At 46.5% G+C, this 144,179-nt stretch overlaps 3 protein-coding genes, 1 long non-coding RNA gene and 1 pseudogene across 6 annotated transcripts; 3 read left to right on the top strand and 2 right to left on the bottom strand.

The window, feature by feature from the left end:
• Positions 1–35,249: 35,249 nt before the first annotated feature.
• Positions 35,250–38,092, top strand: LOC109763427 (uncharacterized). The gene is made up of 2 exons (XM_020322271.4): positions 35,250–36,497; positions 37,630–38,092. The coding sequence occupies exons 1-2, from the start codon at positions 35,378–35,380 to the stop codon at positions 37,785–37,787; spliced, it is 1,278 nt and encodes a 425-aa protein (XP_020177860.1). The 5' UTR covers positions 35,250–35,377; the 3' UTR covers positions 37,788–38,092.
• A 1,792-nt stretch (positions 38,093–39,884) lies between these two features.
• Positions 39,885–42,817, bottom strand: LOC109763426 (uncharacterized). 2 transcript variants are annotated; one of them, XM_020322269.2, is made up of 4 exons: positions 42,599–42,817; positions 42,421–42,473; positions 41,034–42,275; positions 39,885–40,232 (listed from the first exon to the last, which is right to left on the bottom strand). In XM_020322269.2, exons 1-4 carry the CDS (start codon positions 42,800–42,802, stop codon positions 40,220–40,222), a joined length of 1,512 nt encoding a protein of 503 aa, XP_020177858.2. In that variant the 5' UTR covers positions 42,803–42,817; the 3' UTR covers positions 39,885–40,219. The 2 variants fall into 2 exon arrangements, with proteins under 2 accessions (XP_020177858.2, XP_045085590.1); XM_045229655.2 differs by having other exon boundaries at positions 42,421–42,468; positions 42,599–42,711.
• A 1,474-nt stretch (positions 42,818–44,291) lies between these two features.
• LOC109763425 (uncharacterized) lies at positions 44,292–47,073 on the bottom strand (annotated as a pseudogene).
• A 17,540-nt stretch (positions 47,074–64,613) lies between these two features.
• On the top strand, positions 64,614–98,855 carry LOC141025785 (uncharacterized). Its single transcript, XM_073501710.1, has 8 exons — positions 64,614–65,312; positions 65,416–65,683; positions 65,837–65,937; positions 66,379–66,846; positions 97,471–97,719; positions 98,229–98,474; positions 98,589–98,652; positions 98,755–98,855. Exons 1-8 carry the CDS (start codon positions 64,614–64,616, stop codon positions 98,853–98,855), a joined length of 2,196 nt encoding a protein of 731 aa, XP_073357811.1.
• Positions 98,856–124,488: 25,633 nt separating this feature from the next.
• LOC109763432 (uncharacterized) lies at positions 124,489–129,871 on the top strand. 2 transcript variants are annotated; one of them, XR_006664996.2, is made up of 5 exons: positions 124,489–124,774; positions 124,929–126,723; positions 127,106–127,198; positions 128,468–128,536; positions 128,806–129,871. It is a non-coding gene; the product is annotated as an uncharacterized lncRNA (long non-coding RNA). The 2 variants fall into 2 exon arrangements; XR_006664995.2 differs by lacking the exons at positions 128,468–128,536; positions 128,806–129,871 and having other exon boundaries at positions 127,106–127,401.
• Positions 129,872–144,179: the final 14,308 nt, after the last annotated feature.

The raw sequence follows: 144,179 nt of genomic DNA on the forward strand, positions 1-144,179 counted from the left end.
AAACGCTTGGAGAAAATGAAAGGTTTTGCTTCACACGGAAAACTAGCGGCGGAGGAAAGGCGGCGACCAAACTTTCTAGAAAGCACTGAGGTGTATTTCTTTTTGTGCACCAGCTATATAAAGATGCACACGGCCGTAACCTTAACGCTAAGTGGGAAAGGAAAAAGTGAAAATGCACATACTAGAACATAAACTGAAGGAGAACTGCGCGTGGGTATTTTACTGTCAAAAGAAGAGAAATTAATTCGGGCTTATCACTGGAAGAATCTTGTGCTGTTCAAGGCAAAATCATATGTTAACACTTGCTGATTCTTACGTGTTTACTGTTGCAAGAACTGCACACCACTTTTCTCACACGCCATTGCTGGATGCTCACGCGTCAAAAAAGATAGGCTTCCCTTGATCCGTTCAGAAAAACTTGAGATCCGTTGAACCAAGCCACCAGTGGTTTGGTTTCAGAGAAGGAATAAACTGTTGCAATACGCTCACTTGCAGTTAAGCATGTGCATAAAGGCGTCAACCATCTTATCAGCATATCCATAGATGGCAGGGGTGAATACTTGCATGTTCACCGTCATCAAAAATAAAATAAAAATACTTATGTCACATGTGCTGTGTCGATATGATTCATTTCTTTTTTTTTCTGTTTTCCTTTGATTTTTTGCGACTTCGGTCCCTCCGCCGAGATCTCATGTTCACAAAGTTAATCTGACGCAAGAGATTATGCCCGTAGGATGTGCAAGCAAGGGACAGGATTATCAAATGGGCCTTGCGTGGCAACCATTGGTGCATTTGCATAAAGCCCCTGTGGAGTTTCCAAATTGTTGCAGGAAGTGCCTCCTTCTTCCCCCAAATCCCGTTCTTAATCACTCGACACCGTCAAACCTGTTAGAATTAATGGGCTAGGCCCATAGCAATTTCTGAAATCTCAAAGCCCATCTGTAAAATGGCAAGTGGTGGTGCTATGTTTAGTCTCACCTTGGAAGTTGAAGAAGAGTTGGACCTCTTTATATAGTGGGTTCTCTCCACCACTCTAAGTGGTGTGTGAGAAGAGAAAGGGAAAACCACACGCGCACGCTCGCTCGCCTGGCTGGGCCAGGCCGTGGCGAGGTGTACATGCGCGTGAATGGTCCGCCGAAATCCGGTCCGTCTCCTTGCAGCAGCGCAGCTTCCTTTTGCCGTTTTATTAGAAACCGAGTCGGTTTGGGATTGTGGTCGCGACACAATACCGCCTCTGGTCCTAATATATATACAGCTACCGGCTGCGGCCAGAGACACACCGAAAAACACCTAGGGTTTTGCCTCATCTCACAACTTGCGCCGCCATCGTAGTCTACTCCATCCCAAACGCCGGCGTGCATCGGCGCGTGGGAGAGCAGGTCTCTGGAACCGTTCGTCTTTGCGATCCTGCACCGGGAGAGGACGAATTAGGTTTTTGGGAAGCGCTGTGCGCGACTGCTCAACTTCGTCATCACGGGTCGTCTTCCGTCCAAGTCGGGCGGTGCTACTCATCGTCGTATTCATCGCCGTCAGCAGCAGATCGTCGCCAACATCGTCATCAACACTGTCGCACCCATAATAGCTAACGATCAGTACGTCCAACATCCTCTGTTCATGTCTGTTTCTACAACTATTGTTACGTGTTTGCTGCTGTTATGCATGTCTTGTTGTTCTTCTAGTTTGCTAGATTATTGCATGCTAGTATCTCTTCTAGTCATGAATTATTTACTGGAATTAATCATGAACTTGCCTAATATTCCAACAAAACCAGGATTTCAAATCTCATCCTACGGTCTGGTGGTGGGATGGTTGGCGGCACGGAGAACGAGCTCGAGGCCGGCGTGAACCTTCACTTGCAACCGACCATCCTCGAGCGTCGGCGCTAGTCCCCGCCGTGTCTGTTAGTGGCATGGCCCCGGGAGCTCGCTAACGATCCCCGACGAGCTCCTGCTGGAAATTTTCCTCCACATTCCCAACCCAGCCGACCTGTGCGCACCTCCGCCGCCTGTGTCTCCTTCTGTCGCCTCGTCACCGGCCACTCCTTCCTTCGGATGTATCGAAAAGTGCCACATGAGAAAAGGTTTCTGCTTCGTCGAGCCGCCTTATCCTTCCGCGTCGATCGACGACCAACGTTGTCGCCCTTGCCACCAACTTCTCCTTCTCTTTTGTCCCAGCCCTGCCACCCCCTCACTGTTGCGCCATCGGGCACAACTACGACGGGTGCGTCCACCTCGGTGGAACCTGCAGGGAAAAGGTTGATGGAGTGGTCTTCACGGAGATTGTGGTGTGTGACCCATTGCATAGGTGGCACCTCCTCCTTCCCCCAATCCTTGATGACCTAACAGCTAACCTGCTTAGAGCATGGTTAATAATATAGCCGACTGATGGCTTTAACATGTTGCCATATCATCTATAGCCAATGTAATAGCTAACATGTATGGCAGTGGGCTATAGAAAATTATTACTTTTTTACCACATGGCCTATCATATACTCTCACATAGCTTTTTGGGGCCCAAGCTACAGCCGACTGTAAATCTACATCTCGCTTCTCTTATCTCTCATCCAACGCAATAAAGATAATATTTAAAATCTTACAGCTTGGCTAAGTCACCTTATTATAATTGCTCTTATAAGACTACGATCGCAATTCCGTGAAAATTTCCTCATTACCCAAGGCAACGGCGATGAAGGTGAGGCAACAACTACAGAAAAGACGTCATTTAGAGTGATTTGGATGGTACAATTTGAGGCTCAACTCATTGCCTTTGTGTTTTCTTCCAGCACTAGACAATGGCGAGCCATTGCATCTCAGAGTTGGTAAAATTTGTTAGTCGGCTTGCTATCGGTGACAGATGTGACTTTCTTCTACTGGCGTCAATATGCTATGGCTGCTTTGCTAGCTGCCAAATGTTGGGGAACATAGTAATTCAAAAAAAATTCTACGATCATGCAAGATCTATTTAGGAGATGCATAGCAACGAGACGGGAGAGTGTGTCCACGTATCCTTGTAGACCGAAAGCGGAAGCGTTTAGTAACGCTGTTGATGTAGTCGAACGTCTTCACAATCCAACCGACCCAAGTACCGAACGTACAACACCTCCGTGTTCAGCACACGTTCAGCATGATGACATCCCTCGAGCTCTTGATCCAGTAGAGGGCCGAGGGAGAGTTCCGTCAGCACGACAGCGTGGCGACGGTGATGATGAAGTTACCGGCGCAGGGCTTCGCCTAAGCACTACGACGATATGACCGAGGTGTTAAACTATGAAGGGAGGCACCGCACACGGCTAAGAGATTGTTTGTTCTGCTTTGCGGTGCCCCCTTGCCCCCGTATATAAAGGAGGGGAGGAGGAGGCCGCCGGCCTAGGGGCACGCCATGGTGGTGAGTCCTACTAGGACTCCCAAGTCCTAGTAGGATTCCCCTTTCCTTTCCAGAGTAGTAAAAAGGGAAAGGGAGAGGGAGTAGGAAAAGGCAAGGGGGGCGCCGCCCCCTCCCCTAGTCCAATTCGGACTCCATGGGGGGGGGCACCACCTCCCCCTGGCCTGCCTTCTCCACTATGGCCCAATAAGGCCCATTATTTCCCCGGGGGGTTCCGGTAACCTCCTCATACTCCGAAAAATACCCGAATCACTCCGGAACATTCCGATGTCCGAATATAACCTTCCAATATATCAATCTTTACCTCTCGACCATTTCGAGACTCCTCGTCATGTCCGTGATCTCATCCGGGACTCTGAACAAACTTTGGTCATCAAATCACATAACTCATAATACAAATCGTCATCGAACGTTAAGCGTGCGGACCCTACGGGTTCGAGAACTATGTAGACATGACCGAGACACATCTCCGGTCAATAACCAATAGCGGAACCTGGATGTACATATTGGCTGCTACATATTCTACGAAGATCTTTATCGGTCAAACCGAATAACAACATACGTGATTCCCTTTGTCATCGGTATGTTACTTGCCCGAGAATCGATCGTCGGTATCCTCATACCTATTTCAATCTCGTTACCGGCAAGTCTCTTTACTCATTCTGTAATGCATCATCTCGTAACTAACTCATTAGTCACATTGCTTGCAAGGCTTATAGTGATGTGCATTACCGAGAGGGCCCAGAGATACCTCTCCGATACTCGGAGTGACAAATCCTAATCTCGATCTATGCCAACTCAACAAACACCACACCTGTAGAGCATCTTTATAATCACCCAGTTACGTTGTGACGTTTGATAGCACACAAAGTGTTCCTCCGGTATTCGGGAGTTGCATAATCTCATAGTCAGAGGAATATGTATAAGTCATGAAGAAAGCAATATATAGCAATAAAACTAAAACGATCATTATGCTAAACTAACGGATGGGTCTTGTCCATCGCATCATTCTCTAATGATGTGATCCCATTCATCAAATGACAACACATGTCTATGGTTAGGAAAGTTAACCATCGTCTTTGATTAACGAGCTAGTCAAGTAGAGGCATACTAGGGACACTTTGTTTGTCTATGTATTCACACATGTACTAAGTTTCCGGTTAATACAATTCTAGCATCAATAATAAACATTTATCATGATATAAGGAAATATAAATAACAACTTTATTATTGCCTCTAGGGCATATTTCCTTTAGTCTCCCACTTGCACTAGAGTCAATAATCTAGATTACATAGTAATGATTCTAACACCCATGGAGCCTTGGTGCTGATCATGTTTCGCTCATGGAAGAGGCTTAGTCAACGTGTCTGCAACATTCAGATCCGTATGTATTTTGCAAATCTCTATGTCTCTCTCCTTGACTTGATCACAGATGGAATTGAAGCGTGTCTTGATGTGTTTGGTTCTCTTGTGAAATATGGATTCCTTCGCCAAGGCAATTGCTCCAGTATTGTCACAAAAGATTTTCATTGGACCCGATGCACTAGATATTATACCTAGATCGGATATGAACTCCTTCGTCCAGACTCCTTCATTTGCTGCTTCAGAAGCAGCTATGTACTCCGCTTCACACGTAGATCCCGCGCCACGACGCTCTGTTTGGAACTGCACCAACCGACAGCTCCATCATTCAATATAAATATGTATCCGGTTTGTGACTTAGAGTCATCCGGATCAGTGTCAAAGCTTGCATCGACGTAACCATTTATGACGAGCTCTTTGTCACCTCCATGAACGAGAAACATATCCTTAGTCCTTTTCAGGTATTTTAGGATGTTCTTGACCGCTGTCCAGTGATTCACTTCTGCATTACTTTGGTACCTCCCTACTAAACTTATAGCAAGGCACACATCAGGTCTGGTATACCTATGGCTGAGGCATAGGGAATGACTTTCATTTTCTCTCTATCTTCTGCAGTGGTCGGGCATTGAGTCTGACTCAACTTCACACCTTGTAACACGGGAAAGAACCCTTTCTTTGGCTGATCCATTTTGAACTTCTTCAAAACTTTATCAAGGTATGTGCTTTGTGAAAGTCCAATTAAGCATCTCGATCTATCTCTATAGATTTTGATGCCCAATATATGAGCAGCTTCACCGAGGTCTTTCATTGAAAAATTCTTATTCAAGTATCCTTTTATGCAATCCAGAAATTCTGTATTATTTCCAATCAACAATATGTCATCCACATATAATATTAGAAATTGTACAGAGCTCCCACTCACTTTCTTGTAAATACAGGCTTCTCCAAAAGTCTGTATAAAACCATATGCTTTGATCACACTATCAAAGCGTATATTCCAACTCCGAGAGGCTTGCACCAATCCATAAATGGATCGCTGGAGCTTGCACACTTTGTTAGCACCTTTAGGATCGACAAAACCTTCTGGTTGCATCATATACAACTCTTCTTTAAGATATCCACTAAGGAATGCAGTTTTGACATCCATTTGGCAAATTTCATAATCATAAAATGCGGCAATTGCTAACATGATTCGGACATACTTAAGCATCGCTATGGGTGAGAAGGTCTAATCGTAGTCAACTCCTTGAACTTGTCGAAAACCTTTCGCAACAAGTCAAGCTTTGCAGACAGTAACATTACCGTCAGCGTCAGTCTTCTTCTTGAAGATCCATTTATTCTCTATGGCTTGCCGATCATCGGGCAAGTCAACCAAAGTCCACACTTTGTTGTCATACATGGATCCCATCTCAGATTTCATGGCCTCAAGCCATTTCGCGGAATCTGGGCTCATCATCGCTTCCTCATAGTTCGTAGGTTCATCATGGTCAAGTAACATGACCTCCAGAACTGGATTACGGTACCACTCTGGTGCGGATCGTACTTTAGTTGACCTACGAGGTTCGGTAGTAACTTGATCTGAAGTTTCATGATCATCATCATTAGCTTCCTCACTGATTGGTGTAGGAATCACTGGAACTGATTTCTGTGATGAACTACTTTCCAATTCGGGAGAAGGTACAATTACCTCATCAAGTTCTACTTTCCTCCCACTCACTTCTTTCGAGAGAAACTCCTTCTCTAGAAAGGATCCATTCTTAGAAACAAATATATTGCCTTCGGATCTGTGATAGAAGGTGTACCCAACAGTCTCTTTTGGGTATCCTATGAAGACACATTTCTCCGATTTGGGTCCGAGCTTATCAGGTTGAAGCTTTTTCACCTAAGCATCGCAGCCCCAAACTTTAAGAAACGACAACTTAGGTTTCTTGCCGAACCACAGTTCATATAGTGTCGTCTCAACGGATTTAGATGGTGCCCTATTTACTGTGAATGCAGCCGTCTCTAGAGCATAACCCCAAAACGATAGCGGTAAATCAGTAAGAGACATCATAGATCGCACTATATCTAATAAAGTATGGTTACGACATTCGGACACACCATGTGGTGTTCCAGGTGGCGTGAGTTGCGAAACTATTCCACATTGTTTCAAATGAAGACCAAACTCATAACTCAAATATTCACCTCCACGATTAGATCGTAGAAACTTTATTTTCTTGTTACGATGATTTTCCACTTCACTCTGAAATTCTTTGAACTTTTCAAATGTTTCAGACTTATGTTTCATCAAGTAGATATACCCATATCTGCTCAAATCATCTGTGAAGGTCAGAAAATAACGATACCCGTCGCGAGCCTCAACACTCATCGGACCGCATACATCAGTATCTATTATTTCCAATAAGTCAGTTGCTCGCTCCATTGTTCCGGAGAATGGAGTTTTAGTCATCTTGCTCATGAGGCATGGTTCGCAAGCATCAAGTGATTCATAATCAAGTGATTCCAAAAGCCCATCAGCATGGAGTTTCTTCATGTGCTTTACACCAATATGACCTAAACTGCAGTGCCACAAATAAGTTGCACTATCATTATTAACCTTGCATCTTTTGGCTTCAATATTAAGAATATGTGTATCACTACAATCGAGATTCCACAAAAATAGACCATTCATCAAGGGTGCATGAGCATAAAAGATATTACTCATATAAATAGAACAACAATTATTCTCTGATTTAAATGAACAACCGTCTCGTGTCAAACAAGATCCAGATATAATGTTCATGCTTAACGCTGGCACCAAATAACAATTATTCAGGTCTAAAACTAATCTCGAAGGTAGATGTAGAGCTAGCGTGCCGACGGCGATCACATCGACTTTGGAACCATTTCCCACGCGTATCGTCACCTCGTCCTTAGCCAATCTTCGTTTAATCCGTAGCCCTTGTTTCGAGTTGCAAATATGAGCAACAAATCAGTATCAAATACCCAGGCGCTACTACGAGCATTAGTAAGGTACACATCAATAACATGTATATCAAATATACCTTTCACTTTGCCATCCTTCTTATCCGCCAAATACTTGGGGCAGTTCCGCTTCCAGTGACCAGTTCCTTTGTAGTAGAAGCACCCAGTCTCAGGCTTAGGTCCAGACTTGGGCTTCTTCACTTGAGCAGCAACTTGCTTGTTGTTGTTCTTGAAGTTCCCCTTCTTCCCTTTGCCCTTTTCTTGAAACTAGTGGTCTTGTTAACCATCAAGACTTGATGCTCCTTCTTGATTTCTACCTCCACAGCCTTTAGCATCGCGAAGAGCTCGGGAATTGTCTTATCTATCCCTTGCATATTATAGTTCATCACGAAACTTTTATAGCTTGATGGCAGTGATTGAAGAACTCTGTCAATGACACTATCATCCAGAAGATTAACTCCCGGTTGAGTCAAGTGGTTTTGGTACCCAGACATTCTGAGTATATGTTCACTGACAGAACTATTCTCCTCCATCTTGCAGCTATAGAACTTATTGGAGACTTCATATCTCTCAATCCGGGAATTTGCTTGAAATATTAACTTCAACTCCTGGAACATCTCATATGCTCCATGACGTTCAAAACGTCTTTGAAGTCCCGGTTCTTAGCCGTAAAGCATGGCACACTGAATTATCGAGTAGTCATCAGCTTTGCTCTGCCAGACGTTCATAACGTCTGGAGTTGCTCCTACACTAGGTCTTGCACCTAGCGGTGCTTCCAGGACGTAATTCTTCTGTGCAGCAATGAGGATAATCCTCAAGTCACGGACCCAGTCCGTGTAGTTGCTACCATCATCTTTCAACTTAGCTTTCTCTAGGAACACATTAAAATTCAAGGGAACGGTAGCACGGGCCGTTGATCTACAACAACATAGACATGCAAAAACTATCAGGTACTAAGTTCATGATAAATTAAAGTTCAATTAATCATATTAATTAAGAACTCCCACTTAGATAGACATCCCTCTAGTCATCTAAATGATCACGTGATCCATATCAACTAAACCATGTCCGATCATCACGTGAGATGGAGTAGTTTTCAATGGTGAACATCACTATGTTGATCATATCTACTATATGATTCATGTTCGACCTTTCGGTCTCAGTGTTCCGAGGCCATATCTGCATATGCTAGGCTCGTCAAGTTTAACCCGAGTATTCTGCACGTGCAAAACTGGCTTGCACCCGTTGTATGTGAACGTAGAGCTTATCACACCCGATCATCACGTGGTGTCTCGGCACGACGAACTGTAGCAACGGTGCATACTCAGGGAGATCACTTGTACCTTGAAATTTAGTGAGGGATCATCTTATAATGCTACCGCTGTACTAAGCAAAATAAGATGCATAAAAGATAAACATCACATGCAATCGAAATATGTGACATGATATGGCCATCATCATCTTGTGCCTTTGATCTCCATCTCCAAAGCACCGTCATGATCTCCATCGTCACCGGCTTGACACCTTGATCTCCATCATAGCATCGTTGCCGTCTCGCCAACTATTGCTTCTACGACTATCACTACCACTTAGTGATAAAGTAAAGCAATTACATGGCGATTGCATTTCATACAATAAAGCGACAACCATAAGGCTCCTGCCAGTTGCCGATAACTTTTACAAAATATGATCATCTCATACACAAATTTATATCTCATCATGTCTTGACCATATCACATCACAACATGCCCTGCAAAAACAAGTTAGACGTCCTCTACTTTGTTGTTGCAAGTTTTACGTGGCTGCTACGGGCTTCTAGCAAGAACCGTTCTTACCTATGCATCAAAAACCACAACGATTTTTCGTCAAGTGTGCTGTTTTAACCTTCTCAACAAGGACCGGCCGTAGTCAAACTCGATTCAACTAAAGTTGGAGAAACAGACACCCGCTAGCCACATGTGTGCGAAGCACGTTGGTAGAACCAGTCTCATGAACGCGGTCATGTAATGTCGGTCTGGGCCGCTTCATCCAACAATACCGCCGAATCAAAGTAAGACGTTGGTGGTCAGCAGTATGACTATTATCGCCCACAACTCTTTGTGTTCTACTCGTGCATATATCCTCTACGCATAGATCTGGCTCGGATGCCACTGTTGGGGAATGTAGTAATTCAAAAAAGTTCATACGATCACGCAAGATCTATCTAGGAGATGCATAGCAACGAGACAGGAGAGTGTGTCCACGTACTCTCGTAGACCGAAAGCAGAAGCGTTTAGTAACGCCGTTGATGTAGTCGAACGTCTTCACGATCCAACCTATCCAAGTACCGAACGTACGACACCTCCGTGTTCAGCACACGTTCAGCATGATGACGTCCCTCGAGCTCTTGATTTAGTAGAGGGTCGAGGGAGAGTTCCGTCAGCACGACGGCGTGGTGACGGTGATGATGAAGGTACCGGCGCAGGGCTTCGCCTAAGCACTACAACGATATAACTGAGGTGTTAAACTGTGGAGGGGGGTACCGCACATGGCTAAGAGATTGTCTGTTCTGCTTTGGGGTGCCCCCTACCCCGTATATAAAGGAGGGGAGGAGGAGGCCGCCGGCCTAGGGGGCGCGCCATGGTGGGGAGTCCTAGTAGGATTCCCCTTTCCTTTCCAGAGTAGGAAAGAGGGAAAGGGAGAGGGAGTAGGAAAAGGCAAGGGGGGCACCGCCCCCTCCCATAGTCCAATTCAGACTCCATGGGGGGGTGGCGCACCACCTCCCCTTGGCCTGCCTCCTCTTCTCCCCTATGGCCCAATAAGGCCCATTATTTCTTCGGGGGATTCCGGTAACCTCCTGGTACTCCGAAAAATACCCGAATCACTCCGGAACCATTCCGGTGTCCGAATATAACCTTCCAATATATCAATCTTTACCTCTCAACCATTTCGAGACTCCTCGTCATGTCCGTGATCTCATCCGGGTCTCCGAACAAAGTTCAATCATAAAATCACATAACACATAATACAAATCGTCATCGAACGTTAAGCGTGCGGACCCTACTGGTTCGAGAACTATGTAGACATGAATGAGACACATCTCTAGTCAATAACCAATAGCCGAACCTGGATGCTCATATTGGCTCCTACATATTCTACGAAGATCTTTATCGGTCAAACTGAATAACAACATACGTCATTCCCTTTGTCATCGGTATGTTACTTGCCCGAGATTCGATCATCGGTATCCTCGTACCTAGTTCAATCTCGTTACCGGCAAGTCTCTTTACTCGTTCCGTAATGCATCATCCTGTAACTAACTCATTAGTCACATTGCTTGCAAGGCTTATAGTGATGTGCATTACCGAGAGGGCCCAGAGATACCTCTCTGATACTCGGAGTGACAAATCCTAATCTCGATCTATGCCAACTCAACAAACACCATCAGAGACACCTGTAAAGCATCTTTATAATCACCCAGTTACGTTGTGACGTTTGATAGCACACAAAGTGTTCCTCCGGTATTCGGGAGTTGCATAATCTCATAGTCAGATAAATATGTATAAGTCGTGAAGAAAGCAATAGAAATAAAACTAAACGATCATTTTGCTAAGCTAACAGATGGGTCTTGTCCGTCACATCATTCTCTAATGATGTGACACTACTACCTGATGGTCCAAACGCGACACAACGATCAGAGACCCTTCGACGAAACTGTGTGCGATGCCATAATCGCAAACGGTGGTGTAAAAACCCGTCAAAAAAGGTGCAAAACGTTTGCGATGACGGATGCATCAAACACGGTTCATATTTTAGTTGCGTGTGCGATGTAGGGCATACAGTTGAGTTCAATTAACTGTTTGGGATGAGGAGGAACAAAAGAAACGGGCAGCCAGATGAAGGCCTGTGCGATAAACAGCATACGGTTCACTAGGATGAACTGTGTGTGATTAGGCAACACAATGAAAACGGTTCAACTGAACAAGATGTGTGTGATACGCGGCAAACAGGTCCATAATCAGAAATGTGTGCGAAGACCAATATTAACAGAGACGATTGCTGCTAAGAAGCCGTGTGATTTGCTCTGTCTACAATAGAATAACATGTGACCCTGCGTGAGGAATAGTTATTCTTCACCCCCTCTATTTTACCACCAGTGCACTGTAATTTTAGTTCCGTCAGTTTTGTCTTATTTCTGACGTAGAAAGAGACCGTAAGAAAATATATCATCACCGTAAAAAATATTTTATGTTATGTAAAATTACAAACGTAAAAACACAGTGTAAAATATACATAAACTCCAAATTTTCTTCTCTTATGACCTATATTTTTATTTTCTTATACCAAATTTTACGTAGTGAATCAATAGAATGTAACTATTTGAATTCTAAATGTAATTTAATTATGAAGTGATTTTAAGATTACCTCGGGTGAAGAATAATTTATTCTGCACCCTGGGTGATGTTACTCCCACTTTTGTTTCGTACATTCTAGGTAGTATATTTATCATATCGAAGAGTATGTACGCGTAGTATGTAGTATATAAGAATGTTTAGGTAGTATATATATACTACTTTTTTGGTAGTATGTACCATATTTTATTCATACTCCATTTTTTCGTACAAATATGTACGTATTACACAAATACAAAAAAAACTATGGGCTCACGTGCAATTTTTTTCATATAACTCACTTTGAAGTATCTTATATATAATATATAAATATACTAAAAATAATAAAGTAGAGTATATAGTACCACATGATATTATATGAGAGATGAGTGTAGCTACACCCGGTAGTAGGATGCATTTTCCCTATATATATACAGCCGATCTATTCTGCCAATATTAGCAGAATAGTTATTCTGATAACACTTCCGCACTGCACGCTCAATGCGAGAACACTGCACTTTCTCTAGCAAGGGCACTTCAATACAGAGTAGTGAACTTCGTGTCGGAAAAAACTGCACGCAGTGTTTTTCCGGTACTGTTTTCGCTCTAGTTTTTAACCATTTATCGGAACAAGGCGTATAATATATCGTTGGAAAGCTATGGATTAGGCGCAATTTCGCCATGTAGAATACTTTTCGAGATTCCTCACGGTTTAAGAGCAGCTTCAAAAACGGTGCAACGGACGACGAGTGGCAACGAGCGTATTTTCTCAATTTTTCCTAAACCCTTGTCGGAATGAAGCAAATCATACACCGTTGGAAAGATATCATCGAGGTGCATCTTTTTCATATCTATTATTTTCTCTAATTTGTTACGGTTTAAGAGCAGTTTTCAATTTAGTAAATCGTAGAATTCTGTTTTTTCGATTTTTTTTTACAATTTTCGTACTACTTTCGCTCCAGTTTTTGAATTGTAACGAGGCATGTGATACGCCGTTGGAAAGCTACGGACGAGGGGCAACTTTTATATGTTGAAATGGTTTTGAGATTCCTTACAGTTTTCAGTTAATTTTGAAAATCATGCGGCTAACGACGAGAGGTAGCAGCCTTTTTTGCAAAAAATTTACAAACCGCTTGTCGAAATAATTCAAATTATAGCCGTTGGAAAGATATCGATGAGACGCAACTTTTTCATATAGAACACTCTCTCCGATTCCTTGCGGTTTAAGAGCAATTTTGATTTTAACGAAATGGGGAGACTGTTTTTTCGCGACACCAAATCGTTGTATGTACCGAATCAGACAGAAACCGCACTGCTTTTAGACTGAAAACCGCACTGCATTAGACGGTCAAGTGAACTTCATGGTTTCTTTTCTCAGACGACGTTTTTTCCCAAACAAGCACTAAAATCGACGTGTGCTCTTCATCAGACAGAAGAACACACTGCTTCAGACTAAAAACCGCACTGCATCATGTTTTCTTTTCTCGGACGAATTTTTTCCCAAACAAGCACTAAAATCGATGTGTGCACTTCATCAGACAGAAGAACGCACCGCTTCATACTAAAAACCGCACTGCATCAGTCAGTCAAGTGAACTTCATGATTTCTTTCGTCATTTTTATAACTATAAAAGTGCATGATTTCTGTTGTCCTTTTTCTAACTTCTTTATGAACAAGAGTGAATCGCAGAGACAAGAACAAATGGACCGCAACACTATCAAAAGTGAACGGCATTACAACTTTTTGTCGTTTTCATAATATTTTTCCACTTCGCATTGGACGTAAATGAACCAGAACACTGTGGAAAGTGCACTGCATTATTTTATTTTTGTCCTTTTTCATCTAACTCATCTTGGCTTTGGCATTTTTCATCTAACTCATCTTGGACTTCTTGAGAACGTGAAGTGAGCTGCATTTGTTTTCTGCACTGCAAGAGTTAAATACAAAACTGCATGTTTTTCTTTTTTTATCTCACAAAGTGAGCCACACATTTTGCTGATGTTAGGGAAAACTGACGGGGGTCTTCGATCCAACGCATAGCACAATGAACCACATCCAAAAAGAAAGTGTACTCCTCGTCTTTTTATTAAACAGAAGTGAACCATCAAATTCTTATCAGAAACCGAGAGAAAGCTATGAACTTCATGATACACATAATTATTTTGTCGTTTTTACTTTTTTTGTAAATTCATCTGTACATGGTCAATGTTGCTGACCTGCATCACCCATCCATTTTTCTTTTTCTCTTTTCTTCAAAGTGAACCTCCAAAGGATTTCTAAGTGAGTTGCATCATGGATCCTAGCAAAAAATACGCCTCAAAATGAACTGCATGATTTGCAATCGGGCCCCTGACAGAGCTGCATCACATGAGAGTTCACCACAGGGAGGGGGTCAGGGGCTCGTCCGAGGGCGCAAGAGAGCACCACCATCGACGAAGCCGCTGACCTCCGTGGCGCCGCTCGCTGGCCAAATCGGTGGTGCAAGAGCGAGAGAGTCGCCTGCGAGGGAGGGAAGTCGTGGTCGCAGATGTAGTACCACAGATGGTGGTCGTTGGTGGTGGGGATGGGATCTGATTGCGCGGGGGCACGAGGCTGCATCCGCCGGCGGCAGCAATCACTCGAGGCGCCGCCCCGTCGGCTGTGTCCTGCGAGCGCTAGAGAAAGGTGGAGGAGGGTGCGGGACAAGGAGCCGTCGGAGCCCCGTGCAGGAGAAGAGGCGAGCTCCAGGCCCTGGCCGCACTGGCCTCGGCGTCCCTGCTTATGGACACGGCCACAGTGGTGGCGCTGCTCCACTGCGGCGGCGGAGGTAGCGCGATTAGCGGTGGGGAGGCGCGGTGAACTACACGACAGAAGCCAGCGAACCTCCCTTGCTGCTTAACCGCACGGCTAAGTCAGGAGGCCGATCCCGGTGGACGCTGGTGGAGAGTCGGAGCGCGACGAAAGTGGCTGCGGGACCGCGAGAAGCAGGACGGCAACAGCGGTTCGACGCCATGGACGTTGCCGACGCGGCCATTGTGGCAGTAGCGCGAGCGGCCTGGGCTGGATGAAGGTAGCAGCTGGCAACCAGAGAGAGCCACAGATCCGGGCCTTGGTCGTTGGAGGCGGCCATCTCCGTCCGCGTCGGCAGGATCCGGTGCTAATCGGCCCGCCGGATGAGAAGGCGAGGGAGGCTAGGAGGGAGGTGGGGGCTCGTGTGGAGGAGGCGAGGTCGGGTCCAGGTGGAGGTGGGGGGTGGTGTGTCGCGGTGGCCGCCGGCTGTAGGAGTGGTGGTGGGCAAGGGTAGGTGGGACATCGATGTGGAAGGGAGGGAGGTTGTGGACCTCGGGGGGAGTGGGGGGTGGTGGGGGTAGGCGGGTGGTCGTCGGAGTAGGTGTGTTAGCATAATAAGGCTCCGATGTTAGCAGAATAAGAGTCTTAAGGGTGTTATCAAAATAGACCCACCCTATATATATATATATATAGAGAGAGAGAGAGAGAGAGAGAGCAATACAGAGACTAGTGAACTTCGTGTCGAAAAAAACTGCACGCGGGGTCTATTCTGCTAATATTAGCAGAATAACTATTCTGATAACACTTCGGCATTGCACGCTCAACGTGAGGGCACTCCACTTTTAGTACCAAAGGTATAACAATACAGAGACTAGTGAACTTCGTGATGAAAAAAACTGCACGCGGTGTTTTCAGTACCTTTTTTGCTCTAGTTATTTAACCGTTTATTGAAACGACGCGTGTAATATCCCGTTGAGAAGCTATGGATTAGGTGCAACTTCGCCATGTTGAACACTTTTCGAGATTCATCATAGTTTAAGAGCAGTTTCAAAAACGATGCGGCTAACGACGAATGGCGGCGAGCGTTTTTTTCTAAACCACTCGTAGGAATGAAGCAAATGATACACCGTTGGAAAATTTTGTTCAGACGCATCTTTTTCATATCTATTATTTTTTCTAATTCTTTACGGTTTAAGAGCAGTTTTAAATTTACTAAATCGCGAAATTCAGTTTTTTTGAATTTTTTGCGATTTTCGGTACTTTTTTCGCTCTAGTTTTTGAACGTTTGTCAAAACAAGGCGTATGATACGCCGTTGGAAAGCTAGGGACGAGGCGCAACTTTCATATGTTGAAATTTTTTGAGATTCCTTAAGGTTTTTATTTAATTTTGAAAATCGTGCGGCTGACGACGAGGGGCAGCGGCCGTTTTTCGCGAAATTTTTACAAACCGCTGGTCTAAATGATTCAAATTATACGCCGTTCGAAAGATATCGATGAGGCGCAACTTTTTCATGTAGAACACTCTCTCCGATTCCTTACGATTTAAGAGCAATTTTGATTTTAACCAAATGCGGACACTCTGTTTTTTCGCGACATCAAAATCGTCGTATATACTGCATCAGGCAGAAACTGCACTGCTTTAGACTAAAAACCGCACTGCATCAGACGGTCAAGTGAACTTCATGATTTCTTTTGTCGAACGTAAATTTTTCTCAGACAAGTTTTTTTGTCTTTTTTGCAATTTTTTATGAACAAGAGTGGACCGCAGAGACGGTGGCAAGTTAACCGCGACATGTATCGAAGAGAACCACATAATTATTATTGTCCTCTCGAACTGAACCACATAATTATTTTGTCGTTTTTAACCTATTTTCTTTGTAAATTCATCTGGACTACATGGTCAATGTTAGTGAGCTGCAAGAACAGGGCGAGTGGACTACATTTAAAATTACATTTTTGCATTAAAAGAATGTACTGCACGACCAAGCTAACCAAACTTCACGCCCACATGCACTTTTTGAAACTTTAGCAGAATAATTTTTTACAAACATGTCCAAAACTAAAATAGCCAAGGCTGTGAACCTCATAATGTTTTTCTAGAAACGATTCCCAACTGCATAGTCGATGCTAATGTACTGCATTAATTTCTAGAAAAAATAGGTTCACTAAAAGAACATCCCCAGGAAGCAAGAAGAGTGCCGAACTGGCGCAGACAGGCACACCATCGTACTGAAATTGATCAGCCATGAGCTCAATTGCACTGAACAGTAGATAAAAGCTATTGCCAAAACTGCAAGAATTTGCAACATGTTCTACAAGTAGTCCCTCTTTATTTTACAAAACACAATGTACTGCACGCGCGAGAAAGATGAACCGCCCTGTGGTGAGTGAGCTGCATTTTGTTCGCTATTACAATTGCATACAACTATACATCCCACATCACAGAAAACATGCTTTTGGACTACACAAACATGAACGGCGAACTGCAAAACCAAACCAACATCCGGGAACAAAGAGCTCATGCTAGGGACTGCAAGCGTCGTCGCGCCACATGACACGCACACCTAACTGCATTGTCTTCTGCGATTTCCCAGCATCACACTGTAGCACCGACAGAAGAGAACTGCACCACACAGGAAGAACAAAGTAAGAACAGCAAAAAAATAACTACATGGGTGATTTGGGAATACACTGAACACCCAAAAACTCTGAAACTTCACTGATGCTTATAGAACGCACAAAAATATCTGAGCTGCAACGGGCACCCAAGCTAACCGGCCTGCACAAAGAAAGGAAAAATCTGAAGAACACGAAAAAAAATTCCAATATGCACGTTCTAAGGCATCCACAAGCGAACCGCATGGAGGCGTTTCTGACCTGCCCGCCGTCTTCTCTGATCCACATGCACGAAGGTATCAAACTGGAAGGGCGCTCACCTGGTGCTGCACCCACAACAGAGGAGGAGGGGAGGTGGAGAAGAGGGCCAATGGGCGACTCACTGATGAGATCTTGTCGGCGGATGCCCGACGAAGCACATTCCCCGACCTTTGTCCATCACGAAAATGTGGAGCGGCTCACTAGTGCTACCGCGGCGGCTTTGTGGGTGGTGGTTGCAGTTAATCGGTTTGTGGGTGAGGCGGCGCGGTCTACCTGGGAGGTCTTGACGGCGTGACATGGCGGCAGGGTGTGGGGTGGATCCGGGTGGTTGGTGCAGGGATCGGACGCCCGCCGGTGCTACGGATATCATGGGGCTCGCGGTGAGGAAGGGGTGGGGGCTCCTCGACGGTGGGTAGGCCGCACCAGATCCGATGACCCAGCGGTGGAGGAAGGCCGTGGGCTCGCGCTGGGGTAGGTAGGATGGCTGGCGGCACGACGCTTCTGGCCCATGTGAACCGCTCACGCAACCCATCCGAGCTGCACGCCAGGGCCTTTTGAACCTCGCATGTACGCGACATCACCAGTCCAGAGTTGCCAGTGAACCGCACGGCCGCGACGCGCGTACTGCACGGCGGTGCTGCCTGGCACAGCAGCCCACCGGGAGCCGTACTGTACTCCTAAGAAGATGGGAGATCGAGCAGGGGAAGTGAGGGGCGGCGGGGTGGCGCGAGCATTTCACTCTCGGGGGTGCGGCCAACTGCGGCGTCGGCGGGGGAAGAAGCCGGATACGGGTCGAGCGGCGTCAGCGGTGGAAGTAGGTGGATTGTGGGAGGACGGCGCTGGTGGGATAGAAGGTGGATCGGGGGAGGGCGGCACCGGCGGGGGAAGAATGTGGATCGGGGGGGCGGCACCGGTGGGGGAAGAATGTGGATTGGGGGGGCGGCGCCGGCGGGGGAAGAAGGTGGATCGGGGAAGGGCGGCGCCGACGGGGCAGAAGGTGGATCAGGGGAGGGGAATCATGGCAAATGGAGGTGGGGTGCGTCGAAGGAGGAGGGAGGTGGGGGTTCGTGGGAAGGAATCGTGGGTGTGCGGGCGAGCGGTGGTGTTAACAGAATAAAAAATTGATGTACAGAATAAGACTCTTAAGGGGTGTTATCATAATATACTCACCCTATATATATATAACTGAAATAAACATCCAATTACATAAGTGACTATACAGATCATTCGCACACACCTCAATAAACAATTGCATGCATTCTAAAATAGGAGAAACGATCATCTAGTCATCTATTTCTTGTGACGCTCCCGCCACTGCTTTGTGGCTCGATCCCTCGTCTGGGGCAGGAAGAAGACACTTCCTCATGTCAACATCCGCCTGTACATCTTGTAACTTGTGTACGCGTCCATGGCTACGTACTTGACATGTTGTTCATCCAGTTTGTATAAATTAAGAACGACTGCTGAATCTATGAATGAAGTCTATGCTTAATTACTGAATTTTAGTTACAAAAATTAGATAGTGCTAGTGATTTTTAGCTGCGTATTTTGACAGTGTTACAAGGATTGACAAATGGCAATGTTACTAGATCAACAAATGTCAATCTTTCCAGTTTGACAAATGGCAACATACCCAATATGACAGATGCAAATCTTACCAAATTGTTTGTATGTGGTTGCACACGGGTCATCCAAAACAACCGTTTGCGTTGAATGGATGCACAAATCCTGGGCTGCGAATTTTCCCTCGACTTAAGGGGGAAGACCATAGCTCTCACTTTGCATACGGGTGTTCTATCTAAAACATTTGCGATCAAGAGCTGCTGAAATCCTGCTCGTCACATTTTCTCTTGGCTTCCTGGGGAAGCTGTTGGTTTGCATACGGGTGTTCTAACTAAAACGTTTGCGATGAGTGTTTTATATTTAAAAACAGAATTAAACTGCGGCTTGGGCACCATTAATGGAGAGAATGCGAGTAAGGCGGGCGTCCATGGAAGTCAAAGGGCTCGCTTCCCAGTAAACCTGCGCAGCGTATAGCTCGCACGCTTCCCGGTGAGCTTGCACATTGAAGGACAGCTTACACGCCTCTCGGTCAGCCTGCGCACCGGACTGCGCTCGCACACATCCCGTTCAGTCAAGGTCAAGCAGTTGTCCGCACGGCACCTCCTATAGCCATTAAAACCAAGAAACGTGTCGTCATGTGAATGGTTAACATAACGCACATGGTTTGAATTGTACAAACGTTTGAGATATTAAAGTGGCAGCTATTTTTTGAAAATGCCTTTGTTGGTTGTCATTATTCGAGTGCGCCTTCTCTCAAAATGGACACGAAAAATACCACATCATGTTGGGTGCCATTCCATGATAGCATGCCAAGTTTCATGAATTTCAGACGAGTTTTGGATTTATTAGAATTTAAAAACCAGGTATCTCAACATTTTGCCGACAATCAACGGTGCTCTGGTGTTTGAAATTCATTCCATTTCTTGCATGGGACCTAAGCATGCACCCAAGGACAAAGATTTGATTTTTTAACCAATTTATATGCACTAGAGCATGTGCATGTAGTTCCAATTTGAATTATGCACATAAATGCATTGAAAACTCAGTTAATGCATAAAAATGTCCAAACGAACCCCAAAAAATCACGAAAATTGACACAACACTCCTGTTGTTCTATGTTGACACGAGAAAAAATTTAAAAGCAATTAGAGGCAGTGGATATCGTTTCGACCCAAAGGTGGGACGTTCCCTACCGAAACCATCATGCTTGTTGTGAGAAGCTCTGGTTTGTGAGAAGCATATACCCAAACCTGCCACAAATGGGAGAAAAATTTTACCACGGCATGTTGATGCAGCTCCATGATAGCATGCCAAGCTTCATGAATTTCAGACGAGTTTTGGATTTACTAGAATTTAAAAACCAGGCATCTCAATGTTTTGCCGGCAATCAACAGTGCCCTGGTGTTTGAAATCCATTTGCATTTCTTGCATGGGACCTAAGCTTGCACCCAAGGACACAGATTTGATTTTTCAACCAATTTATATGCACTGGAGCATGTGCATGTAGTTCAATTTTGAATTATGCACATAAATGCATTGAAAACTCAGTTAATGCATAAAAATGTCCAAACGAACCCCGAAAAATCACAAAAATTGACACAGCACTCCTGTTGTTCTATGTTGACACGAGAAAACTTTTGGAAGCAATAAGAGGCAATGGATATTGTTTCGTCCCCAAAGGTGGGACATTCCCATCATGATTGTTGTGAGAAGCTCTGGTTTGTGAGAGGCATATACCCAAACCTGCCCCAAATGGGACAAAAATTTTACCACGGCATGTTGATGCCGCTCCATGATAGAATGCCAAGTTTCATGAATTTCAGACGAGTTTTGGATTTACTAGAATTTTAAAATAAAGTATCTCAACGTTTTGCCGGCAATCAACGGTGCCCTGGTGTTTGAAATTCATTCCCATTTCTTGCATGAGACCTAAGCATGCACCCAAGGACACATAATTGATTTTTCAACCAATTTATATGCACTGGAGCATGTGCATGTAGTTTAAATTTGAATTATGCACATAAATGCATTGAAAACTCGGTTAATGCATAAAAATGTCCAAACGAAGCCCGAAAAATCACAAAAATTGCACAACCCTCCTGTTGTTCTATGTTGACACGAGAAAAAATTTGGAAGCAATAAGAAGCAATGGATATCATTTTGTCCCCAAAGGTGGGACGTTCCCTACCGAAACCATCATGCTTGTTCTGAGAAGCTCTAGTTTGTGAGAAGCATATACCCAAATCTGCCCCAAATGGGACGAATTTTTTACCATGGCATGTTGATGCTGCTCCATGATAGCATGCCAAGTTTCATGAATTTCAGATGAGTTTTGGATTTACTAGAATTTAAAAACCAGGCATCTCAATGTTTTGCCGGCAATCAACAGTGCCCTGGTGTTTGAAATTCATTCACATTTCCTGCATGGGACCTAAGCATGCACCCAAGGACATAGATTTGATTTTTCAACCAATTTATATGCATTGGAGCATCTGCATGTAGTTCAAATTTGAATTATGCACATAAATGCATTGAAAACTCAGTTAATGCATAAAAATGTCCAAACGAACCCCGAAAAATCACAAAAATTGACACAATACTCATGTTGTTCTATGTTGACACGAGAAAAAATTTGAAAGCAAAGGCAATGGATATCATTTCGTCCCCGAAGGTGGGACGTTCCCTACCGAAACCATCATGCTTGTTGTGAGAAGCTCTGGTTTGTGAGAGGCATATAACCAAACATGCCCCAAATGGGACAAAAAATTTACCACGGCATGTTGATGCCGCTCCATGATAGCATGCCAAGGTTAATGAATTTCAGACGAGTTTTGGATTTACTAGAATTTAAAAATCAGGTATCTCATGTTTGCGGCCGAGTGACGGTGGCAGGGTGTTTGAAGTTCATTTCCATTTCTTGCATGGGACCTAAGCAGACAACCAAGGACACATATTTGAATTTTCAACTAATTTATATGCATTAGAGCATGTGCTTGTAGTTCAAATTTGAATTATGCACATGAATGCATAGAAAACTCAATTAATGTATATAAATGTCCAAGCGAACCCCGAAAAATCCCAAAAATTGACACAACACTCCTGTAGTTCTATGTTGACACTAGGAAAAAATTTGAAATCGAGAAGAGGCAACGGATATCGTTTCGTCCAGAAAGGTGAAACGTTCCCTACCGAAACCATCACACTTGTTGTGAGAAGCTCTGGTTTATGAGAAGCTTATACCCAGACCTGCCCCAAATGGGACATAATTTTTACCACGGCATGTTGATGCCGCTCCATGATAGCATGCCAAGTTTCATGAATTTCGGATGAATTTTGGATTTACTAGAATTACAAAAGCAAGTACGTCGACGTTTGCCGGAGAGCCACGGTGCGATGGTGTTCGAATTTCATCCCCCATTTCTTGCATGGGACATAAGCATAAACCCATGGACACATATGATTTTACAACCCATGTTGGTGCACCGGAGCATGTGCATGTAGTTTAATTTTGAACTGTGCAACTGAAATGGATAGAAAACCAATTTAATGTATAAAATGTTCAAACGAACCCTTCTTTTACGACACACATATAGTTGCATGTTCACTGCAGATAAAAGGTCTAGCTATTTGATGACCCACAAGTATAGGAGATCTATCGTAGTCCTTTCGATAAGTAAGAGTGTCGAACCCAACGAGGAGCAGAAGGAAATGATAAGCGGTTTTCAGCAAGGTATTCTCTGCAAGTACTGAAATAAGTGGTAACAGATAGTTTTGTGATAGGATAATTTGTAACGAGCAACAAGTAACAAAAGTAAATAAAGTGCAGCAAGGTGGCCCAATCCCTTTTGTAGCAAAGGAAAATCCTGGACAAACTCTTATATAAAGAAAAATGCTCCCGAGGACACATGGGAATTATCGTCAAGCTAGTTTTCTTCACGTTCATATGATTCGCGTTCGGTACTTTGATAATTTGATATGTGGGTGGACCGGTGCTTGGGTGCTGTTCTTACTTGAACAAGCATCCCACTTATGATTAACCTCTATTGCAAGTATCTGCAACTACAACAAAAGTATTAAGGTAAACCTAACCATAGCATGAAACATATGGATCCAAATCAGCCCCTTACGAAGCAACGCATAAACTAGGGTTTAAGCTTCTATCACTCTAGCAACCCATCATCTACTTATTACTTCCCAATGCCTTCCTCTAGGCCCAAATAATGGTGAAGTGTCATGTAGTCGACGTTCACATAACACCACTAGAGGATAGACAACATACATCTCATCAAAATATCGAACGAATACCAAATTCACATGACTACTAATAGCAAGACTTCTCCCATGTCCTCAGGAACAAACGTAACTACTCACAAAGCATATTCATGTTCATAATCAGAGGGGTATTAATATGCATATAGGATCTGAACATATGATCTTCCACCAAATAAACCAACTAGCATCAACTACAAGGAGTAATCAACACTACTAGCAACCTACTAGTACCAATCCCGGACTTGAAGACAAGAATTGGATACAAGAGATGAACTATGGTTTTGAGAGGAGATGGTGCTGGTGAAGATGTTGATGGAGATTGCCCTCTCCCGATGAGAGGAGCGTTGGTGATGACGATGGCGATGATTTCCTCCTCCCGGAGGGAAGTGTCCCCGGCAGAACAGCTCTGCCGGAGCCCTAGATTGGTTCCGCCAAGGTTTCGCCTCATGGCGGCAGAGTCTCGTCCTGAAAGGTTGCTTATTATTTTTTCCTCGACAAAAGACTTCATATAGCAGAAGATGGCCACCGGAGAGCCAACAGGGGGCCCACGAGGCAGGGCGGCGTGCCCTGGGGGGTAGGGCGCGCCCCCACCCTCGTGGACAGGTGGTGGCCCCCCTGACATATTTCTTTCGCTCAGTATTTTTTATTATTTCCAAAAATGACTTTCGTGGAGTTTCAGGACTTTTGGAGTTGTGCAGAATAGGTCTCTAATATTTGCTCCTTTTCCAGCCCAGAATCCCAGCTGCCGGCATTCTCCCTCCTTATGTAAACCTTGCAAAATAAGAGAGAAGGCATAAGTATTGTGACATAACGTGTAATAACAGCCCATAATGCGATAAATATCGATATAAAAGCATGATGCAAAATGGACGTATCAACTCCCCCAAGCTTAGACCTCGCTTGTCCTCAAGCGGAAGCCGATAACGATAAATATGTCCACATGTTTAGAGGTAGAGGTGTCGATAAAATAAAATACAGACATGAGGGCATCATGATTATTCTCATAACAGCAACATATATGGATATTGTCATATGATTTCTTATGCTCAAGTAATAATCTATTCACAATGCAAAAGTACGAATCAGAAACTTTATTGAGAACTAACAAACTATAATCTCAGTCATTGAAGCAATTGCAATTTATCATAACATCAGAAAGAGTCTATGTAAGAGCTTTCTAGCAAGTCCACATACTCAACTATCATTTAGTCTTTCATAATTGCTAACACTCACGCAATACTTGTGGTTATGGAGTTTTAATCGGACACAGAGAAAGATAGGGGCTTATAGTTTCGCCTCCCAACCTTTTACCTCAAGGGTAATGTCAACAATAATAACTCATGCTGACTTACATCCAATTAGATATATCTATCAGGATCTTTCCAACACCCTGTACTTGCCAAAGGATAAAATGTAAAAAGGAGAGGTGAAGAACACCATGACTCTTGCATAAGGAAGAAGATAATAATAAAAGATAGGCCCTTCGCAGAGGGAAGCAGAGGTTGCCATGCGCTTTCAGGGTTGGATGCACAAAATCTTAATGCGAAAGAACGTCACTTTATATTGCCACTTGTGATATGAACCTTTATTATGCAGTCCGTCGCTTTTATTTCTTCCACATCACAAGATCGTATAAAGCTTATTTCCTCCGCACCAATCAATCATACATATTTGGAGAGCAATTTTTATTGCTTGCACCGATGACAACTTACTTGAAGGATCTTACTCAATCCATAGGTAGGTATGGTGGACTCTCATGGCAAAACTGGTTTAAGGGTTTTCGGAAGCACAAGTAGTATCTCTACTTGGTGCAAAGAATTTGGCAAGCATGAGGGGGAAAGGCAAGCTCAACATGTTGGATGATCCATGACAATATACTTTATCTCAGATATAAGAAAACATAACCCATTACGTTGTCTTCCTTGTCCAACGTCAACTCTTTAGCATGTCATATTTTAATGAGGCTCCCAATCATACAAGATGTCCAATATAGTATATTTATATGTGAAACCTCTCTTTCTTTATTACTTCCTATTAATTGCAACGATGACCAAAGTTATGTTTGCCAATTCTCAACAATTTTTAATCATCATACTCTTTCTATGTGTAGTCATTACTCTCAATAAGATCAATATGATCTCTTTATTTCTTTTTATTCTTCTTTTCTTTATTCACTCAAGATCATGGCAAAATAATCAAGCCCTTGACTCAACACTAATCTTTATTATATAGCTCATGGACTCGATTACATAGAGAGATCATAAAGCAAAACTCAAAACTAAATCATGCCATAAACTTTATTCTACTAGATCAAGATACTACTAATAGGATCGAACTAAGAAAACGGTAAAGATAGGAGTGTGATGGTGATACGATACCGGGGCATCTCCCCCAAGCTTGGCAGTCGCCAAGGGGAGTGCCCATACCCATGTGATTATGTCTCCTTTGTTGGTGACGAAGATGATGATTTAGTTGATTGTGTAGGCTTCTTCCTTAATTTGCGCTTGAGGACAGCATTTTGATCCCTTAGATCATCAATCTCCTGCTCCAAGCTTAATATATTTTTGCATAATTCCTGCTTGTTTTCCTGCAAGAGACGGAAAGGGATAAACTCGATCTTAAGTTTCTTTGCTCTATCAGGGAGGCTTGACTTTTTGAACTCCACATGCATGTCCCTAGGTTGAGGTAATGGGACTTCATCTTCGTCTGAGCTCGTCTCCTCCCTCCTCTTAGGTTCATAGTCCTCTTCTTCTTCCGTAGTCCAACCACAATGCTCCACATCTCCATAGACCTTAGGATTTTCAAGGTAATCAGCCACATAGCTTTCTCCTTCAGAATCCTGGGACGACATGTTGCTCTAATCTGCAGCAGGACAGCTCGAAACGAAAACAGAGGATATTTGTGTGATACAGGAGTCAAAACCTTCGGGAGATTATATAATGAATTTTTACCGACCAAAATACGTATCGTGCAAGAAAACGGAGTCCGGAGAGCACACGAGGTGCCCACGAGGTAGGGGGGCGCGCCCAGTAGGGTAGGGCGCGCCCTCCACCCTCGTGGAGCCCTCGTGTCCTTCCCGGACTGCTTCTTATTTTTCTATTTTTCTAAATATTACAAAACGGAGAAATATTGCCATAAAAATTGTTTTGGAGTCGGTTTACTTACCGTAACACATACCTATTCCTTTTCGGAGTCTGAAACGTTCCTGAAAATGTCCCTTATGTATTCCTCCGGGGTTACTGAAAGATCGTGGATGTCGCCTAGAGGGGGGGTGAATAGGCGCTTTAAAATAATTACGGTTTAGGCTTGAACAAATGCGGAATAAACCTAGCGGTTAATTTGACAAGCACAAAACCTACAACAACTAGGCTCACCTATGTGTACCAACAACTTATGCTAAGCAAGATAAACAACTAAGTGATAGCAAGATATATGACAAGAAACAATATGGCTATCACAAAGTAAAGTGCATAAGTAAAGGGCTCGGGTAAGAGATAACCGAGGCACGCGGAGACGACGATGTATCCCGAAGTTCACACCCTTGCGGATGCTAATCTCCGTTTGGAGCGGTGTGGAGGCACAATGCTCCCCAAGAAGCCACTAGGGCCACCGTAATCTCCTCACGCCCTTGCACAATGCAAGATGCCGTGATTCCACTAAGGGACCCTTGAGGGCGGTCACCGAACCCGTACAAATGGCAACCCTTGGGGGCGGTCACCGAACCCGTACACTTTGGCAACCCTTGGGGGCGGTCACCAGAACCCGTCAAAATGCTCAGGGCGATCTCCACAACCTAATTGGAGACCCCGACGCTTGCCCGGAGCTTTACACCACAATGATTGAGCTCCGAACACCACCAACCGTCTAGGGCGCCCAAGCACCCAAGAGGAACAAGCTCAAGGGTACCAAGCAACCAAGAGTAATAAGCTTCTCAACTTGTAACTTCCACGTATCACCGTGGAGAACTCAAACCGATGCACCAAATGCAATGGCAAGGGCACACGGAGTGCCCAAGTCCTTCTCTCTCAAATCCCACCGAAGCAACTAATGCTAGGGAGGAAAATGAGAGGAAGAGCAAGAAGGAGAACACCAAGAACTCCAAGATCTAGATCCAAGGGGTTCCCCTCACATAGAGGAGAAAGTGATTGGTGGAAATGTGGATCTAGATCTCCTCTCTCTTTCCCCTCAAAAACTAGCAAGAATCCATGGAGGGATTGAGAGTTAGCAAGCTCGAAGAAGGTCAACAATGGGGGAAGAACACGAGCTCAAAAGATAAGGTTCATTGGGGAAGAAGACCCCCTTTTATAGGAGGGGGAAAATCCAACCGTTATGTGCTCAGCCCGCACACGAGCGGTACTACCGCTCCACGAGCGGTACTACCGCTCGGGCGGAAGGAGCGGTGAAAATGAGCAACAACACAAGAACCTTGGGGCGGTACTACCGCTCACCCCAGCGGTACTATCGCTGGAGGAGCAGAACACGGGACAAAAGGAGGCAGGACAGAGCAGAGTACGGTGGCAGTAGTGCAGTAGCGGTACTACCGCTCGACCGGAGCGGTACTACCGCTTATAGGTGGTACTACCGTGCCTTACTGCCGCGCGACTACCGCTGAACCCGACACGAAAAGAGCAGACCCAAAAATGAGGCGGTAGTAGAGCGGTACTGGAGCGGTACTACCGCTTGACGCTACAAGCGGTACTACCGGTTGACGCTACAAGCGGTACTACCGCTGCCACCGCGGTACTACCGCAGGGAGAAAAACATAACTGCCAAAACTTCTTCATATGAGCTCCGAATTGAGCAAACTCAAGCTTGTTGGATACAAGAGTCTTGATGACCCACAAGTATAGGGGATCTATCGTAGTCCTTTCGATAAGTAAGAGTGTCGAACCCAACGAGGATCAGAAGGAAATGATAAGCAGTTTTCAGCAAGGTATTCTCTGCAAGTACTGAAATAAGTGGTAACAGATAGTTTTGTGATAGGATAATTTGTAACGAGCAACAAGTAACAAAAGTAAATAAAGTGCAGCAAGGTGTCCCAATACCTTTTGTAGCAAAGGACAAGCCTGGAAAAACTCTTATATAAAGAAAAATGCTCCCGAGGACACATGGGAATTATCGTCAAGCTAGTTTTCATCATGTTCATATGATTCGCGTTCGATACTTTGATAATTTGATATGTGGGTGGACCGGTGCTTGGGTGTTGTTCTTACTTGAACAAGCATCCCACATTAACCTCTATTGCAAGCATCCGCAACTACAACAAAAGTATTAAGGTAAACCTAACCATAGCATGAAACATATGGATCCAAATCAGCCCCTTACGAAGCAACGCATAAACTAGGGTTTAAGCTTCTATCACTCTAGCAACCCATCATCTACTTATTACTTCCCAATGCCTTCCTCTAGGCCCAAATAATGGTGAAGTGTCATGTAGTCGACGTTCACATAACACCACTAGAGGATAGACAACATACATCTCATCAAAATATCGAACGAATACCAAATTCACATGACTACTAATAGCAAGACTTCTCCCATGTCCTCAGGAACAAACGTAACTACTCACAAAGCATATTCATGTTCATAATCAGAGGGGTATTAATATGCATATATTATCTGAACATATGATCTTCCACCAAATAAACCAACTAGCATCAACTACAAGGAGTAATCAACACTACTAGCAACCTACTAGTACCAATCCCGGACTTCGAGACAAGAATTGGATACAAGAGATGAACTAGGGTTTTGAGAGGAGATGGTGCTGGTGAAGATGTTGATGGAGATTGCCCTCTCCCGATGAGAGGAGCGTTGGTGATGACGATGGCGATGATTTCCCCCTCCCGGAGGGAAGTGTCCCGGCAGAACAGCTCTGCTGGAGCCCTAGATTGGTTCCGCCTCGTGGCGGCGGAGTCTCGTCCCGAAAGGTTGCTTATTATTTTTTCCTCGACGAAAGACTTCATATAGCAGAAGATGGCCACCGGAGAGCCAACATGGAGCCCACGAGGCAGGGGGCGCGCCCTGGGGGGTAGGGCGCGCCCCCCACCCTCGTGGACAGGTGGTGGCCCCCCTGACGTATTTCTTCCGCTCGGTATTTTTTATTATTTCCAAAAATGACTTTCGTGGAGTTTCAGGACTTTTGGAGTTGTGCAGAATAGGTCTCTAATATTTGCTCGTTTTCCAGCCCAGAATCCCAGCTGCCGGCATTCTCCCTCCTTATGTAAACCTTGCAAAATAAGAGAGAATAGGCATAAGTATTGTGACATAACGTGTAATAACAGCCCATAATACGATAAATATCGATACAAAAGCATGATGCAAAATGGACGTATCACTATTCAAACACCGTCCATTGCCGCTGTGACCCCATTATGTAATTCAAATCAAGATAAAAAATCAAGTAGATCCCACACAGTTTATTTTCACCAACCGTGTGAGATGCAACACAAAATATCCTGGAACACCGTCGGTGTTTAGTACGCCTATGGCTTATGCAAGAAGGTGCGTCGGCTACAGTCCACAGCCGGTGTCTCAAGCACACTAGCTCGCTCCCCAAATGTCATTTCACGGTTCGATCGTCGTGGTGAAACATGGGCACGTGGACCCACGTCGTGCGGGCATCTTCGGTGGCCCACTCTGGCGAGAGCGCGGCCGCAGCCGCCATGCGCGTGCTAACAAGGTGCATGAGCGCGGCCTCAATCTGCGACCAGGCGGCAAAGCCAGCCCAAACGGTCGCTGTTGCTTCTCAGGTGGCGGCAGCAACATCTGCCTCGGGGATAGCAACTAGCGAGAGCAGCACAGCAGCTGTCCGTTCCGCAGCGGCGGCCTTAGCCCTAATGGACATCGCCAACGACCATGTCGAGGCCGCCCATGCCCAGCTCCTGGCGGTCACCGCACAAATCGAACGAAGCTTCTCCGACAACTGTCGGCAACCCACGGCCGAAGAACTGGCAACCGCCGAGAGCGTTTGAGCAGCCGTCCGTTCCTCCGCCGCATACCTTGCGACGACGGAGCCCGTACAAGCCCAGATCGCGTCCGCCCACGCCCAGCTCGTGGCGGCCTTTTCCAAAGAGATGACGGACGCGGATGGCGAGATGCTTGCCGAGTATGGTGTGATGGATGCCATGGAGCTCCTTCCCGACGAGACCGTCGGGCGCGAGCTGGACATGGAGGCGGCGGCGGAGATCGATGAGCACCAGCTGTAGTAGTACTCTTTGTTTTGTTTAATTAAGAGCACCGATCTTTAATTTGTTAGAGTAATGTTTAGGTTAGCTAGCTCTGTTTAATTGCTGAACTTGCTCGATTAAGAAGTGTGGGTGTGCTGTAGTCTCCTTTGTGTACCCAAATTGTGCAATGACGTGGATGACCACTCTAACCATGGAAATTCGAACCAAAATTTTTGACGTTCAAACTCATCACACACGGGTTAAGCTATCTGAATCGTTTCTGATGTCCACATATCATACACAGTTCTGAATAAGGGTCCGTGTCTGATGACACTTCGCGCGTCAGTTTTTTGGCTGAAGCGATTCCAAATTTTCAGCTTCCGCGGAAATATCTACCTCCCCCCCCTTACCAAAAGCCACATTTCCCCTGTTTCAGCCTTCCTTTCCAAGTTGAAACCTTCACTTCTTGCTTGCAGCGCCGCCCCCTCATCGGCGACCCTCCTTCACGCTGCTCGGCCTCGTCTTTCTAGGCAGGTAATCCACACCCGACCCCCATCCTCCTCCTCCTTCCACATCCCACAGGCCCCGACCGCGGGCGCGAGCGCAACACCTTCCACCCAAATCACCGACCCCTCCACCAAATAAGCGCCGACCTAAGCCATGGTGCACGCAGTATAGCCAAGATCTCAAGGAGCATTTGGCAGCGCAGAAGCACATCGCGCCCGCACGCGCGGATGAGGTCGCGATGGCTGCCATTCGTGCCGACCCCCAGATCTTGGAGGAGCACCTTGCCATTTGCTAGCTACGCCGGTTAAGTATGCTCGGTTTACCCGTTGCGTGTGCTGCTCCTGCCTTTCCTTCACAAATTCTAGTGAATTGTGCTATCTAATTTTACCATGCAATATGTTGCTCTAGTGTATATGTTCTATATGTCGTGCAGTGTGGTGCTCACTTATTAACTGTTTTGTTAATTAGTTGTCGTCTTTAGTTAACTGCTTGGTTAAATTCTGCAAATGTGATGTTCAATTATTCAGGCTGCAATTTTGTATTGTCTTCCATGTGAGAAATAAATCGAATTTATCTTGAGAAAATACATGAGAAACGAATACAATTGCTATATTTCCAAGTTGTCAAGCATGCTTGGTTTGGTTATACATTGTGCAATGTAGTGCTCAATTAACGTTTGGTTCATTTGTGTTGTGGTGTTTAGTTAACTGTTTGGTTCAGTTCTGCACTGCGATGTTCAATAGTTGTGGGTGCATTCTGTTATTGTATACCATGTGAGGAATAAATTGAATTTGGCTGTAGTAAATACATGAGAAACAAATACAATTGCTACAATTGGCTGTAGTTAACTATTTGGTTAACTGTCTGATCTTCTATTAGGAGTATGTTATATTGTGCAATGTGGTGCTCAGTTAATGTTTAGTTCATTTGTTGTGGTGTTTAATTAACTGCTTGGTTAAATTCTACAATACGATGTCCAATTATCGTGGGTAGAATTTTGTATTGTTGTGCATGTGAGGAATAAATCGAATTTGGTTGCACTTAATAGTGAGAAACATATACAAGTGCTATATTTCCTAGTTCTTAATCATGCTTGGTTTGGATAAATGGGTTTTCCATGTGGCTTGAATTAATCTGATGAATCTACAATGTGCTTATTTTTTATCAACATATTTTATTGATAGCATGCGAACCCTTACTTAACCTGATGACTAACTACCTTATATGTGTTGCAGGAAAACAATGGGATGCACTGAGGTTTACAATCGAGGTTAGCACGTGCAAGGTCTGTTGTCTAATAGCACATTATTGTGCAATTGTAGGAACCATTCTAATATTTTGGTTTTTAACAATTTGGTCTTGCACATGTAGGTCCCGCTGTCAGAGGTTTTGACCTACTATTCGATCCTTTTTGCGTATGAAGAAATGAGTTGTCCATGAATATCAATCAAATCAAGAAACTCGGAAAGATTGTTAGGATAAAGAAATTAGCGACAAAAAATAACAAGATCTTTGTTTGCACAATGAAGAAGACATCATTTCACTACAAGATGGTATTAACTATTATACCTTGCCTTTTTTTATTCCTTTGCCCCATTTCCAATATAGAGAAGATATTTATGCACATCCTTGTTTTCAGCCCTTTCCAAAGCAGTTCACTGATGATTACCTCTCAAACCACCTCTATGGTCAGGAGGCGAGGAATGTTTTCATACAACACCCACGGTTCAATATTGAAGTGTTCCTGAAGAGGACGAAGGACGGACGGTCAATCATCCACAGGCACTGGCCTAAAGTTGCAAAGACCTTGAACATGAATGAAGGCTGAATATTCGCCTTCCGCTTCAGCAGTTTTCCAGATGAGATGCATCTATCTATATACCGTCTATGATGCTAATTTCGAAAGGTTCTACATGTTGCATGTGAAACTTGGTACTGGTGCAGTTGTGTAATGGGGTAACTGAGTGCTGAAACTATATCATGTTGTACTCTGATGTATTTCAATTATGAAATTCTACTTCCTTAATATGGAAATGAAATATATTATGGGCTTAATATGAATGTCAATTAGATTAATAAATGGATGACTAATAATAGGGCAATTAGCCTGCTAATGGCGAATTAGCCTGCTAATTGGGTTTTGCTATTGCAAACGGTTATTGAAAAAATACCATGGGCGATGACCTCAGGCAGCACACAGTTTCTAGAAATAAACCGTGTTGGATCAGTGAACAATCACACACGACTTTCTCTTGAAAACTGTTTGCGTTATGCCACCTTGCACAAACGTTTACCACATAAAAACTGTGTGTGATGGACAGTCTTTGCCACACAGTTTCTTCTACCGATCGTGTGTGATACATTCAATAACGCAAACAATTAACGGAAAAAATTGTGTGTGATGTACCTATGAACGGAAACGTTTTCCTTGGAGCGACTGTGTGGGATGTACATACGAACGGAAACGTTTAGCGGGGACTGACTGTGTGGGATGTACTTGCGACCGAAAACAATTTCGCGTGTATAGTTGTATTTTTTAGCTCCACTATACATATTTCCGGATTTGAGCGCTCGCCGGTCGCACACGACCCCATTTTGCCAAGCGTGTGTGCCAGGAGGGCATATCCCCGACGGTTTCTGGGTCGTGTGGGAAGGACCCCCCTATCGCCCACACTCATTTGGCGACGGGTCCAAATGTCGTCGCGGAAAGGTGTTAAAAACCATTTGTATAGCACCGACGCGCACCAGTGTGATCCCGTTCATCAAATGACAACATATGTCTATGGTTAGGAAACTTAACCATCTTCGATCAACGAGCTAGTCAAGTAGAGGCATACTAGGGACACTCTGTTTGTCTATGTATTCACACATGTACTAAGTTTCCGGTTAATACAATTTTAGTATGAATAATAAACATTTATCATGATATAAGAAAATATAAATAACAACTTTATTATTACCTCTAGGGCATATTTCCTTCACCAAAATGGGAGTGCGGGATGGAAATGTTGGTGATTGACGCCAGAGGATGGAGTTCTCCATTGTTGAATCCCTAACTGAAACAAAAGGTTCGTTGGGCCTTCTATGGTGAAGTAGGAGAAGGCAGGCGTGGGATGTTTGTCCTTGGAGATGACATATCTGGCTGCAACTATACCATTTGGCAAAACAATTGTGCTAGTTCATTTGGTGTGTTGGTCTTCAAGCGAAAGCCTTGGTTCGATCCAGTTAGGTGATGGCGGGGTCATTGGCGTCGTTCCTCTGATGGAAGCATCGTTTGCTGGACACACGGCTTAGAGGTTCTTTGTTGTGTTCCATAGGTGCTCGCCATGGCTCTGGATGGTTCTTCAAGGGTGCTATGTACGCCATCGTGGATGAGTCCAAGATGATGGCTTTTTTAGGCTTGTCCCAGTCCCGCCACCCACCTGCCAACTCTTTTAAGCACTCAAGGATGATTGTTGTGATGGTAAGGAGAGTTCCTTTGAAGTTTTTGCTCTTGGAAAGTAAACGATGTTGGTCGAGACGCGGCCTTGTTGAACAATTTTTGACAGGCTCTTTTGCGTTGCGGTTGTACTGTGTTTGGTCAAATTGGAGTGGTTCTTCCTTCTCATCGGATTATGGCGGGAGCTTGTCTATCTTTCTTGTACTTTACCCTCTCTCTTCTATAATGCTAAGACACGCATTTTGCATGATCTCGATTTTTTTTGACAATTTTATAGTAATTGTTTTATGGAGTCATGATAATAGACTCTTCATGTTCCATGACATGATGAACTTACAATTCCAATCTAATAAAATATGAAGTTAACATCCTGATTATTATGATGATTAATATATAAGAACCTCCATGATGATGTTTTGTGGAGCTGATTTTTTTTTTAGCCAAAGAAAAGGCGCTCAACAATTTCGCTTGAAATTTAAAGAAAAAAATTCCCTTGAAGAAATTTGTCGAGCGGCTGGTGCTGGATATCAATCTGATTCTTTGACAGGCTAGGCTTGGACATTCAAGCCCGTTATAGACTCGGCCCAGTTAGACAACTTCACCCTACAGAGAGAGACGGACGCAGTGCTCTCCTGCTCACAACCGCCGCCGCCGCCGCCGCCGCAAACACCCAGCTCTCCACGCCGGAGAGCGGCCAGCCCCGATGGACTCGCCGCAGATCCCCGACGATCTTTTCCCGGAGATCTTCCTCCGCGTCCCCGACCCAGCCGACCTCGTCCGAATCTCGGCCGCCTGCGTCTCCTTCCGCTGCCTCGTCGCCAGCCGCTCCTTCCTCCGCCGCTACCGCAAGCGCCACGCCCCGCCCCTCGTCGGCTTCTTCGATTTTCAGCGAGTCTTCCACCCCGCCGAACCTCCTTACCCCTCCGCTTCGGCCGCCAAAGCCGTCGCCCTCGCCGCCGACTTCTCTTTCCCCTTCCTCCCCGCCCCAGCCAGCGACTGGCACATTTTTGAGATCCGTGACGGTCGTGTCCTCCTCGGCCGGGACCCCGATGACTTCGAGGAGCTGGTGGTGTGCGATCCCTTGCACCGGCGCCACCTCCTGCTTCCCCGAATCCCTGGACTCGACGAGTGGCTTCCTTCGGCCACGACCGGCGGGATAGGATGGCAGATCTTCCTCCTGGGCGGCGGCGACGACGACGACGAGGCTGCGGAAGAGACGTCTTTCAGAGTGATATGGAGGGCAGAGCGCGAAGATGATGATAATCAGGTCGCCTTCGTCTTCTCTTCCAGCACCGGACAATGGCGAGCTGCTCCGCCGGGGTCAGGGTTGGCTTCCTTCTCCTGGCGCCAATATGTGCATGGCTGCTTGTACGGGATGACAGATTGCAGGGAGAAGCTGCGTGTGCTCGACACCCGGACGATGGAGGTCTCACTCCTCGACCTCCCGCTGGAAGCCAAAGGTTATGCTTATGTGTATGTAGACGTTGTGGAGGCAGGGGAGGGCATCACTGGGTTGTTTGTGCGGCCAAGGGGGACACCTGACATCAGATACTTCACTAGGCGAAACAATGGTGGGAGTTCCAGCCAGTGGCAGTTGGAGAAGATAATCTCACTGGATCCTTCTCAGTGGCAGTCGGCGGGTTCACCAAGGCCAAACTGGTTCCTGCGTCACTCCGGAAGCCCATCGCTTGATGCTGGCCTTTTCTCACTGGATGTCAAGACATTCCAGCTTGAGAGGGTGCTTGGATCAGAGCTTAGCATGCTTTGCCTGTGGCCATATACCAACTTTCCACCATTTCTGTCGACACCAGCAGTATCAAGTGGTAACCTTTCTGTGGCATCCTAGTTATTTCCTTCACTTAGTTATCACACATCTTGTCTGCTGCTTGATACAGTAGTTGATTACTGTGATCGGTGAATCTTGTCTACACGGTTTATTAGTTGTCACATTCTCTGTGTTGTGGCTAAGCTGAGGAACATAATTGCGGTTTATTTAAGATTGTTTTAGTTGACACTTTAAGTTGATTAGAGAAGTAAAAGAAAGGTCTGTGCACAGCATGAGTAGCATTTTGGATGCACCTTGAAATCGTAAGAAACACGAGGTCAGGACAATGATTCTTGTTTATATGGCCAAACTAATGCAGAAGGCATACAAGCTCAAAGGACACTGCTACCAACAGTTCACCTTTGGTTTGTAACTTTGTATCACCTTCCTCCAGTCAAGCTGGAGTTATCTTGTTCACATTTATAGATATAAGCAGGGAGGCAAGTCTGAGGTGGTAAAATTTTACTACCATTTCTGTTGTGGCTAAGCTGAGGAACGTAATTGTGGTTTATTTAAGTTTGTTTTAGTTGACACTTAAGTTGATTAGAGAAGTAAGAGAAAGGTCTGTGCATAGCATGAGTAGCATTTTGGAAGCACCTTGAAATCATAAGAAACATGACGTCATGACAATGATTGTTGTTTTTATGGCCAAACTAACGCAGAAGGCATACAAGCTCAAAGGACACTGCTACCAACAGTTCACCTTTGGTTTGTTTCACCTTCTTCCAGTCAAGCTGGAGTTATCTTATTCACATTTCTCTTGCTAGATATGAGCAGGGAGGCAAGTCTGCTGTGGTAAATTTTTTGTTTCTGCTACCATTCCGTTTATGGCGCTTAATTTATTTTATGCTACATCTCTTAATTTATGTTTACATGTCTTGTCTGGCTGTGTAATCCGACTTGTATTGCAAATGACATTGGAAAGCACCATAAAACAAGTGTTTTTCTGTTCTATATTTCAAATCCATTGAATTCAATATTATTCCTATGGAACTAAGTAGCCTTGAAGGATTATTCATGCGCTTTTGTTGTAAGCATTTTACCAAGTATTTCCCAATGGCAAGACCTATGGATTGTTTTTATTCGCAACTCCTGAATATCTAAAGTCTGAGTACGCATATATTGGGCAGGTACTCAGGAAGGTGATGAGAAGGAGATGCTGGAACAAGGTGCGGAGATGCTGCAAGCTGAAGAGCCCATGGGTAGCCCTCACGACGAGAGCACTGCTGATGACGTGGATGCTCAAGGTCAGGCCGGTGTATCAAGGACTGGAGATGTGGCTGATTGAGGTCAGGCCGGTGTATCAGTGTAACTTGTGGCTCTGTACGTCTGTAAAATGGTTATCTTAACATGGAGTTTATCTTGTGTGGCTTAATCTGGCAATGATTGGTTCGTCTGTCAGATGAGGCAGCAAGAGCAGTACCTTCATTTGGCTTTTAGTTTAATTATGACTGATAAGTTGGAGTGATTGTGATATTGATGTATGCCTGCGCCATGAGTGGAACTAGTCGGGTACTAGGGAAACCAAGTGAAGTGGGCATGTTTGTGCTACTACTCGTTTATGGTTTAGTCAAGAGGATATGATTGACCTTTTCTTTTCTTGCACAACGGAGTTACCTTTGGTTCTGATTGTGATGTGTCAATCTGGTTTTTCAGTGTATTTATTTCAGCCAAGCTCACAAACATACCTGTGGTTTATTCAAATCTGTTTTAATGGCCACTTTTAAGTTGATTAGAGAAGTAAAAGAAAGGTCTGTGCACAGCATGAGTAGTATTTTGGAATCACCTTGAAATCGTAAGAAACACGACGTCATGACAATGATTGCAGAAGGCATACAAGCTCAAAGGGCACTGCTACCACACTTCACCTTTGGTTTGTTTCACATTCTTCCGGTCAAGCAGGAGTTATCTTGTTACATTTCTTTTGATAGATATAAGCAGGGAGGCAAGTCTGATGTGGTAAAGTTTTAATTTCTGTAAACCATTTCGTTTATTGCTCTTAAGTTCTCTTATGATTCATCTCTTTAGTTCCATATTGTCCTAGTACTTTATGCTTCCTCCTGTGCTTTTTGTTTCATAAGCAATTTAACAAGTACTCCCTACGTTCCTAAATATAAGTCTTTTTAGAGATTTCAATATGGACTACATATGGAGCAAAATGAATTAATCTATACTCTAAACTATATCTATAGGCATTCGTAGGTAGTCCATATTGAAATCTTTAAAAAGACTTATAGTATTTAGGAACGGAGGGAGTATTTTATTGCTTAATGGTAAGACCTGTGTATTGTTTTACTTTCAACTCCTAAATATCTAAAATCTAAGTACACATATCTTGGGCAGATACTCAGGAAGGTGATGAGAAGGAGATGCCGGAACAAGGTGCTGAGATGCTGCAAGATGACAAGCCCACAGGTAACCCTCACGACGAGAGCACTGGCTGATGACTCGAATGCTGGAGGTCAGGCCGGTGTATCGAGGACTCAAGATTGCGCTGATTGAGGTTGTTGCTGCGACTGGACAGTTGACCACAGGTTGATCATCAATACGGTACTGGTAACTTGTGGCTCTGTCTGTCTGTAATATGGTTATCTAACATCAACATGGAGTTTATCTTGTGTGCCTTGATCTGGTAATGATCAGTCCGTCCGTCAGATGAGGTAGCAAGAGTATTAGCTTCATTTGTTTTTTACTAGTTTAATTATGACTATGTGGTAAGTCAGAGTGATTGTGATCTTGCTGTATGCCTGCCCCATGTGGCATGAGTGGAACCAGTCAGGTACTATGACTATGAAATTAAGGAGGGTAATGATCTACTCCATGAGCAGTGGCAAAAGTGAAGTGAATGTGCTAGTACTTTTTATGGTGTAGTCAAGAGGATCTGATTGTCCTTTGCTTTGCCTATTACTCCCTCCGTAAACTAATATAAGAGCGTTTAGATCTATTTTAGTGATCTAAACGCTTTTATATTAGTTTACAGAGGGAGTACAAAACAGAGTTACTTTTGGTTCTGTGTCAATCTGTTTTTCCAGTGTATTTATTTAAGCCAAGTTCGTTGAGAGCATTTAGTAAACATGCCTCCTCTGTAAATGGAGAATTCATCATCGTGCTCATTCTTGGTCTACTAAACCGGCCATTCATCGTCACTCTCACTTCACTGATCGAGAAGACAACCTTATGGGTTCAAAAACTACCACTTCTATTACACTACCCGTGTCAAAAATGGCCCTAAAGCTACACAACCGACACAGGCAGCGGCGACCGAGGCCTTGCAAAATAGAAGAAGCATAACCTTGTGCCTAGAAGAGAAATGAAAAACGCATTGCAAAATGGAAGAAGCATAACCTTGTGCCTAGAAGAAAATAAAAAACGAAAAGTTCAGAAGTTAAGACAATGGTGGTTTGATTTCAGAGACTGAATAAATTCTTGCAATACTCTCACAGTTAAGCATTATCCATAAAGGCATCAACCATCTTATAAACATGTCTGGTTCCACAAAGACTGGATTTCTCACTCAAGTGCGAAAAGGCAGAACATTCAGTGAAATTGTGGTCTTGTGATGTTCCTCTGGCATCTTCTTCAGCTAACAGCGGAGAAGGAGCAAACTTCTGGAACAATGTAGCACTAAAAGGTATCACTGAGTGCAATGGAGAACAAATACTAAGATGACGCCTTGCCGCTGATCATCCAGACACTTCCTGATATCCTCCTACTCCTCCTTCACATGGCAATCCTGGTCCAAGGAAACACGTGAAGGATCAGAAAGAAGGTAATTCAGCATAAGATTATTTCATTTTTTTTTTGCCACAAGTAACTACTGCTCCCTCCGTCCCATAATAGAAGACCGTCTTGCAAGCTAGCTTGCAAAATGATACTCCCTCCATCCCAAAATAAGTGTCTCAACTCTAGTACAACTTTGTACTAAAGTTAGTACAAAGTTAAGACACTTATTTTAGGACAGAGGGAGTATTATATTATAGAACGGAGGGAGTAGTACAATAGTCACTAACATGTTATGTGCACTCGGAAACAAAAATAATGAATTTACATCAATACAGGTTTTTTTTCTTTCAAAAAGACAGGCAGCACCAGTTAAAGGCCTTCATATCACACTGACATGTTCCCATTTTATAGTTTGTGTTACAGTGAATCTCAAAATTGATCATATAAGGAGAAATGCCTGACATACAAACACAAATTACCCAAAGTTAGCTTGGATTAGCCACTTATCGTAGAAAGGGAAAACTTTCATGGTGACATCTCTGACACACATAATGCATAAGCTCAAAGCATACCCAGCCGTGCAAACTTACCAATCCACTTGTCTTCAGCAACAAAATATATGATCCAATAGGCAACATTAAAAAAAAACAGGTATTAACAACTTCAGATACAAGTCGTACTAGTTATACCAAACAGATAACTAAGAACATTACATGGATATACCAAACAGTGCAATGAAAGGTGCACGCTGCAAAACTATGTGGCTTCAACCACAGCAATGTACAGATCATATAAAAGGCAAAAGGCAAACCTTGCAGGACCATCCTTGAGCTTAGGGAATGTGGGAGGCCAAACCATCATAAACGGATAGACATCAGTGAAGTATTGATCCTTAGCAACCAATTTACGGAGTGTCCTGTTCTTGACATCCAGATAGAATATACATCCACACATTTGCAAAACCACAAACTCAGCATTATCCCCAGCATGACATACATAGCAATAACCAGAATGCGCATCCTCAAGCGTGTTATCTAGCATCCTCAGATTAGCACACATCTCATGCAGACAAATGGTATCAACCAGCAACCAGTTGTCCCCCTTGTGGAGCCAGATGCAAAGTTTAAAGCCATTGACATGGATGACATATACACCGGAAGGATCATCTGCCCGTGACAAGAAGGTGTGAAAAATGTCATACTTCACTCCAGGTGGGTGCTGGATTCTAGACAAACTTGAGGTTGTCAAATCCAAGACAATAATGTCGTCTGCGGGGGAGACCACCATATAGATTTTATTGTCGACAAGCACAACTTTTGCTTTGGGTAGCGGAAGATGGAGCTGGGCCGTGGCCGAGGTATGCAAGCACCAAACACTGCCTTGTAACATATACACGCGTAAAGTGAAATTTTCTGTCTGATTAGTCAACTCCGTCAACACATAAAAGTAGGACAAGCCATTGCCTTCTTCTTTGGAGAGAATAGCATCAAAATATTGGCGATTGTAATCCTGGGCTCTTGGGAGTGCTGGGACGACGTTAATGCCTCTCTCAGGGCAAAGCGGGCGGTGCAATCCATATGCTAGTTCTCTGCGGTGCACTCCATATGCTAGTTCTCTTCCTTCACGACGTTGGGTGAAGATGCTGCCGTTTCGGGAGTCCATGATCCATAGATTCTTGGGGTCATCGAAGTTGTGGTTCGCCATGCGGCGGACAACAGTGTTGAGCTCCGGGGGCTGGGGCAGCATCGGGACAAAGCACAGGAAGGCTACCAATTCCGGCCGGATCAAGATGCTGCCAATGTAGAAGCCAAGTAGGAGGGGCGGGTGGAGCTCACGGAACCGGCGGAGGAAGCCCCGGTTCGAGGCGAGATGGTACCAACACCTGCACACGAGGGCAGCGCGAACGAGGGTAGTGGGGAAGCCGGCGCGGAGGAGGATCTCCGCAAGGAGGTTGTTGTCCCCAAGCACCTTGGAGACAGGGTCCACGGCCGCCAGGGAATGCTGGCCTGCCTCGCCATCGACATCCGCGTGTGGTCTCTTCTCAGGACAGATCCTGGAAAATCGGCAGCGCCGAGCAAATGCAAAAATGGCAATTGATTTCTTCAACCAATGTCGTTCAAGGAAATACCATAATCAAACTACTCCAAACTAAATGCGGGGGGCGAGAATCGAAGGTGGAGGAATTGGACGGATCTTACGTCTGGGGAACCTCGGCGGCGGCATCCATCATTAAATCTCCCCCACGACTGAGCTGCCACGGCAAGTAAATATAGGTAGGAGGAGTTAGTTTGGGAGGAAAACCTAGATAGCTAGGGTTTGATCCCGTGAGATGAGGAGAAACGAAACTGGGAGAGGACAGGAAAGAGAAAGACTCACCTGAATTGAATCGGCGGGAGGGAATAAGAAGTCGGTGGCCGTAGCCGGGGCTGGGCTCCGGTCGCCGGTCGCCGGCGCCGCTTCTTTCTCTCCGCTGGGAGCGTTGCAGTGGAGGTGTACCTTTTTTTCTTTTGCCCAAACTAGCACATATGCTCGTGCGTTGTGACGGGGGAAGCAAATCCCCGCATGCTCCAAGCGACCCATCCCTGTTACCAATCTCTTTGCCACCCTGGTCATATTGTCCACCTATTCACGACAAACGTGATAAATCTCAACGCGACGAGCTTGGTATCACACCGTCGCACGCTGCTTTCGCAAGCCCTTTCTCCTTTAAAAAAACATTTAAACTGATAATTATCTACCTATTAAAATGTTATAATGAACAAGCCAAATTAGGTGGCCTATGCTAGCTAAATTTTGGTTATATTAAGAAATATCTTTAAGCTAGCAAAACTTTGATTAGTTGTTAACAGTGAGATAGAAAGGCTGGGATCGAAACACATATTATTCAGTACATCAATATATTCAGAGTGGTGATGGAAAGAAGAAGAAAATATATAGAAGTATTCTTTAGATAGAACTGCAGTACATGGTTAATTAACACAAAAACTCCATTTCTAGCCATGAAATTAAAAATACGAATATGGGTCAGGGGCATCATACTGAATACAGTATGATATTATCACATATACATTCATAGCAGAGTCCACCTCTGAATATTTAACTTTCTGTTAGCTATTTGATCTTAATGTAACACCTGGCCGCAACTTGAATAATCATGCAAACACCAAACCAGGCGTTGCAAGCTGACAAGCGAAAGCAGAAAAAGTGAAACAAAACTGAAACACCAATCCAGCTATTGTCAGGGTTGTCTGTAAACGTACTGAAACAAAACTGATATTCAGCCGCGGTCACAGAAAAAATGGAGTGAGTTGGAGCTCATAAGCAATTCCTACATCCATCCCACGCATTATGCACAACCCATCATCCCATTTTAGAGCTGCTACTTCCTTAATTTGGACCGCTTTCCTTTCTTACTTTCCTGTCACAAGAACTCAATTCCTTTCTTTCCTTATTTCTCTCACTCGGCATCTTATTTCCTTCATTTCTTTCTATGCATGTCATCCTCTTATTTCCTTCCTTACTAACTTATTTCCTTCCTTCCTTCGTTTATTTATTCCCGAGATAGCTCCTTGATAAATCGAAAACTCAAATAACATGAAGAAATAGAAGAAAGATGGCACTTGTTCCTAGAAGAAAATGAAAGCAAGAGTTTCCTTTGATCAGTTCAGAGGTTGAGATCTGCGGAACCAGGCCAGCGGGGACTGGGAAACCGTGCGATGCTTGCTATCAGTTAAGTCAACCATCCAACTGCAATTCGGCTGTCCTGTCCACCATGTGAAATTAGTGGATTTCTTGCGCAAACGCGGCGATCATCGCTCTGGTTTCACTGAGAATTGTGTTCTTACGAAGAAATAATTAATCCTCAGCTACCAGCAGAGAAGCAGAAAACTGTTGAACAGCCTGACAGCAACATATAGTACTGACTGCAGTTGAGAAAGCATTTCAAATTCAGCCAAGAGCATCAGTGTGCAGTTCCTGTAGAGTTGAGAAACAGAAAATGAAAAGAAAAAAGTTTCCCTTTATCAGTTCAGAGGAACTTCAGATCTGCCGGACCAAGCCATCAGTGGTTTGGGGTTTCAGAATCTGAATAAATTGTCACAATACTCTCACTTGCAGTTAAGCATATCCATCTTATAAACATATCTGGTTCGCCAAACAGTGGATTACTCGCGCAAATGGGATAAGGAACACCCTATTCTATGAAAAGGCAGAACATTCAGTGAATCGTATTTTTATGATGTTCCTCTGGCATCTTCTTCAGCTAACAGAGGAGAAGGGGAAATATATTACTGATTACAATGGAGAAAGCATTCCAAAATCAGCCATGTCTGGACAGTGGACCCTAGAACTTACAACAGCTACTAAGGAAATGCAGCTCCCTGCTCTTCCCGGATGATGCCCTTGTCGCTGATCATCCAAAAGCAACCTCATATCCTCCTCCTTCACATGGCATTCCTGGTCCAGGGAAGCACATGACGGATCAGGATGAAGGTAATTCAGCATCAGAATATATTATTATGTTTCAAATGGACTAGCAAGACAAGTAACTAGTACAATGATAGTCACTAACATGTTATATGCACCAACACAAATAATGAATTAACATCAATAGGTTTTTTTCTCTTTCAAAAAGACAGCCAACACCAGTTAAATGCCTTTCATATTACACCAACATGTTTCCATTTTATAGTTTCTCTTAAAGTGAATCTAGAATCTGATCATATAAGGAGAAATGCCTGAACTACAAACACAAATTACACAAAGTTAGCCTAGACTAGCCACTTGTTGTAGAAAGGGAAAATTTTCATGGTGAGACATGTCTGACTCACACAAAATGCATAAGCTTAAAGCATACCCAGCCGTGTAAACTTACCAATCCACTTGTCTTTAAGAAAAGAATATGCGATCCAATAAGCAACATTTTAAAAAACCAGGTATTAACAATTTGAGATATAAGTCGTACTAGTTATACCAAACAGATGGCTAAGAACATTTCACAGATATACCAACAATGCAATAAATGATGCACACTGACCATGTTACTTCAACTAGAGCAGTGTACAGATCAACTAAAAGGCAAAAGGCAAACCTGGCAGGACCATCCTTGAGCACAGGGAATGTGGGAGGCCAAACCATCATAAAAGGGCAGACAACAGTGAAATGTTGATACTTTTGTGCCATCGCAAGAACTTTACGTAGTGTCCTGTTCTTGACGTCCAGATAGAGCAGACATCCACACATTTTTATGAGCAGAAACTCAGCATTATCCCCTGCCTGACATATATAGCAACGGCCAGTATGCTCATCCTCAAGCGTGTTATCTAGCATCCTCAGATTAGCACACATCTCATGCAAACAAATGGTATCGACCAGCAACCAGTTGTCCCCCTTATGGAGCCAGATGTGAAGTTTAAAGCCATTGACATGGATGAGACATATACCGGAAGGATCGTCTGCCCGTGACAAGACGGTGTTGAAACTGTGATACTTCACTCCAGGTGGGAGCTGGATTCTAGACAAACTTGAGGCCGTCAAATCCAAGACAATAATGTCGTCGGCGGGGGAGGCCACCACATAGATTTTATTGTCGACGAGCACAACTATTGCTCTGGGTAGTGGAAGATGGAGCTGGTATGTGGCCAAGGTATGCAAGCACCGAACACTGCCTTGCAACATATACACACGCATAGTGAATTTTTCTGTCTCATCGCAAAACTCCGTCAACGCATAAAAGTAGGACAAGCCATTGCCTTCTTCTTTGGAGAGAATAGCACCAAAATTTAGGCGATTGCGATCCTGGGCGCTTGGGAGTGGTAGGACGCCGTCAATGCCTCTCTCAGGGCAAAGCAGGCGGTACACTCCATATGCTAGTACTCTTCTTTCACGATGTCTGGTGAGATGCTGCCGTTCCGGGAATCCATGATCCATGGCACCTCGCAGGTACCGAAGTTGTGGCTCGCCATGCGGCGGACAACAGCGGCGAGCTCCGGGGGCTGGGGCAGCATCGGGACGAAGCGCGGGATGGCCATCGACTCCGGCCAGACCAACCCGGTGTCGATGTAAAAGCCAAGTAGGCGGGGCGGGTGGAGCTCACGGAACCGGCGGAGGAAACCCCGGTCCAAGGCGAGCTGGTACCAGCACCTGCACACGAGAGCGGCGCGGACAAGAGTGGTGGGGAAGCCGGTGCGGAGGAGGATCTCCCCGAGGAGGTTGTCGTCCCCAAGCACCTTGGAGACAGGGTCGACGGTCGGGGAACGCCGGGGTGTCTCGCCATCGGCATCCGCCCGTGGTTTCTTCTTGGGACGGACCCTGGAAAACCGGCAGCGCTGAGCAAATGCCAAACCGGCGTCAATGCAATAAACCTGATTTCTTCAGCCAATGCCGTTGCAGGACATATATTACAAATCAAACTGCGTGAAATGAAATGCAGGGGCGGGAATCGAAGGAGGCAGAGGATCTGGACGGGTCTTACCGTCGGGAAACCACCACAGCCGTATCCATCATCCAATCTCCCCTCTCAGCTGAGCTGCCGCGACAAGTAAATGTAGACCGGAGTTAGTTTGGGAGGAAAACCTAAACCTAGATAGCTAGGGTTTGATCCCGCGAGAAGAGGAGAACGAGAAACGGAACCGGGAGAGGGCAGGAAGCAGAAAGACTCGCCTGGATCGAATCGGGAGGAAGGAATAAGAAGCGTCGGTGGCCGCCGCCGGGGACGGGCTCGGGTCGCCGGCGCCGCTTCTTTCTCCCCCACCCGCTGGGGCGTTGCGGTCGAGGAGAGCTGGGCGATTGAGGTCAAAGTGAAACGATGATGCAGCCTCTTCACTATTGCAGCCCATAAAGCCCAGTACACATGTCTTTTTTTATATGCCAGCCCTGTGTCGCAAAAAAAAAAATCCAATAAATCCGGAAAGTTCGGATTTTAAGCATTTCATCACGAACAATTTTTCATGGCAACTTTAGTTGACACGAGGTGGCAACTTTAGTTGTGAAGACATGAAAACTTTGTCCCAGTTTGTTTTTATTAAAAAATTGCCATGTTTGCCAATCTCACGTGAACAAAAGTTGTCATGAAAAACGTTCGGGTAGCCATGCTTAAAATTCAAACGTTCAAGATTTATCATTTCTGAAAGAAAAAAAGACTGTCTAATTAACAATTGACTGATTTCGATTTTGGCATCAGTCAAATTGGACCAATAGCGTCTTCCTTCGTACCCCTTCAGCCTTTTCTGATACCTATTGGGTTTTAGGTTTTTCTTTCTCCATACCAAATACGTCCACTGTTTTTCTTGGGCGCTGTGTTTTTTGGACGAGTCTGCAAGGCAGCTCAGGTATTTTTTTTTAATAAAAAAACTCTCCATCTTTTTTTTGGTCTGTTTCAACCTTACTCTGCTTGGCAGCCTCTCTGACGGAATGCATACTAAATGTTTCAGAAATCACAAACTGAATGGAAAATCATAGACATAGACTGCAATATTCCAACAGTTTGCGAAAAAGAACACATGTTCATGAGCATCCTTGAACTACATAGACATACATGCCCAAAACCCGTGCCCATGTGACTTTCGAAAGCGGGACACATGCTCCCGATACGCGAAGATTGAGACTGAATCAGATGGCTAAAAATTTGACTAAAAGCCAAATCAAAACCAGTTGACTGAAAAATAGCAAAAACGAAAAAAGAAAACATGTACACCAGCATTGCTTTCTAAAACAAGAAACAAAAAAAATCTACCATGGCTCAAGCAATTAGAAAACAAAATCTTAGGCTCAGTCTGGATGCATTTAATTTAAGGGTTAAGTATATTTTTCGTCCCTCAAACTCTCTAGAAAATATAGAAATGATCCCACAACTTCGAAACAAGCAAAACTTAGTCCTTCAACGTTACAAACCGAATAATTTTAGTCCCTCGGTACCGCTTGGAGTGGTTTCGTTGGTGACATGACATGGTTTTGACTAATTTGAATGGTTTCGTTGATTTAGTGGAGGCTGCCTGTCACGTGGCGCTGAAGGCCATGCTCACTAGCGCCGGTTTGCTGCTACCCTGGCCGATCTCTCTTTGAGCACGTCGAGCAGCCACGCCCAGCTGGCCGTCCGCGTTTGCCGATCGAGATGCACTCTGCTGTCCAATGGGCGCTGCACCTATCGAGCTACCTCTTGTCGTGTCCGCTGCGCACTGGAACATTTCATTTGTGTAGCGCGCGAGCTTTCTATCACTACCTCTAAGAACCTATTGGTTTCTGGTGATGAAAAACCGGGTTGTCTTCACCTTGCTAAAAAAGGCAAGCAAGGAAAGATCATGCCCTCTAAGAGCAACTCTAGCAGACCCCGTATAATCCCGACCCGCATAACGCGTTTACAGTTCGAGGAAGATCTATTTTGTGGGACGAAATCGTGCGCTGCAGAATTAACCCCGCATATGAAACTGTATAATTTTAAAAAAGCTTTTGCGGGAGAAATTGCAACCACACAGATCATTCATAGTTCATCACAACATACTACATACATCATACATACTACATATATACTACATTGATCATTCTACTACATATATACTACATTCCGGAGGTGAGCCACGCGGCAGAGGAAGAGCCCGCGACCAAGGAAGAGTCCGCGGCAAAGGAAGAGCCCACAGCCGAGGAGTGCGTCCACCCGTGCCAGCGGTCGTACTCCTCCGTCTCGCGACGGAGGAGCGACGCCGGTAGCTGGAGACCTTGGTTGGTGTACTTCTTGGCCACGCGCTTCCTCGCGCCATCGGCGCGGACACACCGCTGGCGCTCGGGGTCGTCGCCCCCGCCAAAGCTGCCGCCGGAGCTCCACATACGGCCCCACATGGCGGCTGGAGGCGGAACTGGGCTCACCGAGGGCGAAAAATGCGACGAAGGGAGTGGGGAATCGTAGGGAAACGCGACGGCGGGTTTCTACCCGTATCTGCCCCGCAAACCCGTAGTTATACGGCTTCGGGGTTAAGGTTTGCGGGCTGCGGTAAAAAAATTTACGGGCCGGACGAGTATACGGCTCTGTCCTGGCCAGAAAATTGGGCCGAACCCGTATACTCGCCGGAATTATGCGGATTCACGCGTTATACGGGGTCTGCTAGAGATGCTCTAAGGGCCCGCCAATTTCCGGATAACGAAGAAACTATAAGAAAGCAAGCAAAGAAAAGATAATGGCCCCTAATCGTACCGCCGACGGTCCATTTGGTGCCCGAAAATGCAACCAAATTCTGCTCCGAGAAATCCATCCGTCCATCGCTCATGTCTTTTCTTTTCCGCCTTTCCGTTGTGTCTGTCCTATGCGGTGATGAATGATCATGATCAAGATGAACTGAGTGCACGGTACAGTAACACATTTCGTCAGCAGATATCTTACACCAGCGAAGCAGCCGGCCTTTGCCGATGCAAACAACCTCCGATGTCACCCCGTCCTGCTCTTATCCCTGGGCGAAATGACATGCATGCCCCCCTGAAATCACATTCCTCTAACCTGCCTCTTGGTTGAATTTGAATGCCCATGCCATTAGCGTCATTTCCTGGCTGGATCAGGAGGAAGTGGCAGCGTGCACACTGCATCCCCATGATTCCATGACACCATACCTTTCAGTGCAAAGCTGGCCTTAGCTCATGAAACGCATGCAACCTTCTTGATCGAACAGCACCATTTGCATTATTGTGTAAGTTTGAGTCAAGTACTCGAGTATGTGGCCAGCATTACTAGTGAAGTTAAATAAAAAAATTAACCGGGGGTGTGGATTTTGAAATCCCTCACACCTTTGTTGCATCCCACTCCCACCTACTCCTAACAGCCTCCGGCGATGATACCGGTGCGGCGATCGGACAAAAGAGAGAGCACAGTCATGCTAATCGCCAGATTTTCACCAGTAATTGGGCACTTGCATTTCTGAAGTGCATCCCCAAAATGGCATAGAGGTGTATGGCCCTATGTTTTGCTGATGATGCAATGCAACACCCTTGCAGCAACCAGCAGCCTTCAGTTGAGATGGTTCTTCAGTTAGCGGTTGCTTTCAGCTGATACACACCGTTTTTCCGGATCGGTCCATCTGCCGGCCGAGCGCCGAGCAGCCTCTACTGAAAGGTAGCTTTCTTCTGAGCCCATTCAAGAACAACCATGACAATGACACCACGCACTCTAGGTTTATGCAATTCTATTAGCTCACACTTGATTTTGATCCTCTGCTTGCTGATGGTCATGATGGTACTAGTACTATATAATGTACAGTACTACCTTTGGTGCTAGCAATCGTGTATAGTACTATAGTCTGAAGTTTCTTGCAGCCCTGTGACACGGGTGACATCAACAAATCCTATCCTGATTCCTGACAGCAGCTGGCTAGCAGCAGAGAAAGCCTTGCGTATGCATGGATTGAATTGATTGCGACCTGCTTCGACCGATGTGTCAGTGTCACTCACTTGCTCAATCCTAGGACACACAAGCTGACCCGCACTGGTGGTGAGCTGAGCTGAGCAATGGGAGGGGGAGATTATCACCAGCAGAGCATCATCGGCGGTGCGGCTGTTCATGGCCATGGAGGGGGAGGCGGCGCCACCCTGCAGGCTGCGCTCAGGCCGCTCGACGGCGGCGCCCACGGCTGGGACTACTGCATCTACTGGCGCCTCTAGGAAAAGGGGCTTTTACCCCGGTTGGTAAAGGCCTTTTGTTCGGTTTTTGAACCGGGACTAAAGGGTCGTTACTAATGCCCTAACCCTTTAGTCCCGGTTCTTACACGAACCGGGACAGAAGGTCCTCCACGTGGCCGCTGCTGCCAGCCCAGGCAGGGGGCCTTTGGTCCCGGTTGGTGCCACCAACCGGGACCAATAGGCAGGGCCTTTTGTCCCGGTTGGTGTCACCAACCGGGACCAATAGGCATCCACGCGTCAGCAGCTGGCAGGAGCTGAGATTTTTTTTTGAAAGGGGGTGGTTTAGGGGTTTTGGGGGGTTAATTTAGGTGTTTCATATATTGTGTTAGCTAGCTAATTAATAGAGGGAAGTGTCCTCTCTTATCTCCGTGCTTGGTCGACGCTACGTACTATATACGTATGAAGAGGAGTAGACACGCTAGCTAGTAATCAAATGAAGGAAACAGAAGATCGTCATGAACATATGCATACAGAGAGAAGTGATATCGACCACCTCTCCTTCTCCGAGATATTGGTCGAACAACAAGTTCTCGTATATCTATCCAACACTACCGGCTACATATATACAATAATTATCTCTTATAATACAATCTCCTAATTAAATTGTAGGAACACAGGGTCCACATAGTATTCTCCGTTTTCAGCGATCACGTGGTCAAGGAAGAATGCCGTCAATTCCTCTTGAATTCCTCGCATACGATCTGGTGCTAGGAGTTCATCCCGCTTCCGAAACATCTAATTTGAAGAAGGGGGTCAATACATATATATATGAATAAATGAAACTCAACACAAATGATGGTAATAAAATAAAATTGTGAATATTATTGCTTACGCACTTCATATTGTTCTTCAGTGTAGCCCCGCTCACAGGTCGTGTAGCGGATGGACTCGCAAACGTAGTATCCACAGTAATTATTCCCGGGTTCCTGCCACAACCACTTTACAAGAAATAGAGGTCAATCAAACTGATAAGCAAGCATGCTAAATGGTATTGATGAAACTAGCGCTTGAATCACTAGGAGATGCGCGGAACATGCTACTATAGTACTTACTTTCGGGTGATTAAATTGCAGCTTCTTCGGCAGTCCCGGAGCTTTTGAGGTGAATTTTCTCCAAACCCTACCAGACAAAGAAAACAATTACTTGATATCAGGAAATGAACAAAGTTGCTGATATGGTGGATAATGATCGATTTAACTTACTTCTCGAGCATTTGAGTCATGTTCGCATAGTCCTGGGGATCTTTTCGTCTCGAGTCTAAGACGGTTACTACTCCCTGCTCAAGCTTAATCTCTAGGAGAATATAGTGGAAGCTGCGCATGCATGCATAAGTCATCAATTACATTACCATAACCTGGACTAATAAGGGAAACCGAATATGCACAAGACAGTAACACTCACTTGAAGTTGTAAGGAAAGAGTATTATATCTTTGTTTTGATTTAATACCAACGATTGTAGCAAGTTGGCCTCGGCTTCTTTGGGATGTTTTTCAACCGTATATGCATCTATGAGATTTGTGTTAATGAACCCAATATCACCGATTTGTCTTTTCTTTAATTCGGCGATCTTCAATCTGCATAATATAGTGAGGATAATTATAAATACATGTAATGAAAGAGCTGACCTATATAGAGAGACTTAATGACAGAAGTAGTACTACTTACACACAGTAGCAAGTGATCGTTGTTTTATCGAGGGCCTTTTGATTGTAAAACTGGAAGAAATCCTCAAATGGAACATTCAGCAGATCAATTCCAACGAGGTCATGCTCCGGTTTAACTCTCAGCGTCAAAGTATCCATCCCATCAGACTCTCTGCAGGTTTTCATGTACCAATCATGTAGTCTTCGCATCATCGTTGTTAGAGATCTTTCATCTTTGACGAGAGGCTTCCCGTAATGGTATTTGTGTTCGTCCACCTCCATGATTTCATAATGTACATCGTCGGGCAGGTAATCTCCAAGATTGCTATAACCGGGCACCATACTCGGATCATTAGCGACGATGTCTTTTGACACCTTGAGCGGGGGGCACGATTGGTTCGCTTGTTCGCCGAGCTGGGCAATTTTTTTCCCAGCTCGTCGTTCTTTTAACCTTCGATCACTTACAGTACTTCCCGACCGCTCCGCTTCGGCATATGTCTTTGCAAGAATGCTCTCATAGTTGCCTCTCGGCGGAGACTTTGGTGGTTTTGTCAGGGCAGCCAGAGTGCGCTTTGCTTTCACCGGATCTACCTTCTCCTCCGGAGGTGGATGTTTCTTTGCTTTCACCCCTTCAAAGAAGTTTGTCACTTCGGCTCGCACGATCTTCCTGGTTTCCTCCTCGGTCCTCTCGTATGGTAACTTCTCTGGAGTCTTCAGAGAAGGACCGAATCTGTATTGCCTCCCGCCTCTGGCAGCTGTACTGCTAGACGCCGGTAGAGCAGACGGAGTGGCTGCGGCTGTCTTCTTTCCTTGCTTACGAGGCGGAGGAGAGGGACTACGACGTGCCGGAGCAGCCGCAACGGCGGCGGGTCTCTTCCGCCCTTGCTGACGAGGAGGAGAAGGAGGAGGCTGGCTGCTCTGGCACGCCGGCGCTGGCGGAGAAGGAGGCGTGCAGCTTGAACCCTTTCGTGCAGCTTCTGAATTTGGATCTGCTCCACTTTTTTCCTCCTCTCCAGGCTTTTGTAACCGCCCGCGTCCGGAAAACCAGCCTTCCACGGAACGGAGCCTGGCGTGCCTCGTGTCCGTCCAGGGTGCTCAGGATTCTCGAGGGCCATTGTGAGCTCGTCGTTCTCTCTGTCTGGAACGAACGTCCCTTGCTGCGCTGCATCGATATATTGCTGAATCTTCTTGACTGGTATTCTCAAAAGCTCGTTCGTCCAAACGCACCTCCCTGATACAGGGTCCAAGGTTCCGCCAGCCCCGAAGAACCAAGTCCGGCAACGGTCTGTCCAGTTCATTGTCTGTGGTTCGATCCCTTTTTCAAGCAGATCATTCTCAGCCTTGGCCCACTTAGGTCGGGCTTTGAGGTAGCCACCTGACCCCGTGTGATGGTGAAGCTTCTTCTTTGCAGCATTCTTCTTGTTTGTCGCTGACATCTTCTTACTCTTTTCCGATGTCTTGTGGGCCACAAATGCGGGCCAGTGATCTCTGATCTTCTCATACCGGCCGATGAATTCTGGTGTCTCTTCTTTGTCGACAAACGTTTTCAGCTCATTCTTCCACCTCCTGAATAGGTCTGCCATCTTCTTAAGAGCATGAGACTTGATTAATTGCTCTATAACTAGCTTCTCCGGATCCTCCTCTGGCTGTAGGGTGAAATTTGCCTTCAGCTCAGTCCAAAGATCATCTTTCTGCATATCATTGACATAAGACACCTCAGGGTCTTCCTTCTTAGGCTTATACCATTGCTGGATGCTGATCGGGATCTTGTCCCTAACTAGAACCCCGCACTGAGCAGAAAATGCATCCTTTGTCCGGATGGGTTCAATCGGTTGGCCGTCGCGCGCGATTGCTGTGATCTCAAACCTTTCATCCGAGCGCAACTTTCTCTTCGGTCCTCGTCTCTTTACCGAAGTTGTGCTTGATCCGGAGGGCTAGAAAAAAGAAGAAAGACGAGTGTTAATTAATATGTGTACATACCAAAACAATGAATGCATCAATTAGCTAGTCAGCACAGGCTTAACTAATATATTTACCTGGCCGGACTCTGTTCGGTCACCGGAGCCGTCACCACGGGCTCCTTCTTGCACCAGCATTGGGTCACCGGAGCCATCATAATCATGTCTTTCCTCCTCCACTCTTCGATCACCGTAGCCTGCTTCTTCACCCTGTTCTTCCAGACCATCATTGTCGTTAAGATATGACAAGATATCACCTCCGGCTAAGATTATGTCCCCCAACACCTCTTCTGCTTGCTCGTCTCGTCCGTGCTCCATTGTTTCTGCAAATATTACAACATGGCAATTATTACACAAACATGACAGCAGGTGGATATATTAGTGCAAACGTAGACCTAGCTTATTCCGGGTTTGGGGTGGCCTAGGCAACGCTTCAAGGGTAGGGGCGCGGCGGGAGGGGGTAGGAGACCGACATCGTTTTTTTAGGGTTTGGGTGTCCTCGAGAGTTTTGGTCGAGCGAGAGGGCCGGGGGGGGGGGGTGCTCCCGTGGTATAAGTTATCACGGTCGAGAGGGGGTATAAATATCGACCGTCCATCATGTCAAAGTTATCTGGGAGGGAGTTATATATATCGACAACGACGACATACATACATGGGAAAATAATGTTATCGGGGAGGGGGTATATCGACCCCCCCCCCACGTGTTGAAGTTATCGGGAGGGGGTTATATCGACAACGACGACATATGTACATGGGAAAATAATATTATCGGCGGGGAGGGGGTATATCGACCCCCCTCGTGTTGAAGTTACCGGGAGAGGGGTATATCGACGACGACAGACCCGATAAAACATAAGAAAACGAAGAAGAAATAAAAAGAGGAGAAGAAGAAAAGGAATAGAGGAGAAGATCGAAGAAAAAAAAGAAGAAAAAAAAAGAGGAGAAGAAGAAAGGAATAGAGGAGAGAAGAAGAAAAAATAGAATTTTTTCTATTTTTTCTTCTTCTCTTCTATTCCTTTCTTCTTCTCCTCTTCTTTTTCTTCTTTTTTCCTCTTCTTATTTATTTCTCCTCTTCTTCCTCTCCTCTTCTTCTCCTTTCTTCCTCTTCTTATTTTCTTTTTTCCTATCCTTCTTTTTCTTCTTCTTCCTTTTCTTCCTAGCTAGATATATAAAACTTTTCTAAAAATGTAATTTTTGCATATATATAAAACTTTTTCTTCTTCTTCCTTCTTTTCGTAAATATATAAAACTTTTCTAAAAATGAAACTAACCTAAAATGGACTAAATCAGAGAACATATATAGATAAAACTTTTCTAAAAATCTATGTTTTGCATACATGAACATATATATACACAGAGAACATACATACATATATACATTTTTATAAAAATGCAAAAAACAAAAAATCTGAAAAGAGGACATATAATCAGATATACACACATACATATACTCACACATATACATATAATCTGGAAAAAAACATCATATATATGTGAAAAAAATAGGGAGGCAGGGGGCGGCGCCGGCCTAACCAAAGGAGAGGTGCGGCGTGGTCGGGGCAGGGGCAGAAGGCAAGGCGCGCGTCGGGGTAGAGGGCGGCGACGGCGGCGTGGTCGGGGCAGGGGCGACGGCGGCGTGGTCGATCAGGGCAGGGCGAGGCAGAGGCACGGCGAGGGCCTGCGGCGTGGTCGGGCAGCTGGGGCGACGACGGCGTGGTCGGGGCAGGGGCGCGCGGCGTGGTCGGGGCGGGCCGACGGCGGCGTGGTCGGGGCAGGGGCGGCTGCGTCGACGAGGCAGAGGGCGGCGACGGCGTCGACGGGGCGAGCTCGGGCAGCCTGGCGGCGTCGTCGGGGGGCAACTGCAGAGATGAATCTAAAAAACGCCAAGTGTTTTCTTATATACTCAGAGCATTGGTCCCGGTTCGTGGCACCAACCGGGACCAATGCCCCCCTTTAGTCCCGGTTGGTGCCACCAACCGGGACCAAAGGCCTCTTTTCAGCAGCGCAAAGGGCGGGAAGCAGCGGCCTTTGGTCCCGGTTGGTGGCACCAACCGGGACCAAAGGCCCCCTTTAGTCCCGGTTGGTGCCACCAACTGGGACCAAAGGCCTCTTACTGCCCGCGTCGTGGCCAAAAGTTTAGTCCCACCTCGCTAGTTGAGAGGGGCTCGGAGTGGTTTATAAGCCCCGCTGCGGCTGCTGTCTCGAACTCCTCTGTATAGCAGGCTTCTGGGCCTAACTTTGGCGCGCTGCCCGTTGAGCCCTCTAGCCCTTCTGGGCCTGTATTTGCAAACCCGAGGGTTGGAGGGCCCAGCGGGCAGCGCCCCAACAATTTTTTTTGCTGTCCGCATCGCGGCCAAAAGTTTAGTCCCACCTCGCTAGCCGAGGGGCGCCCGCACCAGTTTAAATGCCGCGGCGCAGCTGCTGTTTCGAACTCCTCTCTATAGCAGGCTTCTGGGCCTAACTTTGGCGCGCTGCCCGTTTAGCCTCCTAGCCCTTCTGGGCCTGTATTTGCAAACCTGAGGGTTGGAAGGCTAAGCGGGCAGCGCCCCAACATTTTTTTTGCTGTATTTAGTTTTTTTGTTTTCTTTTTTGCTTTATTTATTTTGTTTTGTTTCTACTTACAACAAAAAACTTATTTATTTTATTTTATTTTGTTTCTAATTAATTATTTATTTTACTTTATGACAATTCTTTTTGCTATTAAAGTTTCTATCAAAAAAAGTTCTTTATGAATTTTTTTGCTGTATTTAGTTTTTTTGTTTTCTTTTTTGCTTTATTTATTTTGTTTTGTTTCTACTTACAACAAAAACTTATTTATTTTATTTTATTTTGTTTCTAATTACTTATTTATTTTACTTTATGATAATTCTTTTTGCTATTAAAGTTTCTATCAAAAAAAGTTCTTTATGAAAATTCTTTTTGCTTTTAATGATTTTGAACAGAAAATACTTCGATAATTTTAGTTGAATCAATTTTATATGATTTTAGTTTCAATAATAATAGAGGTTTCTTATAATGTTTTGAACAGAAAATACTTTGTTAATTTTGGTTTCATAAATTTTATTAAAGTTTATTTTATTTTGTCGGAACACAAGAAGTCCGGAGTTGTAATAAGTTATTAAAAATAAAAAAGAGGCGCAATGCTCGTTGATTTGCTTCAAGCCTTTCGGAATAGTGTAGACTGCACTGCACATAGCTCCATGCAGTCTACCTTATTCCTCAAGGCTTGAAGCTAAGCAACGTGAGCATTGCGCCTCTTCTTCATCGTCTCTGCACTCAGGGCTTATAAACCGCTCGTAGTGCCTCTCAGCTAGCGAGGTGGGACTAAAAAACTGCTTAGTAAGAAACTCTAGTACCGGTTCATGCCACGAACCGGTACTAAAGGTGCTCGTGGGGCCACAGCCTCATTAGTACCGGTTCGTGGCACCAACAGGGACCAAAGGGTGGAATTGGTCCCGGTTCGTGCCACCAACCGGGACCAATGGCCTTCTGCGGGCCTGAATCCTGGCCCATGGATGGGTTTCTAATCGTATTCAGGCCGTGGTGGCCCAGTAGGTGGCATAATTTTTAATTTTTGGCCTGTTATTTTTCATGCATTTACTAATTATTTTGAGCTATAAGACCCTAAAATTGAAAAGCATTTCAAATGAACTCTGAGAAGGTTGAAAGTTGGCATGGTATCATCATTTCATCCACATAGCATGTGCAAGAAAGTTGAGAGGGTTACGGCAAAAACTAGATGCACTTCTTGTACAAAACGGACAATGGTATCATACTCGTCTATTACAAAGTTGGCATGGTATCATCATAATAGTTGCAGGAGAAAGTCTTCACTTTTTCTTCGCTTGTGTCATTTGCTTATTGCGCCGTAACCATGGATAATCTTCATCGTTTATCAGGATGCTTGGGTCAGCCTTGACTTTGAAGGGAGGAATTTCATGAAACTTTTCATAATCTTCAGACATGTCTGTCTTGCCCTCCACTCCCACAATGTCCCTTTTTCCTGAAAGAACTATGTGGCGCTTTGGCTCATCGTATGATGTATTCGCTTCCTTATCTTTTCTTTTCCTCGGTCTGGTAGACATGTCCTTCACATAGATAACCTGTGCCACATCATTGGCTAGGACGAACGGTTCGTCAGTGTACCCAAGATTGTTCAGATCCACTGTTATCATTCCGTACTGTGGGTCTACCTGTACCCCGCCTCCTGACAGATTGACCCATTTGCACTTAAACAAAGGGACCTTAAAATCATGTCCGTAGTCAAGTTCCCATATGTCCATTATGTAACCATAATATGTGTCCTTTCCCCTCTCGGTTGCTGCATCAAAGCGGACACCGCTGTTTTGGTTGGTGCTCTTTTGATCTTGGGCGATCGTGTAAAATATATTCCCATTTATCTCGTATCCTTTGTAAGTCAATACAGTCGAAGATGGTCCCCTGGACAACGAGTACAACTCATCACAAACAGTGGTGTCACCTCTGAGACGTGTTTCCAACCAACTGCTGAAAGTCCTAATGTGTTCACATGTAATCCAGTCGTCACACTGCTCCGGGTGTTTGGAGCGCAGACTGTTCTTGTGTTCATCGACATACGGGGTCACCAAGGTAGAGTTCTGTAGAACTGTGTAGTGTGCTTGAGACCAAGAATATCCACCCTGCATATTATTGAGTCCCCCCTCCAAGCGTGCCTTTTCCAGTCAGTCTCCCCTCATACCGCAATTTAGGGAGACCTATCTTCTTAAGGCCAGGAATGAAGTCAACACAAAACCCAATGACATCCTCTGTTTGATGGCCCATGGAGATGCTTCCTTCTGGCCTAGCGCGGTTACGGACATATTTCTTTAGGACTCCCACGAACCTCTCAAAGGGGAACATATTGTGTAGAAATACGGGCCCCAGAATGACAATCTCGTCGACTAGATGAACTAGGACGTGCGTCATGATATTGAAGAAGGATGGTGGGAACACCAGCTCGAAACTGACAAGACATTGCGCCACATCACTCCTTAGCCTTGGTATGATTTCTGGATCGATCACCTTCTGAGAGATTGCATTGAGGAATGCACATAGCTTCACAATGGCTAATCGGACATTTTTCGGTAGAAGCCCCCTCAATGCAACCGGAAGCAGTTGCGTCATAATCACGTGGCAGTCATGAGACTTTAGGTTCTGGAACTTTTTCTCTGGCATATTTATTATTCCCTTTATATTCGACGAGAAGCCAGTCGGGACCTTCATACTGAGCAGGCATTCAAAGAAGATTTCTTTCTCTTCTTTCGTAAGAGCGTAGCTGGCAGGACCTTCATACTGCTTCGGAGGCATGCCGTCTTTTTCGCGCAAACGTTGCAGGTCCTCCCGTGCCTCAGGTGTATCTTTTGTCTTCCCATACACGCCTAAGAAGCCTAGAAGGTTCACGCAAAGGTTCTTCGTCACGTGCATCACGTCGATTGAAGAGCGGACCTCTAGCTCTTTCCAGTAGGGTAGGTCCCAAAATATAGATTTCTTCTTCCACATGGGTGCGTGTCCCTCAGCGTCATTCGGAACAGCTAGTCCGCCGGGACCCTTTCCAAAGATTACGTGTAAATCATTGACCATAGCAAGTACGTGATCACCGGTATGCATGGCGGGCTTCTTCCGGTGATCTGCCTCGCCTTTGAAATGCTTGCCTTTCTTTCGACATTGATGGTTGGTCGGAAGAAATCGACGATGGCCCAGGTACACATTCTTCCTGCTTTTGTCCAGGTATATACTTTCAGTGTCATCTAAACAGTGCGTGCATGCGAGGTATCCCTTGTTTGTCTGTCCTGAAAGGTTACTGAGAGCGGGCCAATCGTTGATGGTTACAAACAGCAACACGTGCAGGTTAAATTCCTCCTGTGTGTGCTCATCCCACGTACGTACACCGTTTCCATTCCACAGCTGTAAAAGTTCTTCAACTAATGGCCTTAGGTACACATCAATGTCGTTGCCGGGTTGCTTAGGGCCTTGGATGAGAACTGGCATCATAATGAACTTCCGCTTCATGCACATCCAAGGAGGAAGGTTATACATACATAGAGTCACGGGCCAGGTGCTGTGATTGCTGCTCTGCTCCCCGAAAGGATTAATGCCATCCGCGCTTAAACCAAGCCATACGTTCCTTGGGTCAGCTGCAAACTCAGCCCAGTACTTTCTCTCGATTTTTCTCCACTGCGACCCGTCAGCGGGTGCTCTCAACTTCCCGTCTTTCTTACGGTCCTCACTGTGCCATCGCATCAACTTGGCATGCTCTTCGTTTCTGAACAGACGTTTCAACCGTGGTATTATAGGAGCATACCACATCACCTTCGCAGGAACCCTCTTCCTGGGGGGCTCGCCGTCAACATCACCAGGGTCATCTCGTCTGATCTTATACCGCAATGCACCGCATACTGGGCATGCGTTCAGATCCTTGTACGCACCGCGGTAGAGGATGCAGTCATTAGGGCATGCATGTATCTTCTGCACCTCCAATCCTAGAGGGCATACGACCTTCTTTGCTGCGTATGTATTGTCGGGCAATTCGTTATCCTTTGGAAGCTTCTTCTTCAATATTTTCAATAGCTTCTCAAATCCTTTGTCAGGCACAGCATTCTCTACCTTCCACTGCAGCAATTCCAGTACGGTACCGAGCTTTGTGTTGCCATCTTCGCATTTGGGGTACAACCCTTTTTTGTGATCCTCTAACATGCGATCGAACTTCAGTTTCTCCTTTTGACTTTTGCATTGCGTCCTTGCATCGACTATGACCCGGCGGAGATCATCATCATCGGGCACTGGTTCCTCTTGATCTTCAGCGGCTTCCCCCCTTGAAGCATCATTGGGCACATCGTCTGGTTCCTCTTGATCTTCAGCAGCTTCCCCCGTTGCAGCATCACCGTATCCAAGGGGCACATAGTTGTCATCGTCCTCTTCTTCTTCGCCGTCTTCCATCATAACCCCTATTTCTCCGTGCCTCGTCCAAACATTATAGTGTGGCATGAAACCCTTGTAAAGCAGGTGGGTGTGAAGGATTTTCCGGTCAGAGTAAGACTTCGTATTCCCACATATAGGGCATGGACAACACATAAAACCATTCTGCTTGTTTGCCTCAGCCACTTCGAGAAAATCATGCACGCCCTTAATGTACTCGGAGGTGTGTCTGTCACCGTACATCCATTGCCGGTTCATCTGCGTGCATTATATATAATTAAGTGTGTCAAAAACCATTACAGAACATCATGAATAGATAATTAAGTGACCAAATTAATAGAAGTTCATCATCACATTAGAATCAAAGTACATACATAGTTCTCATCTAACAACATATATATAGCTCTCCAGAGCATCTAATTAATTAAACCATACATTGAAACTATGTAAAACATTTCAATGCGAAAACAAATGCGATCATAATCGCAACCAAGGTAACAATTGATCCAACGGCATAATGATACCAAGCCTCGGTATGAATGGCATATTTTCTAATCTTTCTAATCTTCAAGCGCATTGTATCCATCTTGATCTTTTGATCATCGACGACATCCGCAACATGCAACTCCAATATCATCTTCTCCTCCTCAATTTTTTTTATTTTTTCCTTCAAGTAATTGTTTTCTTCTTCAACTAAATTTAACCTCTCGACAATAGGGTCGGTTAGAATTTCCGGTTCAACCACCTCCTAGATAAATAAAATCTATGTCACGTTGGTCGGTATATTTGTCATAAACAATAAATGAACCAAATAGTTATAAAAAGATAATATATACCACATCCGAATCATAGACAGGACGAGGGCCGACGGGGGCGGATACCAAAACCATCGCACTATGTAATAAGAAGGAATAATAAAAGTAACAAAATTAGACAAGTAACTATCTAAAGTAAGAATTTTTTCCTTTCAGAAAGAAGATAAGAACAAGAGGCTCACCACGGTGGTGCTGGCGACGAGATCGGCGCGGGCGATCGACGGCGGTGAAGAAGGGGACGAGACGTGACGGACCGCTAAACCTAGACAAATCTCGGGGAAAATGGAGCTCGGAGGTCGAGTTTCGAGAGGACAAAGATTAACTAGTGTGGCTCAGACATTTCATCGAACACCTCATGTGCATAGGAGGTGAGCTAGAGCACCCAAATGCCCTCCCCTCGCCGGCCAGAAAAAACAGAGCACTCTAGAGTGCTCTGCTGTGGCGATGGGGTATATATAGGGAACTCATTAGTCCCGGTTGGTGGCACCAACCGGGACTAAAGGCCTTTGGTTCCGGTTGGTGCCACGAACCGGGGCCAATGCCCCCTTTAGTCCCGGTTGGTGGCACCAACCGGGACCAAAGGCCTTGTGCTGCCCCGTGTCAAAAGTTTAGTCCCACCTCGCTAGTTGAGAGAGCTCGAGAGTGGTTTATAAGCGCTGCTGCGCCCACCCTCTCGAACTCCTCTCAACTGCAGGCTTTCGGGCCTAACTGTTCTCTTTGCCTGTGGGGCCTACTGGGCCTTCTGCAGGCCTGAATCCTGGCCCATGGATGGGTTTCTAGTCGTATTCAGGCCGTGGTGGCCCAGTAGGTGGCATAATTTTTTTCCTCTGTTTTTTTCTCTTTTGCTTTATTTGTTTTGTTTTGTTTCTACTTACAACAAAAAACTTATTTATTTTATTTCTAATTACTTATGTATTTTACTTTAATTATTTTATTTTTATTTATTTTACTGCTGCTATTTTTATTTATTTTACTGCTGCTATTTTTACTTAATTTATTAAGGTTTATTTATTGTAGTTACTATAGTTTATTTTATTTTATTTTATTTTATTAAGGTTTATTTGGTTTTATTTATTTTATTAAGGTTTATTTATTTTATAAATATAAAAAAATGAACATAGATGCGCTTATAGAGAAAATTCAACCTAAATTAATAATAAATTTCTATGAAATTTACTGTGAATTTAGGTCAAATTCCCTGTATAAGGGCATCTATTTTCACTTTAAGAGAAGCTCAACAAGGCAGAGAGGGACGGCCTTATAAACTGATGTGAGCGCCCCTCGGTTGGCAAGGTGGGACTAAACACTGGCCGCAACTAGGACCAGGCCTTTAGTCCCGGTTTGTGGTAGGAACCGGGACTAAAGGGTGGTGGGCCAGGAGCGTGGCCCATTGGTCCCGGTTTGTCCCACCAACCGGGACCAAAGGGTCCGGACGAACCGGGACCAATGCCCCCACGAGGCCCGGCAGGTCCCTGGCCGCACGAACCGGGACTAATGTGAAAGCTTTCCTGTGACCTAAGCCCTGTTTTCTACTAGTGCTCTCTCCTGACCAGCGGTATGTACATGTGTGCGTGTGTGTGTGTTCGACTCAGAACATACAATTCTTGCAGCTAGAGCCTAGAGCTTGATGGTGATGATCCATGGCAGGTTCTTGCAGATGACGGGGTTCTGCTCCAGCCCGGAGTTCGAGGCGCAAGTGGCCGCGCTCGGTGACATCCCTTCCTCCATCCCTCTCGACTCCTCCTCCATCGGGTAATTAAAGAGGCACATGCAATTGCCTGCCGGCCATGTCGATCGCCGTTAATTTTTGGTCGGAGCTGTTGAACATACCTACATGTGGTCTGGGTTTTGTACACAGTATTTGTAGTGTCTGTCTCCCCTGTATATACGTGTATCTTAGAAGACAAGATATCGGTCGCACCTCTTGTACCTATATATATACCTAGTGCACGATCAATCAATTATCGATGCACCAAATCATTCTCTACATGGTATCTATCGCAAGTCGATCCTCCCGCTTCCGCCAACCCTAGCCGCCGCTGCCTCGGGCCGCCACCGCCGCCGCCGCGATCTGCCGCCGCCGCCGCCGCCCCACGCCGCCACCGCCACCCCTCTCCATGTGCGCCTCCCCGCGCGTCCTCTCCTCCCCGCCACGCCGCCCTCCCGCCGTGCCGCGCCTCTCCCACCGCCGCGCCGCCCCCTTCCCCAAAACCTCGCCGCCATATCGTCCAACGCCTCCTCCTACTCCAACCCCTTCGCCGTCGACCCTGCCGAAATCCGCGACATCAATGTCCACGCACGCATCCCCCTCGTCCTCGACGCCTCCAACTCCACGTACTTCGCGTGAAGACGTACTTCTCGCTGCTCTTCCGCGAGAACAACCTCATGGATCATGTGGACGGCACAGTTGACTCCCGCGCCAAGGTGGACGACCCCGAGTGGACCGCGATCGACGCCACGATCATCCAGTGGTTCTTCACCACCATCTCCAAGGACCTGTTCCACACGGTCGTGAGTGCCGGCGACGACACCCGCGCCATGTGGGTTAAGCTGAACGGCCTCTTCACCGACAACAAGCTTCAGTGCCGCATTTTTTTGCAGCAGGAATTTTTTGACTGTCACCAGGATGAACAGTCCATTGATGACTACTGCCGCCGCCTGAAGACGTTGGCGGATGAGCTCCGCGACATTGGCGCCAAGGTTGATGATGACCTCCTCCTCAGCACGCTCATCGCCGGCCTCAACGAGGACTTCGGCAACGCCGCCTCCAACCTCACCTTGATGCCGGAGCCCTCCTTCCCCAAGTTCGTGGCGTACTTGCGGTTGGAGGAGCGCCGGATGAAGGGGGTCAAGAAGCATGTGCAGCATCACGCCCTCGCCGCCGGCACCTCCCGTGGTGCCCCACCACCAGCCGCCCCACCCGCGCCGCACCAGCAGCCGCCCCCCCGCCCCTCGCTCCTCCGGGGTACTTCCCCCTGCCGCCCGCGCCTCCCGCCCCTCCCGCTGCCCCCAGCAGCCCGGTGGCAGGCGCCGCGGCAACCGCCACGAGGGCGGCCGCAAGCAGCAGGCCACCCCTCGGTGGACGTACGGCACCAACCAGTGAACCGGCGTCGTGCACGCGTACTCGATGCCGGTCCCTCGGGCTCCCGCTCTGGGCATCCTTGGGCCTCATCCGGCGAGCCACCAGGCCCTCTTCGCCGCGCAGAACGCCACTCCCTACAGAGGCTACGGTGCCGTGCCCCCGCCCGCGCCCGCCTACAGCGCTGCCACCGCGCCGGCCTTCGGCGCCGCCCCCACGCCGGCCTACGGAGGGTTTTACCCTCCTCAGGTGCCGCCGCCGTGGGACCCGACCCTTCTCGCTGCTCTGCACTCCGCCCCGTCACTGAGTTCCTATGGTGGCGGCGGTGACTGGTACATGGACTCGGGCGCCACCGCTCACATGACTGCTCATCCCGGTAACCTCACGTCTGCCACTCATGTTCATACTCCCACTCACATTACCGTTGGTAACGGTTCCTGCCTTCCCATTACACATGTCGGTCATATGTCATTTCTCTCTACTTCTACTCCCGTTAACATGTCTAATGTTCTTGTGTCTCCTGACTTAGTCACTAATCTAGTTTCCGTTCGTCGCCTTGCTCGTGAGAATCCTATCACTGTTGAATTTGACGATATGGGCTTTTCTGTGAAGGACGCCCGTACACGGATGGTACTCCACCGATGTGACAGCTCGGACGAGCTTTACCCGGTGCATCCCTCCAGCGCCACCACCACCCGTCGTCCCGCCGCCTTCGCTGCTAGTGTCGATCTTTGGCACGCCCACCCCGGTCATCCCAACTCCACCGTTATGCGTCAGATTCTTCAGAGCTTTTCTTTCTCATGTAATAAGGTTGATGACCACACTTGTGAGGCTTGCCGTCTTGGCAAGCACGTTCGTCTTCCCTTTAGCAAGTCTACAAACATTTCCACCTTTCCATTTCAGTTATTGGATAGTGATGTTTGGACATCCCCGGTTGCGAGCAACACGGGCTACTTATACTGTTTGGTGATATTGGATGATTTTTCTCATTATGTGTGGACATTCCCTCTCCGTCGCAAGTCTGACGCTCTTGCCACACTCACAACCTTTTACTCATATGTCACCACACAGTTTGTTCGTCCTATTCTCGCCTTGCAAACTGACAATGGCAAGGAGTTTGACAACGTCGCCGTCCGCAATCTTCTTGCGTCCCACGGCACCATCTTTCGCCTCACTTGTCCCTACACGTCACAGCAGAATGGTCGCGTCGAGCGCATCATTCGCACTCTTAATGACCGTGTCCGCATGTTGCTCTTCCACTCCTACGTGCCTCCTCAGTTCTGGCCGGACGCGCTCGCGACCGCCAGCCTCCTTATTAACATTCGCCCGTGTCATTCGCGCTGGAACTACACTCCTCACCAGCTCCTCTTCGGTGCAGTTCCATCTTATGATGGTCTTCGCATCTTCAGGTGTCTCTGTTATCCTAGCACCGCGTCCACTGCTCCTCACAAACTCGCTCCCCAGTCGCTTCCTTGCATCTTCCTTGGTTATCTCCCCAACACCAAAGGTTACCAGTGCTATGATCCAGTGTCCCACCGCGTTTTCACTTCGCAGCATGTGTACTTTGATGAGTGATACGTCCATTTTGCATCATGCTTTTATATTGATATTTATTGCATTATGGGGTGTTATTACACGTTATGTCACAATACTTATGCCTATTCTCTCTTATTTTACAAGGTTTACATAAGGAGGGAGAATGCCGGCAGCTGGAATTCTGGGCTGGAAAAGGAGCAAATATTAGAGACCTATTCTGCACAACTCCAAAAGTCCTGAAACTCCACGAAAGTTATTTTTGGAAATAATAAAAATATTAAGCGGAATAAATACGTCAGGGGGGGCTCCACCTGGCGACGAGGGTGGGGGGCGCGCCCTACGCCCCTGGGAGCGCCCCCTGCCTTGTGGGCGCCCCTGTTGGCCCTCCGGTGCCCATCTTCTGCTATATGAAGTCTTTCGTCCGAAGAAAAATCATAAGCAAGCTTTCGGGACGAGACTCCGCCGCCACGAGGCGGAACCTTGGCGGAACCAATCTAGGGCTCCGGCAGAGCTGTTCTGCCGGGGACACTTCCCTCCGGGAGGGGGAAATCATCGCCATCGTCATCACCAACGCTCCTCTCATCGGGAGAGGGCAATATCCATCAACATCTTCACCAGCACCATCTCCTCTCAAACCCTAGTTCATCTCTTGTATCCAATTCTTGTCTCCAAGTCTGGGGTTGGTACCTGTAGGTTGCTAGTAGTGTTGATTACTCCTTGTAGTTGATGCTAGTTGGTTTATTTGGTGGAAGATCATATGTTCAGATCCTTTATGCATATTAATACTCCTCTGATTATGAACATGAATATGCTTTGTGAGTAGTTACGTTTGTTCCCGAGGACATGGGAGAAGTCTTGCTATTAGTAGTCATGTGAATTTGGTATTCGTTCGATATTTTGATGAGATGTATGTTGTCTATCCTCTAGTGGTGTTATGTGAACGTCGACTACATAACACTTCACCATTATTTGGGCCTAGAGGAAGGCATTGGGAAGTAATAAGTAGATGATGGGTTGCTAGAGTGACAGAAGCTTAAACCCTAGTTTATGCGTTGCTTCGTAAGGGGCTGATTTGGATCCATATGTTTCATGCTATGGTTAGGTTTACCTTAATACTTTTGTTGTAGTTGCGGATGCTTGCAATAGAGGTTAATCATAAGTGGGATGCTTGTCCAAGTAAGGACAGCACCCAAGCACCGGTCCACCCACATATCAAATTATCAAAGTACCGAATGCGAATCATATGAACGTGATGAAAACTAGCTTGACGATAATTCCCATGTGTCCTCGGGAGCGCTTTCCTTTATATAAGAGTTTGTCCAGGCTTGTCCTTTGCTACAAAAAGGATTGGGCCACCTTGCTGCACTTTATTTACTTTTGTTACTTGTTGCTCGTTACAAATTATCTCATCACAAAACTATCTGTTACCTATTATTTCAGTGCTTGCCGAGAATACCTTGCTGAAAACCGCTTATCATTTCCTTCCGCTCCTCGTTGGGTTCGACACTCTTACTTATCGAAAGGACTACGATAGATCCCCTATACTTGTGGGTCATCAAGACTCTTTTCTGGCGCCGTTGCCGGGGAGTGAAGCGCCTTTGGTAGGTGGAATTTGGTAAGGAAAAATTTATATAGTGTGCTGAAATTTACTGTCACATGTTACTATGGAAAGTAATCCTCTGAGGCGCTTGTTCGGGGTATCTTCACCCCGACCAGTAGAGCAAAGAATTGCTCCTCAACCTACTGAACCTACTGAAGATGAAAATGTCAACTTTGAGATTCCTTCGGGTATGTTAGAAAAACTGCTAGCTAATCCTTTTGCAGGAGATGGAACAAAGCATCCTGATGAGCACCTAAAAGATGTGGATGAAGTTTGTGGATTATTTAAGCTTGCAGGTGTGCCCGGTGATGTTATTAAGAAGAAGGTCTTCCCTTTATCTTTGAAGGGAGATGCATTGACATGGTATAGGCTATGTGATGATACGGGATCATGGAACTACAAACGATTGAAATTGGAATTTCATCAGAAATTTTATCCTATGCATCTTGTTCATCGTGATCGCAATTATATATATAATTTTTAGCCTCGCGAAGGAGAAAGCATCGCTCAAGCTTGGGGGAGGCTTAAATCAATGTTATATTCATGCCCCAATCATGAGCTCTCAAGAGAAATGATTATTCAAAATTTTTATGCTCGGCTTTCTGATAACAATCGCACCATGCTCGATACTTCTTGTGCTGGCTCTTTTATGATGAAGACTATTGAATTCAAATGGGATTTATTGGATAGAATTAAACGCAACTCTGAAGATTGGGATCTCGCCGAAGGTAAGGAGTCAGGTATGACACCTAAGTTTGATTGTGTTAAATCTTTTATGGATACCGATGTTTTCCGTAAGTTTAGCACTAAATATGGACTTGACTCTGAGATAGTAGGTTCTTTTTGTGAATCTTTTGCTGCTCATATTGATCTCCCTAAGGAGAAGTGGTTTAAATATCATCCGCCCATAGAAGTAAAAGTAGCTGCACCTATTAAAGTTGAATAAAAGACTATCACTTATAATGATCCTATTGTTCCTACTTCTTTTGTTGAGAAACCACCTTTCCCTGTTAGAATAAAGGATCATGCTAAAGTTTCAACTGTGGTCTGTAAAAGCAATATTAGAACTTATACACCTCCTGAGCAAATCAAAGTTGAACCTAATGTTTCTATTGTTAAATATCTCTTGGCTGATAATATTGATGGGCATGTTATTTATTTCTGTGAGGAAACTGCTAGAATTGCCAAACCTTGTGCTAAAGATAAACATAGACCTGTGGTAGGCATGCCTGTTATTTCTGTTAAAATAGGAGATCATTGTTATCATGGCTTATGTGATATGGGTGCTAGTGCTAGTGCAATACCTATTGACTTATACAAAGAAATTATGCATGAAATTGCACCTGCTGAGATAGAAGGTATTGATGTTACCATCAAACTTGCCAATAGAGATACTATTTCACCAATGGGAATTGTTAGGGATGTTGAAGTCTTGTGTGGGAAAACTAAATATCCTGCTGATTTTCTTGTTCTTGGTTCCCCACAAGATAGCTTTTGTCCCATTATATTTGGTAGACCCTTCTTGAACACTGTTAATGCTAAGATAGACTGCAAAAATGATGTTGTTACTATTGGTTTGGGTGATATGTCTCATGAGTTTAATTTCTCTAAATTTAGTAGACAACACCGTGAAGAGGAATTACCTAGTAAGGATGAAATTATTGGTCTTGCTTCTATTGCAGTACCTCCTAGTGATCCTTTAGAACAATATTTGCTAGATCATGAAAATAATATGTTTATGAATGAAAGAAGGGAAATAGATGAAGTATTCTTTAAATAGGAACCTATCCTGAAACACAATTTGCCTGTTGAAATCCTAGGGGATCCTCCTCCACCCAAGGGTGATCCCGTGTTTGAGCTCAAACCGTTACCCGATACTCTTAAATATGCTTATCTTGATGAGAAAAAGATATATCCTGTTATTATTAGTGCTAACCTTTCAGAGCATGAAAAAGAGAGATTATTGAAAACTCCGAGGAAGCACCGTGCTGCTATTGGATATACTCTTGATGATCTTAAGGGCATCAGTCCCACTCTATGTCAACATAAAATAAATTTGGAGGAAGATGCCAAACCAGTTCGTGATCATCAAAGACGGCTGAATCCTAAGATGAAGGAAGTGGTAAGAAAAGAAATACTAAATCTCCTTGAGGCAGGTATAATTTATCCCGTTGCTGATAGTCAATGGGTAAGTCCTGTCCATGGTGTCCCTAAGAAGGGAGGTATTACCGTTGTTCCTAATGATAAAGATGAGTTGACCCCGCAAAGAATTATTACAGGTTATAGGATGGTAATTGATTTCCGCAAATTAAATAAGGCTACTAAAAAAGATCATTACCCCTTACCTTTTATCGATCAAATGCTAGAAAGATTATCCAAACATACACATTTTTGCTTTCTAGATGGTTATTCTGGTTTCTCTCAAATACCTGTGTCAGCCATTGATCAATCAAAGACTACTTTTACTTGCCCTTTTGGTACTTTTGCTTATAGACGTATGCCTTTTGGTTTATGTAATGCACCTGCTACCTTTCAAAGATGCATGATGGCTATATTCTCTGACTTTTGTGAAAAGATTTGTGAGGTTTTCATGGACGATTTCTCCGTTTATGGATCCTCTTTTGATGATTGCTTGAGCAACCTTGATCGAGTTTTGCAGAGATGTGAAGAAACTAATCTTGTCTTGAATTGGGAGAAGTGCCACTTTATGGTTAATGAAGGTATTGTCTTGGGGCATAAAGTTTCTGAAAGAGGTATTGAGGTTGATAAAGCCAAGGTTGATGCTATTGGAAAGATGTCATGTCCCAAGGACATCAAAGGTATAAGAAGTTTCCTTGGTCACGCCGGTTTTTATAGGAGGTTCATTAAGGACTTCTCAAAAATTTCCCGGCCTCTGACTAATTTATTACAAAAAGATATACTATTTGTCTTTGATGATGATTGTGTAGAAGCATTTGAAATACTTAAGAAAGCATTGATCTCTGCACCTATTGTTCAGCCACCTGATTGGAATTTACCCTTTGAAATTATGTGTGATGCTAGTGATTATGCTGTAGGTGCTATTCTAGGGCAAAGAGTTGATAAGAAATTAAATGCTATTCAATATGCTAGTAAAACTCTAGACAATGCTCAAAGAAATTATGCTACTACTGAAAAAGAATTCTTAGCAGTTGTATTTGCTTGTGATAAGTTCAGACCTTATATTGTTGATTCTAAAGTAACTATTCACACTGATCATGCTGCTATTAAATATCTTATGGAAAAGAAAGATGCTAAACCTAGACTTATTAGATGGGTTCTCTTGTTACAAGAATTTGATTTGCATATTATTGATAGAAAGGGAGCTGAGAACCCCGTTGCAGACAACTTGTCTAGGTTAGAAAATGTTCTTGATGACCCACTACCTATTGATGATAGCTTTCCTGATGAACAATTAAATGTCATAAATACTTCTCGTACTGCTCCATGGTATGCTGATTATGCTAATTACATTGTTGCTAAATTTATACCACCTAGTTTCACATACCAGCAAAAGAAAAAGTTTTTCTATGACTTGAGACATTACTTTTGGGATGACCCACATCTTTATAAAGAAGGAGTAGATGGTGTTATTAGACGTTGTGTACCTGAACATGAATAGGAACAGATCCTATGCAAGTGTCACTCCGAGGCTTATGGAGGACACCACGCTGGAGACAGAACTGCACATAAGGTATTGCAATCCGGTTTTTATTGGCATACTCTCTTCAAGGATGCCCGTAAGTTTGTCTTATCTTGTGATGAATGTCAAAGAATTGGTAATATTAGTAGACGTCAAGAAATGCCTATGAATTATTCACTCATTATTGAACCATTTGATGTTTGGGGCTTTGATTATATGGGACCTTTTCCTGCCTCTAATGGATACACACATATTTTAGTTGCTGTTGATTACGTTACTAAGTGGGTGGAAGCTATTCCAACTAGTAGTGCTGATCATAACACCTCTATTAAAATGCTTAAAGAAGTTATTTTTCCGAGGTTCGGAGTCCCTAGATATTTAATGACTGATGGCGGTTCACATTTTATTCATGGTGCTTTCCGAAAAATGCTTGCTAAATATGATGTTAATCATAGAATTGCATCTCCTTATCACCCACAGTCTAGTGGTCAAGTAGAATTGAGTAACAGAGAGCTCAAATTAATTTTGCAAAAGACTGTTAATAGATCTAGAAAGAATTGGTCCAAGAAACTTGATGATGCATTATGGGCCTAGAGAACTGCATATAAAAATCCTATGGGTATGTCTCCGTATAAAATGGTCTATGGAAAAGCATGTCACTTACCTCTTGAACTAGAACATAAGGCTATTGGGCTATTAAAGAGCTCAATTATGATTTCAAACTTGCCGGTGAGAAGAGGTTATTTGACATTAGCTCACTTGATGAATGGAGAACCCAAGCTTATGAAAATGCCAAGTTGTTTAAAGAAAAAGTTAAAAGATGGCATGACAAAAGGATACAAAAGCGTGAGTTTAATGTAGGTGATTATGTATTGCTATACAACTCTTGTTTAAGATTTTTTGCAGGAAAACTTCTCTCTAAATGGGAAGGCCCTTACGTTATCGAGGAGGTCTATCGTTCCGGTGCCATAAAAATCAACAACATCGAAGGCACAAATCCGAAGGTGGTGAACGGTCAAAGAATTAAACACTAATCTCAGGTAATCCTATAAATGTTGAAACCAATGTTATTGAAACCGCAACCCCGGAGGAATACATAAGGGACACTTTCCGGAACGTTTCAGACTCCGAAAAGGAGTAGGTATGTGGTACGGTAAGTAAACTGACTCCAAAACGGTGTTTATGGCAATATTTCTCCGTTTTGGAATATTTAGAAAAATAGAAAAATAAGAAGCAGTCCGGGAAGGAGACGAGTGCTCCACGAGGGTGGAGGACGCGCCCTACCCTACTGGGCGCACCCCCTACCTCGTGGGCACCTCGTGTGCTCTCCGGACTCCGTTTTCTTGCACGATACATATTTCGGTCGGTAAAAATTCATTATATAATCTCCCGAAGGTTTTGACCACCGTATCATGCAAATATCTCCTGTTTGTGTTTCGAGCTGTTGCTGCTGCAGATTAGAGCAAGATGTCTTCTCAAGAGTCGGTCGGGGAGAGCCGGGTGTCTCATCCGGCATCGAGATCAAGGACAAACAACGATGCTGACCACTTTCGGCCAGCAACGAAGGAAGAGATGGAGGCTGATTTGATGAGGATAGATGCCATGGAGGAGGATCAAGAAGTCACTTCTCGCTTATGAGCTGGATTCACGATGGGGGAACTACAGAGCTCAGCTATTCCAAACTCGGTTATCCCTTCCTATGTTAGATTTCTTTCTTATGAAAATATGAAGAAGAGTGTCACTTGTTCTCCCGCAGCTATGCAACACCCTTGGGTGCAAGGAGCTTTAGCCGTTACAGGAAAGCTTCGTAAGGAAATAATGGACCTCAAACAGCAAGTCAATAAGCTCGAGGAGGAGAATCGTATCCCGAGGGGCATCATCGCCAAGAATATTACACCATCACCGAAAAAGGAGACATAATCACATGGGTATGGGCACTCCCCTTGGCAACTGCCAAGCTTGGGGGAGATGCCCCGGTATCGTATCACAACAACATCTCCTTTCTTTACCGTTTTTCTTAGTTCGATCCTATTAGTAGTATCTTGATCTAGTAGAATAAAGTTTTGGTATGATCTAGTTTTGAGTTTTGCTTTATGATCTCTCTATGTAATTGAGTCCGTGAGCTATATATAGTAAAGATTAGTGTTGAGTCAAGGGCTTGATTATCTTGCTATGATCTTGAGGGAATAAAAGAAAAAGAAAAGAATAAAAAGAAACAAAGAGATCATAGTGATCTTATTGAGAGTAATGACTTCACATAGGAAGAGTATGATGATTAAAAATTGTTGAGAGTTGACAAACATAGTTTTGGTCATCATTGCAATTAATAGGAAGTAATAAAGAAGGAGAGGTTTCACATATAAATATACTATCTTGGACATCTTTTATGATTGGGAGCACTCATTAAAATATGACATGCTAAAGAGTTGTTGTTGGACAAGGAAGACAACGTAATGGGTTATGTTTTCTTATATCTGAGATAAAGTATATTGTCATGGATCATCCAACATGTTGAGCTTGCCTTTCCCCCTCATGCTAGCCAAATTCTTTGCACCAAGTAGAGATACTACTTGTGCCTCCAAAAACCCTTAAACCAGTTTTTCCATGAGAGTCCACCATATCTACCTATGGATTGAGTAAGATCCTTCAAGTAAGTTGTCATCGGTGCAAGCAATAAAAATTGCTCTCTAAATATGTATGATTGATTGGTGTGGAGGAAATAAGCTTTATACGATCTTGTGATGTGGAAGAAATAAAAGCGACAGACTGCATAATAAAGGTTCATATCACAAGTGGCAATATAAAGTGACGTTCTTGTGCATTAAGATGTTGTGCATCCAACCCTGAAAGCGCATGGCAACCTCTGCTTCCCTATGCGAAGGGCCTATCTTTTATTATTATCTTCTACCTTATGCAAGAGTCATGGTGATCTTCACCTTTCCTTTTTATATTTTATCCTTTGGCAAGCACAGGATGTTGGAAAGATCCTGATATATATATATATCTAATTGGATGTGGGTTAGCATGAACTATTATTGTTGACATTGCCCTTGAGGTAAAAGGTTGGGAGGAGAAACTATAAGCCCCTATCTTTCTCTGTGTCCGATTAAAACTCCGTAACCACAAGTATTGCGTGAGTGTTAGCAATTATGAAAGACTAAATGATAGTTGAGTAAGTGGACTTGCTAGAAAGCTCTGACACAGACTCTTTCTGATGTTATGATAAATTGCAATTGCTTCAATGACTGAGATTATAGTTTGTTGGTTCTCAATAAAGTTTCTGATTCATACTTTGCATTGTGAATAGATTATTACTTGAGCATAAGAAATCATATGACAATATTCATATATGTTGCTGTTATGAGAATAATCATGATGCCCTCATGTCCGTATTTTATTTTATCGACACCTCTACCTCTAAACATGTGGACATATTTATCGTTATCGGCTTTCGCTTGAGGATAAGTGTCGGGTGGTAGGTGCGACATATGCCAACTGGTGGCTTATCATTGTGGGAGCCAGTAAGACATCGCCGGTGCCTGGAAACGGGATAAGGTGAAGACATGCACGCCGGCGAATCTTACCCAGGTTCGGGGCTCTCCGTGGAGATAACACCCCTAGTCCTGCTTTGTGGGGTCTCCGCATGATCACTAGATCAACACAAGTGGTTACAAGTGGCTCCTTGAGCTGTTTGGCTAGAGGAAGAAGAAGGGCAAGGCTAGCTCTCCTCTTCTCTCTATGTGGTGTCTAAAACTCTAAGAGATCAACCCTTTGCATGGGTGCCCCAGGGGGTTTATATAGGCCTATCCCCGGGGGTACAACGGTAATCCGGCTGGACGCGGGTCCTAGCCGTCAGTGTCTGTATTCGCCGGCTTCTCCGCCAGCCGCTGGGGCCCGCCGACTGGTGGGTCCCGCCGGCTGCCGGCCCCACCGCTTGGGGGTCTTGCCGGTGGCTGGTTACTGTAGCCTCGCCCCTGATGACGTGGGCTTTGCCGAGGTGAGCATGGCTACAGTGCCGCCGCCTGGCGGGCTCTCACTATAGCCTTACCTCGTCTTGTCTCCTTAATGATGCACATACTTCGAGGGAGGGAGGTAGCCGGCTATTGGGAGCCGGCTACGCCCCAGGCCAACTGGGGGTGGCTTGGCCGTCTTCGAGCATCTCTCTGGCTGAAGGGGCCCGCCGCCCGCGGGTCGTACTGACAATCTGTCGTGGGTGGCGTCATGATCAACATGGCAACATTGCTGCGCTGGACGAGGGATGGCCGACCCGTACGGCGCACTGTGGCCATGCGTGCTCCGGGATTCGGGGGTGGCAGGCTGTACTGTAGCCACGCCCCGTCTCGTCACAGTTATGTGGGTGCAGCCCTTGAGGGTGCAACCTTGGCCGCTTGCCGGGAGCCGGTCTTCTTGCGGCCGGCTTCTGGGAGTTGGTCCTCTTGTGGCCGGCTTCTTGGAGTCGGTCCTCTTGTGGCCGGCTTCTTGGAGTCGGCCATCTTGTGGCTCTCTTCGGGAGGGTTTTTAGGGCCGGGCCGTCTTCCAGTAGTCGGTCCGGGAGATAGCCGGCCAGGGGAAGGCGGCCTTGTGCTTTGGGTGCTTGAAGGCTCGATCGGCCCGATAATTTTTGAAGAGCCGGGGGGAGTCGGTTAGGCTACCCATGGCCATTTACTCCGATAGTAGTCCCCGAAGCTGGTTGGGCTTCAAGGCTGAAAGGAGGACGAGAAGCTCAATCAGCTTCCTATCTTGAAGAGTCAGCAGCTAGGAGCCGGCTTTGATCAGGTACGCCATCTTGGTGAGGTTTTGAAGTCTGAAGGCGGGAGCCAGCTGGCGCACACGCCGGGTTGCGGGCCGGCCGCTTGCCGCCCGCGTGCTATGTGGCTCCCTCCGGCTGGAAGAGCCTGCCAGCCCATGCGCGTGACGGGACGCCGCCGCAGGCCTGGGCCTGCCACTTCCACGCCTAGGCCTAGGTGTGGATCTTCTGTGGCCCAAAACGGGCCGTTCGCCTTCCAACGGTAGTTTCCGCACGCCGTTTGGGCGCAATAATCGCGGGACGTGGGGGAGTGGGCGCAGTTAATCCCACGTCCCCCCCATGCCTCACCTCCTCAGCTTTGCCGCACGAGGCTATAAATAGGGGGAGGAGGGGGAGCGGCAGACGCTCGCACGCCCACCCTCGCTCCGCCATCTTCTTCTTCTTCCTCTCCGTCGCTGCAGCCCCTCGCCGCCGCGCCGTCCATCTAGTCATCGCACTACCCCGCAGCTTCGCCGCCGCGGGGCCGTGGTTTCACCGTCGCCGCGCCCTTATCGACTTCCTCCGCAAGAAGCGGCGGTTGCCTGGCAGGGACCATGTGCGGGTCCGTCTTGCGCCGGAGAGGGAGATCTCGCCGGCGCTGGAGGAGGGCGAGCGGGTAATCTTCCGCTCGCACTTCCTGCGTGGCCTTGGCCTGCCTACGAGTGGCTTCTTCCGTTCCTTCCTTGAATTCTACCAGCTCCAGCCGCACCACCTCACTCCAAACACGGTGGTGCTGCTGTCTGCCTTCGTCACTTTGTGCGAGGGCTTCCTTGGCGTCCTTCCCACCCTCGAGCTCTGGGGGGAATTCTTCCAGTCCAAGGTCGGCACCGCCATGCAGGGCGTGCCGGCTCAGAGCGGTGCCTTCATCGCGGTGCGGAGGCCGGTAGTCAACAACCCTTTTCCTCCCATCACGCTGATCCAGTCGGTGAAGCTCTGGCAGAAATCCAACTTCTATGTGAAGAACGTCGCTCCGCAAGGCGACTTCGTCAACTTGCCGGCTTATGTAGCCGGCCCGCTGGCTGGGAGGCGGCCCCAGTGGTCCTATCGGGCCAGAACGCTGTCGCCTGCTGGAGCCGCTGCCGTCGCGCGACTCCGGGTAATGGTCCAGTCGGAGGGCCTGACCGGGCCCGACCTGCTGGCCGCCTTCGTGGTGCGCCGGGTGCTCCCGCTCCAAGGCCACCCTCATATGATTTGTCAAATGAGCGGCCAACTTGATCCGAGTCGGGTGTGCACCAAGGAGATGCCTCATGCCGAGGTAGCTCTCATGGTGAACTACCTCGCGAACTGCAAGCTCACCGACGAGTGGCAGTTTGGCAAGGAGCCGTACCCCCGTGCCCATTCCCCGCCTATGGTAAGCTTTGTTTATCTTCTCTTCTTTACTTTTGTCACCAAGTTTCCCTTGGCCGACTCTGATCAGTCGGTTTGTCTTGACAGAGCCCCCTCCTTCGACCGGCAGCCGGGGCAGCGGGGGTGGAGCGCCAATATCTTCCCGAACGGACGGCGCACGACTTGGACGACCCCGACTTGGGGGCGGCCGCTCTGGACGACAACACCGTGGGGGGAGGCGGCGAGGCAGGCGGCTCCGGGCTTGGAGCCACTTCGACGACTGGCCAGATGATGATGAGGCGGAAGTCGTCCCACGCCGCCAGCCGGCATCCGATCATGGCGCGGGTTCATCTGCCGCGCCGGCTGCCCGAGGCGGCGTGCAGAAGCGCCGAGCCGCGCCGGGCCTATTCGTGAAGGAAATATGCCCTAGAGGCAATAATAAAGTTATTATTTATTTCCTTATATCATGATAAATGTTTATTATTCATGCTAGAATTGTATTAACCGGAAACATAATACATGCGTGAATACATAGACAAACAGAGTGTCACTAGTATGCCTCTACTTGACTAGCTCGTTAATCAAAGATGGTTATGTTTCCTAGCCATAGACATAAGTTGTCATTTGATTAACGAGATCACCTCATTAGGAGAATGACGTGATTGACTTGACCCATTCCGTTAGCTTAGCACCCGATCGTTTAGTATGTTGCTATTGCTTTCTTCATGACTTATACATGTTCCTCTGACTATGAGATTATGCAACTCCCGTTTACCGGAGGAACACTTTGTGTGCTACCAAACATCACAACGTAAATGGGTGATTATAAAGGTGCTCTACAGGTGTCTCCAAAGGTACTTGTTGGGTTGGCGTATTTCGAGATTAGGATTTGTCACTCCGATTGTCGGAGAGGTATCTCTGGGCCCACTCGGTAATGCACATCACTATAAGCCTTGCAAGCATTGTGACTAATAAGTTTGTTGCGGGATGATGTGTTACGGAACGAGTAAAGAGACTTGCCGGTAACGAGATTGAACTAGGTATCGAGATACCGACGATCGAATCTCGGGCAAGTAACATACTGATGACAAAGGGAACAACGTATGTTGTTATGCGGTCTGACCGATAAAGATCTTAGTAGAATATGTGGGAGCCAATATGGGCATCCAGGTCCCGCTATTGGTTATTGACTGGAGACGTGTCTCGGTCATGTCTACATAGTTCTCGAACCCGTAGGGTCCGCACGCTTAAAGTTACGATGACAGTTTTATTATGAGTTTATGTATGTTGATGTACCGAAAGAGTTCGGAGTCCCGGATGAGATCGGGGACATGACGAGGAGTCTCGAAATGGTCGAGACGTAAAGATCGATATATTGGACGACTATATTCGGACTACGGAAAGGTTCCGAGTGATTCGGGTATTTTTCGGAGTACCGGAGAGTTACGGGAATACGTATTGGGCCTTATTGGGCCATACGGGAAAGAAGAAAAAGGGCCTCAAGGGTGGCCGCACCCCTCCCCTTGGTCTGGTCCGAATTGGACTAGGGAAGGGGGGCGCCCCCTTCCTTCCTTCTCTTTTTCCCTTCCTCTTTTCCTATTCCATATGGTTGGTGGAATCCTACTAGGACTAGGGAGTCCTAGTAGGACTCCACACTTGGTGCGCCCCCTCCTAGGGCCGGCCTCCTCCTCCCTTGCTCCTTTATATACGGGGGCAGGGGGGCACCCCAGAGACACAACAATTGAGCCTTGAGATCTCTTAGCCGTGTGCGGTGCCCCCCTCCACCATATTACACCTCGATAATACCGTTGCGGAGCTTAGGCGAAGCCCTGCGCCGGTGGAACATCATCATCGTCACCACGCCGTCGTGCTGACGAAACTCTCCCTCAACACTCGGCTGGATCGGAGTTCGAGGGACGTCATCGAGCTGAACGTGTGTAGAACTCGGAGGTGCCGTGCGTTCGGTACTTGATCGGTCGGATCGTGAAGACGTACGACTACATCAACCGCGTTGTGATAATGCTTCCGCTGTCGGTCTACGAGGGTACGTGGACAATACTCTCCCCTCTCGTTGCTATGCATCACCATGATCTTGCATGTGCGTAGGAATTTTTTTGAAATTACTACGTTCCCCAACAATTCGGCAGTCGGCCGAAGAAGCCCAAGAGCACGGCGGCGGCGACCAAGTGGGACGAGGCAGCCGCGAAGGCTGCCCGCTTCCGCAAGGTGGTGAAGCAGCCACAAATGGTTTTGGCGTTAGTGTCAATTTTCTCGCGTTTTCCTTCTTCTTTTTTGATTATATCTTCTGAATCCTTGTCTTGACTTATCAAAGAGGGCTCCGCTCTCTCTTGAGCGGACCGCCGCCGCCTCCGTGGTTGGATCGGCGGGAGGATCCGCAAGCGCCCGCCGCATGGACCCCCGTGCCGAGCTTCAAGCAGCGACGGAGCGGAATGCGCGGGAGGAGCGGGAGGCGGAGGAGCTGAGGGCGGCCGCTGCCAAGGCGGCGCAGGATCTGGCGGAGGAGTCAGCGGAGGCACAAGCCGACGCGGCGTCCAAGGCCCAGGCGGAGGCTGCAGCCGCAGAGAGGGCGGCGTAGGCCCTGCTTGTCGTCCCCCTGTGGCGCCCGAGATCCCGGAGCCCCCGCCGGAGGAAACCGGTGGCGACCGGCTAGGGATGGAGAGGGAGGAGGACGACGTCGTCGTCCGGGAGAGGGAGGTGGCACCGCCATCGCCGACTGGGGCGGACCAAGGCAGCTGGCCTAGCGCGCCGCCCGTGCAACCAGCTGGGGGTGAGCCGGCTGCGAGGGCAGACCTTGTGGTCCGGTCGCCATCGTGCGGGGAAGGCGATTTCGGCGCCGGACGGCCGCGGTCTCTGGCTCATCAGCCCAGGATCTGGAGACGGCCAGCGCCAGCTCGGGGTGGACGCCGGGTGGTGGGACGGCCGTGCTGAACGTGGCGGCGCAAGAAGTCCGGAACCGGCTTCAATCCCAGGCCACCGTGCTGAGGCAGTATAATCAAGAGTTCCTCGCGACACGGACGGCCATTCGGGTGAGTCTTCCCGCTTTTTGTTTCTTGCTCTTGATTTCTTCCATGGGGGCGCGTCAACGCACCCACTGGGTGTAGTCCCCGAGTTCCGAGTCGGCTGCTGAGCAGGCAGCTTGGAACTTCTTAGTAGACTTCGATTGCTATCTTGTTCTTATTTGCTCCTCTGTCCTATTTGCAGGACTATCACAACCTCCGCGCGACTACCTTCAACTCCCAGGTCCGGGAGCTGAACCAGAAGACCACTGATCTGACTAAGAGCTGGAGTAAGTGCTTCATATTTTATCTCACGTGGGGGCGCGTCAGCGCACCCACTGGGTGTAGTCCCCGAGATTTGGGCCGACTGCTGAGCAGTCGGGCCGGATCTTTCCTGGCGACTTCTTTCTTAGTGCTTTTTTCTTCTTTGCCATATCTGTAGAGGCCAATGCCGACCCGAGGGAGCAGTTGGGTGGGGCCCAGACCGCCCTTCGCGCCAAGGAAGCCGAGTGCAACGCCTTGGCTCAGGAGCGTGACCGCTTGGCCAAGAGGCTGGCTGACCAGGAGGAGAGCCATAAGGCGGCCCTGAAGGCGGCGCAGGACAGCGAGGTCGCCCTCCAAGCCGAATACGAGACCGAGGCGGCGAGCTGGGCTGAGGCAAGGCAATCACTGATCAACGGCTACGGCCAGATCGAAGATTTGGTTGACAGTAGGCCGCCTTCTTCTTCGTTCCTTTGCTTGCCGCCTGCCATTTGGTCCATTTTCCGACTTTGTGTTATTTTCTCTTCCTTTCTTACTTGTGCCGAGTACTTCCCTGGTTATTCCGTTGCTGCCAACCAAGTCGTCAAGGCCCACCGCGAGGCGCAAAGGCAGGCTAGTGCTGAGATCGCGCCGGAAGCTCGCCGGTTGCTTGAGGAGCAGCTTCTGGTGATCCAAGCCCGCCTCCAGCTGGCTCACCGCATGCTCTGCCGTCTTCAGCGCGTTGGGGCGCAAGTGCTGGCCGCCCTCTGGCCCGGCGAGGTGGTTCCCCGTACCCCCAGTTGGACTGCCGACTGGCTGGAGGTAGCGGTTGGCCGCTTCGAGGCCTGGAAAGCTTCTGCAGCTCGGTCAGGCGCCAGGTGGGCGCTGGAGTTCGTCAAAGCTTGGTATCCTGAGCTGAATTTGGACTAGCTAGCCACCTGGCGGCAGGAGGCCGACGAGGAGCTGGAGGCGGTGCAGCCGGCTATCATCCAGCGCGCCTCGGCGATCGCCGACTACACCGACACCAGTGCCTTTGCCCCTGAGGTGGATGATGACGTCGTTGCTCAGCCGGAGGAGTGGTTTGGGCTGAACCCAGCGGATGGTGAGAACTCGGCGGAGGAGATCGACTCCAGCGACGAGGGCGAAGAGGAGGGGGGAGAGGATGGTGAAGACGCCGTGCCAAACGGTGGAGCAACCAACCAGCTTCAGCTTGATCATGCCTCCAGCAACGAGGCGCGTGCGAGCGTGCCGCCTGCAGCCAGTGATGTTCAAGCCGAGACTCGCCAGCCAACCACTCCTCCAGCCAGCACTGCCGTCTCCACTGACCCGCCTGGCTCGCCTGTTGCACCTTTAGCCTGATCCGCCACCTTTGCTTTCTTGTTTATTACTCTTTGAACAGTATTTGTTAAGTTTGCGCAGTTCCACCCACCGGGGATGTATTCAAACTATGTTGAATGCCGGCCTTTCGAAGGCCTTTTGTGTAAATATAATCATGCATGTGCTTGGCTTCCGATTGTATTTGCTTTTCATCCTTTTGGCTGTTTCCTTTGCCGCCCTCCCTTGGTCGCCGCCTTCCCAGCTGGACAGCTGCTCTGCAGTCTGTGGCTGGGGAAGGGCTTGGCCGTTTGGGAGGGCAAGTACTCTAGCTTTCTTGGATTGTAGCAAGGTGAATGGGAAACCGGCCAGCCGGCTGTTCTGACAGCCGGTAGGCGGGGTGGGAGGCCGGCTTGTGTTATATAAGTTCGTTAGTCCTTAGTCGTTTTTTCGTGTGGGCATCCTTTCCTGCCTTTAACTCTTGCCAGTCGGACAGTCGATTCTTCGAGCTGCGACTTTCACCAAGAGATGGCTTGGGTGCCAGCACACTACTTGTCTGACTGCAGGTAGAACTTTAATATAACTCAAGGCGGCAAGTCCCCGGGCCGACTGATCGAACCCGGTGCCGGACAGAAAAACAAATGTGGTAATACATTCATAGGTATGACACTCGTCATACATAGATAAAAGAGGGTAGTCCCCGAGTGCTCCTCGGGGGGCCCGTTGTCTTGTACTTAATACAAAAGGTAGCGTGGTACATACTGCTTTTAACTGTAAAATCTTCGGAGGAGATTGGCGTTCCATGGTCGTTCCGACTCCTTGCCGGAATCATCTCTCTTGCGTGCCTTCGGCTTCTGTGCGTCGATCAGGTAGTAGGAGTCATTGCCTAGGGCCTTGCTGATGACGAAGGGGCCTTCCCAAGGGGCCGAGAGCTTGTGCTGGCCGGCTGTTCGCTGGATCAGCTGGAGCACAAGATCGCCTTCTTGGAAGGATCTTGGCTTGACCTTCCGGTTGTGGTAACGGCGCAAACCCTGCTGGTAGATGGTGGACCGGCTGAGTGCTAACAGCCGACCCTCTTCCAGCAGGTCAACGCCGTCTTCTCGCGCTTCCTTGGCCTCCGCCTCCGTGTACATGGTGACCCGAGGTGAGTCGAACTCAATGTCAGTTGGGATGACAACCTCGGCACCATATACAAGGAAGAAAGGGGTGAAGCCGGTTGACTTGTTCGGGGTAGTACGCAGACTCCAGAGGACGGCGGGCAGCTCGTCGAGCCAGCAGCCGGCCGAACGCTCCAGTGGTACGACCAGTCGGGGCTTGATGCCGGAGAGGACGAGGCCGTTTGCTCGCTCGACTTGGCCGTTTGACTGCGGGTGGGCAACGGACGCTAAGTCCAGTCGGATGCCCTGTGTCACACAGAAACGTGCCAGTGCTCCTTTGGCAAAATTCGTGCCATTGTCGGCGATGATGTTGTGTGGTACGCCATACCGGGTGGTGATATCTGCGATGAATGTCACGGCAGTCGGCCCGTTCAGCTTCTTGATTGGATTCACTTCAATCCACTTGGTGAATTTGTCCACGGCGACAAGCAGATGTGTCATGCCGCCGTGCGCCATCTTGAATGGGCCCACCATGTCCAATCCCCAGACGGCAAAGGGCCAGGTGAGTGGGATGGTCTTGAGTGCAGAAGCCGGCAGGTGTTGCTTGGAGCTGAAGACTTGGCATCCTTTGCAGCATTTGACTAATTCCTTGGCGTCTTCGAAAGCAGTCGGCCAGAAGAATCCATGGCGGAAAGCTTTGGTGACAAGTGATCTTGAGGCCGCGTGGTGGCCGCATTCGCCTTGGTGGATGTCCTTGAGGATTGCTATGCCCTTCTCTGGCTCGACGCAGCGCTGGAAGACTCCAATGACGCTGCGCCTAACGAGTTCTCTGTTCATTATTGTGTATGCTCCGTCTCGGCGTTGAACTTGTCTTGCCGAGATCTCGTCAGTCGGCAGCTCTCTGTTTACCAGGAAGTGGAGGATGCATTGGGCCCATGATGGAGCTGTGACTTCTTCTATTGTCAATACGGCTACTGCGATGTCACGCCCAAGATGCGACCCTATCCCAAAAGAACTCAAAGGTCCCACTAAGGATAGAAGCGCATCTTGAAGACGCTTTTGCAAGGTGGATATCATTACATCAACATTCAACATTACATAATAGATGGGGACACATACAAGGCATACAAATGCCGCAAAAATACATCAATACATCATACATAAGATCATCATCCGACTACGGATGAAACATAAACAGCAGCTCAAACGACATCCACCCTGCTAGCCCAGGCTGCCGACCTGGAACCTATCCCCTGATCGAAGAAGAAGTAGAAGAAGAACTCCAAAACAAGAAACATCGCTCTCGCGTCAAGATCATCGCAAAACCTGTACCTGCAACTGTTGTTGTAGTAATCTGTGAGCCACGAGGACTCAGCAATCCCATTACTATGGGTATCAAGACTAGCAAAACTTAATGGGAAAGGAATGGATAAGGTGGTGAGGTTGCAGCAGCGACTAAGCATGTATGGTGGCTAACATACGCAAATAAGAGCGAGAAGAGAAGCAATGGAACGGTCGTGAAACTAGCAATGATCAAGAAGTGATCCTGAACTCCTACTTACGTCAAGCATAACCCATAAACCGTGTTCACTTCCCGGACTCCGCCGAGAAGAGACCATCACGGCTACACACGCGGTTGATGCGTTTTAATTAAGTCAAGTGTCAAGTTCTCTACAACCGGATATTAACAAATTCCCATCTGCCACATAACTGCGGGCACGGCTCTCGAAAGTTTATACCCTGCAGGGGTGTCCCAACTTAGCCCATTATAAGCTCTCACGGTCAACGAAGGATGTTCCTTCTCCCGGGAAGACCCGATCAGTCTCGGAATCCCGGTTACAAGATATTTCGACGATGGTAAAACAAAACCAGCAAAGCCGCCCAGATGTGCCGACAAATCCCGATAGGAGCTGCACATATCTCGTTCTCAGGGCACACTGGATGAGCCAGATGTCGGGTTGGCATAGACCCTGGTTGCCCAGGGGGCGTCGGACATCGCTCGGTTTGGACCAGCACTTGGAGAAGCACTGGCCCTGGGGGGGTGAAATAAAGATGACCCTCGGGATGCGCGACTCCCAAGGGAAAAAGGCTAGGTGATGCAAATGTAAAACCAAGGTTGGGCCTTGCTGGAAGAGTTTTATTCAAAGCGAACTGTCAAGGGGGTCCCATAAATCACCCAACCGCGTAAGGGACGCAAAATCAAGGAACATAACACTGGTATGACGGAAACTAGGGCGGCAAGAGTGGAACAAAACACCAGGCATAAGGTCGAGCCTTCCACCCTTTACCAAGTATATAGATGCATTAATTAAATAAGAGATATTGTGATATCCCGACATAAACATAATCCATCATGGAGCAATCTTCATCTTCACCTGCAACTAGCAGCGCTATAAGAGGGGCTGAGCAAAAGCGGTAACATAGCCAAACAATGGTTTGCTAGGAAGGGTGACAAGATTAGAGGTTCATGGCAAATTGGAAGGCTTGAAGAGCAAGTGATAGGTAGCGCAGCAAAGCGATAGAACGAAGCAACTAGCAGCAATGATAGTAATGAGATCCAAGGTGACGGTCATCTTGCTTGGAATCCCGCTAGGAAGAAGAACGAGTCCATGAAGAAGATGAAGCCACGAAGACAAACCAAGCGTAGACGAACGAATCCTCACGATCGCAACGAAACGGGAACTATCGAGAAGAAACACACAACATGGTAAACACACCACACATGAACAAGGCATGATGCTCAACCAAGTATGATGCATGACAAGGCTACATGAAGCTACTCATGGCAAGAGATGATGCATACCAGAGCAACACATCAAAGCAAGTTTAAATGAGGCCGGAAACAACCTATAACAATTCCGGTAAGTCCTCATATGCAAGTTTCGAAATTGGTCCAGAACAGAATAAACCTTATGTTCAAGTTGTTAAACAGCAAGTTAAGATGCACCAAGATGATCTACACGAAATTCTAGTCAAGTTACATATAAAGTTCATTAGATTCGGAGCTACGGCCTAGAAGATATGAGCAAAACAAGTTAAATATGGCATTGATGCAAAATGCATTCAAACATCAAACAAACACACTCAAGGCATGGATGCAACATGATAATATTAAACTACATGCAATTCTAAGCAAGTTTCATATAGAGCATGCTCAAAACGGAGCAACGGTGCAACACATACACTCCAAACAAGACATAACAACAATCTGTCCAAAACAGCAACTAGGCATCTAGCAAGCATCAAAACAATATGCTACAGCACCTTAACATGAAAAAAATGAAATGGGCATGATGTACAGGTAAAGCATTACAAAACATGAACACTGAGCTATCTCCAGAAAACACTATAACATGCTCAAAAGGACATGGAAAGATTGCAAATAGTAACAGTTTCACAGACTTGGCAGAATCACTGGACATGGCAGAAATAACATCAGGTTGCAAAGTTTAGAGCTAACAAACAACATGCTACTGGAACATATCTTAGCAAACAAAGGCATGGCATGAATCTACTAATTACATAGAACAAAAGTCCCTTACTGAACATGAGCCAAAAAGGCACAGAAGATATGATGGCACCCAGGTAAACATAGCAAGTTTTATTAACAGCTTCAGACTTGGAAGAAAAACAGAGCATGGCAGAAATAACGATAAGTAGGCATGTTGGTGAGCTTGAACCACTCACTAAAGAGCATTACATGGCATGGCAAGGTAACCAGCAGTAAGAAGGCATAATTATGAAGCTAAGCATGGCAATATCATAGTCATAGGGTACATGGATCACTAGTAACAACCATGGCAAAATTGATTAACATGTAAACAATCTTCCAGGAACATTTTATAGCAAAAGTAGAGCAAGATTAAGACATGGTAGAGCACTCCATAATTGCAAACATGGGCATGGATGGATAGAGCATAACATGTGTAACAAAACATCGTTAGTGAACATCTCCAGATTATGCATAGAATGACTTGTAGCAGCAGGTTTACATGGCATCACAACATAACAGACTCTGACTTAGCAGAAATGAGTCACAGAAATCAGCAACATCACGGAGGCTACTTTGCATGCTTGTGCTAGTCACCACATAGATCCTAAAAATACAAGACAAGCACCTCTGTAAAGATGGCATGATTTAGATCAAAACATGTAGACATCAACCTCATAGGATGCACACACAAAATGCAATGAAAAAGACAAATTATCAAGTTCTGTAAACAAACATCAGTTAACAACATATAGCACTCTTGCAACGATGATTAGGGCATCAAGATGAACTCAAACAAGCATGGCACAATGGAACAAAATGAAGATCACCTCCTGATGCACATATATATATATATATATATATATATATATATATATATATATATTAAGTGCACATATCGGAGCACCGAGCATGATGTTATGATGCAATGAACATGGGATAAAAATATCACAAGAAAAATGACTTAGTGGAAAAATGAGGGGGGTTCGACCTTCGGGGTTTGACCGCGGCACAGATCCGGAGGGGAGCGGAGCCGGGACGAGGTCGGAGACGGTGAGGGAGGCCGAAACGGGGGCGGGGATGGACGGATCCGGCCCTTGGCCACCGGATCTGGCCAGAGAAGGGCACGGGAGGCCGGCGGCGAGCTCCTGGCTGGCGGCGCTTCCTGAAGAGAGGGAGAGAGCTGGTGAGGGAGAGGGAGAGCAGATGAGAGGGAGAAGAAGGCGGGGCGGCGCAGGCTCACCGGGGCGGCGACAAGCTACGGCCGGCGGGGACGAGGAGGCGCGGGACGCGGGAGGGGCGCGGCGGCGAGGTTCGGCGACCCGGGCGGCGGAGAGGAACTCGGGCGCCTGCGGGGCGGGGAGCGAGACGCGGGCGCGGGCGGGGCGCGCGCTCGGGCCCAGATGGGCTCGGGCGGGCCCCGCTCGGGCCTGGGCGAGCCGGCAGCGGATGGGGCGCTGGAGGGAGAGGCGCGGGACAGGTGGCGAACTGGGAGTGGGCGAGGGAGGCTGCTGTGGCGGCGCCGACCAGTGGCGGCGCGACAAGTGGCGGCGAGGGCTCGGCATGGAAATCGGTGGAGGAGGCGGCTGGAGGCGCAGAAAACGAGGGGGAGGTTGGTGGAGGCCAAAAATGGCAGGGGAGGTGCATATATATGGAAGGGGCTAGGGTTTGGGGGTTTGAGGGGGGTTTCTGAGCCTCCGATCACGATCCGACGGATCCGATCGAGAGAGGGGGTTAGGAAGGCCTAGTGGGCTGTGTGGAGGGGTTGCGCTGAGGAGAGAGGGAAGAAATGCAGCCCGACAAATGTTTCCGAAGACCGAAAATGTCCGACGATAGACTGGCTATACTGCCGCTATAGTTATCCGTTGGGGCATCAAACGAACTCCAAATGGAACGAAATTTGACGGGCGGTCTGTTGGTGCTATACCAAGGCCACTCGGCAAATACCGACCCATTCCGAGAAGGTTTTTCTCCCGCTCACGAAAAGAAAACAGAGGGGTGCAATGGGTGCGGCGAGAGTTTCGTATCGCGAAACGGACAACGGGGAAAAGGACCGGATGCAAGTTTTGAAAAACATGATAATGCAGATGATGACATGGCAAAATGCAACACGCAAGCAAATGACATGGCAACAACGACGAATAACTGGAAGACACCTGGCGCATCGGATCCGGGGCGTTACATGCGACCATGGTGGGTGGGTTGGGTGGTGAAGAGTTGGAGTCGGCCACCGCCTGTTGTGTCGCTGCAGTCCCCGGGCCGACTGCTGCAGTCCCCGGGCCGGGTTTTGAAGTCCCTGAGCCAGGTGCGACTACGACAGTCCCCGGGCCGCCTGTCGAAGTCCCCGAGCCGCCTGCTGGGTTCCCCAAGTCGGATCCGACTGCATCAGGTTCAGGCGGTACGAAGATGGAGTCTGATTCTGGAGACGGCTTGACAGACGGTTTGAGGAGGCGTTGGAGAGAGACGCCGGTTGGTATAGCTTGTCGGGTGGAGCCGATTCGTGCCAGGGCATCTGCTTACTCGTTGTCGGCCCGAGGCACATGGAGGAACTCGCATCCTTCAAAGTATCCGCTGATTTGCTGAACGAGGGATCGGTAGCTCGCCATGTTTGCGTCCTTGGCGTCCCAGTCGCCGGATGATTGTTGGACTACCAAATCCGAGTCGCCATAGCACAGGATCCGGCGAATGCCGAGCTCTTTGGCTAGCCGGAGCCCATGTATGAGCGCCTCGTACTCGGCCACATTGTTGGAGGCGGCAAAATGAATTTGCAATGTGTATTTGAGTTTGTCGCCCTTGGGAGAAGTGAGGACGATGCCGGCTCCCAAGCCGGTGCGCATCTTGGATCCATCGAAGTGCATTCGCCAATGAGTGGAGTCGGGAGCCGGCGGTAGGTACTGGGTCTCGGCCCAGTCGACAAGAAAGTCGGCCAATGCTTGGGACTTGATGGCGGTGCGAGGCTGGTAGAAGATTGTGTAAGGAGCCAGCGCAATGGCCCACTTGGCCACCCGTCCGGATGCATCCCGGCTGCCTATGATCTCGGCAAGCGGGGCAGTATATACGACCGTGATGGGATGCTCTTGAAAGTAGGGCTTCACCTTCTTGGCGGCAAAGTATACCCCATAGCACATCTTCTGGTAGTGCGGGTAGTTTTGCTTCGAGGTGGACAGTACTTCGCTCAAATAATACACTGGCCTCTGGACTAACTGAGCCCGGCCTTCTTCTGGGCGTTGGACCACAATAACTGTGCTGACCACTCGGCTAGTCGCGGCAATGTAAAGGAGCATGGGCTCTTTCTCAGTCGGCGCTGCCAAGACAGGTGGCGTGGTCAGCATCTTCTTCAACTCATGAAAAGCTTGGTCTGCTTGGTTGTTCCACTCGAAGTGGGTGGACTTCTTCATGAGTCGGTACAGGGGGAGAGCCTTCTCTCCTAGCCGGCCGATGAAGCAGTTCAGGGAGGCCAGGCACCCGGTAAACTTTTGGACGTCTCGTAGCTTGGTAGGAATCTCCATTCTCTCTATGGCCTTGATCTTCACTGGGTTGCACTCGATGCCGCGTTCGGAGACCAAGAAGCCTAGAAGCTGGCTGGCTGGTACTCCGAACACGCATTTCTCAGGGTTGAGCTTCATCTGAAACCGGCGCAAGTTGTCAAATGTTTCTCTGAGGTCTTCCAGTAGGGTGCCGCGCTTCTCCGTCTTCACCACAATATCGTCTACATAGACGTGGGCATTTCTGCCGAGTTGCTTGAGGAGGCATTTCTGCATGCAATGCTGAAAAGTGGCACCGGCATTTCTCAAGCCGAATGTCATAGTCAGGTAGCAGAAAGCTCCGAATGGTGTGATGAAGGTGGTCTTCAGGCGGTCGGCTGGATCCAGCTTAATCTGATGGTAGCCTGAGTAAGCATCCAAGAAACTCAACAACTCGCATCCGGCTGTGGAGTCTATCACTTGATCGATTCGAGGTAAGGCAAACGGATCTTTGGGGCAGGCTTTGTTGAGGCTGGTGTAATCTATACACATGTGCCATTTATTGTTTTTCTTCGATACAAGGACCGGGTTGGCAAGCCACTCTGGAAAAAACACCTCCATAATGAAGCCGGCTGCCAGAAGCCGGGATATCTCTTCTCCCACAATCCTTCTCTTTTCCTTCGGCAGTCGGCGGAGAGGTTGTTTGACTGGTTTTGCATCTGCTCGGACGTGTAGCTTGTGCTCGGCGAAATCCTTCGGAACACCCGACATGTCCTTTGGGGACCATGCAAAGATGTCCCGATTCTCACGGAGGAAATCGACGAGCTCTCCTTCCTATTTGCTGTCCAGGTTTGCCCCAATGACGGCAAACCTCTCCGGGTTCTCTGGGTCCAGAGGTATCTTCTTTGTTTCCTTGGGCGGCTGGAAGGAGCCTTGAGCATCGTATTCCTTGGGGTCAGGGGACAGGGCCGGCTGCTTGCCGGCCATGGCCACGACTCGGTCCAGCATCTTCTTTTCTTCAGCAATCACGAGAGACTCGGCCAGCCGGCTGCTGGCTGCAGCACACTCGGAGGATTTCTTGTAGTCTCCGGCTATGGTGATGATCCCCTTCGAACTTGGCATCTTCATCTTGAGGTAGGCGTAGTGGGGCACAACCATGAACTTGGCCAGGGCAGGTCGGCCAAGCAACGCGTGGTAAGGGCTCTCTAGATCCACCACTCCAAACCAGATTGCCTCTCGGCGGAAGTGATCCTTGTCTCCGAAGAGAACATCCATCTTGATCTTGCCGATTGGTGAGCAGGACAGGCCGGGTACGATGCCATGGAACACAGTCCGGCTTGGCATGAGTTGTTTCGTCTTGATGTTCAGCTTCTCCATGGTGTCGCAGTACAGTATGTTGATGCTGCTCTCACCGTCAATCAGTACATAGGAGAAACGGGCAGCTCGCCTTTCTGTCGCGAGGGTGGCGTCTAACACCAATGCATAAGAGCCGGGAGACGGCATCACCTCTGGGTCGGCCCGGCTCCAGCTGATAGGCTTCTCAGACCAATGCATAAACTCTGGATTGTTAGAGGTGACCGCGTTGACTTCTTGATGTTGTCGGCGCCGACTGTGCTTGTCTTCAGTTTGGCTTGTAAGGACGACGTAGGCGGCGTGCTCGTCCGGGAACTCGTCTTGAATGGCTCTGACTGCTGGTCGAGCAGCCGGCTGCTGAGGGGCTGGAGGTGGCGGGCCAGCAGGTGGAGGCGGCACCAGCCCTTCGCCTTTGGAGATCCGCGTGAGCCAATGACACTTCCGAGTCGTGTGGTTGGACGGCTTCGCGCCGCTGTGGAACTTGCAGGGGGCATCAAGGGTTTGCTCGTAGGAGAAAGCCGGCTGCCAAGCCGGCCTGCCGCCCTTCTGTTTCTTGGGCATGGGCCGCTCTTCAGGTTGTTCGTCTTCGACTGTGGCTACTTGCCGACTGGTGGAAGGCGGCATAGGGGCCTTGCGCTTGTTGTCGTTCTGGTAAGGGCATCGATTGGAGTCACCAGCCGACGTCTTGGGAGCTGGAGCGAGCACCTTTCCAGAGGCATCCACTCGAAGCTCGGTCTTCATTGAAGAGTCGGCCGTGGCGTACTTGTCTGCTATGATCAGCAGCTCATCGAGGGTAGTCGGCTTGTCGTAGAGGAGCCGGTGCTTGAGGAGGGTGCCCTCTCGGCACCCGGCGGTGAAGTACTCTATGGCTTGAACCTCGTGCACCCCTTCGCAGGAGTTGCGGAGCTTGGCCCAACGCGTGAGGTAGTCGCGAGTTGATTCGCTGGGCCCTTGGACACACAATGAGAGCTGGCGGGGCTTGGGAGGCCGCTTGTACGTGCTAGTGAAATTGCGGATGAAGACTTCCGTGAAGTCTAGCCAGCTGTTGATGCTGTAGGGCTTGAGGCTGTTCAACCAAGTGCGTGTCGTGCCTTGAAGCATGAGCGGGACGTACTTCACGGCAACACGCTTGTTGTCGTTCGCTATGCGGACTGCGGTGGAGTAATCGATCAACCAGTCTTCCGGCTTCACGGAGCCGTTGTATTTTGGCGTGTCTCTTGGGAGTGAGAACCCTTTGGGGAAGGGTTCGTCGCAGATGCGGGGGCCAAAGCAAGGCGGGCCGACATCATCTTCTTCCTCTAGTGCCAGGGATCGCGCTAGGCGGTCGATCCGGTGGCGGGCGTCATTCTCGCCGACTCCTTCGCGGTGGCCTAGTCGGCCGCCGAGAGTCGGATGCGTAACAGGCGGCGGGGTGGGATATCTCTCCCCACGAGGCGGGGGAGGGGGCGGATCGCCTCGTCGTTCCACAGCTCGGGGCGGCCTTCTGCGTCGCGCTCGATAGTGAGCCGAGTCCGACTGCGGCTAGCAGCCGGCTCCTTGTCTTTTCTCGCGCGGGCGCCGTCTGCAGTCAGCGTCCGGGATGTCGCGCCATGCTCTCGGCGTGGGGGGGGGACTTTCAGCGCGGGCGCTGGCTTCATGCCACTCTGCGGCCGCGTCGATCAGCTGCTGGATGCGTCTAGTCATGTAGGGGAGCTCGTCGGCCCCCAGCCCGTTCAGTTCGTCTACGGCCGCCTGAGCGGCACGCAGGTTCTCGAGTGGCGTGGCGTAGACTGGGCGGTCTGCTCCCAGCATGCTGGCGATGGCCGCGCCGCGCTTCTTGACGATGCCGACTCGGCTCGTCCCGGCAGGAGGCGGCGTACCAAAGGCGGCGTGGTCGACTTCGCGCTGGTGAGCCTCAGTGAGGTGTCTCATGGATGCTATCTTCTAGTCCTCCGTGATGAGGGCGAGGCGGCGTGCCTCCAGTGTCTCGGCGTCGGCGTCGGCCGGGATGGGGGCGGACAAGTCGTGTAGCGCCGCTTGTAGGGCGTCGTGGGCGTTCTCTCCTGAGGCGGCGCCGTGGCTGATGACCAGCACCTCAGTGACAGCGCTGCTGCCACTGTCGGCTCGAGGAAGAGGGTCGTCGAGGATCACCACGTTGGTGGGGAAGGCGTCAAGCGATGCCGTGTCGGAGTCGACGAGCATCGGGTCGGTGGAGCCGACCGACTCCAAGTCCACAGCAAGCTCGCTGGAGACGTGAAGCTGGCCGAGGAGGCTGACGAGGCGGCTCTCGGGGCAGTGTGTGCCCGCGTCGGACGCAGGCTCGTCGGAGATGCGAGCCTCGCCAAGAAGATCGGCGAGGCAGCTCGCCGCACAGGCGTCATCGACGCCTTGCAGCGCGTCGGGCCAAGCGCCATCGGGCGTGCCGGGCTGGCTACGCTCGCTGGGAAGGAAAAGGGTTCCCGTACAAAACAGGTCTCCGGACGTCGGTGCACCTGGCCCCGTGGTGGGCGCCAAATGTCGGGTGGTAGGTGCGACATATGCCAACGGGTGGCTTATCATTGTGGGAGCCAGTAAGACATCGCCGGTGCCTGGAAACGGGATAAGGCGAAGACATGCACGCCGGTGAATCTTACCCAGGTTCGGGGCTCTCCGTGGAGATAACACCCCTAGTCCTGCCCTGCGGGGTATCCGCATGATCACTAGATCAACACAAGTGGTTACAAGTGGCTCCTTGAGCTGTTTGGCTAGAGGAAGAAGAAGGGCAAGGCTAGCTCTCCTCTTCTCTCTATGTGGTGTCTAAAACTCTAAGAGATCAACCCTTTGCATGGGTGCCCCGGGGGGTTTATATAGGCTTACCCCCCCGGGGGTACAACGGTAATCCGGCTCGACGCGGGTCCTAGCCGTCAGTGTCTGTATTCGCCGGCTTCTCCGCCGGCCGCTGGGGCCCGCCGACTGCCGGCCTCTTGGCCGACAGGCCAGCCCCACCGCTTGGGGGTCTTGCCGGTGGCTGGTTACTGTAGCCTCGCCCCTGATGACGAGGGCTTTGCCGAGGTGAGCATGGTTACAGTGCTGCCGCCTGGCGGGCTCTGACTGTAGCCTTACCTCGTCTTGTCTCCTTAATGATGCACATACTTCGAGGGAGGGAGGTAGCCGGCTATTGGGAGCCGGCTACGCCCCAGGCCGACTGGGGGTGGCTTGGCCGTCTTCGAGCATCTCTCTGGCTGAAGGGGACCGCCGCCCGCGGGCCGTACTGACAGTCTGTCATGGGTGGCGTCATGATCAACATGGCAACAGTGCCGCGCCGGATGAGGGATGGCCGACCCGTACGACGCACTGTGGCCATGCGTGCTCCGGGATTCGGGGGTGGCAGGCTGTACTGTAGCCACGCCCCGTCTCGTCACAGTTATGTGGGTGCAGCCCTTGAGGGTGCAACCTTGGCCGCTTGCCGGGAGCCGGTCTTCTTGCGGCCGGCTTCTGGGAGTTGGTCGTCTTGTGGCCGGCTTCTTGGAGTCGGTCCTCTTGTGGCCGGCTTCTTGGAGTCGGCCATCTTGTGGCTCTCTTCGGGAGGGTTTTTAGGGCCGGGCCGTCTTCTAGTAGTCGGTCTGTGAGATAGTCGGCCAGGGGAAGGCGGCCCTGTGCTTTGGGTGCTTGAAGGCTCGATCGGCCCGATAATTTTTGAAGAGCCGGGGGGAGTCGGTTAGGCTACCCGTGGCCATTTACTCCGACAATAAGCGAGGTCTAAGCTTGGGGGAGTTGATACGTCCATTTTGCATCATGCTTTTATATCGATACTTATTGCATTATGGGGTGTTATTACACGTTATGTCACAATACTTATGCCTATTCTCTCTTATTTTACAAGGTTTACAGAAGGAGGGAGAATGCCGGCAGCTGGAATTCTGGGCTGGAAAAGGAGCAAATATTAGAGACCTATTCTGCACAACTCCAAAAGTCCTGAAACTCCACGAAAGTTATTTTTGGAAATAATAAAAATATTGAGCGGACGAAATACGTCAGGGGGGCCTCCACCTGGCCACGAGGGTGGGGGCGCGCCCTACCCCCCTGGGCGCGCCCCCTGCCTCGTGGGCCCCCTGTTGGCCCTCCGGTGCCCATCTTCTGCTATATGAAGTCTTTCGTCCGAAGAAAAATCATAAGCAAGCTTTCGGGACAAGACTCCGCCGCCACGAGGCGGAACCTTGGCGGATCCAATCTAGGGCTCCGGCAGAGCTGTTCTGCTGGGGACACTTCCCTCCGGGAGGGGGAAATCATCGCCATCGTCATCACCAATGCTCCTCTCATCGGGAGAGGGCAATCTCCATCAACATCTTCACCAGCACCATCTCCTCTCAAACCCTAGTTTATCTCTTGTATCCAATTCTTGTCTCCAAGTCTGGGATTGGTACCTGTAGGTTGCTAGTAGTGTTGATTACTCCTTGTAGTTGATGCTAGTTGGTTTATTTGGTGGAAGATCATATGTTCAGATCCTTTATGCATATTAATACTCCTCTGATTATGAACATGAATATGCTTTGTGAGTAGTTACATTTTTTCCCGAGGACATGGGAGAAGTCTTGCTATTAGTAGTCATGTGAATTTGGTATTCGTTCGATATTTTGACGAGATGTATGTTGTCTATCCTCTAGTGGTGTTATGTGAACGTTGACTACATAACACTTCACCATTATTTGGGCCTAGAGGAAGGCATTGGGAAGTAATAAGTAGATGATAGGTTGCTAGAGTGACAGAAGCTTAAACCCTAGTTTATGCGTTGCTTCGTAAGGGGCTGCTTTGGATCCATATGTTTCATGCTATGGTTAGGTTTACCTTAATACTTTTGTTGTAGTTGCGGATGCTTGCAATAGAGGTTAATCATAAGTGGGATGCTTGTACAAGTAAGGACAGCACCCAAGCACCGGTCCACCCACATATCAAATTATCAAAGTACCAAACGCGAATCATATGAACGTGATGAAAACTAGCTTGACGATAATTCCCATGTGTCCTCGGGAGCGCTTTCCTTTATATAAGAGTTTGTCCAGGCTTGTCCTTTGCTACAAAAAGGATTGGGCCACCTTGCTGCACTTTATTTACTTTTGTTACTTGTTGCTCGTTACAAATTATCTCATCACAAAACTATCTGTTACCTATTATTTTAGTGCTTGCAGAGAATACCTTGCTGAAAACCGCTTATCATTTCGTTCTGCTCCTTGTTGGGTTCGACACCCTTACTTATCGAAAGGACTACGATAGATCCCCTATACTTGTGGGTCATCAATGAGCTGGTGTTCCCGTTTCAGCAGGTACCGTCACCCTCGGCGTCTCCCGCGGCGCGGTTCGCCCCTACCTCCACCTCTGGCGAACCGCCCAACCGCACACTGGGCTCGGCCCTGTCCGCGCTCCCCGCGCTGGCGGCTCCCGTCGCCGCGGCCCCTGCTGTGGCCCCCGTCGCCGCGGCCCCCGCCAACGCGGCCCCTCTGCGGCCCCCTTCGCCGCCCCCGTTGCCGCAGGCCCCTCCGCGGCCCCCGTCGCCGCGGCCGCACCCCTCACCGGTGTGGTCACTCGGGCTCGGACTGGGACACTTCGTCCTAGCACGCGCTACACGTCTGACGAGTACGCGTGTGCTACGTCTACCTCGGCGCCGTCTTCGCTCTCGCAGCCCTTCGGGATCCGAACTGGCTAGCTGCGATGCATGAGGAGTTTGATGCCCTGCAGCGCAACCATACGTGGCAGCTTGTCCCGCGGCCTCCCCATGCCAATGTCATCACTGGCAAGTGGGTCTTCCGCCACAAGACTCGCCCCGACAGCTCTCTTGAGCGCTACAAGGCGCGTGGACTTCACCGACACCTTCGCCCCGGTTGTCGAACCGGGCACGATTCGTGCTGTCCTCCAGCTTGCTGTTTCTCGCGCCTGGCCAGTCCACCAGCTTGATGTGTCTAATGCTTTCTTGCATGGCCATCTCGACGAGCATGTGTTCTGTCAGCAGCCTACTGGTTTCGTCGATACCGATTATCCGGAACACGTGTGCTTGCTCTCCCGTTCTCTCTAAGGGTTGAAGCAGGTGCCTCGGGCCTGGTACCAGCGGATCGCGGCCTTCCTTCAGCAGCAGGGGTTCCGGTCCACACGGTCCGATGCCTCCCTGTTTGTTTATTACCAGGGCCCCGCCACTGCGTACCTCCTCTTGTATGTCGATGACATCATCCTAACCGCATCCTCGCCGGTGCTCCTTCAGCAGATCACAGCTCGCCTCGGTACCGAGTTTGCACTCAAGGACTTGGGGGCTCTCCATTACTTCCTCGGCATCAAGGTTGTGCGCCGGGCCACTGGCTTCTTCCTGCACTAGCAGAAGTACGCCTACGAGCTTCTGGAGCAAGCGGGCATGCTTAACTGCAAACCTGCTCCTACGCCTGTCGATACGAAGGCTAAGGTGTCCGCCGTCGAGGGTTCTCCGCCGTCCGACGCTCCCTTCTACCGCTCCATCGTCGGTGTGCTTCACTACCCCATGCTGACGCGTCAGGACATTTAGTACGCTGTCCAGCTGGTGTGCCTTCATATGCATGCTCCTTGTGACACTCATTGGGCTCTAGTGAAACGTATTCTTCAATACATACGTGGCACCACAGCCATGGGTCTCACCCTGACGGCATCACCTGACACCAGCCTTGTCACCTACTCCGACGCCGACTAGGCTGGATGTCCCGACACTCGACGCTGCACTTCCGGCTACCGCGTCTACCTCGGGCCCTCTCTGATTTCGTGGTCGTCTAAACGACAACCCATGGTCTCACGATCGAGCACTGAGGCTGAGTATCGGGCTGTGGCCAATGCCGTCGTGGAGTGCTCTTGGCTACGATAGCTACTTCAGGAGTTGCTATGTGAGGTTACCAAGGCGACGCTTGTCTACTGTGACAACGTCTCCGCGGTGTACCTCGCTGCCAACCCTGTCCATCACCGACGGACGAAGCATATTGAGCTCGACATACACTTTGACAGGGAGCACGTCGCACTTGGTCGTGTTCGCGTTCTCCATGTGCCCACCGATCAGCAGTTCGCCGATGTTATGACGAAGCGACTACCCACCTCGACATTTGAGGGTTTTCTGGGTGTGTTGAACATGTGTACATGTACATAGGTCTGGGTTTCGTATGCAGTACCTGTAGTGTTTGTCTCCCTCTGTATGTACGTGTATCTTAGGAGACAAGATACGGGTCGCACCCCTTGTACCTATATATATGTGCCTAGTGCACGACCAATCAATTATCGATGCACCAAATCATTCTCTACAGGAGCTCTGCTGATTGTTGATTTTGTTGGTTGGTCAGGATGCAGGCGCTGTTGTCGAACCAGCCGATCTGGCAGAGCAGCGGCGGGGCACCGGGTTCGGATCTCCTCACAGGCTACGAGGCTGCCTCCAGCGGCGGCGAGAAGACGCGGCTCCTCGTCCCCGTCGCCGGCGGGATCGTCGAGCTCTTTGCGTCGAGTTACGTACGTGCGTGCGTGCGTGGCCGGTGATGGGAATTGGGAAATATATTCAGTTAGTTTTGGAAGTAGTTAGGGAGCACGCCGTTCGCGTGAGCTGACGCGGCAGCGACGGCAATGGCGGTGCACCGTACGCAACGGCTGACCTGACTGAGGTGCGATTAATACAGATGGCGGAGGAGAAGCAAATGGCGAAGCTGGTCATGGTGCGGTGGGGGTGGGCAGGTGTGGCAGGAGATGGAGCCGTCATCGACGGTGGCGTACGAGCATCAGCAGCGCCACGGCTCGGGCGTGGGGAGGGCAGATTCGGGGTCGGAGGGAGCGACATGCAGCTGGGAGACCCCGACGACGACGTTGACGGCAAGACGGAGAGGGGCTCCGGCAAGGACGGCGGCGAGAAGTAGTAGCAGTGCAAGAATCTCGAGGCGGAGTTGGAGCGGCGCAAGAAGCTCAACGACTGCCTCTACAAGCCCCGCTCCCTCGTCCCCAACATCACCAAGGTAATCACCGTCATCCATGGCCGCCGCCATGCACGATTCTTGGTTGTTTCAATTGAAGAAAAATCACTTTATACTAAAAAAAGCAAGCATGACCTCAGGCTGGTCATAGTGGGAGTAACTTATACTAGTGTCATGCATTTCTGCACCCGAGCTCATCTGCACCCGCGCCGATGAAAAAATCTAAACTAATACTAGCAAAATTCAAAAATTTCCAAACAAAATGTGTGTGGTAGACAATTCGATGCGTGAGGCCCGCCCCAAATTTCAAGTCATTTGGACATATGAGCAGCTCTCAGCAAAAAAGACAAATTGGGGGTCTGCAAAAATGTTTACTGTTCATGTATTGTTTTTTGCCCAATTTTTCTTTTTTGCTGAGAGCTGCTCATATTTCCAAATGACTTGAAATTTAGAGCGGGCCTCACGCATCAAATTGTCTACCACACAAATTTTATTTGGAATTTTTTGAATTTGTTTTGAGTTTTTTACAAATTGTTTTCTAACCGGGTGCAGATGAGCCTGGGCACCAAAACGCCCTACTCCATGCATACGACACTAGTCTAAGTTACTATTTTTACAGTGCAAAGTAACATAGTAGTAGTATCATAGATGGCTTCATTTATTAGCTTGTAGACTCATCCTTTCTCGGGAAGCGCTATGTTATAGTAACATATTATGTTACTCTAAGGCTAGTCATAGTGGGGAGTAACTTAAACTAGTAACATGCATATGTTACTAGTCAATGTTACTACCTTCATAGTGGATAGTAACATATGGATGGTAACATGCAAGTCTTCATTAATTAAGATATAGACTCATTTTACCTCGGGGCGTGTTATGTTACAGTAACGTATTATGTTACCACATGCATCTCTTTTCTCCTTAACTCCATGTCACATAAGCAATTTTTTCTTGGGATGTGTTATGTTACTACCTAAGTTACTCCCACTATGGCTAGCCTAAACACATCTCTCCTCATTAACTGCATGCCACATAAGCAAAAATTTCTTGAAATTACTATCTAAATTACTCCCACTATGATTAGCCTCATAGGAGCAAACCGATATAAATGCACTCCTTCCATCCAAAACACACATAGTGGGAGTAACTTAGCAAGTAACATAGTAACACATCTCAAGATAAGTTTGCTTATGTGGTATGTAGTTAATGAGGAGAGAGGTGTTTGGAGTAACATAGTATTCCCTCCTTTCTGGTTTATAGGGCTTATCTTAAAATTTTAGTTTTCCCATTTTATAAGTCTCAATTTGGTTGTTCCCCATCACATGTTCAGATTTCAAGGTGCAATAAATCACTGCATGCAAATATTAAGAGAAAATTGTCCAATGCATGTACTTTATGCATGCATGCATTGATAAACACAATTTTTTGAAGAAAACAAGCGCATTAATTGAGTGGTTTGCAAACTACAAAAAATATTTTACCACTCACCATCTACCTTGGTTGGTGAGATTTTTGAATTGATCCCTATAAATCGGAAAGGAGGTAGTATGGCTGAAAGTGCGTTATATCGACTAGAGGGGGGGTGAAAGGCGATTTTTATGAATTCTTCACTGAGGAATTTGTGGGTGAGGAAATTCCTTAGCGAAGAACTACTTGCAGCGGAATAAGTACTCAAAAGTATGCATAGCAGAACACAAGCATAGTCATCATGATGCAAAGAAGACAAGCACAGAGTACAGAAAGCGTAAACACAGGATAACACAGGATGAAGACAAACAGACTGAAGAAATTGAACTGAGGAAATTGAGAAAGTCTTCAGTCAAAGTTTTCAAACACAGATATGAACAAGAGCACAACACAGTAATGAGGAAATGAAAGAGTTGAGGAAGTAGAACCAGTAAGCTTGGTGAAGACAATGATTTGGTAGACCAGTTCCAAATGCTGTCTCAGTTGTACGTCTGGTTGGAGCGGCTAGGTATTTAAACCTGAGGACACACAGTCCCGGACACACAGTCCTCACCGTATTCTCCTTGAGCTAAGGTCACATAGACCTCGCCCAATCACTCGTGGTAAGTCTTCAGGTGACTTCCAAACCTTCACAAACTCGGTCACTCGGCGATCCACAATTTCCTCTTGGATGCTCTAGACCATGACGCCTAACCGTCTAGAAGAAGCACGGTCTTCAAAGGTAACAAGGATCGGATCCACGCAGGATCAATCTCTTCAGTGATGCTCAATCACTTGGGGTTTGTAGGTGTTTGGGTTTGGGTTTTCCTCACTTGATGATTTTCGCTCAAAGTCCTCGGAGGATGGGATGCTCTCAAATGACAAGTGCCAGTTTCTCTCGGAGCAGCCAACCGGCTAGTGGTTATAGGGGGCGGCTATTTATAGCCTAGGGAGCAGCCCGTCATGATAAGACATAAATGCCCTTCAGTGATATGACCGTTAGGTGGGTAGATATTTTGGGACAGCTGGCGCATAGCACAGCAACAGTCGGAAATTTGAGTATCAAATTCCTCAGGGCTATCATGTTCCTCACTGTGTAGGAAATCCGCACTGGCGAATTCTTAACTCCTCAGTCAGAACAAATTCCTCAGAGACCAGAAGAACTTCGTCTCTGTCACTGAAGAATATGACTGAACTGTATGAGATTTCCAATGGCTTCACTCGAAGGGATTGGTAGGTGTAGGATTTTGAGTTGAGCATCACATGGAAATTTTTCCTTAGTATTTCCTTGACCCCCTTTAACAGTACGGTGTTCCCTATGACTCAAGAAAGAGAAAACGAAACTACGAAAACAAAAGTCTTCACGCTTCATGTTCCTCAAATGAATACCAAGTCTTCAAGGTTGCACCAATTTCTTCACTTTCAAAGTCTTCAGAAAGTCTTCAGAAATCCAAAGTCTTCAGTCGAAGAACTTCATTTTTAGGGGTCGACTTTCTCTGTAAATATCAAACTCCTCATAGACTTATAGACCTGTGTACACTCATAAACACATTAGTCCCTTAACCTATAAGTATTCAATACACCAAAATCACTAAGGGGCACTAGATGCACTTACAATCTCCCCCTTTTTAGTGATTGATGACAATATAGGTTAAGTTTTCAACAGGGATAAACATATGAAGTGTAAATACTGATATTGAGGAATTTGATTGCAAGACATAGAAGAACTCCCCCTGAAGATGTGCATAGTGAGGAATTTGCTTTTGAAGCAATGCACACTTGAAGAGTTGAATCATGGAGATCTCCCCCTATATCTTGTAATTCATACACGCATTTGACATAATATATGAAGAATTTGAAATGCATGATGAAATATGGTGAATGATGTAATTCAGCATGTGTGCAATAACATTCACGAGGAATAAGCATGCAGAAGAAACAGCAAAAGTATCAGGCCACCATAGAGTTTAAGTTTACAACTCGATCCAACAAAGTCATCAGAAGAAGGAGAGTTGTAACTTAGATAAAAACGCCAATATAAGATAGACCCGCTTGAAGACTAACTCAAATTTCTCCCCCTTTGTCATCGAATGACCAAAAGGTTCGAAAATGAGGACTAATGCCCCTGAAGAATATCAAGTTGATGAAGGAGCGTCAGCGTTGTTGGGGTCGTTTGTTGTAGTAGGGCCTGCCGCAGTGTCGTCCAAGTCTTCATGCTAATCAGTGTCACGCGATGAAGAATAGGAGCTGGCCACCAAGGAAGGAACCTTGATCTTCTTGTACTTCTTCAGAGGAGGTGCATCCCAATCAAGCTCTTCCTTGAGACCCATTTTCTTCAGATCTTCTTCACCATATATGTGCGACAGAACAACCCAGGTGCGGTTGAGGGTTTCATGAAGGTAGTAGTGGTTTTTCTTCACTGCATTGTGTGTAGCAGTCATGTTGTGAAGCATTGAACCAAACTGACGCTTGAACCATTTATGATTGCGATCAACCTTCTGGTGAAGACTGAGGAGAAGCTGACGGTCAGTCATCACCCTGGGTGTTGTACCTTGAGGATTTTGCTTGGGTGCGTTGGCGGCAGAGTCATGGGTGGCAGAGTCATCATTGGTGGAGTAGGATGCAGCCTTGCGAAATTGACAATCCAATGGACGAATGCCTTCATCAATTACAGCAGTAGCCTTGCCCTTTTCATCAGCTTAGGAAAATGTCCGTTTGAGGACTTCAATCGGGGGCAAGTAGCTGCAATGGTTTAGTGTATCAGCTTTGTAGTTGAGTGAAGACCTTGTTCTGATGATTCTCATAATCCACAGTGCATAAGGCTTCAACTCAAATGGTGACATTGCGACATTGGCCAGAGTCCTCATGAAGAAATCATGGAAGTTGACGGGAACGCCATGAATGATATTGAAAAGCAGATTCTTCATGATGCCAACGACTTCTTCTTCATTCGAGTCGTGGCCCTTGATAGGACTCAATGTCTTCGTCAGAATGTGATAGACAGTCCGAGGCACATACAATAATTCCTTCACAAGGAATTTTGTTCTTGGGGCCTAACCTGGCTTCAAAGGCTTCAGCAGCACTTGCATATAGTGATCTGTAAGCTCAGGTTCATTGTAGACGCAACAAGCACCTTCAAGGGGAGGACTTAGAGGCAAAGCACGAAGCAATTCAGTAGCTGGTGCCTTGTAGTGAGTGTTTTCAGACATCCAGTCCAGCACCCATGAATTCACATCTTCAGAGTCTCCGGTGATGTGCAGAGTTGCATAAAATTGAAGAATGAGCTCCTCATTCCAATCACATATATCAGTGCAGAATTTTAACAGTCCAGCGTCGTAAAGAACACTGAGGACTGGCCCGAAGCACGACAGAGATTCCATATCCATGTGAGGAATGTGCTCATGATCGAAGACTTTGTCTTTGTTGAACAGCACTGAGGAATAGAAATTTGCCTGGCTGGCAGTCCAGAAACGCCTCTTCCGAATGTGAGCAGAGTCATAGGGGTTGTAATCACTGAAGAATACGTGCTCGCCGAAGAAATCATCAACCTTGAATTTTTGTTTCCTTGAGAATGGATCCTTTGGCTTGGGCAGAGGAGTGTCAGTCAGTTGCATGATGACCTCAGGAATCGCAATCTCAGGTTCTTCAGGCTGAGGAATTTTTGGTTCCTCTTCAGTGGCAGCCTGGTTCTTCAATTCTTCATTTTCATTTTCTTCAGCACTAGCGGTTGGAATGTCTTCTTGAGCTTCATCAGATCCCATTTGAACTGTAGTTGCTGGGGACTGAGGAATTTGTTCAAATGGAGTGAAGAGTGGAGAATTGGGGTGCTGACTTTCCCAAAAGTCATCATTCATCACTGGTGTGGTACAACCAATGTCCACATCTTCATCATCCATTTCTTCAACGCCAGCCTCTTCAGCAGTAAACTGAGGCATAGGTGAGGAAACTGTGGGGGTTGAAGGGATTTTATCCACTTCAATTTCTTCATCCATCTGCTCTGACCAAACAGCAGAAGGATTTTCTTCATCAGATCCGCTAGGGATCACATATTCTTCATCAAAAGGGACGATTTCCTTTGATGGCATGGAGGAAACTGGAACAACATCAATTGGATTAGCAAATGAGCTTGTCAATTTCTTCATCTTCTTCGGTGCTGAAGAATCTGAAGGAGCTGATGCTTTCCTTTTCTTCACTGCTGCACGCTCTACAGCCTTGGTCTTCTTCACATCTGATGCAGATGGAAGGATTGGAGTTGGAGTAGGCGCAGGAGGAGCAGAGGAATGTGGTTGATTTTCTTAGGCACAACTGATGCAGTTGCCCTGATCTCTTCATTTTCTTTAGGCGCACCACTAGTGGGTGCCCTGGCAATTTCATCAGTGGCTGGAATGCAGTCATCAGCCCTGGAAGTTACATTTTCTTCAGCAGCCTGATTGTCATCAGCGGTGCTGGCATGTTCTTCAGTTGGCTGAGCAGATGCTTCAGCCTGAGGAATTTCTTGTTGCGATGTGGCAGCAACATTTGAGGTGAACATCTTAGTCAGTTTGACAAACCTGACCTTGGCTCCTTTCCAATCAGCATAGTAAGCATTGAAATCACCACTGAAGACTTTGATTTCAGATTGGATCTTCACAAGTTCATCAGTTGTCATAGAGACAACGTTGTTCTTCAGGAATTTCTCCTTCCTGTACGTGCTTTCTTGAGCTGTCTGGCCTTCTCAAATTTCCATTTTTCTTCTTGGATGAAGGCAGTCAGCATATGACTTTGACCAGGAGTCAGCTTGAAGTCAAGCATAGGAGTGTTTGGGTCCTTGTGCCAGAGGTCAATGTAGTCGAGGATCAACTTTGGATCCAAAAGCAGAGGCACATTTGTGCCCTTGGCTCTAGCGGCCCTGACTTGCCTATCTCTGATGATTTCAGCAAGTTCTTCATCATTAGCTTCGTCTTCTTCAGACGGCACTTGGAAGGCGACCTGCCTCTTGTGAGGACTTGGGCGAGAGCCTCGTCCAGCAGTGGTCTTTGTCTTCAGCAGAGAGGGTCCTGTTGAAGAATTAGGTGCAGCTGAGGAACTGGCTGAAGCTCCTGAGGCAATAGAGATGCCTGTTGTCCTTTGGCACGTGGCAAGATGCACAGGTGCTGAGGACTTGGTCGGAGCATCTGAGGACTTTGGAGGAGCAGGAGCGGCTTGAGGAATTGGCCGTGAGGGCTTAGCTGAGGAAATTGGCCGTGAGGGCATTGAAGAAGAGGCACTTGGCTTGTGCGCACGCTTCTTTGCCATGGATTTCTTCGGCCTTACAAAGGCCTCAGCAGCAGTAGAAGTTGACTCTTCGTTGAATTTACTCACTGCATCTTTTGCCTGTTTGGCCAACTTGGCCTGACGCTTGGCCCATTCTTCAGGAAAATCCTCACCACGCTTGATGCTAGTGGGATCTGCCTCTTGGCCAGGTGCCAATGGTGGTCTTGAGCATGGAGGAGTAACAGCGAATTTCTTCATGTATTTTGGAGTCACATACCTGTACTCCCTCCACTCTTTTGCCCATCTCCTTTCTATCCTCTGAATGCGCACCTTGCGCTGATTCTTATCTTCCTCAAGGGGTGTGTAGTACCCAGCATAAATGTCCTCAGGGATTTCAAAGGCGGTATTGATTTCAGGCCTCTTTCCTCCTTTCTGTGGCTTCTTTCCATCAGCCATTTTCTTCAGTTGAGGAATTTGAACAATTGAACTTTCTGAAGAAGTATGCAACTTTTCTTCGAGGAACGCTGCAAATGAGTTAAGTTGATGAGAACCTAGTGATTCAGCATCGGACATGAGTACCTGTGAACAGAGTATGGTTGCGAGGAATTTGGAGAGGTCATATGCGTTCTCAGAAGGTTTTTCAAAAAGAACAGGTTTTGAGGATTTTGACCAGATGAGTCTTGAAGAATTTCACTAAGTGTTCTTTGTCTTAGGTTCCAGAGTTGTATAGATCGAAGATCCACACAATTGAGGAATCTTGAAGAAATGATGCTTAGAGAAACGAATCAAGAAGAGATTAGATGTGAGGTGTTTAGTGTGTGAAAAATCTGAAGAATAAACACCTTTGAAGATTTTGTAGGAAACATTTGAATCAAAGAGGGCAGTAAAAGTAACTTTTAATTACCCTGGACGAAGAACACGACGAACTGGGATGTGGAGAAGTGAAGTTCGTCTGTGCAGATCTTCCACGCCCTAACTTGGCGGAGGAAGACGGCTACGGCGGCGGCGGAGTGAAGATTTCCGCAGCCGGCGCGAGTACGGCGGCGACGAGGTCGAGGCAGTGAAGCTCTTCCTCACCGGCGACGATGAAGTAGCAACGGTGCTAGGGTTTGAGAAGCTCGACTGGGAGAGAGGTCGAGCGGAGTAAAAGAAGTGAGGAAGGGGAGAGGGGGTATTTATAGCCACGGTGAAAAACGGTTCGCCCGAAGAAATTGGACGAACGTGCCCCTGACCCTTGTCATTCGCTTGACATGTGTCACCCACGTACTGAGAAGTGGAGATCGTGTTAGATCATGGGTGAATAGATAAGTGTATCGTGGGATGCGGAACGGTTTGAGCGGCAAAGCCGAAAATTTGGATAAGATAGGTTAAAAGTTCCGTTCGTAAATTCTTCAGCTGACAAGGACACAGTGAAGATTTTGAACGAGTTTCAAATAGAACGCATATGAAGAATTTGTGAATAGATTGGGTTGAGTATAGCATAGAGGGGGAAGGGTCCGATCACATTCACTTAGCAGAAAAACCAACTTGAAGAATTAGCCATAAGTGAATGCTGTAGAGGACATAAACTATATATATATATATATATATATATATATATATATATATATATATATATATATAGCCAATGAAGAAAAACGACGGAAACAGTGAAGACAATGCAAAGTTGAAGAACATGAACAACTGAGGAATTTCAAAACTGAGGAAAAACTCAAATTGAAGATTTTCAACTTTTGAGGTGGCGTGACCCACCGTATAAGAATGATGATTTCAGACACTGCGTACAATTTTCATAGGGTTCTGAGAATCAAATTCTTCATTAATTTCTTCACACTTAGAGTGTTATTCTTCATTGATTGAAGAAAAACGTTCCTTCATGTGTTGCACATCTAAGTCATCAATTTTGCATAAGTGTTAGGATGAGTGTCCTTTTCAAAGAACATTCGAAGATTCTAAGATATTTAACTCACACCACAACTTGCTAAATCTCTTCTCATCCAAGGGCTTTGTGAAGATATCGGCTAGCTGTTCTTCAGTCTTCACATGCTCAATAGAAATGTCGCCCTTCAACACATGATCACGAAGAAAATGATGACAGATCTGAATGTGCTTTGTCTTTGAGTGCTAAACTGGGTTGTGAGCAATCTTGATGGCACTCTCATTGTCACAGAAGAGAGGCACATTCTTCACGTTGACGCCGTAGTCCTTGAGAGTTTGCTTCATCCACAGCAATTGAGCACAGCAAGAACCAGCAGCAATGTACTCAGCTTTAGAAGTAGACAGTGATACGCAGTTCTGTTTCTTCGAGGACCAACAGACCAAAGATCGTCCGAGGAAATGACATGTACCAGATGTTGACTTGCGGTCCACACGATCACCAGCATAGTCAGAGTCAGAATATCCAATGAGATCAAAAGCCGAGCCCTTGGGGTACCATAACCCAAGTGTTGGTGTGTGAGCTAGATATCGAAGAATATGTTTCACAGCCTTATGGTGTGATTCCTTCGGTGTAGCTTGAAATCAGGAACACGTGCAAACACTAAGCATAATATCTGGCCTAGATGCACATAAATACAATAAAGAACCAATCATGGAGCGGTATACCTTTTGATCAAAGTCAATACCATTTTCATTAGTGCACAGATGGCCATTTGTGGGCATTGGAATTTTGACGCCTTTGCAATCTTGCATGCCGAATTTCCTCAGTACATCCTTGAGGTATTTCTCCTGAGATATGAATATGCCATTGCGCTGTTGACGAATTTGAAGACCTAAGAAGAATTTCAACTCTCCCATCATAGACATTTGATATTCTTCACTCATCATATAGGCAAATTCATCACTATAACGTTGGTTAGTACAGCCAAAGATGATATCATCAACATATATTTGGCACACAAACAATTCATCATCATATGATTTAGTGAAAAGAGTAGGGTCGAGTGAACCGGGTTTGAAGCCTTTCTTCATGAGGAATTCCTTCAAAGTACCATACCACGCCCGAGGGACCTGCTTGAGGCCATAGAGGGCCTTATTTAGTCTGAAGACTTTGTCAGGATGCTTATGATCTTCAAAACCTGGGGGTTGAGCAACATATACTTCTTCCTCAAGCTTACCATTGAGGAATGCACTTTTCACATCCATTTGATATAAAGTGATATCATGATGGTTAGCATAAGCAAGTAATATGCGAATAGCTTCAAGTCTGGCAATAGGTGCAAAAGTTTCATCGAAATCAATTCCTTCAACTTGTGTGTAGCCTTGAGCTACAAGCCGTGCCTTATTCCTCACCACAAGGCCATTTTCTTCTTGCTTTTGCAGTAGATCCACTTTGTGCCAATGATATTGTGTTTGCGAGGATCTGGACGATTGATCAGTTCCCAGACGTTGTTGAGATCGAATTGATGTAATTCTACTTGCATGGCCTGAATCCACTCAGGCTCCAGAAATGCTTCATCTACCTTAGTGGGCTCTGTGATGGAGACAAAAGCATAGTGCCCACAAAAGTTAGATAAATGTGAAGCTTTTGAGCGTGTGAGAGGACCTGGTGCTTCAATGTCATCGATGATCTTTTCAACTTGCACTTCTTTTGCAACGCGAGGATGAGTAGGTTGTCGTCGAGGAATTTGATCAGCATTTTCTTCAGCACCATTTTCTTCAGCAATATCTTCAGGTGCGTTAGCTCGACGTTCTTCACGTTCTGGAATGAATTCTTCAGCAGATTCTTCGGTAGGAATGACATCCTCAGTAGCCTTGAACTTGATAGTTTCCTCAGGTGCTGGTTCATCTATCACAGAGGGTAGGTGCTCTCTTTGCGAGCCATTAGTTTTATCGAACCGCACATCTACAGTTTCAACAACCTTGTGAAAAACGTTGTTAAAGACTCTGTAGGTGTGCGAGTCCTTTCCGTAACCAAGCATAAAACCTTCATGTGCTCTCGGTGCAAACTTAGCATTGTGATGAGGATCTCTAATCCAACATTTAGCACCGAAGACTTTGAAATAACTCACATTGGGTTTCTTGTCAGTGAGGAGTTCATAGGCAGTCTTCTTGAAGAATTTGTGAAGATATACCGCGTTGATGATGTGGCACGCAGTATAAATTGCCTCAATCCAAAAGTGACGAGGCGTCTTGTACTCATCAAGCATAGTGCAAGCCATCTCAACAAGAGTTCTGTTCTTGCGCTCCACGACGCCATTCTGTTGAGGAGTATAAGGAGCAGATAACTCATGAGTAATACCAAGTTCATCAAGATAGTCATCAAGACCAGAATTCTTGAACTCGGTTCCATTGTCACTTCTGATGTGCTTGATCTTCACACCAAAGTTGGTTGAAGCCCTCGAGGAAAATCGTTTGAAGACTTCCTGCACTTCATGTTTGTAAGCAACAATGTGTACCCATGTGTAACAAGAGTAATCATCAACAATAACAAGGCCATAGAGAGATGCGTCATTTGTGACAGCTGAGTAATGGTTAGGACCAAAGAGGTCCATGTGAAGCAATTCGAATGGTCGATTAGTGGTCATGATAGTCTTCGCTGGATGCTTACCCTTGGTCATCTTTCCAGCTTCACAAGCTCCACACAAGTGATCCTTGAGGAATTTGACATTCTCAATGCCAATGACATGCTTCTTCTTCGCAAGCGTGTGCAAATTCCTCATGCCTGCATGACCAAGTCGTCGATGCCATAGCCAACCTTCTGAAGCTTTTGCAAGTAGGCACACGGCTGGTTGCGGTCCTGTAGAGAAATCAACAATATACAAGTCTCCTCTCCTAAAGCCTTCGAAGACTTTGGAATTGTCAGCTTCCATAACCACAACACAACGATACTTGCCAAAGACAACTACCATATCAAGATCACAAAGCATTGAGACAGACATGAGGTTGTATCCTAAGGACTCGACAAGCATGACTTTGTCCATGTGTCGATCCTTTGTGATCGCAACCTTACCTAGACCCAATACCTGACTTTTGCCTTTGTCAGCGAAGATGATATGCTTCAGATGCGATGGTGATAAGGGTGCATCCATCAATAGATTCTTGTCACCAGTCATGTGATTAGTACATCCACTATCGAGGACCCACTCAGTGGCTTTGGGTTGATCATCCTTCAGATGAATTAGTGCAGCTTACGAACTTCATATACTTCATCAGTGAAGAATATGACATCACAATTCGTCAGACGAATTTCATCACGCAGTGCAACAGTTAAAACAGTATGAGGACGTGTGAAATGAAGGTTCATTTCTTCATGATTAGCCTGCGTCCTTTCAGGCACTTTTCAGGTCTCCGGCAAATTCTTCAGACGTTTAAGTACGTCTGCAGACCTGACCCTGCATAAAAGATTAGTTCTTTTTCTTCACCACCCACATCTGAAGTGGTGGCAAAGAGTTCATCACTCTGCGAGCTCCATACGAGAAAGGTGGCATAGAAGCCAATCCATTTCGTTTCACATAAGAGGAGTTAGGGTAAGCATATGAATAAGCAGAGAAATTCTTCGAGGACTTATGAACATAATGATTAGAGGAATAATGATCATATTCATAGCCCTTAGCTCTTCCCTGCGAAACAGAGTTGTTAGCACGATGATGTTCATATGAGGACTTTGATCCTCTTGAGGAATATGATCCATGTGAGGAATTTGGTCCGTATGAGGACTTGGATCCATATGAAGAATTTGGTCCATATGAAGAATTTGATCTGAGGTTCCTATTCTTCACAGGTGGTGTCATGAGGACATTCACCTGAAGACTTTCAAGGCACCTTTTGGGAACCCAGATTTTCTTCATAGGGGAACCGTTCCTGCAGTTAGTGCCAACATATCTAGCAAATACTTCACCATTCTGATTTTTAAACAGTTTGCAGTTGGAGTCAAATGACTCATCAGAAGAATGAGAAGATTCACATGTAAAGCCAGATAAATTAGATGGATCAACTGGAGGTTCCTTTGCAGCAACCCATGAGGTTTTGGGGTACTGCTCAGGCTTCCAATATGTACCATCAGCATTGAGTTTCCTCTCAAAGGCAATACCCTCTTTCCTAGGGTTCCTGTTGAGGATCTGCTTTTTAAGCACATCACAAAGAGCCTGATGCCCTTTGAGGCTTTTGTACATGCATGTCATGTACAATTCCTTCAGCCCTGCATCGTCAGTGATACTAGCAATGTCCTCAGATGAGGACTTAGTGATAGCAGAGACATTTGAAGAATTTGTAGCATTAGAAGCATTTGAACATTCAGGTGAAGAATTAGCAGATTCACGTTCAATGCATTTCAAACATGGAGGAGCAAATTCTTCCTGAGCAGCGCTGATTTGTTGAGAAAGTAATGAATCGCGCTCCTTCTGAAGATCTTCATAACTCACTCTTAGCTTCTCAAGATCTTGCTTTCTTTGAAGAAATTCATAAGAAAGCTTCTCATGATTAGATAAAAGAGTGTTATGTTGATCTTGAAGGGTGTCATACTTAGTATGAAGTCTCTGAAGACTTTCAGCCAAAGCTTTTGACTGGTCCATTTCTTCACTCAACATATCATCGCTCTTACTAAGCATGTTTTGAACCTTTTCCAAAGCTCTTTGTTGTTTAGCGGCAAGGGAAGCAAGTTTGACATAACTGGGTCCAAATTCATCATCAGATTCATCATCACTGGATTCAGACAGATAGCATTCAGTTACCTTTTCACCATCTGCCATAAGGCATGGTGAGGAGGATGATGATTCTGGTTCGAATGTCATTGATTTGAGAGATTCCTTGAAATCCTCAAACCAAGGATCATGACAGGTTCGATGACCTTCATAGACATCAGAGAGACGGTCCCAGATAAGCTTCGCATGATCGAGATGCATAATGTTCCTGAACTGATTTTGAGACAGACAGGAGTAGATGACGTCCTTCGCCGTGAGGTTGAGAAGAGTGTACTTGCGAATGTCATCAGCTTCCGCTGTCTTGCATAGATCGGTAAGACCAATCTCAGTGAGGGTCCACAGTTCGTTGTTCATCGCCATGAGGCGCTTCTTCATCATGGCCTTCCACTTGGGATACTCGTGACTGTCCAAGATGGGGCATGCCACTTTCTTCATACCTGCGGTCGACATAACTAAAACTCCAGGCGGTTAAACCAAAATCACACAGAACAAGGGAGTACCTTGCTCTGATACTAGTTGAAAGTGCGTTATATCGACTAGAGGGGGGGTGAATAGGCGATTTTTACGAATTCTTCACCGAGGAATTTGTGGGTGAGGAAATTCCTTAGCGAAGAACTACTTGCAGCGGAATAAGTACTCAAAAGTATGCATAGCAGAACACAAGCATAGTCATCATGATGAAATGAAGGCAATCACAGAGTATAGAAAGCGTAAACACAGGATAACACAGGATGAAGACAAACAGACTGAAGAAATTGAACTGAGGAAATTGAGAAAGTCTTCAGTCAAAGTCTTCAAACACAGATATGAACAAGAGCACAACACAGTAATGAGGAAATGAAAGAGTTGAGGAAATAGAACCAGTAAGCTTGGTGAAGACAATGATTTGGTAGACCAATTCCAACTGCTGTCTCAGTTGTACGTCTGGTTGGAGCGGCTAGGTATTTAAACCTGAGGACACACAGTCCCGGACACACAGTCCTCACCGTATTCTCCTTGAGCTAAGGTCACATAGACCTCGCCCAATCACTCGTGGTAAGTCTTCAGGTGACTTCCAAACCTTTACAAACTCGGTCACTCGGCGATCCACAATTTCCTCTTGGATGCTCTAGACCATGATGCCTAACCGTCTGGAAGAAGCACAGTCTTCAAAGGTAACAAGCGTCGGATCCACGCATGATCAATCTCTTCAGTGATGCTCAATCACTTGGGGTTCGTAGGTGTTTGGGTTTGGGTTTTCCTCACTTGATGATTTTCGCTCAAAGTCCTCGGAGGATGGGATGCTCTCAAATGACAAGTGTCAGTTTCTCTCGGAGCAGCTAACCAGCTAGTGGTTGTAGGGGGCGGCTATTTATAACCTAGGGAGCAGCCTGTCATGATAAGACATAAATGCCCTTCAATGATATGACCGTTAGGTGGGTAGATATTTTGGGACAGCTAGCGCATAGCACAGCAACGGTCGGAAATTTGAGTATCAAATTCCTCAGGGCTATCATGTTCCTCACTGTGTAGGAAATCCGCACTGGCGAATTCCTAACTCCCCAGTCAGAACAAATTCCTCAGAGACCAGAAGAACTTCGTCTCTGTCACTGAAGAATATGACTGAACTATATGAGATTTCCAATGGCTTCACTCGAAGGGATTGGTAGGTGTAGGATTTTGAGTTGAGCATCACATGGAAATTTTTCCTTAGTATTTCCTCGACCCCCTTTAACAGTACGGTGTTTCCTATGACTCAAGAAAGAGAAAATGAAACTACAAAAAAAAGTCTTCACGCTTCATGTTCCTCAAATGAATACCAAGTCTTCAAGGTTACACCAATTTCTTCACTTCAAAGTCTTCATAAAGTCTTCAGAAATCCAAAGTCTTCAGTCGAAGAACTTCATTTTTAGGGGTCGACTTTCTCTGTAAATATCAAACTCCTCATAGACTTATAGACCTGTGTACACTCATAAACACATTAGTCCCTTAACCTATAAGTCTTCAATACACCAAAATCTCTAAGGGGCACTAGATGCACTTACAATGGCCCGGTTTGGTTCATAAGTTCTAGGACTTTTTTTAGTCTCAGCTAAAAAGTCGCTAGTCCCTAAAAAGTCCCTACATGTTTGGTTCCTGTGACTAAACATGGACTAAAAGACCATGTTACAACTAAAAGTCCCAAAAAGACTCTCCTGAGGGTCTTCTTTCATAAGTCCCAAATGCCCACTTTAAGTCCCTATAAGTCCCTCCTGTTTGGTTTAGATGGGACGAAAAGAGACTTTTTTAAGTTCCTACACCAATAAGCCCCTGTAAATAAACAGCCCCTATGTTACCATCACATAACACTTACCAAGGCAAAATGAGTCTACAAGCTAATAAATACAATCATCTACTCCCTCCGTTCTTAAATATTTGTCTTTCTAGATATTTCAACAAGTGACTACATACGAAGCAAAATGAGTGAATCTACACTCTAAAATATGTCTACATACATCCGTATGTGGTAGCCATTTGAGATGTCTAGAAAGACAAATATTTAGGAACGGAGGGAGTATGACACTACTTCTATGTTACTCCCCACTATGAATGTAGTAACATAGACTAGTGTCATATGCATGACACCTATGCATTAATTGGATCACTCCGAACATTTTAGTTTTAATATTAGAAAACTTTTATTGTTTGCATTTAGTTTAAATTTGAATTTGGATCGTTTTGAACTAACCCGAGTTTATTAACAGAAATCGAGGTGATGTGGCATCACTAGTAGAGGATTACTGTAGCTTAATTATCCGGGCGTCACAATTCTCCTCCACTACAAGAAATCTCGTCCCGAGATTTAAGAGGTGGAGTAAGGGGGAAGTTCTGGTTACGAAATTCTAACGGATCTTCTCGGTCTTGGTTGCTCTTCTCGAAGATGTTGATCCATAGCGTTGATGTCTTCACTTCTCTGCTTCATGTCGTCATGGTGAAGTCGTCATCTTCTGTTGGTAGTCTTCATCGTACGTACAAAGGACAAGGGGTAACTTCGGAAGAACGAATTGTTACAATGTTGCTTATCTGGTAGATAACACCAGGGAAGGTGGCGGAAAATAACTCTCGATTTGAAACTTAATAAATTATCGAGAGCAAAGTAGGATATCTATAGAGGTTTTGAGCGAGCAGACAATCGTTCGGTGCCTAATCAGAAGGTGAAAGGGCTTCAGGGCAACGAGAATAAGTATTGCGTCTGATACCAGAATAGATCACTAGGAAGGTGGCTCGCGAATTACATACGAAACCAAGCACAAGGGATAACTTCGAAACAAATATGTATAGTAGAGTTAGGTTTCAATCCTGTGAAACTATGGGTTATGGGCCCACCATGTGGGTTAAAAGTAGGGAGGGCGCTATCTTCTTGCACGATCATGATACCAAGGCATGTCAGAGAAGAGACTATCAGTTATGTCGGCAACAATATCGGTACCAAGGGCGAGGGACGAAGAGAACCATTCTCCCGCTCATTGAACGAGGCGGACCAATAGGCAAAGTTCTCGTCCATCGGTGGTTACCGGAATGTCATCAACAATAGTAACAGGGTCTTACCGATACGATTGTACACCTAGCTGTTTACTTAAGCAGAAGAATATTACTTCTTAGATCATATAGATCACCAGAAAGGTTAAACAAAACAATGGAAAGGAAAAGGTGATCATCAGATTAAATAGAACAATGGAAAGGAAAATGTGTTTAAACACATTCTTCAGGGGTATATCCTTCCCAAGGACAAACAGAGGATGATATCCACGACATGATATAATGTAGAAAACCCTTTTGGAAAGGGGAGAGAAATTTCATGACTTTACAAATATAGCGGTGTTTGGATAATTGAGCAGGAAACATTTAGCATTGGGCTTCAGATGTTCTTATTGAAAATCGGAGTACCATAGACATGCTGCGAGATAGCATTGACATGGTCATCATGTAAGGGTCAGATTTTGGATACACAAAGGATCCATCAAGAACAACTTATAGAACAAGTTTTACAATTTCCTCATGGAAGAATGGCTAACCTTGCCAAAAAGGAAACTATAACAATAGGTCCTCCGGCCAGGTGTGCTAGGCATGACATCACCTTACCGGATCATATAAAGACAAATGGTATAACTCTTGGAAATATGTTCCAACCATCATATCTGACCGAGATTCAGATCTGATCAGTGTTAGGATACCTCAGACTCAAGATGCCTGAGAAGAAAATGTGCAACACAAATTGACGAGATGTCATTGTAAAATTCTCGGGAAATGAACTATGGAAGCGAGTTCCGAAACAAGAGTTCATCATTTAACCAAGGACAGGACGAGGAGGTGGCTGATGGCTCAGTGACCATTCCTCCAGATTTCTAAAAAGATGGGTTTCCACAATCATGTGAACAAGGGATAACATTTGTCAGATCAAATGATATAAAGATGTATGCTGGAGGAAAACATACACAACTAGACATTGGTTGAAAGGTGCACCCGAAATATGGGCTCAGGTAGCATGATCAATGTTAGAATGGTGATTCGATAACCAATGGTCTAAGAATGAAATGTCGACCATTAACTTCAAGGCAATAGGGTTGCTAGAAGTTTTGGATTCGCACATCATAGTTCAATTGTCGGTTTTCTGGTTAGAAACAACACGTGGACCAAGGAATGAGCGGAGATGGCAAGAAGTATCACTGGTATCAAGAATTCTTAAGAAGTGGTGAAAGTCTCGTGACATCCTTGGCATATAAAATGGTATTACTTCAAGGTAGGACATAAGACAAGCTGTATAGCCAGGAACTCAAGGTACAACCACAACACAAACAAGTTTGTGTTGGAAAGAAGGCAAGGAAGTAGTCGATGACAACACAATTTACCAAGGGACAAGGATGGTATTTCCCATGAAGAATTCAATAGATATCTTGGAAGAGCTTAGAATATTGATGATGATCACGACACCTTTGTCGAGAGATTTCATGAAGATGTAATTGATCGGTGATGACATCAAGTCAAAGGAATGATGAAGCGAAAGGTTATTGGAACCATGGGTACGACACAAACTTGAAATCAAGCTTACTGTTCAAGGCGAAATGATATAATGAGGAAGATCAACATAAGCTTAGCTCATCATCAAATTTTTTGCTCCGGGAAGAAGGACCAGGTAGCACAGTAAAATTGGCACGACAAGGATATAGCCAAGCAGGATAGGATTGACGTGATTGAGTTCAAACTCGTAAGTAATGAAGGTTACCAAGAGTTGTTTAATCGCGGTGCGGACTCGAGTCAGTTTCGGTGTCTTTGAGTGTTTAATAACTCAGAGCCTGTGAAAAATTGGAATCAGTGAGAATGTAGCACTTGATGAAGAACTCATAAGAAGTTATGCAGTTCCATGATAATCTCGAGATACCAGGGGGGTAATACTCGACGACAGATCAAAGTAGAGGTTGGACTAGGGTATTGCTCTACAGAAGACAAGTGCTCAAACTTGCATGAGAAATGGAATCAAGGAGAAACATGGTCGGAACCACGTCCACAGATACAAGATGAACTTATAACAAGGGGATAATTATTTTAAGAGAAGCTTCCATGATAAGGTATACATCGTGTCCATGGGCATGAACATAGGGTTCAAGGTCGACTCCCACTTGTTCAACGCATAACCTTTCATTCACCTCTCGTATTTCGAAAATGACATAATTGTTGAAAGTTTTTACCTGGTGCAATACCAGATATGTATGACCCGTGAAATCTTTCGGGCCACATGGATTAGGGAAGGCGTAGGTTCAACCCATCAGGGCATCTTAGGAACATATACCACAAATTTCGGAGTAAATAATACAAGCTCGAAAGTAGAGCATGGTTCACAAAAGCAGAGGATACAATTTACCAAAGGCATTATATACCCATGGAAAGGCTCACGAGATTATTCAATATGAAGGACACTGTCGGATAAAATCCAACAAAGGAACCGATGGTCCTCAAGGGATCTGATGTGAGCATCGATACTCAACCAGAGGAAGAAGAATGCAAGAAGATCTGAAACAACTGACTAATTCAAAGCTCAAATGCAAAAGAATTATGATTTCCAAATGAAGGGATCAGAAGCAACGCTCTGATCAAGGATGGATAAGTTGAGTAGGCTTAGGGGTAAAATCAATGGCAATTTGATTGATCGAGATCGAGCTCATGTTTAAAATGACGTCTGAGTCAGAAGAATGAATTCTTAGATCTGATTGAGGATTGCAAGCATTCGCCACTTATTGAATCAATGGACTCAAAATGATAGTGACAAAGAATGCCAATAAGATTACTATACTTATGGGGTTAACCATGATGCAAGCAAGCAAGAATTTCAAGAGCAATAAGCTGCTAAGGAATTCGGAAGATCGAATATTATTTCGAAGGCCTTAGTGAAACACATGAACAACTGGAGTTGAACAGATACTCGGTAAGAGCGAGAATTATCCGTAGGGGTATTCAGGTGGCAAAGAACTGCAAGGCAGTAGGCACAAAGTATTCTCGGAACAATAGAGAGAATTTCGGTGTATCTTGTATTAACAAGATCAACTTGGGATGAATGTATGAACGACAAATGTAGGTAGTTATCCATAAGGATACTTCAGTGGTAGGGAATTGTAAAAGCGATGGCACATAGTCTCAAGAGAACATCATAGGGTGTCTTCGGAATCTTCTGGTGAAACAAGCGATCGTTCGGACCGAGGGGCTCTCCGGGAGAAAGTATTTACGAGAACCTAGAGTTGGAGTTAGTAAAATCGTTTAACCCGAACAGAAGAGATGTCAGAGTCCCAGAGTATAGGTCGAGGAATAAAAGATCCTACTACCACCTAATGGTGACGTGGGCCCGTAAGCCGCACAACCATGTTAGTAAAAGTTTTGCAATGACTAGACTCAACTTTGGCCAAAGTGTGTGGAAGGGGGATTCCTACAGGCAGTCAGCTCTGATACCAACTTGTGACGCCCCCGATTCAATCGTACACTAATCATACACGCAAACATGTACGATCAAGATCAAGACTCACGGGAAGATATCACAACACAACTCTAAAATAAAATAAGTCATACAAGCATCATAATACAAGCCGGGGGCCTCGAGGGCTCGAATACAAGTGCTCGATCATAGACGAGTCAGCGGAAGCAACAATATCTGAGTACAAACAGAAGTAAACAAGTTTGCCTTAAGAAGGCTAGCACAAACTGGGATACATATCGAAAGAGGCGCATGCCTCTTGCCTGGGATCCTCCTAAATTACTCTTGGTCGTCGTCAGCGGCCTGCACGTAGTAGTAGGCACCTCCGGTGTAGAAGGAGTCGTTGTCGACGGTGGCGTCTGGCTCCTGGGCTCCACCATCTGGTTGCGACAACGAGGAAGAAAGGAAAAGGGGAAAAGGGGGAGCAAAGCAACCGTGAGTACTCATCCAAAGTACTCGCAAGCAAGGATCTACACTACATATGCATGGGTATCTGAGTAAAGGGGCAATATCGGTGGACTGAACTGCAACATGCCAGAATAAGAGGGGGATATCTAGTCCTGTCGAAGACTACGCTTTTGGCAGCCTCCATCTTGCACCATGTAGAAGAGAGTAGATGGTAAGTTCACCAAGTATCATTGCATAGCATAATCCTACCCGGCGATCCTCCCCTCGTCGCCCTGTGTGAGAGCGATCACCAGGTTATATCTGGCACTTGGAAGGGTGTGTTTTATTAAGTATCCGGTTCTAGTTGTCATAAGGTCAAGGTACAACTTCGGGTCGCCTTTTACCGTGGACACGGCTATTCGAATAGATCAACTACACTGCAGGGGTGCACCACATTACCCGACACGCTCGATCCCTCTGGCCGGGCACACTTTCCTGGGTCATGTCCGGCCTCGGGAGATCAACACGTCGCAGCCCCACCTAGGCTCAACAGAGAGGTCAGCACGCCGGTCTAAATCCTATGTGCGTAAGGGTCTGGGCCCATCGCCCATTGCACACCTGCACGTTGCGAACGCGGCCGGAAGCATACCTAGCCCCCTTAATACAAGCGCGGGCTTACGGTCCAATGCGGCGCGCGCCGCTCAGTCGCTGACGTCAAAAAGAGCTTCGGCTGATACCACGACGCCGGTTGCCCATATCTTGTCCCACGTGGCGGTTAGTGCGTATAAGGTTAACGACCCAACTCAGATCAAATACCAAGATCTCGTTAAGCGTGTTATTATGAAGTAGCCGCGAACGCCGACCAAGGCCAGGCCCACCTCTCTCCTAGGTGGTCTCAACCTGCCCTGTCGCTCCGCCACAAAGTAACAGTCGGGGGCCGTCAGGAACCCAGGCCCACCACTACCGGGATGGAGCCACCTGTCCTTTCATCCCCCACATCGGAATCACATGTGGGTACTCAACGAGCCGACCTGACTTTAGTCACCACCTGTATAGTATGTATGTATATATGTATATACCCGTGATCACCTCCCGAGTGATCACGGCCCGATATTATAGCATGGCAGACGGACAAGAATGTAGGGCCACTGATGGATACTAGCATCCTATACTAAGCATTTAGGATTGCAGGTAAGGGTAACAACTGTAGCAACAATGACAAGCTATGCAGCAGAATAAGATTAACCGAAAGCAGTAACATGCTACACTACTCTAATGCAAGCAGTAGAGAGAAGAATAGACAATATCTGGTGATCAAGGGGGGGGGCTTGCCTCGCTGCTCCGGCAAGGAGGGGTCGTCATCGATGTAGTCGATCAGGGGGTATCAGCAGCGGTCTCGGGGTCTACCGGAAAGAAGTAACGGAGGGGGAACACAATAAATAACAGAGCAATCAAAGCTTCACAAAACATAACATGGCAATACGCGGTGCTAGGGGTGACCTAACGCAGGGATAGGTGATACCGGCGAAGGGGGGAAACATCCGGGAAAGTATTCCCGGAGTTCCGCGTTTTCGGACAGACGGACTAGAGGGGGAAAGTCCCATGTTCGCTATGCTAGGGACGTGTGGCTGACAAACGGACTGCGTATTCGGATTCGTCTCGTCGTTCTGAGCAACTTTCATATGTAAAACTTTTTCATCCAAGTTACAGTTTATTTTCTATTAATTTTCAAAGATTTAAACAATTTCTGAAATTATTATTAATTCAAAAATAATGATTAAATGCTAGGTGCACCCAGCTCTGTGTACACAACAGTGTACACAGGGGATGACATGTGGGTCCAAGGGGGTCCTAGTTGACCAGTCAAAGTTTGACTGATCAACAGGGGGTGGGCCCTCTTGTCATAGACTAGGTTTAGTTAATTAAATCCCGTTTCAACTAATCCAGTGATTATACTAACTAATCCTAGTTAATTAATTACCTAATTGATTTTATTATTATTTTTATTTCAAAACCATTTTTTTACAAGGGACCGGGCCCCACGTGCAATTGGCCTAGAGGCCACCCGGGGCGGGCGCGTCGAACGGGCGGGCGAACCCGCCCGAACGGGCATGGGCGAAGGGGCGCGCCAGGTCACCGGTGCCGGACGCCGGAGATGGCCGCGGGGTGCGCGGCCGGCGGCTATGGCCGGCCGGAGCGGGCGCGGCGGGGCGAGGGGACAGGGCGGCGTCGGCAGCGGTGGGCGGCAGGGTCAGCGAGCGGAGGCCGTGGTCGGGCTCCAGCAGCGCGGCGGCAGTAGACGAGCGGGGTGGCCCAGGCGCGAGCGGGTGGCGCGGCGAGTAGGGATAAAGCCAGGGTGAGGCGAGCGCAGCGCCGGGAGCCACGGCAGCAGGTCGGGGCGCGGGATGGCTGCGGGGACGCGGCGAGCTCGAGCGGAGGCGGCAATGGCCAGAGCAGCAGCGAGGCGTGGCGGTGAGTGGGCGGCGCGGGCGCGCGATGAAGCAGAACTCCTGTGCGGCCACGACGGGGCTTCGGTCACGGCGGCAACAACAGCAACAACAGCGGGGTGAGGCCATGGCACATCGGGGCGCACGACAAGAGCAGCAGCGGGACGAGGACACGCACATGCGGCCGGGCGCGCGCTGGGGCACGGCCATGGCGCCGTTGGGAGGCCTACGAGGCGCAGCCGGCGCGGGGTGAGCGCGAGCGTGCGCAGGCGCACGAGGGAGCAGACCTCCGAGCGCGGCCACGGGAGGATGCGGGAGATGGCTACGTTGCCGAATCGAGGCGGAAAACAGTGGGGAATGGAGGAGGAGCTCACTGAGAGGCCGGGGATGACCTCGGGGAAGCTGGGGCTAGTCGGGGCGGCGCGAATCGGCGTCGAGCAGTGGCGGCGACAGCCGGAGTAGACGGGGTGATGGCGATGATGCAGAACGGCCCCGGTTGAGCTGATGCTCGTAGTAGATGCAGCAGACGACGGTGGTCCTTCAGGTCATGATCCGGCGGCGCGAGGATCTCGGTGGCTACGGGGCAGCGAGGCAATGGCGGCGGCAGAGGCGGCCACGCGAGGGAGAGGAAGCAGCAGCGCGAGGAGGAGAGGGAAAAAGTTCCTGGGGCTGCTAGGGTTCGGGGGAGGGGGCTTCTTATCCCCAGAGGAGCCGTGGGATGGCCTCCACGGCGCCACTGATGGCCATGGCGGCCTGGATGGTCGCCACGACCCCCCTCTGGTGAACAGAGGAAGGGGGAGGCGCCTGGGATGGGCTGGGCCAGCCATTAGGCTAGATGGGCCAAAGGTTCAGTAGTTTAGGTGATCTTCTTATTTTCATTTTTTGTGTTCTTTTTTTTGTGTTTTCTTTTAGTTACACATTATTTTTTTTCCAGTAAAATATAACAATAGCCCCTAAAATAATGTTTCAGAATAACCCACTGCCATAAAAAGTTTTACCCCGAATTAAAATAGTTTAGCAATTTATAAAATACCAAAGGAATTTATATAACTGTTTTTGCTACGGTTTAAATCGTTTTAGAGTATTTATAAAGTCTATTAATAACCCTGTGTGAGGAATAAGTAATTCCTCACCCGAGTCGATCGACCGAGAGAGATGGTCCGGCTGTAAAATTATGTTTGCCCACTGTAAAATTATGTCGATGGAAACGGTTGGGCTTTGGCTGGTCGCTAGGAGCTAGCCCACTCACCCCGTACATGAACAGGTGCGAGCGGTTTTCACGGGCTCGGGCAGGTGTTCCTCTATCCCGACCCTCCCCTCTCTGGCTGGCAATGGCGGAGGCGACGACAGCGGGGGCACCGGAGGGACCAACCGGAGGCGAGACCTACTCCCATCTCTCGCGCATGAAGTAGTCCACTTTGCGCCTCTGATCGGTAGCGAACCGAGGCGACATAGGCAGTGCAACGATCCGACGCGATCTGGGCGGCGACAATGGCCTTCTCCGGCGTCGCCCTCCATCGTCGTCTTTCTTCTCGCCGGTAAGATCTCCCTCCTCTTCCTCCTCCTCCACAAATTTCTTAATTTCTAGGGTTAGGGTTCTTGGTTTTTGGGAGCGAGGCAGAAGAAGAGAAAGAAAGGAAAAGAAACAGAAGAGAGGATCTTGCATAATGAAGAGGTGATGTACTGATGTAGGTTGATGATGGAGACTGGCGCTCGGAGGTGGGATCAATTCAAGGAGGAGGTGGATGTCATGCTGTAGGAGGAGAAGAAGGCTGCGGAGAAGGAACAACAGTACAGTATCTTCTTAGATCCAGCCAAAGGCGATGGCCCTGTTTCTACTCTGTTATAGATAAACTGTCCATTTTTTTCTTCATTGGAGCTCCACCGTTTTGAAATAACTAGACTGTCACATAGTATTGAGAAATACCATGTTCAGCCATTTACTTAGAATGGAGCTGGGATGCTGCTACTGTATGACAATGGTCATCCCATCATTGTAAATATGCTCTATTGCAGAAGGCACATAAAGAACTCGGAAAGGGTAAAGTACAAGTAAATGTGAAAAAACAAGCCTCGCAGCGAAAAATCATGCCCCAAAAAGAAGCACAAAACATTCGTGCCCAAGTAACTGTAATCTTAATGCACAATGTCACCGGCTTGTTGATAGGGAGTGTAATGTCTAGTTAGTTTTTGAGTTAGTTGAGCCACTGCCATCTGGGGCAATCATATTCTGAACATATCGAGATTTACACCTATCGATTAGCTAATCTTACTAAAGAACACAAATGTGCCTTTTCTTAAACTTGAATCGTCCTGGTAAAAGTACGGATTTTCACTTGACCTGTGGCTGTCTATATGTCGAAGGCTTCTGAATTTCTCTAGGCGTAGAATTGAACAATAGTGAGACATTGTAGGCACAGGCCTGAATAATAGTGAGACATGGTATCAACTAGCGAAAAGTGCAAGATGCAGGATCAGCTTTTATTTTTCCAGTTCATGGTACATTTGTTGCTCTTTGTCACCTCTTTGAAAGCACTGCATACACCTGCAGTACAGTAAACTTTCTCAGGGTTGGTTCTCATATTTTCACACTGAGCTTAGGCTAACGCTAGATGGCTAAGCACCTATTTATTTCTAGTTTTGATCCGTTGATACATGGTGAAATGAACAGAACGATATAGCTGGGCGTGCTCCTATTTTATGTCTATGTAAAGAAGCAATGCAATCTATATCGGATGCAAGTTTGGAAATGTATTATTTGTACATGCTCCTATTTTATGTTGGCCCCACATCTCGTAACTCTCAAATTTCTTACATCGGCTGGCGAATGTGGGCTAACTCTGAACTGCTAGATTTTTATATGTGGTTGGTTGGACACCTTATGTTGGCGGACACTGACCTTCTCCCAGCCTGTCAATATTCACGGAAGCTAAGTTTGATTTATTTCTATTGCCAAGAGGTGGACACTGATTCTCATCCAGCCTGTCAATCTTCACTAATATTTTGGTTTAACCTGCTCTCAATGCAAGAGTAATCATGTATAACAGGGAAATGCGATTTTTCCTTCAGGTTATTGCTTGTTTGTTTTTTGTAGCATACACCAGATGGGAATGTGCTATTTTTGATGAGTAAATGCGATTCTAACTATGCTCCATCAATTTTTTTTCCGTAGCCATGGATACGTAAAGAAAATCAGCACCATTATTTTTGTTTGAAATTCCTATGTACTGTAAGACTTTGATTTCGTTCACATTTGACCTATTTTCCTATCTTGCAGAGCCATCCATTCAAATATGGTTAATATCTTCTACCCTGTATTTACTGTACCACTAGAATAGAGACGTGCATTTATTTTAGTCGATCAATTTTTCTGCTGTAGCAATACTTTCTGTTGTCATCCTGGTTGTGCTCCAATTCACTATTTCCATGAATTAATGTTAGGTACTCCGTCAGCATGTTCACATCATGTGCTAGCCTGCTTTTAAAGGTATTTAAGTTTTGATGCTACGTAATTCATATTCATGAGATTGTGCGTGGATAACTTGTAATCTTTATCTCTTTTGTTTCATCTTATCCAACTGTATCTCGCACAGTTTGGTACAAGACATGATTTAGGTTGCATTGCAATTGTAGTTACAGAACTTGGCCTCTCTGTCTTGTTTCTCTGTTTACTTTCGATTCATACCTGTAGCTAGTGTGTTCATGTGATTCTCATAAATCTGGTACATCCAAACTTCCCTTGTGTTTTTTTTTCAGTTTAAGATAGTAAAGCCTCAGTCTATCTTCAAGTGTGATGTGTTCTTGTTTGTCGGTGGTCTCTACCTGTTTGTTGGTATGCTCCTCAGAAATAAAATATTCTGTTTTTTCAGGTCTATTCAAGTGGATGACGACAACTGTATGAGGGTAGAGAGGAATGAGTTTTCTGGAACACGTCTTCGTATTTTAGTGTATGGTGGGTACAGGTATTGTTTGGTTCAAAATTTAGACCTTTTTACCAATAATTAGTAGCAAAATTTAGGATTGTTGAGAAGAGAGGTGAAGCTAAAGGCTTCAGTACTATTCTTAGGATACTATATGTTGCTTCCAGGCCATGTATAAGAATTGTTCAGTTACTTGAGAGATTGTTGAACATATGAAATTGATGGAAGTCTTTGGGCACCCTCAAGTTAAGTTGCTTGAAGACCAAGTTCAAATATGTGTGAGGGCAGTGCAGTTGGGCATGCCAGTGTAGTAGATCTGTTTTGAAATAGTGCTTTCAGAAATTTTCCTGCTGCTGGTCGCCAAATGGCATTCAATTATCTCCAAATGATTTTTTCTATACTCATAGGGATAGTTTTAATTACGTGAGACATTTCCCAGAACCATTAGTTAGTTTTGTACACTGAATCTATTTATTAGACGGTTTTGTTATTCCTAGGGCCATGTTGATCGTTCTTCCATTTGTTATATAGCATTATTTTAGGGCCATCGGGCTACCATCCATTCCATGGGCTCGTGATTTTACTGTGTTCGTGATGATACATCTGTCCCTTTTATGTTTGGTTCTTCAGATATTAATGTTGTCATCTCAATCAGTGCTGAGCATCGTTTATGGGCTTTTGGATTGTTATCATCACTGTAGTGCTGATGTACCTCCCAAGAAGAAATATAATGTGGTAGGCAGAGATACCTCTTATGGGATGGTTTAGATTGAGGCAAAGCAAAGCTTTCGCCTCCAAATTTTTTTACGGACTTGTCCCTGTATTACAAAAAAAGTTTCTAGCTGATTACTGTGGAAATACCTGAGACAAATCAAACTTTTGGAATGCAGTTCTAGGATTCTGGATATGGCATTTTCAAGGTTATTTCGTACTATAAGAAAATTTTCGTTTGATCTGCACATCTCAAAGTAAAGTTAACAACGCTCCGCAATCTTTTTGTGTTTCTGGTCTAAGTCAACAAGATAATATAGTACCTCGCCCAAAAAAAAGATGATCCATTTGAAAACTGTCGTGCAAAACATTGGAGAAAAAATTGCAAACAAGAACTACACTGAAGAACAATTTATAGGAACACGGTCACATCCTACAAAAGAAGTCAGGCACGTCTCCTACTCATCCTAAAATTACAGCAACATCATTTTGTTTTTTATAGTGTTATTACTTTGTTGTGCCGTACGGATTTCTCAAATGCCCGATGTAACTTATTAGCATGCAAAATGTAATATTACGTCTGTCCCTTTTGTTTTGTAGAACGGAGACAGTTTCCTACTTCAGGCTGTAATCTTACCTCAAGTGCCTTTGTTTTCTTACGTTTTGAAGGTATGTACGTGGGAATGGCTGTAATCTTATCTCAAGTGCTTTTGTTTTCCTACATTTTGAAGGTGTGTACATGGGAGATGGACTGGGGTGAAGAATAATAATTCTTCACCCAGGGTGACGATAAAAGTGTGGTTTCTCCGCCTTAATTACCTATGCATTATTTGGCTCACTCCGAACATTTTACTTTTAATATTAGAAAACTTTTATTGTTTACATTTAATTAAAATTTGAATTTGAATCGTTTTGAACTAACCCGAGTTTATTAACAGAAATCGAGGTGACGTGGCATCACTAATAAAGGATTACTGTAGCTTAATTATCCTGGCATCACAATGACCCACTAGTTATTGCAGTCTGAACTTGGGCAACTCGCATGACAAACAGAAAGGAGCACCGAACGACAAATATGGAGATAGCAACGGGAGAGAATCTTGGCCAAGTCATTCGTGGAGGAGTTAGAGAGCAGTCGGAGGCGACGCAGTCAAGGCGGAATCGGATGAGCCGTCAGAGGCAAAGCGGCCTGACGGTCGTGTGACTCGTGTCAGACCCAGAGAGTCGATGGTGGCGAGCTGTCCAATCGCCGCACCCTACAATGAGCAGAAGATAGATCTTTTTTATGAAGGAGAGAGGATTTGGCCGTTGATCTTTTTTTCTTTTAGAGGAAGAGAAGGGCAGGTGTGTGTACACGACTGGAATCCTCCACCTCCTTTCCAATGAGCCGCCCATTCACGCGAGCGCAGCAAGCATAGGAAGGCGATCTATGTGGGGCTGAAGCTGCGGTCACCAGAATGCAACGTCCAAACGGAGGCTTTTGAAGGAAGGGTTATATACTGCAATTTGGAGGAAGCTGAGCGGCATGAGGGAGGTGAAAGGGAAGGGTGTAATGGCGCCGCTGACCAGCGGAGATGAAACAGCAGTGGAATATTAATGGAGAAGGAGATGAACGATTGGTAAGGAAAACATAATCTGTGTGCTGATTAAAACAATGATCTTAAAGACATGGAGCTTGCACGTAGTGGGCCAAGTGATTTTACTAATGGAAACAGAAAGCATGGCGCTGGGGTTCTCCGTGTCTTACCAGGGGCATGGGGTGTGGGGAATGACTGGGATATATTTTGTTTTTTTCTTTCAAGGAAAATGACCTCAGGAGGTGGGATTGCATAAGGTGTGACGTGGCTTGGTGTGATTGAATGTTGAGGTGTCTATGCTGTATGTTGAGATAAATCAAGTAGTAAGAGTGAACTTTTTTTTGCGTAAATGGGGGTGAACTTCTTAAATATATATGATTCTTGTAATACTCTCACTTATAGTTAAGCATGTCCATACAAGCATAAACCATCTTATAAACATAGTATATATTTGGTTCTGCATACAGGGTTTCTTGCGCAAATGCGACAAGGAACACTCTGATTTCTGAAAAGGAAGAACATCCAGTGAATTGTATTCTTATGATGTTGCGCTGGCATCTTTCTCAGCTACCAGAAGACAAGGAGCAAAATGGTTGAACAGCGTGGCACTAACATATACTGGTACTGATTGTAGTGATTTTTCTTTTCAGTATCGTACAAAACGTATTTGTCATTCTTAAATAATGCCATACCACCATTTTTCTTCCGCTCGCTTGATTTGGTGGTGTCGATTCAACCATACTTCTTGCTGCTTTTGAAATGATTCATCACGGCTGTCATCATTTGTGAAAGCATGGGGTTCTTCAGGCTCCCGTGATCCCGTAACCTTTGCAGAGTGGTGCTAACTCCGTCTCTTGAACGGATCCTGTTATACGAAATAAAGCGTATGTTAGCCTTTAGCACATTCCTACTCAGTTTAAAGTAAAATGTGCATCACCTGGAAAGCTTCAAGGCTTGTGATGGCTTTGGAATGCTTTTGCGAATTCAAATTAGGAGCACCCTGCAAAGCATCCACCTCTTTAAAAATCTTTGAAATACCCCTGAGGCTCTCCTTGACAGTTATAACAACTCTTTTGAATGCTTCATCTTGTACGTGGAAGATCACATGTTATTTGTGAAACAAAAATAATTGTTTCATAATTTAATTAACATGTGTACGACAAAAATCATCATCAAGGTTCTTTATGGGGGCCTTCGTGTCATCCTTTTGTATTCCCTGGTTAGAATGGTCCTTAGCAGCGACCTTCGTGACATCGTTTTGTTTTCCCTAGTCAGAACCATTCTCAACATTCTCAGCAGGGGCCTCCGTTGGGTTTGAAGGTGCTCCGAGGTCAGAAAGATGTATGTCCTCCAATGTTTTAAATAGCCGGCTATAGCCCCCTATATAGCCTTTTCACTAGGGTGCCGCTAAATGGTCCCATGTACAAATAGCCCGCTATAGCCTGCTATAGCCCGCTATAGCTCCGCTATAGCTGATTTTGAGGTCCGCCGCTACTTGGCAATAGCCCGCTATTTAAAACATTGATGTCCTCCACTCTTGGGAGGTTCTCCAAAACGTAACATGTTAGTCTGGGGTGTTTTGATAGTAAAATTATTTAGACAAAACCTTCTACACATATATTTCCAGTTATAATAATCTCATAATGAGATGATTTACATCATAATGTTATTCTTACGTTTAATTCTTTGATGAAGGTCCTCCAGGAGCTTGCCGTGTGTAAGGGTACGTCTAAGGCGCTCATTCATTTTCTTTTCAAGGGTGCACATCCTGTCAACTTGTTGTGCACTAGCCTCCCGCACAAGGGACCCAACTTCTTTCCAATCAGTCAATACACGACCGACGAGTACCTTAATCGGCAACTTTGAAGTAGTTAGAAGCATATAACTTCGATAGCAGTTGCAATGTTACAATATATATTTGTGCCTGATGTAACCACTAGTGTGGGCGGCTGCTAAGCAAATGATCTTTACCCCCTTTCTACAATGGAGTTTTAAACCATCGCCTTGCATGTGTGTGTGATAGGCGATCCATCCCACACCAATCGAAAACTGCCAGCGATAGGTCCTCCTGTCACACACGCGAGGCAAAAAGAGCTCGTGTGCGATCGGGCGAGCCATCACAGACAATTATACATGCCCAATCATTTTCGTTCGTATGAACATCTCACACAGTGAATCCTAGACAAATGTTTATGTTTGTCTATACATCCCACACAGTGAATCACAGACAAACATTTTTGTTTGTATGCACATCACACACAATTTTCCGCATCACATCGTATGTGATAGCATTGCCATAGTAGACGATATTAATAATTTTATCGTTGCCATTATGAATGCATCACGTGCGGTGGCTAGAAGAAAATGTGTGGCATAGGCTGTCCACCGCACACACCTTTTACGTGAAAAACGTTTGCGCAAGGTGGCCTAACACAAACAGTTGTCTAGAGGAAGTCGTGTGTGATTGTTCATTGATCCAACACGTTTACTTCCTAGAAATTGTGTAGGTTGTCTGAGGTCATCGCCCATGGTATTGTCTCAATAATCGCATGCAATAGAAAAACCTAATACGCATGCTAATTGGCCTATTATTTTTAATCTATTTAGTAATCAAATTGACATTTCATATTAAACACACAATATATTTCATTTTACTTCAACCAGGATTTCATAATTGAAATACATGAGAGTACAACATCATATAGCTCCAGCACTCAGTTACACCATATAGACATATATATAGCTAGCTACCCTATTACACAACGGCACCAAGTTTCACATGCAACATCTAAAACCTCTAGAAATTAGCATCATAGACGGTAGATAGATAGATTAATCTCATCTGGAAAACTGCTGAAGCAGAAGGCGAATATTGAGCCTTCAATGATGTGAAGGTCCTTGCAACTTTAGGCCAGTGCTTGTGGATGATTGATCGCCCATCCTTCGTCCTCTTGAGGAAGACTTCAATATTGTACTGTGGGTGTTGTATGAATACCTTCCTCGCCTCTTGACTATACCGGTGGTTTGAGAGGTAATCATCAATGAACTGCTTTGGAAAGACTTGAAAACAAAGATATGCATAAATATCTTCTCTAAGTTTTGAAATGGCACAAAGAAATAAAAAATAAGGTATAAGAGTTAGTACCATCCTGTAGTTCATTGATGTCTTCTTCATCGTGCATACAAAGATCTTGTTCTTTTTCGTCGCTATTTTCTTTATCCTAACAATCATTCCGAGTTTCTTGACTTGCTTGATATTCATGGACATCTCATTTTCTGCAGTTGCACAATAATGTGCTATTAGCCAAAGGAACATGCATTTGCAAATCTCGATGGTAAACCTCAGTGCCGCCCATTGTTTCCCTGCAACATATAAGGTAGTTATTGATCACGTTAAGTGAGAGTTGGCATACTATCACTAAAATATGTTGATAAAAAATTAACACATTGTAGATTCAGCAGATTAATTCAAGCCACATGAAAAAGTCAGTTATCCAAACCAAGCATGCTTAAGAAATAGGAAAGCCAGTCATCTAGTCCCCCAGCCATGCACACCTAGCCACCTATACTCAAACCGTGCACCGCTAGCCAACTACACATCTCGCACACAGAGATTGGGCATCATGCACTATTTGCTATCAAACGTGTATAGTTGAGCATCGTGTTGCCCATGGTAGACATGAGGGCATGGTTTGTATCGAGGTGGCTAGCGGCGCATATTGTCAGCCTAGTTGGCTAGGTGTGCATGATATGGGTTGATATGAATGGCATTGCATCGCATCCAGATTCCCCTCCCCGACATCGGACGCCGGAGCGACATGCATATGGTAGACAAATCTGCGCGGTCGGCGACGAAGGTTGGATGAGATAAAATTGAAATAACCGCCATTGATTAGCACTACTAGGGAAAAGCCTAGCAGTAGCGCGGGTTTTTAGCCTATCAGTAGCGCGGGTAACTGCGCTACTGCTACGGCGCTACAACTAAAGGTTAGCAGTAGCATGTGTTGACACGCGCTACTGCTTATATCTACTTAGTAGTAGCGCATGGAGGAACGGGCGCTACTGGTAATTAGTAGTAGCGCATCTCAAAGCCCGCGCTACTACTATTCGGTATTCTATTTTTTATGTCATTATTCATATACCTTTATACAAGTTTTCATACAGTAGCAATTTAGAGATTGTTTTTACATCACAATGAGTTATTAATTTACTAGGTGGAAGAATCGCGGATTAATTTCAAGTGGATGGATCCTAAGTGATCAAGTCATGGATTATCACAATAATCCATGGCTTGATCACTTAGGATCCATCCACTTGAAACTAATCCGCGGTTCTTTCACCCAATAATATAATAACTCATCATCATCATCATCATCATCATCATCATCATATTAATATAAAAACTCTTACACCATATCATCACCAACAACACTAGCTAATAATCATCATAGTCATTACCACTTAGTACTAGGGAGAAGCCTATACACAGAATTTTACCAGCAGCGTGTTTTAAAATAAGGCGGCGCTGCTGCTATATAGCAGCAGCGCGCTCCAGCAGAACTCGCTACTGAAATAAAATTAGCAGTAGCGCGCCTCCTCAAGGCCGCGCTACTGCTATAATTCCCCCGACCCCGCCGCGAAGCTAGTTTTAGCAGCAGCACGTTAGCGCGAAGAGCGCTACTGCTACAGATCATAGCAGTAGCGCATTCCAATAATACCCGCTACTGCTAAGTTTACTAAAAAATTTAGTCCCACCTCGCTCCGCGAAGAGGGTTTCTACCACCTTAAATATGTTACTTCTCTATCACAAGCACTTGGTCTTCACTAAACTCTATGTGTAAAATTTGTGGCCGCAATATGAGTCTTCCCCGGTTACTAAACCGGCGATGACTCATATTGACAAATCAGACTGTACACAAAAAGATCATTGATGATCAATGTATTTTTTATGTCTATTTTTACATGCTGACACATAGCAGTAGCGCGTTCTTTGTGAAAGGCGCTACTGCTAGGTCGTTTAGCAGTAGCGCCTTTCTCTATAGCGCGCTACTCCTAAGCCATTCCATCGCCCACCGCCCACTCTCCTCTATCCAATCCACTCACACTCACACTCAATCGATCTCCCCCTCAACCCCCCCCCCCCCCCCCCCCGCACCGGTCCTCCCCCGTCGCCCCTCCTCCCTCTGCGCCGCCGTCACCTCCTCCACCTCGCTGGACTCGGTACCGCCCTCCTCTTCGGTCCTCCCTCCACTCGCCGCTGGCCGGCCCCTCCTCGCTCCGCCTTCCTCCGCCGTCCTCCCTCCACTCGCCGCCGGCCGGCCCCTCCTCGCTCCGCCTTCCTCCTCCGTCCTACTCTCTTCTCCCTCGTCGAGTCGCCCCTCCTTCTCCCTCCTCCCTCCTCCATCCACAACCCCTCCTCCCTGCTACATTTTGATTTAGTAGGCTAGTTCATATGCAACATTTTGATTTAGTTGATATGATTTAGTTGATTTAGTGGGCTAGTTGATTTAGAACATTTTGATTTAGTTGATTTAGTATGCTAGTTGATTTAGTAGGCTAGTTGATTTAGTAGGCCAGTTGATTTAGTATGCACCATTTTATTGTTATTTTTTCTGTACATGGATAGCTAGATGCTTTTGTTTTTCTGTAATAAGTTATTTTTTGGCGAAATGTAGGTGCCAATTTAGTTAAATTTGCCACTTGTTTTTTTAATCAATTATCTTAGGAAATAGGGGCCAAATTAGATGAAATGTCTTGGTAGGTGGTACCCTGATTTGGTAGATATTTGTGAAATGTTTTTTCGGCAATAGGTGCCACCGAAATGCTTTGGTAGGTGGTACCTTGTCATCTAATATGTTACTAGATCTTAGGATTATAATTGTCCATCAAATTGCTTCTCGCGGAAGAACCAAAAATATCACATGCTACTGTTTTTCTTTCTTGTGAAGTGGATCATTAATCCTTTGCTCATATTGCTTTAGGAAAATGGTGCCACCATCACGACCACCATGTCGACTGTGCAAGTCAAGGTGCGCTAGCAGCCTTGCAACTGGCAAGCTGTTCGGCATCTACTTCCAGCCGAGTTTTCATCATGCGGCGGTAAGAAATTAGATGAAATGTAACAACTATTTTATTTTTAGTGTTGGCATTACTGCATTGTGTCATTTTGGTTTTTTTACACAGATCATCCAATGCAATGTGAGATTAAAATTTAACAAGCTGACAGGAGACACTGTGACATTTGAGGCTCCTGGGGAGCCGTACACTATGGACGCCGAGAAAGGACGCAATATGTCACAGATTGGAGGAGATGGATGGGCCCGTTTCCTCGCCCGCATGCGTCTTACTAGTGGTGAGTTGATCAGCTTCTCCTTCAGAGCACAAAGACCCAAGCTGGTTGTCATTTATATCAACCTGGTGGAAGATGATGAAGATGATGAAGATGACGAAGATGATGAAGATGACGAAGATGATGAAGATGACGAAGATAATGAGGACCCACTCGATGAAGATGATGAGAACCCACTTCATGAAGCCATCGTAGCTCAAAGAATGAGGCTGAGCGAGGAGGAGGTGTGCAACCTATGGGACATAATTCCGCCACGTGATGACTTTGTCGGGGTGCCATTCGTGACCGCCTGACAAGTACCATGGTCGATCGGCATGAAATGGTATGTTATACTGACTGTAGTAATTTGATGATATATATATATGCTTTATTGTTATACTTACCAATGCAAATTATCCAATGATATGCTTAGTGAGTCCGATGATATGCTTAGTGTAGAGTCCAATGATATGCTGTGTGGAATCTAGTCGATGATATGCTTTAGTGTAGAGTCTGATCACATGCTTATTAGTGTAGAATCCAGGGAACTATTAATAGTGTAGATAATCCATATATAATTATTAGTAGAATTCATGCTTAATCAGTACAAATGCTTAGTACTATGTCTTTTGATAGTGTAGAAATCTATACTTAATAGAAATATATTTGCAAGAGTATGTGCGAGGCTATTTATTAATTGATATGTTTTTCTTATTCAGAAATTGCCAAAGAACCTATCTGTGAGTTGTGGTATCGAGCCTGATGAAGAAGGCTCAGCTGGACTACGCCTTACCTCAAGGGGCTCCGCCACCACATGTACTTATCGCATGGACACAGACGGTCGCACACACTTAAACTCGGTTGGGTGGAAGAGATTCCTCGTTGGCAAGAATCTTCGTGTTGGACAGGCCATCCTAATTACTATCAGGAACACCCACCGCCCAGGCTTCAGGATGATGATCGTCGTCGATATCATCTAGAACTACATATGTGTGTGTGGCTCTATCATCTAGAACTACATATTCTGATCGTCGTCGATGTCATTATCATGTAGAACTACATATGGTGATCGTCGTCGATATCACCTAGTACTGCTTGAGGATGCATGTTGACTATATATGAAATTGTTATCTAGTAGTACTACCTAGTACCTATAATGCTTTATGAAATTGATATGTAGTAGTACCTAGTATCTGGAAATTGCAGTTTCTTGAAACTGAAATGGGGTAGGAATTGGGGAAAATGATGAAACATATAGCAGTAGCGTGGGGCTAGCGATACGTCTCCAACGTATCTATAATTTTTGATCGTTCCATGCTATATTATATTCTATTTTGGACATTATTGGGCTTTATTATACACTTTTATATTGTTCTTGGGACTAACCTATTAACCGGAGGCCCAGCCCAGAATTGCTGTTTTTGCCTATTTCAGAGTTTCGCAGAAAAGAATATCAAACGGAGTCCAAACGGAATGAAACCTTCGGGAGCGTGATTTTCGGAACGAACGTGATCCAGAGGACTTGGACCCCACGTCAGGACATCAACCAGGAGGGCACGATGTAGGGGGCGCGACCTCCACCCTCGTGGGCCCCCTGTTGCTCCTCCGACGTACTCCTTCCTCCTATATATACCTACGTACCCCCAAACTACCAGACACGGAGCCAAAAACCTAATTACACCGCCGCAACCTTCTGTACCCGTGAGATCCCATCTTGGGGCCTGTTCCGGGGCTCCGCCAGAGGGGGCATCGATCACGGAGGGCTTCTACATCAACACCATAGCCTCTCTGATGATGTGTGAGTAGTTTACCTCAGACCCTCGGGTCCATAGTTATTAGCTAGATGGCTTCTTCTCTCTTTTTGGATCTCAATACAATGTTCTCCTTGATGTAATCTTCTTTTGCGGTGCGTTTGTTGAGACCGATGAATTGTGGGTTTATGATCAAGTTTATCTATGAACAATATTTGAATCTTCTGAATTCTTTTATGTATGATTGGTTATGTTTGCAAGTCTCTTCAATTATCAGTTTGGTTTGGCCTACTAGATTGATCTTTCTTGCAATGGGAGAAGTGCTTAGCTTTGGGTTCAATCTTGCAGTGTCCTTTCCCAGTGACAGTAGGGGTAGCAAGGCACGTATTGTATTGTTGCCATCGAGGATAACAAGATGGGGTTTATATCATATTGCATGAGTTTATCCCTCTACATCATGTCATCTTGCTTAAAGCGTTACTCTGTTCTTATGAACTTAGTACTCTAGATGCATGCTGGATAGCGGTCGATGTGTGGAGTAATAGTAGTAGATGCAGGTAGGAGTCGGTCTACTTGTCTTGGACGTGATGCCTATATACATGATCATACCTAGATATTCTCATAACTATGCTCAATTCTGTCAATTGCTCAACAGTAATTTGTTCACCCACCGTAAATACTTATGCTCTTGAGAGAAGCCACTAGTGAAACCTATGGCCCCGGGGTCTATTTTCCATCATATTAATCTTCCATCAACAAGCTATTTCCTTTGCCTTTTATTTTGCTTCTATTTTACTTTGCATCTTTATCATAAAAACACCAAAAATATTATCTTATCATATCTATCAGATCTCACTGTCGTAAGTGACCGTGTAGGGATTGACAACCCCTTATCGCGTTGGTTGCGAGGATTTATTTGTTTATGTAGGTGCAAGGGACTCGAGCGTGGCCTCCTACTGGATTGATACCTTGGTTCTCAAAAACTGAGGGAAATACTTACGCTACTTTGCTGCATCACCCTTTCCTCTTCAAGGGAAAACCAATGCAGTGCTCAAGAGGTAGCAAGAAGGATTTCTGGCGCCGTTGCCGGGGAGTCTACGCAAAAGTCAACATACCAAGTACCCATCACAAACCCTTATCTCCCGCATTACATTATTTGCCATTTGCCTCTTGTTTTCCTCTCCCCCACTTCACCTTTGCCGTTTTATTCACCCTCTCTTTTTAGTTCGCTTCTTTTTCGCTTGCTTCTTGTTTGCTCGTGTGTTGGATTGCCTGCTTGTCACGATGGCTCAAGATAATACCAAATTATGTGACTTTACCAATACCAACAATAATGATTTCCTTAGCACTCCGGTTGCTCCTCTTACCGATACTGAATCTTGTGAAATCAATGCTGCTTTGTTGAATCTTGTCATGAAAGATCAATTCGCCGGCCTTCCTAGTGAAGATGCCGCTACCCATCTAACACTAGTAGAAAAAGGGGCTTTTACCCCGGTTGGTAAGGGCCTTTTGTCCCGGTTTTTGAACCGGGACTAAAGGGTCGTTACTAAAGCCCTAACCCTTTAGTCCCGGTTCTTACACGAACCGGGACAAAAGGTCCTCCACGTGGCCGCTGCTGCCAGCCCAGGCAGGGGGGCCTTTGGTCCCGGTTGGTGCCACCAACCGGGACCAAAAGGCAGTCCCGGTTGGTGTCACCAACCGGGACTAATAGGCATCCACGCGTCAGCATTTCAGGGGCTGGGGTTTTTGTTTTTTTGAAGGGGGGGGGGGTTGGGGGGTTAATTTAGGTGTTTCATATATTGTGTTAGCTAGCTAATTAATAGAGAGAAGTGTCCTCTCTTATCTCCGTGCTTGGTCGATGCTACGTACTATATACGTATGGAGTGGACTAGACACGCTAGCTAGTAAGCAAATGAAGGAAACAGAAGATCGTCATGAACATATGCATACAGAGAGAAGTGATATCGACCACCTCTCCTTCTCCGAGAGATTGGTCGAACAACAAGTTCTCCTATATCTATCTGACACTACCGGCTACATATATACAATAATTATCTCTTACAATATAATCTCCTAATTAAATGGTAGGAACACAGGGTCCACATAGTATTCTCCATTTTCAGCGATCACGTGGTCAAGGAAGAATGCCGCCAATTCCTCTTGAATTGCTCGCATACGATCTGGTGCTAGGAGTTCATCATGCATCCGAAACATATAATTTGAAGAAGGGGGTCAATACATATATATATATATGAATAAATGAAACTCGACACAAATGATGGTAAAAAAATAAAATTGTGAATATTATTGCTTACGCACTTCATATTGTTCGTCAGAGTAGCCCCGCTCACAGGTCGTGTGGCGGATAGACTCGTAAACGTAGTATCCACAGAAATCATTCCCTTGTTCCTGCCACAACCACTTTACAAGAAATAGAAGTCAATCTAACTGATAAGCAAGCATGCTACATGGTATTGATGAAACTAGCGCTTGAATCACTAGGAGATGTGCGGGACAAGCTACTATAGTACTTACTTTCGGGCGTCTAAATTGCAGCTTCTTCGGCAGTCTCGGAGCTTTTGTGGTGAATTTTCTCCAAACCCTGCTAGACAAAGAAAACAATTACTTGATATCAGAAAATGAACAAAGTTGCTGATATGGTGGATAATGATCGATTTAACTTACTTCTCGAGCATTTGAGTCATGTCCGCATAGTCCTGGGGATCTTTTTGTCTCGAGTCTAAGACGGTTACTACTCCCTGCTCAAGCTTAATCTCTAGGAGAATATAGTGGAAGATGCGCATGCATGCATAAGTCATCAATTACATTACCATAACCTGGACTAATAAGGGAAACCGAATATGCACAAGACAGTAACACTCACTTGAAGTTGTAAGGAAAGAGTATTATATCTTTGTTTTGATTTAATACCAACGATAGTAGCAAGTTGGCCTCGGCTTCTTTGGCATGTTTTTCAACCGTATATGCATCTATGAGATTTGTGTTAATGAACCCAATATCACCGATTTGTCTTTTCTTCAATTCGGCGATCTTCAATCTGCATAATATAGTGAGGATAATTATAAATACATGCAATGAAAGAGCTGACCTATATAGAGAGACTTAATGACAGAAGTAGTACTACTTACAGACAGTAGCAAGTGTCGTTGATTTATCGAGGGCCTTTTGATTGAAAAACTGGAAGAACTCCTCAAATGGAACATTCAGCAGTTCAATTCCAACGAGGTCATGCTCCGGTTTAACTCTCAGCGTCAAAGTATTCCTCCCCCCAGACTCTCTGCAGGTTTTCATGTACCAATCATGTAATCTTCGCATCATCATTGTTAGAGATCTTTCATCTTTGACGAGAGGCTTCCCGTAATGGTATTTGTGTTCGTCCACCTCCATGATTTCATAATGTACATCGTCGGGCAGGTAATCTCCAAGATTGCTATAACCGGGCACCATCCTCGGATCATTAGCGACGATGTCTTTAGACACCTTGAGCGGGGGGCACGATTGGTTCGCTTGTTCGCCAAGCTGGCAATTTTTTCCCAGCTCGTCATTCTTTTAACCTTTGATCATTGACAGTACTTCCCGACCGCTCCGCTTCGACAAATGTCTTTGCAATAATGCACTCATAGTTGCCTTTCGGCGGAGACTTTGGTGGTTTTGTCAGGGCATCCAGAGTGCGCTTCGCTTTCACCGGATCTACCTTCTCCTCCGGAGGTGGATGTTTCTTTGCTTTCACCCCTTCAAAAAAGTTCTTCACTTCGGCTCGCACGATCTTCGCGTTCTCCTCCTCGGTCCTCTCGTATGGTAACTTCTCTGGAGTCTTCAGAGAAGGACCAAATCTGTATTGCCTCCCGCCTCTGGCAGCTGTACTGCTAGACGCCGGAAGAGCAGACAGAGCGGCTGCGGCTGTCTTCTTTCCTTGCTTACGAGGCGGAGGAGAAGTACTATGACGCGCAGGAGCAGCCGGAGCGGCGGCGGGTCTCTTCTGCCCTTGCTGACGAGGCGGAGAAGGAGGAGGCTGGCTGCTCTGGCACGCCGGCGCAGGCGGAGAAGGAGGCGGAGTGCCGCCACGCGCCGGAGAAGGAGGCTGAGTGCCCTGATCACTCACCGGAGGAGGAGGCGGAGTGCCGCCACGTGCCGGAGAAGGAGGCTGAGTGCCATGATCACTCGCCGGAGGAGGAGGTGGCGGAGTGCCCTTACTCGCCGGAGGCGTCCAGTTCGGAAGGTTAAGGAGCTCCTTCCACCATAGGCACGGAGTCTTCAGAGCTAAACCCAGCCGAGTCTCCCCTTCACCGGTAGGGTGGTCAAGCTGGAGGTCCTCAAATCCCTCCGTTATTTCATCCACCATCACCCTAGCATATCCTTCTGGAATCGGCCGGCAGTGGTAGGTTGCGCCGGGTTCAGGAGGTAAAACAGAACCAACAGCCGCCTTGACTTTGAAGTTCTGCCATTGCGCCATAAGGTGGCAATGTTGAGACTCCGTGATAGCATCCACGGGGTAGCTAGCAGGAGCCGTCAAGACATGCTCCGGCTGAAGCAGCTCGGTGGAAGCCACACTGCTTCTCCGCTGAGATGGCGGGGTAGCTTCGGGGGTAGTTTCGGCATGTCGATTGCCATCTCGTTCCTCTAGCGCTTGAACCCTTTCGTGCAGCTTCTGAATTTGGGTCTGCTCCATTTTTTCCTCCTCTCCTGGCTTTTGTAACCGCATGCGTCTGGAAAACCAACCTTCCACGAAACGGAGCCTGGTGTGCCTCGTGTCCGTCCAAGGTGCTCAGGATTCCCGAGGGCCGTTGTGAGCTCGTCGTTCTCTCTGTCTGGAACGAACGTCCCTTCCTGCGCTGCATCGATATATTGCTGAGTCTTCTTGACTGGTATTCTCAAAAGCTCGTTCGTCCAAACGCACCTCCCTAATACAGGGTCCAATTTTCTGCCAGCCCCGAAGAACCAAGTCCGACAACGGTCTGTCCAGTTCATTGTCTTTGGTTCGATCCCTTTTTCAAGCAGATCATTCTCAGCCTTGGCCCACTTAGGCCGGGCTTTGAGGTAGCCACCTAACCCCGTGATATGGTGAAGCTTCTTCTTCGCAGCATTCTTCTTGTTTGTCGCTGACATCTTCTTACTCTTTTCCGATGTCTTGTGGGCCACAAATGCAGGCCAGTGATCTCTGATCTTCTCATACTGGCCGATGAATTCTGGTGTCTCTTCTTTGTCGACAAACGTTTTCAGCTCATTCTTCCACCTCCTGAATAGGTCCGCCATCTTCTTAAGAGCATGAGACTTGATTAATTGCTCTTTAACTGGCTTCTCCGGATCCTCCTCTGGCGGTAGGGTGAAATTTGCCTTCAGCTCAGTCCAAAGATCATCTTTCTGCATATCATTGACATAAGACACCTCAGGGTCTTCCTTCTCAGGCTTATACCATTGGTGGATGCTGATCGGGATCTTGTCCCTAACTAGAACCCCGCACTGAGCAGCAAATGCATCCTTTGTCCGGATGGGTTCAATCGGTTGGCCGTCGCCAGCGATTGCTGTGATCTCAAACCTTTCATTCGAGCGCAACTTTCTCTTCGGGCCTCGTCTCTTTACCGAAGTTGTGCTCGATCCGGAGGGCTAGAAAAAAGAAGAAAGACGAGTGTTAATTAATATGTGTACATACCAAAACAATGAATGCATCAATTAGCTAGTCAGCACAGGCTTAACTAATATATTTACCTGGCCGGACTCTGTTCGGTCACCAGAGCCGTCACCACGGGCTCCTTCTTGCACCAGCATTGGGTCACCGGAGCTATCATAATCATGTCTTTCCTCCTCCACTCTTCGATCACCATAGCCTGCTTCTTCACCCTGTTCTTCCAGACCATCATTGTCGTTAAGATACGACAAGATATCACCTCCGGCTAAGATTATGTCCCCCAACACCTCTTCTGCTTGCTCGCCTCGTCCGTGCTCCATTGTTTCTGCAAATATTACAGCATGGCAATTATTACACAAACATGACAGCAGGTGGATATATTAGTGCAAACGTAGACCTAGCTTATTCCGGGTTTGGGGTGGCCTCGGCAACGCTTCAAGGGTAGGGGCGCGGCAGGAGGGGGTAGGAGACCGACACCGTTTTGGTCGAGCGAGAGGGCCGGGGGGGGGGGGGGATGCTCCCGTGGTATAAGTTATCACGGTTGAGAGGGGTTATAAATATCGACCGTCCATCATGTCGAAGTTATCTGGGAGGAAGTTATATATATCGCCAACGACGACATACATACATGGGAAAATAATGTTATCGGGGAGGGGGTATATCGACCCCCCCCCCCACCTCTTGAAGTTATCGGGAGGGGGTTATATCGACAACGACGACATACGTACATGGGAAAATAATATTATCGGGGAGGGTGTATATCGACCCCCCCTCGTGTTGAAGTTATCGGGGAGGGGTATATCAACAAGGACAGACCCGATAAAACATAAGAAAACGAAGAAGAAATAAAAAGAGGAGAAGAAGAAGGGAATAGAGGAGAAGATCGAAGAAAAAAAAGAAGGAAAAAAGAGGAGAAGAAGAAAGGAATAGAGGAGAGAAGAAGAAAAAATAGAATTTTTTCTATTTTTTCTTCTTCTCTTCTATTCCTTTCTTCTTCTCCTCTTCTTTT

The sequence above is a fragment of the Aegilops tauschii genome, chromosome 6, assembly GCF_002575655.3.
Source record: "Aegilops tauschii subsp. strangulata cultivar AL8/78 chromosome 6, Aet v6.0, whole genome shotgun sequence".
Lineage (NCBI taxonomy): Eukaryota > Viridiplantae > Streptophyta > Magnoliopsida > Poales > Poaceae > Aegilops > Aegilops tauschii.

Coding starts and splice junctions, on each gene's coding strand:
- LOC109763427 (XM_020322271.4), top strand. CDS start 35,378: ATGGACTCGCCGCAGATCCCCGACGATCTTTTCCCGGAGATCTTCCTC. Junction 36,498..37,629: donor GACACCAGCAGTATCAAGTG/GTAACCTTTCTG, acceptor TATATTGGGCAG/GTACTCAGGAAGGTGATGAG.
- LOC109763426 (XM_020322269.2), bottom strand. CDS start 42,802: ATGGGTCGCTTGGAGCATGCGGGGATTTGCTTCCCCCGTCACAACGCA. Junction 42,474..42,598: donor CTCCCGCCGATTCAATTCAG/GTGAGTCTTTCT, acceptor TTGCCGTGGCAG/CTCAGTCGTGGGGGAGATTT. Junction 42,276..42,420: donor GCCGCCGAGGTTCCCCAGAC/GTAAGATCCGTC, acceptor CCGATTTTCCAG/GATCTGTCCTGAGAAGAGAC.
- LOC141025785 (XM_073501710.1), top strand. CDS start 64,614: ATGGATCATGTGGACGGCACAGTTGACTCCCGCGCCAAGGTGGACGAC. Junction 65,938..66,378: donor AGGACGCCCGTACACGGATG/GTACTCCACCGA, acceptor GTCACCACACAG/TTTGTTCGTCCTATTCTCGC. Junction 66,847..97,470: donor ATGATCCAGTGTCCCACCGC/GTTTTCACTTCG, acceptor CCGTTTCAGCAG/GTACCGTCACCCTCGGCGTC.